The sequence below is a fragment of the Xenia sp. Carnegie-2017 genome, unplaced genomic scaffold (genome assembly GCF_021976095.1).
Source record: "Xenia sp. Carnegie-2017 unplaced genomic scaffold, XeniaSp_v1 HiC_scaffold_19, whole genome shotgun sequence".
In the NCBI taxonomy this organism is placed as follows: domain Eukaryota; kingdom Metazoa; phylum Cnidaria; class Anthozoa; order Malacalcyonacea; family Xeniidae; genus Xenia; species Xenia sp. Carnegie-2017.
In genome coordinates this window covers 5059-129570 of record NW_025813481.1, presented here as the reverse complement: position 1 = coordinate 129570, position 124512 = coordinate 5059, and the positions used below count along the sequence as shown (strand labels likewise).

Here is a 124512-nt window from a genome sequence, read left to right as displayed (position 1 = left end):
CGAGGTGAATCATAAGTTAATTAGTAAATGCCATGACATTTTGAGGACAGATTGCTTAAACTATTAATTTTGCTTATTAATTAAGTAATAAAACTTGAATTTTTCTCAGCAAGAACGTAGTACAGAAAGATATTTCAAACATTTTGTTTTAGGAAAATAAATGCGAGAGTTGCTGCAGCACTTTTCCTCTCCCACGCAATGATTCCCTGCCGACAGAGGCCTTCAGGAGAGAAAATCTGCAGTTGAAAGATACAAGAAACTCACATTACATTTGCTTATTTGTCGACAATTTTCCTAATGAAGTTACTATACTTTCATTAAAAGCACAAGACGATTTTGTCTCTTTCTTTTAAAAAGTTCATAAGCATATGCAATGTATGAATGAATTTTAATTAAACATTCACAAAATTCCTCCGATCTTAACCCTCCCCGAGTATAGAGAATAAAAAAGTTTTTATTTTTATATACAAAAAACTCCCGCAAAGATTATTTTGCAATTGTTTGCAATTTAAATGTGCAGCTGTCCACGTTGCAAAATAGTATTCGACTTAGTTTGATGGCTCTAATACAACGGAGGCAAAATAGTAAAGAAGTCACAGTTAGCAAAATAAAGGGTAAGTTTTACATACTTAGTAATGCCGTATTGCCGCGGTATCAACAAAATTATATTGCGTTTAAATGTGTTTTCAATATCCAAGAACCTGTTGGTGCCAATTTATCTCCCTCCTAACACTTATATCTTCATGCAACAATATGATTAGTTGTACCACCGTAAAATTGAAAAAATCGATGGAATTGAAATCGATCTACATTTAAACAACTTTATGTCATGTAAATATTCGCTGCAATGTTTCATCACTATGTTACAGATCTTTGCAAACTTTAGAACAAGATTAAATTGCACATTTTTCAACATTTACGTAGCATGGATTTAGCATTGTCCATGAAAATTTGAAAAAATTCGTGTATATAGAGGTGAACATACAAATGAATTTTCTTACAAAAAAATTCTCAAAAACTCTGAACATGCAATTGGTGCTATATAAATCAGTCAATCGTCTTCCTTTCATTTGACAAATTTATTTTGCATTGGTACTTTCATTTATTTTCGCTTTATTGTTGGCATAAGTGCATTCAGTTAGGTAGCCATTGTTACGTAAGGTTATAGATCTAGAGCTTAGAGCCATCAATAGTTAAGAGCTTTCGTAGGTTAAGCCCACCAGCATAAGCATGGGCGTTACAGCTATGGGTGGGGGGGGGGGTTGGGCAGTCGGTATATTTTCAACCTTGGATGACCTAACTTAACTTTTAAACAAATGTTCTCCCCCTGTCTGTGCCTACTTAAGTTGTTTGATTCTTTGCTCAAAACGTATAAACTTTGGCCAGTGCCTTTGGCCTCTTCCAGTATTAAATTTAAGACATTTTTGTTAAGATTATATGCTTTTCTTTATTTCACCTTGTGCTGTTCATTACAAGAAAATATGGCTTGTATTTGCATTGTTAGCCGTTCAATAGCACGAAAATACGTTCTTGACGACCCAACGACGACAAGCATTTGATTACATCACACAATAAACACGCATTCATTATAATTTAATAAATAGTCTGGTGGCCGAATGGACAATAAACTGTGTTATTGAATGAGCACGTGCAGATAATGAGTACAAGCCAGCGCGCGATTTCCTAATTTCCCACACGATACCTACAAGGCGCGACATCTTTGGCACAACCTGCAATCCCACTAATACCGTTTTCACAATTCATTACTATTTTGAATTCCGCCCAATTTTTAGTAAGTGGCTTCAAGGTGCCACAACATCTGGAATTTTTGTCATGACACAAAGAGCACAAGGATTTGTCTAAAAGACTCTAAAACCTGACTTTTCCTTTTTTCACATTTATTTGTGTACCATTATATACTTGAAATAAAGAGATACTCACTAACAAATTATCGCAATCAATTCGTAAAACATCACAAATGAGCGAAGTTATGCACATGGCTTGAACGTCAAAGTAAAATTCTAGAGAAACATTCGTACGCAATGCATGTGTATATCAAAGAAACGACGACACGTCTGAGACAAAGCCTGCCCGATTTCAACTCCTGCCATGCAAACAAGTTTGTGTTCGGTAACTAAAAAACACAGGATAAAAGTAGTTAAACATTTTTTTAGCTAAAAAATCAGCATAGCAGGAATAAATACTCGGGATGGTTTTGCCACTGGCTGGATGAATTTTCTAATTAAAACACCTGTATTTACGAAACCTATTTTAGATTGCCAAAACAAAACAACAGTGAAGAAAACTCTACGCGATGGATTTAATTACGAAAAGTTTGGGTCTTATGTCAGGTTCCAAAATAGGCGGGAAAATACTACAGGAATTACAAAATGAAATCGAAGGCGAATTAAGCACATCAAAAGCAATATCTAGAAATGATCTTCACAGTAGCATGAATAATTTCAGAAAAGGTATTGAAAGTCTGAACCTTGCCAAGTCAACTGAAAACGAAAAATCGGAGTCACTACTACCCGAGCAAATAAAGTTGGCTCAAGAGTCGTTTATCGAGGCAGACAAAAAAGCAAACAATGCGTTTCATGATGCATCTTTAACAGTTGAAGAAAAAATAACAGCATGCAAGATTTGCATCGTAAGTTCTACCCTACGGCATTATAATGACAGCAAGGCAGCAGAAAGTGATTCTATGGTATACTTGAAAAATTTAAATTCTTTGCCCGAGGTTAGAAAGCTGTTTCCAAATACAAAACCAGCACGTGACCAAGACCAAAAGGACAAAAACGTCAATAAGATAATAATGATCAATTTATTTTTGGCCGAATTCGTTTCCAAAAACACATCAAAAAAGTACGCAGTTCTTGATTGGCCATTGATAAAATGTGGCGAGCAAATGTTTCATCCTTTATATTTTAATAAAGTTGAAGGAATTTCAGGTTTTTCCACACCTTGGCATGAAACTTACTTTTGCATGGAAGAACGTCATCTACTCGTCGACAAAGAAATCACATTTACCAACGAATGGCAAATGGTGATCTTTTCTGGAAACATTCTGCAAAAAGTCGACAGGGAAACAGGAAGGCTTCAACCGTGGAGTAAAGAAATTTATGAGATTGATGATTGGCAGGTTAGATGTATGACAGTTGATAACAATGGCGTGGTTTATGTTCTTTCTGGCTATGGATGTAAAAACACTTGGAAATATCTAATGACAGTTTTTTCAAAAGATAGTACTTTCCAACAGTCTACTTTGAAGTTCCTTGACAACAGAGAAGCACGAAAGCTGTTTATGGCTTTAACACAAGATGAAAAAATTGTTGTTGCATTTGTTGAAGGTAACCAGAGCAATATCAACGTCTGTGGATGTTATAAAAATGGTGAAATTTTTCTGGAGGTGTTGAAGGAAACAGGTAAGCCGAGTTCAATCGTTGGTGAGATGAAATCTTTGTCTAACTCTGTCAATAACACCATAGCAATAATAATTTACAAAGAACGACGCTTTCGCAACTATTATAAACTCCTCATCTACAACATGGAAGGTGATCTATTAAAAGTCATGAAGCTTAGTCCAAGCCTAAAAGAAATCGAAACGTATAATGAAGTTATTTACACACCATTCTCCAAGTGCATCACAGGTTACTACTTTGCTGATTCAAAGATAGTGATTGAGACTTTCTCTGCTGAAACGGGAAAACATCAGTCCTCTCTCATATGGATAAATAAAGGATATGATTCAGTTCGTCTTGCTCACCATGCAAATGGAAAAGTAGCTTTGGTTACTAAAGAGCGTATAGTTCATTTAAAAAAAAGTTAGACAAAAATCCCAGGTGCAAGATGGTTGTGAAAAGAAATGTAAGATCGTCATCAAATCCAATTTATGACAAGAAAGTGTCTGACTTTTTATCAGCAAAAAAAATCCCTGATTCCATGCTTACGTTTATTGACCGGGGCCTTAACAAGACTGAAAAGAATACAAAGGACAGCTTGGAATGAAAATTGGTAGGAGTTTCAGTGAAGGATGTTCTTTAGACATTCGTCCAAGATGTTACGCCATAAGCACTTCTTCCATGACCGTTGATAGAGACAAACTGGTAAAGCCTAAGAATAAAAAGTCAGAGGGGAGATTCCAGAATCCCGATACCATGGAAGCAAAATGACGTTCGGCGTCTAATTTTGCATCTCAATTCGAAGAGACAAGTCACAAGAATTCAATAACCTGTTCGTGAGATTACGTTTTTATTGCACAATTTGTAGCTTCATTGCTTCAAAGTAGTCATGCTTGGGCTTTGATGTCGCATAAATTTTAGGATTAAGTAACTTTTAAGGAAAATTTTCCCACTTTTTTGCACTGTCTACCCTCATACAAGTCTCTTTATATGAACATGTATATCAATCAATGTTACCGTAATATATTGTAGTGTGTAAAACTTTCAATGTACCAAACGCACCATATAAAATTATAAAATCAGAAAATGATACACACCATAACATATGTCAAATATATCTCTCAACTCGAATAGTGTGGGTTATTTTGCAGATTGTTTGATCGACTCCAAGCGGCTGTTAGTGACCAGATGTCATGGTTAGCAAAAATTTTATACCACCTGATGACAACATTTATCCCAATGTCTAAAGTTTACAGAAAGCATAACCGGAACTCTAATACTTCAACAGGAAAACCTTTCGATTATCTTTTCACAAAAATTTGTAAATTCAAAAGTGCTATCTAGGCTTTCCTTTATAGTCCCAAAGGTCACAGCATTCAAAATCGCTAATCTATAAACACTATTTGGTCATGAATGATCTGGAATCGTAACAAATTCGAAAACCCTCACATGAAAAAGGATATTTTTGTCTTATATTTTCGCAGGAAACCGATTCTAGAACATTCTCAATAAATTCGGGTTTATAGCTTGTTTGCTTTGTATAGTCTGAATTGTGTGTACAGCCTATATAGTGGGCGTATAGTCCACAACTGGGCTATATATAGCCTGTGTATTAGGTCATTGTCACAATATGAATTTAAATAGTCTTGCGTAAGTGTTACAAATAAATTTTTCTGGTAAGTTTTTGGAAGATTTATATCTGCCTTCGGGTTAGAAAATAGCATTAACTGTTTTTATTTGGAGATCTTTGGAGGATATTAAACGAGATGCAACAAAATAAACCTTGTCAATGCAATGTTGACACATATGAAGGCATGCACATGTGAAAAATGGTTTTCCTATAATCATTCGAGCTTTGCTAATATGCCCATAATTCATGTGAAATGCTATCAAAACGTACAAAATTTATCAGTCATAAACTACTTTATCCAAACTATAAATTTATAGTCGGTTTGTTGTTGTGTGTTGTGCATATTCAAATTTTCAAGTCACCGACGCGAATCATGAGTTAATTATTAACCCCATATGACGTCTTGACTAATAATATCGCAAATATTTGTGTTCTTTAATCAGTAAAAAAAGAACGAGTAACGCTGTCACGACAAATCTGAATAAACTCAAGATGAGAAATATATTTCAAACATTAACAAGGAAGGTCAGGTATAAAAAAGATTGTATGTCAATGCATTCCTCTGCAGTCCTCCTCTCCCACGCAACGACCCCCTTTGAATCAGTTTTAATTGGCCATCAGGAGGAGAAAATTCTAGTGAAAAATATTTAAGACACAAACATTACATATGCTCATGTGTGAAATATTTATTACATGACTATTAATGATTTCTTTAATGTAACTAAGTTATAAGTTTCATAAACATGTTGAGAGCAGCTATGAAAATTTAATTAAACATGAACAAAATTCTTTCCGTCTAATCCCTCCCCTCCTGACAAAGAGAATAAACATTTTTTTATAATATCTAACTCCCGCAAAGATATTTAATAATTGTTAACATTTTTAAGTTTGCAGCTATCCACGTAGCAAAACAGTGTTCGACTGCATTTGATGGTTGTAATCTAACGCAGACAAAAATTGTGAAGAAGTGATAGCTGGCAAAATTAACGGTACGTTTTACAGACTTTATAGTGTTGCATTGCATAACTAAACATTTAAGAGCACGTAATTAGAGCGATAAGTCCATTGTATTATGTTACAGATATATCTAAATCTTAGACAAGGGGTATATATTACAGGTTTTATCATTCACAAAGGATTTAATAACGGATTTAGACTGGTAAAGCCGGGATTTAGTGATGTCCATGACGGTGTTATAAAAATTCTGGCCTAAAAGTTTATACACAGATGAATTTTCTAACGCAAAAAATTATTTTCAAAAGCGTTGATCTTATAATTGGTGATGTAAAAATCAGATATTCCACTTTCAATCTTTGACAAAACTAGTTGGCGTTATTTTAATTTTTGTGTTTGTGAATTTAGTGGGGGTAGCACTCCTTAGGTAAAGTTAGTTCAAAAACACGGCCGACAAGAAATTGCGTAAATTTATCAAACAATAGGATGCAGACAGCATTCAATGACAACAGTTAACAGGGTTACCACATCACATATGCCTTAAAGGTTTAATCCTTCTCGGTTGGTCCACTGAATGAATTTCTTTGCATAAACAAACAACTGCCTTTTTTAATTATGTGATAAGTAACAACATCTCTAATATATTAGATACATCAACACATTGTAAGTAATATTACAAATTGTTCTTTAAGAACGGCGAGTGCATCATCATTGCATGTAGGTAGTTAAAGGGTGTGTGTGTAAGAAAGAGATTTTGTTTTGGTCAAGTAAAGTGCATTTGTAAAAAGTAATTATTGATAATTATAGTAATTGTTTTTCTCAAATACACGGCATTTAAATGTGCGAGAAGGTCATTGCCAGCTGCCATCATCCAGTAAGCTTTTATCCTCATGCTTGTACTCCCATGTATAGCAACATCAAAGCCTGAAAGCCTTTGTGTATTTTGTATTTCCTTAATCAAGTTCTCTTGGACATGCCGCAAACTTATTAAATATATGTTAGTAATTTTAACAGCAAAAATCATAGATACATTTGGATGTAATCACACAGCATTCTAGAATAACTCTTCATCTCAAACCGCATATCCTATGACGCTGTTCCATATTTCTTCCTTGATATATACAATCTGTTGCTAACACTTTTTCAAAGTGGACTTTGTCTTTTGTAGTCATTAGGTTTTTAAGTGTTTCCGTCCTCAAGCGGGCATGGTTTGTCCACTTCTCTATACAGTCCAATCATTTGGTGCACTGACCTTATTATGGGGTTAACCAGTCTAATTTTCATTTTCCATAAAATCTGTGTGAGACAAATCATACAGATCAAATACAATAATGGTGATAAGTAATCTGCTTGAAAGATGACTGTCCTGACCATAATGTTTTCCAACAATTATCAGCAACATAATAACTCGGTTTTTCATTTTTTAACTAAACTCTTTGCTACGTTGAGACTTCCCATCATCGATAGCGTATCATATATATGACTATAATCAACCCAATACCATTCTCAGATTATGGTTTCTGTCACCAACTTACGCATTACCAGTACACCCTTTTTCGGTTGGTAATTGCATTTATTTTCCTCTTTTTGGCAAAGCACAGTTTTCCCTGCGGTCATCCACATGGTATTAGTGATCCACGGTATTTTCCACCTTCAACAACATTCCATTATCAAATGCCCGTTTCACGGCCAAGCCCTTTCAAAGCGTTGCTGCTTTGTCGTCTTACGCAATCTGCCACCGCCATCTTCTTCGGCATTTATTCTGATGCCCCATTTCTCTGATTTTTTCCACGATCCCTTTTCCTCTAGTGTTCCTGTAGAGCAAAGAAAGGTTATGAGTTTATTGGATTGTTGTTTTATTTCAACTATTCCTAATGGTCGTCTTCAAGTCATGCTGAACTTTACTTTGTGATTTACTTTATCCAAAGCTTTTCCTCTTAATCCTTTATTGTCCTTCCTCAATTATTTGCTCAATTTAGCTCAATAGAACCTTTCTATCCACGTAGCCTTCACTTTATTCGCATCTTCCCATAACACATCTCAAATATTAAGTTCTACGTTTTTCCATTGCTTCTTCTACAATTTTTTCTATGATACTCTTCAAGAATTCGTTTCCTCATAGCACTTTACAGGGGCGGATCTAGGATTTTTCATATGTTAGTTAAAAATTTATGACGTCATATGTGGCCTCAATATGACGTCATAGATGACATCATACATTGTATCTTATGCAGCGATTTATAAAACTTTAGCGATCATAAAATTGCGAAAACTAAGATGAATTCCCTTTAATCAGATGATGACAGACTGTTTCGCCCAATATCAGGGCTCTTCAGCATGCCTAGGATGATGCCCCAAATTTCAAAGCATCATCCGACATGGACAGCCCTTTAAAGAGCCGAAGCCAGCAATCTGGTTATTGCATAGAATTAAATGCATGTCCTTTATACATAGGTACATCAACAATTTTATCTATAAACTAAAAAAGAATTTAGATGTAGAAAGACAAAATTTAAAAAATTCTCATGATTTCAATTAAATTTAAATCTAGTGTTGCCAACAGAAAATTTATCAATTACGCGTTGCACATCTGGAAGAATTTCCTGATGAATTTTCATTAGAGCAAGACCATTTAACCGTTGCTCAACCATAGTACTCCGCTTATAATCTTTAAGAATTCGCAGCGCTGAAATCGAACGTTCACATTCGCATGAAGTTATGGGAAGGATTCCTAATATTTGAAGTATGACCTTTATGTTTTGAAAACCATCAAAATTTATAGCTTTTAAAGTTGTACCTACATTACATGGATAAGGACCTTTACGATGTTCCAAGAAGGATTGCCATAATAACAACTCTGCATCTAAACCTAACTGATTGGGTAAATCAGCAACATAAAATTTTGAAACAATCTTAAATTTATGTCTCCAGTCAATCCCATTTTTTATAAGAGAAAACATTTTTGTTGGAACAATACTTAGTCCTTGATAAACATTTACACTTTCCGTGTCAAATCGCGCATCCAAAGACGAGAGAAGATGGTCAATTAAAGGAATCGTATAGATTCGTTTGTAATACTCCGAGATAGAACGATAAGGAGCGTTAGGCCTTGTAGTTTGCCTTCCAATTGTCCTACGTTTACATTCTTCTATGAATGTAATGTCGCAATGTCGTACCATTGATCATGATATGAATCAATAGAATTCCTCACATGTGCAACACTGCTTTTCAAAGAAGAGATCAACTCAATCCCGTCCATAACATCAATACTCTTTCCTTGCAAAAGCTGAGTAACAGGAAGCGTTAGATCAAAAACATTTCTGGTAATAACCAAGAGGGCGATAAAATGAAACTCAGAAAGACCTTCAAGCAAAGAGGATGCATCAGCAGCGAGAGAGGGACTGCCACCTTTTGCCATGTTATCCAGTGTGTCAAAAATTTGAACAAACAATTCTTCGAAAGTGTCTAAACCTTTAACTCGTTCTACCCATCTGGTTCTACAAACATCTGGCAATCTAGTCTTTTTTGAGTCCGTTTCTAAACTATTGCGTACAGTCTCCTCAAACGGTATATTGCGTGTTTGAGAAATATTGATAAAATTTGTCACATCTTTTATTTTGTTAAGTACTTTCTTAACCTCAATATCTGACAAAGAATCACAAACTGACAAATTAAGCCTATGACTATAACAGTGGGTATATAATGCTTTCGAGTTGAGCTTCAAAATTTGGGCAGCCAAACCTTTAACACAACCTGCAACAGCACCCGCACCATCATAACCTTGTCGGCGATAGTCTTCAATTGGCAAGCCAAGGTCTTTAAGTTTATCTAGAATTAATTTAGCAAGGTTCTCTCCACTCAATTCCCACTTACATTGAAGAAAGGCAATGAACTCCTCTCTTATGTCCATATTCTTATCAATAAAACGTAAAATTAGAGCCATTTGCTCTCTATGGGAAGAATCTGCAGCCTCATCAGCTATAATAGAAAAGAACCTATTAACCTTAATGTCGTTGACAATCTGTTCAGTAATAACCTCTCCAAAGCACTTGATCATTTTATTCTGGCTGGTCTTAGAGATGTAACTTCTATTTTTCCCACAAGATGTTAAGTGATCCCTTAAAACACCATCCCCTGAACGAACTTTAAAATTTAGTGTCTCCACAAAATTTCCAACACCCCCGGTAGAATACTGACCAACCTCTGGATGATATTTAGCATCATCACGGTGGCCACGCAAACCTAAACGACCACAAAAAAGAATGCAATCAGCAATAGAAGACAGCTTACATTTGTTCAGCTCTATTGGTTGCGCAGACCCTGACATTTTAGCATGTAAGGTAAATAAAATTGGATTTGTTTGGGCATGCAGCCCCACTTCTCCTTCATCATGGCGTTTAAAAGTAAATGCAGCATCATTCCAGCGTGAAACCGGTTTAGAAAACAAATTTGTAATCTTAGAAGCTTTACCAGGAAGCGATGACCAAAAGCACGCATGACAAACAAAATGCACCATCTTTTGATGGGGAGTAGCATAGCCAGTCATATCTAAAGCTCCTACCACCAGTCTTAGGAAAGGAAAAATTCTCATCAGGCCTGAAAATATTTTTAATCAACTGAAGAACACCAGAAGTATCCAAGCCTTTAACTTTATCCTGGTAAGTTGCAACATCAAAATTATGCACAGAATGATACTTCTTTTCTGGACAAGATTGACTAGCGGAGGACTTAATTGGTTGTTTCAACGAGATATAAGAAGGAACTTGTTTGGCAGAAGAAAAAGTTTCATTGGGCTTTTTTTCAAATAACTTGGATGGCTGTTTTTCTGATGCAGTAAAAAAGTTAGAAATAATTGGAATATTACCAGAAGAAAATTTTGCCACCTTCTTAGAAAATAAGGAAGGCACCTTACGTTTTTTTGCTGACGTTGTGGCTTGTGTAATGTCAGCAGACTTTCGCTTGTGTGCACTTGCATGAAAAAGAAGAGGGACAAAATGGTTAGGCTGAAATGATTCTCCAGTTCTTATGTCACCTTCATGGCAGAATAGAATATGAACTTCTTTTCAACCCTAGTAGTATGCAAGCGGGTTGAATAACACAATTAAATAAAAGTTTGAGCCTGTGTTGTCCACAATCCGGATAATATGTAACAATACATCTTTTCAAAACAGAAGACAGACCCAAAATACAAAGAAATGATGACCATTTACCATCATTGCAATTAAAACAACCTCTTTCTTCACTAAATTTTCCTTACTAGCACCGGTATCTAAGGACTCAACAGAGACAGATAAAGGTAAAAGATTTTTATACTTCCTTAAAAATCAGGATGCTCTTCAATGGCAGACAAAAAGCAGGGATGCTCACAGTAAAAATGAGCATTCAGGAAAAGCTCAAGTGAGGTTAAGATTCTTAAAGTTGGAACCAATCTATCATCACCAAGCAGAGTCAAAGACACGGAACTGTACAAGCAATTCCCTGAAGCTTCTGAAAATACATGAAGCTCATGATGAAAGAATTTTTGGGTTTGGTTCCAAAATGTTCTATATATGACATTATTTGATAAATGTATTATATAATCATGTTATAATCTTATTTAGTTTTATTGAGTAATAAAATAGCTAACTGACAATAAAATCTCGAGTAAATATGATATTTACTTTATGTTTTTATATTGACAAAATCTACATTCTCTATATGAAATGTGTAATAGTGCTGACAACTATAAGCAGGGAATGAATATAAGTAAATCAAATAGGATAGTTAATAGTAGAATTATAAAGAATCAAGGAATAATCAACAAGCAGGTTGAACTGAAAATTTGAAAAGTTTATCTCACTGTACATTCATAAAGTTTTTAAAATACGAGTCTAAAACCACAAAAAACAGAAAGTTGAAAGGTTGATGAGATTTACACAACACAAGTGACCTGTAATATACAACCAGACGTTTTGCTTGCAACTTATAGCAAGCAGACTTTGTATAGTGCTTTCGTTTTGGAAACACAGCACAATTTAGCAAAAATGCTTAACTTCCCTTGAGATTTATCTGCCTGCCAGCAAACCGTGCGAACGTAAACAAGGCAAGTCATCAATACCGTTTGTATGCATATTTACATTCTTACATATTTGTTTGTAAATGATGATCGTCCAGGTTAATGAAGTCCTGAGAAGGACTGTTTTTGATGTTGTTGACCGACGTTTCGACAACCTTAGCGGTAGTCATCTTCAGAGTCAAAAAAAAAATGTTTTTTTTGACTCTGAAGATGACTACCTGGGTTGTCGAAACGTCGGTCAACAACATCAAAACAGTCCTTCTCAGACTTCATTCTCTGGACGATCATCATTTAAACATATAACGACACTCAGGTTCAAACCATTTACTTTATTCTTACATATTGTTGAGTGAATATGAAAAATTGTACAAAATATATAGTTTACCTCAAAGCTATGCACGATTTTTCCTTTTGATTTCGAACAGCCAAAGGAATATAAGTTTCCGCGCAATAATTTCTGCTAATGCTGTTTGACGAGCTACTATGGCACCCAATAGTTGCTCAAGCGATATCTCATCTTGCTCATTTAGTTACCTGGCAAGATCAACATAAAACCTGCCAAAATTTTACAATCATCTGCCGCAAAGGCAGCTTGACAACACCGTAATCCATATCAGATACAACTGAAACTTTTAAACAAAGCGTGATTGCAATTTTGCGATGTAGCGAAAGATAAGACAACAAAAATAAATGACCCCCGCTGTGAATCAGTCAAAGTATCAAATAGCCTAAAATAACAAAGTAAAAATACTAGTCGATAGTAAAATATGATTGTTAGAACTGAATGTCGTCAATCCATCAGGGGCCGGTTGTATAAAACGTAGTTAACTTTAACTACAGTTAACGCTAACTACCGTAGTTAACTCAATTGTAGTAACTTAACTGCTCGACTTAACTGCGTTGCACAAAACGTAGTTAGTGGGATATTAAGTAACATGGTTAACTGCGTGGAAATTGCGTGAGTGTTGTTTACGTTAAAAGACATAAAGTTTAATCAATTTATGCTTTGTAATGGCGGGCAAGTTAACTAGAAAATGACTTCAAAATCAAGAAAAATCTCTTGGCTTATCTAAAAATCTTAAATTATGGCAAACTATTGTCGTTTTTACGGATGTTGATGATGCGAAAATTTAACAAACGATTCACGGTGACATGGTAACGGATTAAATTGCAGCATATATTTTATACTTTCTCAAGAAAATCGACCCGTATCTTCTGTTTAATACAGTACGATGTTGACGAATGATATGAGTCTCGGCAAGGACTGCTTATTTCATGTACCAATTATATAATGGACTTTGGCAAACGAAACAATGAACTCTTCTCAAATTGATTCATATTGTGTTCTATGTAGGATATAAATATTAAAATGGCTTTGCTTTTACAGAATTTAAAACTAAGAGATTGAGGGTAACAAAGGAAAAGGTCGTTTCGTTTCTCTTTATAACAGCTGAGTAAAATGCTTGAAAGAAATGTGTTCGTACAGACATAAGTCACATATTTGTAGAGATGACAGTGATGGACTTTTTATTATTAAAACATTTCTTTGAGTCAATATAGTTAGTAGCCATGTAATCCAGCAACTGTCTTTTCTCTGCTTGTGACATGTTATGTTCACATGCTATACACAAATACTGATTTGTTCTTATTTTTTCCTACTTTTTAAATCATCAAACAATAGCTAGAGCTTTCTGCCTCTTAGAAAAATATTGGCAGCCAAGATTGTATGTACATTAAAAATAAACATTTTACACATAGGAAATATATGTATATATCTGGTAGTATTTGAATAGCTTTAAACAGCCATTGATACTATCAGTAATAGTGTATAAAAGAAAAATTGTTTTGCTAATCATTGAAAAGAAATGTTGTTAACAAAAAATTAATCATTGTTGTGACGAGACATTTAGTCACAGGTATGACTGTATGAGCAAAAGAAGACAGTCATAGACTTTTTATTGATAGACTTGTTAGCAAACATTTCTTAAAAGTCATCATAGTTACAATGTAATGTCACGACTGTTATGACATATCTTTCCTCTGTCATTAAAATGTAACATAAGCATATAGAATAAATATTGTATTCACATTTCGTCTTCATTGTCATTTCTATCCTGTTAAACTCATGCCATTTTGTTTATTATAGATTTTGAGTGTCCCCAGGTACATAGAATATTTCCTCTTAACTTAATTTAAAATCTATTCTCAAAAGTGTTTTTGTCGGAATAGCTTATAAAGTCTATTTGTGCATTGTATTGAACTTAATTCACAGCGAAGAAATATTATTAGAAAACATTTCTTTGAGTCATCATAGTTAGTAGCCATGTAATCCAGCAACTGTCTTTTCTCTGCTATTTCACCAGGGGCGGATCTAGAGTATGTCAAATCCGTCGCGCGACTGATGTTTGAAACTCAAAATTACCTATTCATATTAGTTAAAATTCATTAATTATTCTTACTTTATTATCGCATTTACTTCGTGATAAAATCCAGCTTTATTTATTATTGAAAACTAATGACTAATCCAATGAATATCTCGTTGGTAACCAGATCAGTTGAATTTTAATTGACCTGGAATAACCGACTGATAAGCGGGTGGCTTGACTGGTTCGACATATAAAGTCTATGAACGCCAGAAACGCTATTTTATTGGTCAATGGCCAGATCAGTGGACAGTCTGGAATAATCTCGACCGATAATAGGGTGGCCGGACCTATAAGGGAGTCCACTTGCTATCGTGTAATTGGTTCGTTTAAATTTTTGTCTTACTGTGATTGGTTTGACCTATTTCGACTGATAGCCAACTGAACTAACATAGTCAAGCTCACTGTCTGAATTGAATGTTTGATCGTTTCATAATAATTTTCTAAAGCATGATAGAAACTAAACTACAATCAGATGGAATTTATGGAAATCTTTTACAAATTCATATGTTGACATGAATGCTGCTTTCCAAACTGGGAATTTTTCAGAGGGCGAAAAATTTATGGATGAATTGTAAATGCTTGGCAAAGACGATCTCGCGAGCGACATTTCAGTCATTGATGTTCAAAAGCAAGCCAACATTGTTTTGAGTTTTATCAGCAGAAATTTACATCCAAAATCGTAAGTAAAGGACAACTGAAGTGTATGCATGAATGTAATATATCAAAGTCAATTTACGAGTGTGTGATGCGATTTATGTTAATATGGCGTATGGTAAGCAGATGGATGCTTCTAAAATTGTTGTTGCCGAAGGACTTTTAGCTATGATTTCTTTAGTGCTTAGGGCATCTTGACCGTATATGGCAGCGAAATCCTACATTCCTGCAAATATATTTCAATGGCCAAAAAATCTGTAGCCATAAGGCGCCATACTGTTATTACTTTATCATAAACAAATGTTTGGGACTTTTCAGTTTATGATCATTGATCATTCAATCATTGACAGTTATACTACATATTGTTTAAGATTTGAGAAAACTAACATTGATTACATGAGAAGCTGTTTACTATAACCTGTGATTTTGAGTCTTCTGATCCATGAAGCTTTTATTTTGACAATTTGACTGGAATGGTATTAAACCTTAGTATTTCAGATACATGAAATGTTGTCCCATGTCACATATTGTCCCCTTTTCTAACTGAACACCTCATGTAGAGATGTAAAGTTGTGTTAATCTACGGCTCATACCAGATTGTTTGCCATAAATTCCAAAGGGCTATTGATGAAAAGCATTTTCTATAAAGTAAAAATGTCTTCCTATGTATGCAGATAAACCTTGAAATTTGGCAAAACAGCAAAGTATTTTCATGATCACTAGGTAATTTTTCTGATGATCATTATAATTTCTAAACTAAATTATTTCAGATTTACATTTAAACGAGCTTTGATCATATGAAAAGATATTTATCATAACCAGTAAGCATGACACATGAACCAATTTTAACATTCATGTAATTATATAATTAAAGACATGTTGGTTACATTCTGTTTGTATTTGATAATACAATGCTACTAGTGATTGCTATATAGCACACCTTGAAGAAGATAATAGTCAAGTGAAATGCCTAATAAACATTTATGGCATTAAGTTGTCCTTAACTGCAAATTTTCCACTCTGATAATTTTTGCTTAATCTTTGGCAGAAAAAATTTTGAGTTTTTCTCAAAGGTGAATTTGCTAATACTGATGTGGAGATGGGTAAAGGGTTACAATAAACTTGCATGGTTTGAAGTCTGAGCTTTTCTATATCTATGAACTGTCACTTGTAGTACCAAATTTCTAACAACTAAACTCATTACATAGAGGTTTGAATGGGGTCTCTAGGTCTATGCCTGACAACTTGGTAGAAAATTTTAAAGACTATATCTGTTTTTGAATAGCATTATTGTAAAATAAATTTTACGTTCCTAGACATGCTAATGAGCCATATATTAGGCATGATAATGAGCCTAAATATTTGGCAAAACATTCAAGTATTGTTCACTTCATTTTTTTTTTTTTGAAAAAAACGTAAGCAAAATGTGTTGTTTTTACGCAAAAACGATGCCCACAATTACATTTTGTATTGCTCTAAAACGCTGAAAATGGCATTTTCAAGGCTCTTAAATTCAAAATTTCTCAGGGAGAATGCCTCAGACCCCCCCAGGTGGGGAGCGCCTTCGACGTTTTATGACTGATGTTTGAAAAATCCTAGATCCGCCCCTGTTGTAAAGGTCATGTATCTATATGTATTATCATTGGTATACTTAGAACAACATTTATACTGTAGTACCTATTTGTTTTAACATAATCTAGCTTATTTTCCATAGAGCAATATGTTTATATGATGCATATGATATTCAATTAAGCAAAATGCATAGGGAAAACCCCGCAATTTGAATATTTGATACATCCAAGGCTATAGGATTCATTGCTCGAATAACATTCTTTGTTTTTTTTTTGTCATTCAACGAATTGTACGTATTTGTAAGACAATGTCAACGAGTTATGTGCACTAATCTTAAAGAAGTGGCTCTATCTCAATTGAGAGTCTCGCTTATGAGTTGCAAAGAGCTAACGGACGCAAGGAAAGATAATACAAAATGCAATTGCTCTTGTGTAAAAAAGGATTTGTTACGTGGAGAAATTGTTGGCTGTTTTTCGTCAGCAAAACTTGGGATATTTTACAGCACTGACGAATGTAGTACATTGTCCATAAAGCTCTTATTCTAAAAGCCTTTGCCATGGAAGATACATGTGATTAAAAACTCAAGGTAAAACCTTGTTGATCAACAACATCTCGCCCATAATTGTCTTTGAGAAGCTAAGCCGCCATATTTAACTGTGTTTTGAAAAGTTAACTATGCTCCATAGCATAGTTAACTTTAACTACCTTTTAACTGCATTTAGCGCTAAATACTTTTTTATACAACTCACTTAACCGCGTGGTTAAATTTAACTACTTTTTAACTGCAAAAAGTGTAGTTAAAAAGTAGTTAAGACCTTTATACAACCGGCCCCAGGTCTCCCCACAGATACATCAAAACCGCAAGTTTCCATGGCAATAGGCGAATTGACCAATGAGAACACTAAGATTTGACTTTTTGATGGATCTGTGGGCTTGAGATCATATTTGAGGCTAATTACATAGCTTTCCTTAAAAAAACGGCTGTACACTCAGGCCATTAATTAATTCTGATCGTTATGCTTTCGTTTGGCTTACGATATGTGATAGTTGACTTAATTATTTATTAATTTTAGTATGTTGCATGAATAATTAATCACCATTTCATACGTTCGTCGCGTGATGGATTTGATGACCCTTAAATCCGCCCCCTGGCACTTTAATCTACTTATTGTTAGTTATTGCAATACTACTTACTGCCAGTACTGTTGTATGATCTCAATTTTTCAACCGGCACTTTTTTCCGTATATAATCTTTTGTTTTTTCCTTGCTCCCTAAGTGCATTTGAGCATTCCTATCAAGCTCTTCCGTGTCTTCTTTCTTTACGTTCTACATATTTACCATATATTCGACAATAGGCACAACTCTGCAATTTATTGCCAGAGCTTTAACCGAGCTTTAACAATTCAACTGGACCTTATTATTATTGTTATCCTTTCATCATGAAAAAATTTAGAAAAATTTAAGCATTTGTCAATTATTTACATAAAATAAAGACTACTAATGAACAAATCATTGCAGTCGTTTCATGAAACATCACAAATGACCTTAGTTGTGCAAATTACTTGACGCCATAACATACATTTATACAAAAAGTACGCGTTGTGCATCACAGTTACAACGAGACGCCCGAGACAAAGCCCGCTTAATTTTAGCTACTGCCATGCAAATATGTTTGAGTTCGGCAGCTGAATGAGAGAGAGAAAACAATGGATGAATTCAATCACGACAGAAATTAATGATTTAGCTAAAGGAACTGCATAGAGGGAATAAAAATTCGGGATGGTTTTAAAACTAGTAGAAGTTCTTTGATCAACAATAACCTTTCCTATATTATAATTCCTGTATTCTACGAAACCTTTTTTAGATTAATAAACGAAGCAAAAACAGAAGAAAACTCAATGGATCCTGTAACGGTAGGTATTAGTCTGTTGGCGGTAGTTGCAAAAAGTGGGAAATCACTACTGGAACTATTAGGTGTAATTGAAAGCAACTTAGACGCACTAAAAGGAATGTGTAAAAAGGATGTACAAAGTAGCCTCTGTCATTTCGAAAAAGGCATTGAAAGACTGAACCTCGCGGAGTCTAAAAAAGAAGAATTGGAAAAAATAGAAGAGCGACAGAAGTTGGCTCAAGAGTCTTTTATAGAGGCAGACAAAGAAGCAAGCAATGCATTTCACAACGAATCATTAAAAATTGAAGAAAGAATAATAGCGTGCTTGGTTTGCATCGCAAGTTCTATCCTACGACATTATAATGATAGCGAGGCAGCAGAAAAGGATTCAATGGTATACCTAAAAATATTACATTCATTGCCCGAAATTGGAAAGATGTTTTCAAAAATGAAACCAGCACTTTTCAAAGACGAGAGGGCTATAAACGTTGACAATGTAATAATAATCAATTTATTGTTGGCGAATTTCATGTCCAACAACCCATCCAAAAGTTACGCAGTTCTTGATTGGCCATTGATTAAATGTGGTGAGAAAATGTTTCATCCTTTGTATTTTAAAGAAGTTGAAGGAATCGCGAGTTCCTCAACACCTTGGCACGAATATCATTTTTGCATGGATGAAAGTGACCTATTTGTCTACAAACAAATCACATTAACCAACGAAGGAGAAATGCTGATTATTTCTGGAAAAAACCTCCAAAAAGTCGACAGTGAAACAGGAAAGCTTCAACCGTGGTGTAAAGAAAGTTGTGAGATTGATGATTCGGAAGTTAAATGTATGACAGTTGGTAACAATGGCGTATATGTTTTTCTGGTTGTGAAAGTAAAGACTTATCAATTTTCAACAAGATGGCACAATAACAGTCTAATTAAAGTTCCGGCAACAAAGACGGACGAAATCTGCTCATGTCTGTAACACAAGATGAAAGAATTGTTGTTGCATTTGTTGAAGGTGACCAGAGGAATATCACCGTGCGTGGATGTTACAAAGATGGTGAACTCTTTCTGAAGAAGTTGAAGGAAAAAGGTAAACCTTCTCTAATCTTTGGTGAGATGAAAACTTTCTGTTTCTTCTGATAACAAAATAGCAATCGAGAGGAGCGTTTTCATAATTTCATAAACTCCTCACCTACAGCATGGAAGGTGATCTAATAAAAGTCATGAAGTTCGATCCAACTCTGAAAGAAATCAGCGCGTATGATGAAGTAATTTATACACCCGACTTCGACACCATAACAGGTTACTACTTCAAAAAATCTGATTCAAAGTTAGTGGTTGAGATTTTCTCTCCTGCAACTAAGAAACATCAGTTGTCGCTCGTGCTGATGAAAACAGAATACGATCCAGGAATGTTTGACGATAAGTTTCGTCTTGTTCAACACGCTAACGGTGAGGTGGCTTTGGTTACAAAAGAGCGTGTACTTCATTTGAAAAAAAGCTTTGCCCTAGAGGAATCGTTTGTATCGCACATAAATTCTCAGAGTAAGTCGATTGTGAAAAAGAATAAAAAATTTTTTCCTGGCAGGATACTTGGCTTTTTTTCAGCGAAAAATTTTCCTGGGAACATGGTTAGGTTGAAAATAAACCTTACAGCAAGAAAAGGTACAAAAACGGTTGACAATTCGAAATCGAAGTCGCCAAAACGCTCAGTAGACCCCAATAGGTCGAACCCAGAAGGGAGTTCCAAGAATCCTAATATAGAGGTACCAGAACGATGTTCAGTGGCTAACCGTATTGCTCAATATGAACGTAAAAAGTGACGAGAATCTATAAAATCTCTCGTGAAAATACATTTTTGCAATACAACTATGGCTTGAAAGCTTTTAAGCCATTTTCTAAGGCTTCTTCAAGCTGCAAAAATATTATGATTAGAAATTTTCAAAGAAACTTTTTCCACTTTCTCGCACAGTTCACTTTCGTATAAGTCACTTTATCAACATGTATTTATCAAGTTGCCCGTCATTTGTTTACATATATTTACCCCATCCAATCACATTAATTCACCCACTAATCCAATTAGACGCTCTAAACGTCTCCAAGCTTAAAGCACGTGTAAATAAATATCCTCATTCTGATGAAAGCTCGAAGCAACGAGTCGAAAGCTCAATAAAAAATCATTTAAAATCCGGAGAAACTGTTATGTTTTATGTATTCAATGCCTGGATTACAAATTTTCAAACATATATATATATATATATATATTGTAGGGTTTAAAAGTCCAAATGTATCACGTGAAATTACAATATGGCACACTTGCACATGTATCGAACTATCCTTTCAAATTAAACAATGTTATAAATTTGGCAAATTGATTCATCGGTTTCATTTAAAGTTCTTTAGTGTAATGCTTTTCTTCAAATTAACGTCACTATGGTGAAAATGTGCTGTCAATTAGTAAAGTCATTTACGTACCTAATTAACCCTCTCTGTAGAGGTTATTTATTTCAAATTTTAATGTTTAAAGTTACATATGCAATTATAAATTAACTTTACCGTTATCTTATCTAAATGGCGGAATTAAGAAGGTTGGAAATCTTTTGACATAAAGTACAGTCACCATTATGAACAGGGAAACGACACTTTTTTGGTACAGCGTCTTGTACAGCTACATTTACTGTGTAGTCTGTAAACCATTCTAAAGTTATGCAGCTGAGTAGCTAAAACTGTTTTTCATGTAAATTGTATGGGGGGTTTCAAGTTTGGAATTGCTATTGTTGTTTCTAAGGTCGCACCTGTCATTATTACTAATTCGAATTGTGCATTTTGTGCACGGATAGACGCACAGATTGTTCCTAGACTGTAACCATACCAACCTGGCATGAAAAAAAGCGACCAATGGTAAAGCGGAATCAACGAATAAAAAGAGACTCACATGCCACACGTAACGTTAGTCAGTCACATGATACCAAACACTTAAGGGCAGTTGTTCACAAAACCGAAAGGAAACTACAAATAAAAGGTAAGCTTTTCAATACACCTGAACATAATTCACATTATTGTAAAAATAACGGCAGAAGATAATTGTAATAAAGGACAGTTTTCATGAATTGTCGCAATCAAACACATGCAAATCCGTTAATGTATAGGTCGAGATCATCAATACGAATACAACTGCGAACAATTTTCCATTTGATGCTACTCTCTTATTTCATAAAGTTAGAAAAAAGGAAAAAGTTTGCTTAGCGTGTAACACAAAGATACACTACAGCGCTATAAACGTTGTGCTGTTGCTCAACAGCAGAACAGTTGATAGTAGAAGCGTAAAGCTAAGAGAATGCACTAGCAAAACTGAACAGAACAATACATTTTCAAGATGATTGGAGATAGATCTAGTGTGATTTAGTGACATACTGGCTTGCATACCTTGGACATTTATTATATGTTTGTGAATGTAGATAGTCCAGGATGGTATAGTCCTGAGAAGGACTGTTTTTGTTGTTGTTGTTGTTGACTGACGTTTTGACAACTTTAGCGGTAGTCATCTTCAAAGTCGTTTGCAATAAAAGAACCATAAATCGCTGTAGACGTTAAGGAAATTTGCGGGCTCAGAATACTATTTTGCACATGTCTTCTGTATACTTCATTACAAGTGGCAAGTCGATCTTAAGTTACTAAAATTTTTAACCCAAGAAAGAATATATATTTGATACAACACATTCAAGAACGAGCTGATCAACGTTTTCATCGTAAGTACATGCTGTTTTCATTTTATTTGAATAAACACAGAACTTGGGCAAGGAATAATTCAACATGTTTATTCACGTGTAACACGATTTCGCTATCAATGGTTGACGGTTGGCCCGTTTCATTTGTTATTCTTAGCACAACTTTAGCAAGAAACGGTGTTTTGGAACAAGCGCTTCTATATTGTAACGTGATCAAAGTAAGGTGAAATTTTATTTGTTTAGATATTGTAGTTATTGTTGAACAAAGACAATGAGGAATAATGAACGTCTTATAATGCCATTGTCGATTTGCCATTACCGTTGGTTAAATAAAGCATACAGGTGTTGATAAGCACAAAAAAGGTTTAAAATTTAAATTATCCAAATCGACAAAAAAATGGTTGAAATGTATATGATTGATTGATGATAAATGCGTAAAACAACGAATTTGTCCGCTTCTTTGTTCATGTAGCTTTCTAGGCTCTTTGAATGATTTTGACATAGGCAATTAGTTCTCATTATTAAGAAAGGCCAATTTTTTTATCTTTAGGGATAACGCCAATTATTGATCGCCAAAATTCAGAAAATCCAGTGAGTTATTGGCTTATTTCTGTAGACACTTAACAAGTATATTTTCATATTTCGTACACCTTACTATAGCCTTAATTTTCCATTGTTTCAACCAAAACTTTGTTGATTTTTTCGTTTTTTTATAACATTTGTTACGAACGTCCCGACTAATAATAAAATGGCCGCTTTTGGTTCAATTGCGCGTAACAAAAGGAGCAAAACCTTGTGGAGAAGTTGCTGTCAATTCTTAAAATATTTATTTAATATACTAATAATTTTGATATAATCGTTATAATATAAATGTTTAAATGTTCAAACTTATCTAAGACAACTGCTTTCAGACTTTCAGTGACTCTTTCGTTGATGGATAGGATATATATCTGGATTCTTTGGTTGTTTTCGTAAATAGTTCGTTTTCTTTTACATGAGTTTTCTTCTGATGTGGACTTCTACTAAGCACCAACATAACTACAACTTTCGATTCTCGGCTTATACGTGATTGCACAATGACGTACGATTAACCGCGTTTGCGTAAGCTGTGGTCAGTTGATTACCCATGTCCTGTACGTTGTCTGTGGTCAGTAGGTTGACCACGTCCTATACGTAAGCTATTCCTGTTATTGTGGTTATCATACACATGCATGTATGAGTAAGGCATTTTACAAAGAGCACTAACTCGTTAACTAATAATATATTTAAGTGTATAACAATAATAAGTATAATTTACATGAATATGTATTATCATGTAACACCCTTCCCTTAAAAAAAAGAAAGATTGAAAAGCTTTCCTTAAGATAATAATGTTCTAAGGTCGTGCGAAACAGTCAGCGATGAGGTTGTCTCTACCTTTAATGTGTTTGATAACAAGGTTGAATTCGGATAATAATAGACTCCAACGGAGCAAACGTTGATTCTTGTTCTTCATTTTACTGATGAAAACGAGAGGGTTGTGATCGCTAAAAACGGGTGATCGACACCATCCTTGTCTTCTTGTAACAAAACTGCTCCTGCTGCAACATCACTTGCATCGACAGCAAGTTTGAAGGGGCGTTGAAAATCCGGAGCGGACAAAACATGGGAATGTTGTAATAGGGCTTTTAGCTGGTCAAAAGCGTTCTGGCATGAGGTTATCCAAGTAAAATTGGCATTTTTCCGTAGCAAATTGGTCAACGGTTCGGTTATTGTTGAAAAGTTTGGGCAAAATTTTTGATAATATCCAGCCATACCGAGAAAACGCATTAAGTGTTTCTTTGAAGTAGGCTGAGGAAATTTGGAGATCGCTTCGACCTTAGCATTGACTGGTTTTACTTGACCTTGTCCGACTACATGTCCAAGATATGTCACATGACCACATCCAAATTCGCTTTTCGCAAGATTGATGGTGAGACGAGCCTCACATAACCTTCGAAAAAACTGCCGCATTATTTTCAGATGTTCTTCCCATGTATCACTATAGATAATTACATCATCAATATACGCTTCACATCCTTTGATGTCCATTATGATGTGATTAATCAAACGTTGGAATGTCGCTGGAGAGTTTTTTATACCAAATGGCATGACTTTATACTGAAAAAGTCCCTTGGGTGTAACGAATGCAGATATTTCTTTTGCTCTGTCGCTCAATGGTATCTGCCAAAATCATTTTAGAAGATCTAATTTGGAAACAAACTTTGCATTACCAATTTTGTCAACACAATCATCCATATGTGGAATGGGAAAGGTATCGGTTTTAGTAACAGTGTTTACTTTTCTATAATCCGTGCACATTCTATAAGTGCCATCAGGTTTGGGAACCAAAATACATGGTGAACACCAACTGCTGTGACTGGGTTCAATTAAATCGTGCTCGAGTACATAGTCGATTTCTTTATTGAGGTATTTTTCTTTTGTATGATTAAGACGGTATGTGTGCTGTTTTTTAGGTGATGCATCGCCTACATCCCCATCATGTACAATAAGGTGACTTCGGGAAGGCACATCAGGAAATAACTCGAGATGTTGGTTGAGGAGATTTTCTATATCAGCTTTCTGAGTTGGATTAAGATGAGTGAGTTTGGAAAGAATATTCTTCAAGATTTCAGAGTTGCTCAGCTTACTTGCAGTGTCAGTTAAAGATGAAAGTTCTTCCTCAGATACTTTACTTACTACACTTCCTACATTCTCTTTCCTTTCTCTTTTTCTATCGAAATAAGGCTTTAACATATTTACATGGCATAGTTGATTTTTCTTACGCCTATCTGGAGTTATGATGACATAATTCAAATCACTCACTTTCTTCTCAATAACATACGGACCATAATATCTAGCCTGAAGAGGTGTTCCTGGTATTTTCAGTAACGCAAGTACTTTGTCGCCAACCTTGAAATTCCGCGTAACTGAATTTTTATCGTATTTTCCTTTCATGCAATTTTGAGTTGATTCAAGGTTTGTTCGAGCAATTTCGCATGCAGTGGTCAACTTATTTCGGAAATCTGAAACATAAGTTAATAAATTCGTTGGATTATTTTCCTCAGTTAAGAGTTTCTCCTTGAGAAGTTTGAGTTGTCCTCTGACCGTGTGTCCGAAAACAAGTTCAAAAGGGATGAAACCTAACGATTCTTGGACTGAATCACGAGCCGCAAACAGAAGGAAATGAACACCTTCATCCCAATCCTTTTCTTTATCCTGACAATACATGCGAATTATATTTTTAAATGTTTGATGAAAACGTTCTAACGCTCCTTGACTTTCCGGATGATAGGCACTAGATTTGAATTGCGTTATATTTAATTCGTGCATAACTTGTTGGAATAAGCCAGACATGAAATTTGAGCCTTGATCTGACTGAATTGATTTTGGAACTCCAACAAGCGTAAAAAATTTGGTCAAAGCTTGTACAATAGTTTTAGCTCGAATATTTCGCAAAGGAATCGCTTCTGGAAATCTAGTGAAAGCGCACACAATAGTTAATAGATATTCGTTTCCCTTTTTGGTTTTTGGTAGTGGTCCTACGCAATCAATGAGAACTCGACTAAAAGGTTCTTCAAATGCTGGAATTGGCTGTAGAGGTGCTTTTGGAATAGTTTGATTTGGTTTACCCACTACTTGACAGACATGGCAAGTTTTACAAAACTCTGCAACATCCTTCCTTATTCCTGGCAATAAAAATGTGTTATGATCTTATTATAAGTCTTATTTTTCCCTAAATGTCCTGAAAGGGGGGTTTCATACGCTAGACTTAGAATATCATGATGATATGCTTGAGGTGCAACTATCTGATATCGATACGCCCATTCATCGTTTACCGAAGTGTTTGGTGGTCGCCATTTCCTCATTAATACACCATTCCTAATATAATAACAAACGGGATCGCTTTTGACATCTGCTTCCTTCTGAAGCCTTGTGATAAAGTGTTGAAATGTTGGGGTCATTTTGTTGTTTCTCGATAAGATCTGACTTAGATATGAAGCTAATTTTTAAAGGTTTTTGGTTTTCGAAAATATCGTGAAGAAACGTGTTTTCTATTTGCATGTCATGATTTTCCGTGTTTTTAAGACTTTCGTCTTGTCGTTTTTTTGAAGCTCCTGTTATTGCACATGAAGGATATAAATCAGGGATTACTTGCTCAGTGAGGTTGGATTGTTGTGTGAAAACTGGTTTGTTGCTTAAAACGGGACCTGCTTGTATCTTTTCTTCTGCCAAATCGTTGCCTAGTAATAGATGTTTTCAGCAAAGGGCAAGGTGTTGATAACACCTATCACAACATCACCTTTTATAAGATCAGATTGCAATTTAATATTGTGTAAGGGGATTGATTCGTATTCAGTGGAACTTATTCCACGAATTAACAACTTCTTTCCTGAGTATGACTGTTCGGAAAATGGCAAAGTATTGCCCAATATTACTGATTGTGAAGCTCCTGTATCTCGGAGTATTTTAATTGGAACATAAACTGGTTGACGGTTGGAGTTGATTGTGACATTACCATCATGAATAAAAGGTTTAAAAGTTTCCATATCACTGTCACTGAAATCTTTGTGCTTGGTTGTTGTGATATTATGGTGTAGTGTTTCATGCGGTAATGCTTTGTTCGGATTCTCCTGTGCATTTTTACGAGTGGTTTTGTGTACAGATTTATTTTTGTTGTTTATATTTTGGTCGGATCTTGAAAGAATTCCCGTCGGTCTTGATGGTGGTCTGTTCGATTTCAACAAATAACATTCAGATTTTGTGTGCCCTTTTCGTTTGCAATAATCGCAAATTACTTGTCGAAATGGGGAATTACAGGATGAATATTGCTTTCCTTGGTATTGCATGCTTTGGAAATTTTGTTTTGTTTGACTTCCGTTGCCTTGTAAGTTATGTCTGCCTTGTGCGTAATTGTTCGGAAACCGCGATGAAAATCGTGACGAATGTGTTTGTTTTCCATCAAGTGTGTTTTGAGTGTTTCTTTGTGAAAACGGATGTGGGTTAGTTTTAACTGCAAATTTATGAGTAAGCGAAAAATTATCAGCAAGACGGGCTGCTTCACTAAGTGTCTTAGGATTTTGCTCGTTAAGGAAAACTCGTGTTTCAGAGTGGATACAGTTTTTGAATTCTTCCATTAAAATTAACTGCCGTAAAGTTTTAAAATCTTGGACTTTTTCCGAAGCTAACCATCGATCGAAAAGTTGAGCTTTTTGTTCAGCAAATTCTAAGTGAGTTATAGATATATTTTTGCTAATAGCACGAAATTTTTGTCTGTAGGCTTCGGGGACCAACTCATAACCCTTCAGGATCGCATCTTTTACTAAGTCATAATCCGCAGAATCAATTACAGACATTTGAGAAAAAAATTCCCTAGCTTTTCCAATCAAAACGCTTTGTAAAAACATGGTCCAACTTTCTTTGGGCCATTTACAATTTTCGGCGACTTTTTCAAAATGCAAAAAGTACTTGTCTATTTCCGATTCCGGGAACGGTGGAACGATTTTCACATGATTGGTTAAGCTGGATTAAGCTTGGTTAAGCTGGATTTCCACTTCCCGGTAAGGACGGAAAACGGTAAACGCCAAACGGTACAGGCATGCGCAGTAGAAAATGTAGCACCGCAAAACGGTATGCACACCGTACTGCTTTCCAATTTTAAAAGTCGAAGTCAAGTCATGTTAATCTGGAGTAACAGGAACTGGCGAGGCGGGCGAGTTTGACATTAAAGAACTTGAGGAGACATCAGATAAAGCAGGAGAAGTAGTGGGAAATACATTTTCAAATGGTTGTGTTGGAGATCCTTCATTGCCGATGGATATGTTGCCATAGGTGTCATGTGTTGAACAAATCTCATGCAGGAAACTTAATTCATTAAAAAATTCACAATTTGGCAATTTCTTACAACCTGGATCACCCGATTTTCCTTCCCTGCGTTTCAAGGCTTTTTTGTAGTTTGCTGTTATTCCTGTCCATTCACTTTTTAAAATTGCAATATCTACGCAAATATTTCAAAAGAAAGGTTTTCATTTTCTTAAAAACTGCAGTATTACGATAAATTAAATGTATGTACGTCAGTACGTATATGATAAAGCAAATTATATCAACATTTATGAACAAAGTTAAATCAACCTGTGACACGAAGCTATGTAGCAACTTGTCTCCAAGCTTCATCTTTCTTTGGCTTCTCCTTATATGATCTAGCTGAAACGTCCCATAGGCATGGTCTGTCTCGCACTAACTCTATCAACTGTGTTGTTAAAATGTTTTTGCTACGACTGTCCAATTTCGTCACATTGATTGTACTTGAAGACATAAAATCAGTTCTTGGCAAAGGACAAAGGTTAACACTGGATTGTGATGGGTCTTGAAGTAATTCTGCTAAACGACTATCCGATATTGTCAATAAATCGTTGTTGTTTGAATTGTAGACTTCGTTTGATCCGTCCATGTTGTTTTGAACTCGCGGGCAGCAATGTTCAGGCAGTAGTTCAGGCTAAACATTGCCCGCACGTCTACTTGATTTTGATTGGTTTGTAAAGATATTTTCCAATGAAAGAAAAAAAAAAGTTGAAATTTTTCAACTTTCTTTATTCCTGGCATAGAAAAATATTTCCGACCGAAGATGGAGAAACACGACTAGAGCGCATGCTCAGCTTAAAGAATTTTCCAAGATAGGAAAGTTTTCAATAAGTGGAAATCCGCCTTTAGCCAATCAAATTATACCACAAAAATTGACTCCTGGGTAGTAGCAAGATGGCAGATAATACTGAGTTGATGCTCACAAAATTAGTAAGTTTTCATTTCCCGATAAGACGGTAACGGTAAACGGTACACATGAAGGAAATTTTCCGTTTATTAATTTCCTCTTGTTTTGGCGGACATTTTAAAACAGATGCGCATCATCATGGCTAAACTTAGAACAAAAACATTAATGATGCTGTTGCTATTGAAAAGAAGAATGCAACTGCGAAAAAAATACAAAAAGAGAATGTGGGTTCGAAGAATATTTCAGGAAAGAAAGCAAAAAGGAGAATTTCACCTTCTTGTAGAAGAGATTAGTCTTTTTGATAAGGAATACAACTTCAAATACTTCAGGTTGTCCGTATCCCAGTTCGAGGAACTTTTGCAGCTTAATGCTTCTAAAATCGCCAAGTGCAGTGAAAAAAGAGAACCAATATCTCCGAGTGAGCGGCTCTCAGTTACTCTAAGATACTTGGTCACTGGAAACTCTCACGCTTCGCTGTCAAGCAATTTCCGTATACATCCTACAACTATCAGCCGTGTTATAAGAGAGACCACGTCAGCTATTTGGGATGTTCTTTCACCCATTTACGTTAAGTGTCCCGAAAGTGAAGTCGAATGGAAGAACATTGCGAAAGATTTTAATCGCAAATGGAATTTTCCACATTGCTTGGGGGCGATTGATGACAAGCATATAGTCATGCAAGCTCCAGCAAGATCAGGGTCGAGTTTCTTTAATTATAAAGAAACTCACTCAATTGTTCTTTTTGCAGTATGCGATGCACAATACCGGTTCATCCTCGTAGATATCGGAGACTCGGGCAGAAATAGTGATGGAGGCGTTTTTTCTAGTAGTAATCTAGGATATGCAATAGAACATGATCTTTTGCATCTACCCAGAAATGAGAAGATACCTGGATCAGAAAACAAATTTCCTTGTTTTTGTTGGGGACGAGGCATTCCGTTTGTCTGAGCAACTGATGAAACCCTACCCGCGCGAGGTACTCTCTTTGAAAGAGAGGATTTATAACTATCGTTTTACTAGAGCTAGGAGGGTTATTGAAAACTCATTTGGCATAGCTGCTGCACTTTTCCGAATTTGGCGACGCCCCATTATTGGTAAAGTTGACTTGGTCGTTTGTACAACAAAAGCAGTTGTGGCATTGCATAATTACTTGATGCATGGCAAATCTTTTGAGGCAAGTAGGTACTGTCCTCCAGGTTTTGCAGATACCGAAAACAGCTATGGATTTAAAAATGGAGCCTGGCGCAACGAAGTAGAAGCATTTCATAGCACAGCTGGGTTGGCTGACATTCAACAACTTGGTTCTAATAATTACAGTAAAATAGCCAAGAGAATACGAGAAAATTTTTGTGATTATTTCATGTCTGAGGCAGGGCAAGTACCATGGCAATTCAAGCATGTCACAGCAACACATGAATAATACAAGTTATCTTTAACTGGGTTTGACAATTGTTGGAGCATTCATTAATGAAACATGTACATATGAGTAAAGTAGAACATATATAATGTGCAGAAAGTTTGTAATTTTTTAAGTTTTAAGTATGCTAGTTTTCTAATAAACATGTATAAAAATACCCACATATAACCAGAATTTTAATGCTCTAATCGTGATAAGGCCTTCAGAAAAAGCAATCGTAATTATAAATGACAAAACAACAAGCATCAGTTGAAAACCAATTTACCTTCAACAAAACACACTAGAATTAAATAAAATAAGAACTTAAACATCAAAATGGTATTTATAGTTCCAGTTAATGCAGTTATATAGCATGCAGTTAATCATTCATCAAGCTCATTAATACCTCTAAAAGTTTGATTCTAGCTCTCTTGTTCTTCTTAGATGAGAGTTGTTTTAAAGGTGCCACCAGACTTTTACAAAAAAGTAAATCAGAATCATTTGTGTCTTCACCAGATTTATTAATGTCTTTGACTATTGCTGCAGTAAGAGCTGCATTCAAAGGTCATCATCTTCTTTTCGTTTTCAAGTTTTCGTTGAGACTGCTATGATTTCTGAGGATGGTTTGGGCTTGGGTGATGGATTTCTCATTCCAGGTGCAGCAATTGCTATTTCATTGGAACTGCCTGAGGATACTTGAGTTAAATCAAATTGTGACGATGATCGACTATCTGATAGTCTGGGTACATTCACATTGCTTGTTGATTTTCTATTAGAAACACTATCTCTAAGGAAACTCAATTCAACAAAGAAGGCACATGTGGGTAACTTTTTTGCTTCTGCTCCAGATCGTGATTCAATTCTCTCTTTTTCAGACACTTTCGGAAATTTTCTCTTAACCTTTTGAACTCATTTTCTGCTTCAATTGCTGAAAAACATATGGGTAAAATAACTAATTGTTGTCAAAAGCATACCAAGTCACAAATTTAAAAAGAAAGCATAACACAACATGTGGTGTGCAATACTCGCAATATTTTTATACACATCTGGTTTAATAGCAAAAAAATAAAAGCATCTGCAAATGAGTTTATGAACAAAATATCAATATCATCTGAAGTTTTGCTATGGACTTTACATAACTAGGACAAAACTAACAATATGGTTTTTTAGATGTAATGCTAGGTATGCAAACACACAGGTAGTCAATTTTTGGGGTATAACTTGATTGGCTAAAAAGTGAAACGGTATGAATTCCTCGGAAAAAAGTTGACTTGACTTCAACTTTTAAAATTGGAAAGCAGTACGGTGTGCATACCGTTTTGCGGTGCTACATTTTCTACTGCGCATGCCTGTACCGTTTGGCGTTTACCGTTTTCCGTCTTTACCGGGAAGTGGAAATCCAGCTTTACAAACGATTCAATGTTGGGGAATACATGCGCAACAAAAGATTGGCATGGGAAGGAAATATGAGCAAGCAAAAGAAAGCAAAATGTGTGTCTCAGAAGCTTAAACGTCTTGATGATAAGGTAAAAAATGTTTAGTAGTTTGATTTGAAATGATCTTTGCTTACTCGATCTTTACTTATGTCAATAAGTCAATAACATATGCAATATTTTGACATGATGTGTCGAATTTTGTAATGATAGGCTTATTTTTTAATGAAAGATTGTTTTATAAAGAATCGAAATATTTAGCGCCAAGGCGTATTATTTCAGTTTAATTGTATTTTTAGTGTGAACTGTTTGTGCTTGTATTTTATATCAGAATATGTATTCCATTTTTGTGCTGGAACTGTATTCATAAATTTTACAGGTAAAGAAATTGGTGAATGAAGTAGAAGAGTTAGATAGCATCAGGACAGAGTTCATTGAAGGTGGAAGTAGGCAGGAGGAACAAGAGGAGAAAGGTTTTAGCATAGGCCGGAAGGCAGTTGTTAGGCGAAGAAACAAACCAACTGGGCAAGGTTGTGTGGAGTCCACTGGTCGAACACGCAGGATGGAGACAATGTTGGCGGCTAATGCCATTCATGGAGGTAGTAAGGGTGATACAAAGCCTGGTACCATTGGAATGTTGGAGACATTAGAAAAAAAGTGCAAAGTTGGTGATATAGTAAAAGGATTAGAAAAGTGCAGTAAGTTTAAGAGCAAGGTTTTTCAAAAAATTTACAAAGAAGATTTGAAGAAGTTCGAAAGATCAGATGAGAATATGCTACGATCGATTGCTGTGTATTATAGCAAAGGAGTTATGGGCAAAGAAAAGTATAGAAGAGTTTATAAGGCTAGCTCATATGAGCAGATATGTGGTAGTAAGAGGGCTAAAGGTGTTAGTGTTGCTAAATGTCCCACCCCTCGACTGGTTCCCTATGATAGATTAATGCAATACATTATTTAAATCTATTGATATTGGTAAGTTATTTAGTGTTCGTGAACATCTGTGCAATGGGTTGGATGAGTGTGAGAAGGTCAATGGTTTTACAGATATTCTTGTTAAGCTTGCAGAATTTTATTTGAAATTGGTAAGTTAAACTTTTTTTAATCAGCCAAACTCATTTCATGTTGCTATTGGTAGAGATTTGGAAGAGATGATTCAGCATGCTCTTGGCTGGTAAGTTTTCTAAACATTGGACATGGCATGTTGAGCCGCAATGAAAATTTCCTGCTCTTTGGGGCTAATTGTTCAGAGAACTGTCTCCCTGTAATTGCTTATAGCAATCATTCTACAAAAAAACAATTATTTAACAATTGCTTTTTGATTTGGCATTTGCTTTTTTTGTGATTTGTTACAAAGCAAAGTAATTTTATGTACCCTACCGCTCGCGTATTTGTTAACATACGCTACGCGTATGATACGCGTATAATGCGTGAACGATAAGCGTACGTATAATACGAGGATGAAACGCTGTGATACTTGATAGAACTTTGTTTATCGTAATGAGCAGCAATTTTGCTTTCAAATTGTTAACGATTTCGTTGGTTTTTTTTTGATATTGCGTACGTAGTATACCTGGTATGGAATTCTATGTTATTTCACTATTTTTTCAGGATAAATTTTGGTCAACATTTAAAGCTAATGTTTTATGCACTTTCAGAAATCTGTGTAATATTTTCCTATCGACTTTAATGTTTTATTTAAGGCGTTTATTATATCACGACGAAACGTGCCTTTTATTAAAATACGATTCGATTCATACGAATAGAATACACGTTTATTAATAACATGCTTATGTGGATGTGCATCTTGCAACATCAACTATCGAATCCAACTACGTTGTAAACTCGGTCACATTCACAACAAAGTTCCTCGTCTACTCGAGAAATACAGAATAGCCAACTGTCACTTGATAGACTTTATAGGCAATTGACAAAAAGCTATGTCATAATAAATCGTTTGAGCGCGGTGCTCTGTAAATTTTAGAGATTTAGATTCAGCGCTCAAAGAAGTAAAATACGATATACGCGATACGCGTATCGTACGGCAAATAAATGTTTTGTCGCTTGAAAACACTATTCATTCAATACGGACACTATCAGAGATTGCAGACGTTGATACGCACGTATCATCAATTGTGAAATATACCAAGCAATTTTTTGCAGTTTTTGTTAATTTTCGTAGCATCTTCGCCCAAAATATCGAGAATGCAATGTAGACAAATGTTGAGAATAAAAGGAGATGATGATATGAAACTAACAAGAAAGTTATCACAATGAGTTTCCGTGTTTTTATGTAAGGTGTGTCACAAACTATTCAGCTACGTCATTGATGAGTCATATGTATACTTAGATACGACGTGAGACAATCGCAGCTCATTGCAAAAGCAACTCAAAATTTATTAATGCATTACATATACATGTATATATAAGATCATCTATTAAAAATTCTTTTGCTATATCGTGCCTTTAAACTATTTCGTGAATAAAATATCTTAAGTGCATACTGACACTTTTTTATGTCATCATTGCGCTACCAAGCAATTGTTAGTGTGTCGTTTGTTATGTTTATAGCACACACAACTTCGAATGAATCTCAAAAGAGTGTGTATTTAAATATTATCCTGATACTCAGGTTAAAGTAACCAAAATTTGGGCTCGGTGTATTCAAACGATTGATTCTTATATTAGAAACAAACATTTCAATAAAAAATATTGTAAGTAAACTATTTTAGTATAATGCACTTATAATTTTTGTAATTGGGTTTTTTCCACACCAATAAGTTTTCAATAAATTCTTCTATGATATAAACTTGTCTCTCGATTTGTGATAGTGTTGTTGCTTTCATGTCCTAAACTTAATACTTTAGATGCTGAAGTTTTTCTTCATCATAGCGGGAGTCCGCGTTATAGATATGAACATCAAACGAAAAGACATAAACAACATAGCATTGCATTCATAATTAAGTAGATATGCAAAGTTTTCGAAAACTTTATACTTATATTTGTGTACATAGATGAAACCAAACTATATTGAAACCATATACGAGAATATTAAGAAAGTAATACGGGTATGACACGAGAAAGACATGCGTATAAAATGAAACGACACGCGTATGATACGAGAAGGATACGCTTATGATACGAGAATGATACGCGTATGATACGAGAAGGATACGCGTATCATACGAGAAGGATACGCGTATGATACGAGAATGATACGCGTATGATACGAGAAAGATACGCGTATGATACGAGAATGATACGCGTATGATACGAGAACGATACGCGTATCATACGCAAAATTATGTTAACAAATACGCGAGCGGTACTATACAAGCTGAATGAAGACAAAGATATTAAAATAAGTATATTGTTTGGATAAGTTGTAATATTGTAATTGTATATATACAATGTAATAAAACTATTTAGTTTTTTATCACATTACGACAAGTATAGTCTGTGCAACTTAATCTTACCAGAATATGTACATGTTAGAGCATGCTAGCTTTACATGTGCATATAATCAAATTTGCATATATTATACTTATCTGAATTTTACATTGACTGATATTTGTGTAGTTTAACTAATTTTTTAAACCTTTGTCAACTTTAATAAAAACTTGAAGAAGCCAGAGGGTGGTGTCCTCATTGAAAAGTTTACTGTCTAGTATTCGCAGGCAATGTGCTAGTTTGCCCTATTTTTGTTTTTAAAGCAAGCAATGCAACAATTACCAAGAGCTAATAAATGGCTCAGTTGTTAGTCAGGTTTCAACTTTTTATTTGAAATAAATTTAATAGGTATTTGTAGATCTCTTTGTTTTTAGAGGTAAGACATGAATTAGGTTGAATTTTTTCATATTTTTTCTTAATTTTTGAATGAGTTGCTTCTTTTGCTGTTTGGCAAATTTTATGTTTGTTTGTCTTTATGTACAAAATAAGAAACTGGAAGGCTCATCATTGAATAAACAAAGTCTTTCACCTCGGTTACTATAACTGCTGCTGTTTGACCCTTGCGACGTCCGCTAAAACTTCGCCTTAGGTAAGCAGCAACATCTTCCTTGGACAAGCCAGACAACAAAACAAGCAACTCAAAAGGCGCATGGAGGTGAAGGATATCACCTCAGCCTTCTTGTTTTCAACCTGGTAACAGAAAGGAGCCACAAAACTATCCAAAGTGCAAACAGTACGCATCATGGTAGCAAAAAAAGCATGCGGAGTAACCCTCGTAATTTCCCCATAATATGGGTTTCTGATGCTTTTTTTGCCACCAAGTCGTCGACGAATCCCCATTAGCAAAATTCGTGACTCCTCCTTTAAGAGCTTAGCTGGATTGATAGAAAGTCCCATCAATCTCAGCGAACTATTGTTGTGTGTCAAAGTCGACCTCTGCAAGTCGAAGCGCAGCTTGCACTTGCCCAACACACCGCTTTGAGACAATTTCCACATTTTCGCATTGCATGTCCCTTGCTAATGCGAAAATTGCCTCTTCAACTTTTGTTAAGGAGGAAGGTGGCTGTTGAACGGCGCTGTTGTATATGTCTTCTTGATGTAATTTTTCTTCTGCTGAAAATCGCACATTTGAAACAGCCGCCATCTTCATTAATTAATTATTTTAATCAAGTATTTTGTGCAAAAACCGCTGGACACAATGACTTACAAACTAGCGATTTGGCAGGTTAGCACTATTTTCCGCCCAGCAAACCGCCCTTTGCTTTACACAATCGGAACTAAATTAAAGATGGCGGCTAATGGGAAGGAACCAAAAGCTAAAAGGAAACCATGCATGCACTGGTGCTAGGTCGTTTTGAGATGGCGAGTAATTTTATATTTTTATAATACAGTTTTTAATATCAACATATGAAAATATTTACAGATAAATGTTGCAGTATAAATTTTCATTCAACCACCTTAAGTTATAAACTTATAATCCAGGCTGGAAAATATGTCGTTTTTCGACGATTGCGTAAAATATTATATAAAATATTATATTGTGTAAAATATTAGATTGTATAAAATATTATATTGTGTAAAATATTATATTTCAAAGTAAAGGGCGGTTTGCTAGGTGAAAAATAGTGCTAACCGTTTTGGCATGCAAAAATGCCAGGCGTGAATATATTTATATTAATGCCTTTGCAAGCGTTGGGGAGGTTTTCCCAAGTAAAGTTATGATTCTATCTTTGTCGATAGAAAGGAGAGTTTCCCTTTCAACGTTCATTAAAAGCAATGATTCCAGGCGTACCTGTACCATCGTATATCGAATCCTCGTTTTTACTCTCTTCAGCGAAGAAAAAGAACGTTCAGCAGTTGCTGAGCTAATGGGTATGGCCACTGCAATTGAATAAACTTTGCGTAATGTTGGGTATGCGTCGACTAAATGGTACTTTGGAAAACAAAACAGCTTTAAAGCATCTAAGAATGACGGAGTTTTAGCCTTCTCGGTAATTGACGCATTATTCGAATGCTTACTTATGTCAGTATCAGAATGATTTTCATCATCATCATCACCATCATCAAAAGTTTCAAAATTCTACTCATTATGATCATGGTCACTTTGAGTTGTAAACTGAGAAAAGGGAAATTTTTTAAATGTTTCTGCAAAGCTTAACAGTTCAGTAGCGCATCTTTGGGAATCTATCTTATATACATCACAAAAGGCTTTCACTGCAGATTGAAGATCGTGATATGTCTTTTACTTGCTCGAGAGCTCGTCAAATTGATTGGGTGCGAATTAAGCAAATGATTTCATTAGTGGTCGATTCTTTTCAAAACGATTCTTCATTGAAAATTGAATGGAATCTAGCACTTTATAAAATGTGTCTCGCCTCCATTGTGCTTTTGGTGAATCTGCCAAATCATCACTGGCTTGTTGTCCGTCCATTGGTCGTTGACGACGAGGTCGTGTAGACCTCCATTCGACCTCTAACGCAAAAGAATCGGACATTTCAATGATTTTTTCTGGTTTGTCACATATGATTTGAATTCTAGAAATTGAGCTATCAACCATATCCATTGCTTTTCCAAAGTCAGCATTTACGCTCTGTAGATATCGACTTAAAGGTCCAGTAATTCCAAAAATTTCTTGGAAAAGACAGGCAGTCGCAACAAATTGCTTTGTCTGAAAAGCTGCTTGCAATCCATTTGCTGTTGCTCGCTGACTTTCAGTGAACGATCTTTGCTCAGCTACTTTTTGGAGCACTCGCATTATGCACTCGAATCTCGAAAGAAATATGTTTGGACAAAATTCTCTTGCATTCTATCGAACTGTATTAAGACGTTTAATCGAAAAAAATTTGAGGTTTTCATTCTTTTGAACCAATTGAAACAATTCGTGTACTTTATGAGAATTATTAAAGAGAACGTGCAGTTTTTCGAGAGAGTCAAAAAGAGTAATGACATCAATAGCAACACAAGCTGAATCGAACAAGACGAGATTTAGCGTATGCGCCATAGCAGTGAACATAGATGATATGGTTTCCAATTTTCTCTTTTACAATTGCCTGCAAACCATTATAACATCCGCTCATAAGGGATGCTCCGTCATACTTTTGGGCAACAAGTTTTTCAAATGAAACTCCATGCAATTGTAATTTTGTTGTAATAGCAGTGTATAGGTCATGTGCAGTTGTTCCAATTGCTTTTTGGCATGACAAAACGTGTTCAGAACACTCGCCAGTTTCATTAACAAGCCTTACGCATATACTCAATTGCTCTGTATGAGTTATATAGGGTGTTGTATCAGCAATCAACGCCCATGCTTTGCAGTTGCGTATTTTTTGTACAATTACAGAAGATATTTCTTTACCAGTGATATTGATTAACTTATTTTGAATATCGTTGCTCAAAAACGTTAGCCATGAGCCACGTCCTTTGATTCCTTTTTCATCAGTTTTACCACCATCCTTTGTCGATTGCTTCACTTGGTGATCGCAAACTTTCTCAAGATGCTCATTGATTGGTTGATCGTACTCTGACAATAATTTAAGCGTTTCCAAAAAGTTTCCTGTATTAACATAGAAATTTGTCAGTGATTCACAGTGACCCCTAAAGGAAAGCCCTTCTTTTTCAAGAAACATAATAGCATCTATCACACGTTTTAAAACTGTTTTGTTTAAAACAATTTTCTTTTTACGTCTTTCAGACTCGATTTTCCCCTGGTGATGAAACTGATCCGATATTGAGTTTTCTTGAAGGAAAAGAGTTTCTGCAACTTTTGCGTTTAGATGAGAATTGCATTTTTCATGCTCCAGAATTCTAATATACTGCTTTTTCCATTTGGAGAAAGCAATGTTTGCAAAAGCTTTTCCTTGATTTGACCGAATATATTCTCCCCTAGACGTTCCATCTGTAAACAGAATGCATGGTATGCAAAACAAGCTGTCTTCACTTAGTGAATAGGAAATCCATTTTCGTCTTGTTCCATTATCGTGGAAAAAACCTGCTGTGAGCAATAGCGAGTGCGATCTCTTTGTACTATCCTCCTTTGTTTCAAAACAAACTGGGATGGTTGCCATGGATTCATTTTAAGTAAACGCCTTTTTTCGCTAATGCTGAGATTAAGATCAACAACTGTTTCAGGATCAAACGTGTTTTCTTTCGTATCAATAGAAATACTTCAATTCAATTCATTTTCAGCAGATTCTGAGATGCCTTCGACTTCCTTACGTTCATTTGAATTGACAAAGCTGTCAATATTAGATCATTCACCAACAGAATCACTGCTTTTAATTCATTTGAAAGTATTCTCATCTTGATCGTTTACATCTGTCGACTCAGATTTTTCTTGCGCATGCACTTTTTTAAGGTCTTCACTGATGTTCGGCGTTTCCCTGAGTTTTAATTCTAACTCCTCTGTTGTTTGTGACAAAATGCATGATGGGTCATTTTGTATAGGTTTAAAGTAATCAAGCAAAACTCCCCCCAAAGTTTTAAAAATTCTTCTTGTCTAGCTTTCTTTCATCTTCGATACTCAGCACCCGACTTTTTTCTCTTTGTGCTGTTGAAAGAATTAGACATTGCAGTTAGTCTTTAACATTGTACCATGATCCATGATGTACATTAAATAATATTAAAATAGACTTCCCAACACAAGTGGAATCATCAAATGAAATGTTTGTTGTACGAACTACATCGGAATTATATCTGATCAAAATGAGAGTTTTTCATTTTGAGACACTAATTTAATTGGTCTTAAAATGTTGTTGTTTAAAAAATATCTTAATTTCAATTAAATATATGCTGTTATGCACATTCGATAACTGCGGATAAATGAATCTTGAACATTTACGAAGAAGCTTTAAGTGATTTAAAAACGTTTTACCGTATAATAACTTGCTTTACTACTGAAAATGACAAATGAATCGTCGTAACAATGAAAATGTAAATAACACAATACAAACAATGCAGTACAGGCTGCGGTATCATTAAGGGCTGTTATAATTTGTTGGCGATGTTAAATTCAATAGAAATCAGCAGAGCAAAGCTGAATATATGTATATTCACCCCCCCAATTAGAGTTCTAGTTTCTCCCCTGCATGTATGTTGTCTACAGTCATCGTGACAAATCATGCAGGCGTTGTGGCCACAAACGAAACATCTAGTTATAGAATGTTCGTCAATATCTTATTCTTTAATCGACCCCCTTACAAGGTTCATTTTGGTCTGTCTACTTTTTCCCTATTTCCCTAAAGTTGACTTCATTCACTGAATATATAACTGCGAAAATAACTGTTACTGTTTCAAATGCGTTTTTAATTTTTTATAGCCCATTTATAAACCTTGATGACTCGTATTCAATTCAGCGCCCCCCAAAATCAACAGCTAGGGGGGCCCTGCCACCCTGGCCCCACCTGCCACCACGCCACTGGGCATTACAATAAAATAAAGTTGTCTTCTAGCTTGCATGTGTCCTTTAATGGTGCTTTTTGATTACTATGTGTTTTGTTTGGTGATAGGTTTCCCTCCAAAAACAGTCGAATTAAAATATTTTTTCAGAGCCATTAACGCATTTGCTTGATGCTAAAAGTGCAATAAAAAATCATATAAGTACATCATCAGGTCTTCATGTTCACACTTCGGCTCTCCTTAAGGATATCTTGGATCAGAGTTCCGGTAAAAGCCAGCCAATAAACGTCATGATTGACAGTAACTTAAAAAAAAGATTTCAGAGAATAGGAAAAAATTATTTCCAGTAGTTGATACCATCATTCTTGCAGGTCGCCTTCAATTACCACTTTGAGGTCATCGGGATGATTTTCAATATCATCCTGAAGTTGGAGAATATTCTGAAAAGCATGTCGTTAATTTTATTGAATTATTAAACTTCCGTGTTCGTGCAGGGGATACCATTTTGAAAACCCATCTTAAGCATCATGATAAAAATGCCTCCTACACCTCTAAAACTACTCAGAATGAGTTAATTAGGTGTTGTGGTCAATTCATCACTGAACAGCTTCTAGTTGAAGTAAAAAAGAGCAAGTTTTATGCATTGTTTGCAGACGAAACATGTGATATTTCTAATAAAGAACAGATGTCTTTGGTTTTGCGTTTTGTTGACGAGGAGTTCAACATAAGAGAAGAATTTTTTCGTTTCATTCATTGTAGTGAGGATATGTCTGGGAAGGACCTTGCATCTGTGATTTTGAAATGTTTAAACGAAGAGTTGAATTTGAACATTCAGGACTGTCGTGGGCAGGGGTATGATGGCACAGGTGCTGTTGCTGGATGCATTAATGGTCTTGCTGCAAGGATTAAGAATTTGAATGAGAAAGCCATTTACACACATTGTTTCAGTCACAGATTAAATCTTATTATTTTTGGGACTTGTGCTGTTCAGTATGTAAGAAACGTTTTGGAACATGTGAAGGAAGTTGCTAACTTTTTCAACTCTTCCCAATGCAGACAACTAATTTTGGCGAAATGCATTGGAGAACGCTGTCCAGATTCTGAAAAAAAGAGATTGAAAAGTGCTTGTAAAACAAGAGGGGTCGAGCGTATTACTAGCTTAGATACTTTTGAAGAACTCTATGTTGCTATTGTTTTTTCCTTGGAAGAAATGAGTTTTAACGTCGAAGGCAAGTGTAATCGTGAGACCTCTAGTAAAGCTTCCCCTCTGTTACATCTTTTGACATCTTTTGATTTATTGCAGCACTCGTAATAACTAGATGTATTTTTGATCTTACTCTTCCAGTTACTCAGTTACTTCAGTCTTCTAGTAATGATATTGCTGACGGTTTTAACTTGATTGAGGCATTAAAAAAATTGTCGAGAACTGTAAGAAATGAAGTCGATGTTTATCATGCTAACTGGTACAGTATTGCATTGACGATGGCAGAAAAGGTGGGTGTTGAAGAGGAAAAAACCTAGAACTTGTGGTCTTCAGGCAATTAGAAGTAATGTTCTGTCTAAATCTGTATTTGATTACTTTAAGAAAACAATTACCATTCTTTTAGCTGATTACTTGTGTTCTGAGTTAGAAAAAAGGTTTGATTCATCAGCAACTAGCATATATTATGGCTTGTTTTTAATTCCATCAAAGTTACTTTTGTGTCTTTCTTGTGGCATTTCTTGGAAAGAAAAATTTATTCATTTTCTTCTTTGTTCTTGGATGATCTTCCAAATCCAAAGGCTTTAGATAGTGAACTTGATCTCTGGCAGAAATATTGGGAATCGTCTTCTACAACTTGTCTTCCTGAAAATGTCTCTTCTACTTTAAAGTCGGTAAATTTTCCAGGTTTTGAGAACATAAAAGTATTGTTAAAGATCTTAGGTACTATTCCAGTCACTTCTTGTGAGTGTGAGAGGTCGTTCTCGGCTTTGCGAAGATTAAAGAACTATACAAGAAGTACTATGGCTGCTGACAGGTTAAATGGTCTTGCTTTATTGTATATTCATCAGGACATTAATCCAGATAAAGAAAAGATTATAGATCTTTTTGCAAAAGACAAAAGAAGAATTGAACTAGCTTTCTAGTTCGGAGTGAAAGTTCTTCATGCCTTTTTTAAAGTCTAGACTGTAAAGATGACTGCCGCTAACCTCAGTCAATAAAAACACAAACAATAGTTCTCAGGACTTTATTTACCTGGACGATCGACATCTAAAAACAATTTTTTGCTTTTTTTTGACAGCTTCATTTGATAAATTGACATAAAACCGTTTGCATAATAATCAGCATATAGGTATAACTAGACCATTATAAAATGAAATTCCATATTGATGAAGCGTAAAGAATTTTTTTAGGCCAAGTTTGTAATGAACCAGGCCGTCCATGTTGGAAGCCCTCAAAGCTTATTTTTATGCGAGTTTCCTAGGCATGCTGATGAGCTCTGATATTGAGCGAAACGGTCAAAAATCGATAATTTATGAGCAAGAATGTTAGCTCATTCCAGTAATAAATATTTTAGAAGACCAATTGCAAAAACGCAGGAAATAGCGTTTTTCGCAATCCAATTTTTAAATTTTACCGGGGGGTACATGTTCCTGGACCACGCCTAGAAAAGTCGCGCTGACGGTGCGACATTGTGCCTAAGTTCATATACGAAGATGGATCCGCCCCTGCCTGTGACGTCTTGACGCCCGCATAAAATTGCGTTTTTACATTCATTTAAAGACGAATACTTTGCTTTCACTGCAATTTCATACACATGAAGTTTCATAGACATGAAAAAGTTCATCCAAACTATAAATTGTTGGTAGGTTTGTCATAGTACACGCATTGTGAAATCTTTTCAATGACAATGTATTTCATTAAAAGCATCGTCCATGATATTCAAGTCATCGAGGTAAATCATAAGTTAATTAGTAAATGCCATGACATTTTGAAGACAGATTGCTTAAACTATTAATTTTGCTTATTAATTAAGTTATAAAACTTGAACTTTTCTCAGCAAAAACGTAGTACAGAAAGATATTTCAAAAATTTTGTTTTAGGAAAATAAATACAAAAGTTGCTACAGCACTTTTCCTCTCCCACGCAACGGTTCCCTGCCGACAGAGGCCTTCAGGAGAGAAAATCTGCAGTTGAAAGATACAAGAAACTCACATTACATTTGCTTATTTGTCGTAGTTACTATAATTTCCCTAATGAAGTTACTATACTTTCATTAAAAGTAGAAGACGATTTTGTCTCTTTCTTTTAAAAAGTTCATAAGCATGTGTAATGTATGTATGAATTTTAATTAAACATTCACAAAATTCCTCCGATCATAACCCTCCCCCGAGTAAAGCTTTTATTTTTATATACAAAAAACTCCCGCAAAGATTATTTTGCAATTGTTTGCAATTTAAATGTGCAGCTGTCCACGTTGCAAAATAGTATTCGACTTAGTTTGATGGCTCTAATACAACGGAGGCAAAATAGTAAAGAAGTCACAGTTAGCAAAATAAAGGGTAAGTTTTACATACTTAGTAATGCCGTATTGCCGCGGTATCAACAAAATTATATTGCGTTTAAATGTGTTTTCAATATCCAAGAACCTGTTGGTGCCAATTTATCTCCCTCCTAACACTTATATCCTCATGCAACAATATAATTAGTTGTACCACCGTAAAAATGAAAAAATCGGTCGAATTGAAATCGATCTACATTTAAACAACTTTATGTCATGTGAATAGTCGCTGCAATGTTTCATCACTTTGTTACAGATCTTTGCAAACTTTAGAACATGATTAAATTGCACATTTTTCTGGGCTATATATAGCCTGTGTATTAGGTCATTGTCACAATATGAATTTAAATAGTCTTGCATAAGTGTTACAAATTAATTTTGCTCGTAAGTTTTTGGACGATTTATATCGGCCTTCGGGTTGGAAAATAGCATTAACTGTTTTTATTTGGAGATCTTCAGAGGATATTAAACGAGATGCAACAAAATAAACCTTGTCAATACAATGTTGACACATATGAAGGCATGTGTGAAAAATTGTTTTCTTATGTTCATTCGAATTTTGCTAAAATGCCCAGAATTCGTTTGAAATATAAAATTTATCAGTCATAAACTACTTTATCCAAACTATAAATTTATAGTACGTTTGTTGTTGTGTGTTGCGCAAAATCAAATTTTCAAGTCACCGACGCGAATCATGAGTTAATTACTAACCCTCTATGACGTCCTGACTAATAATAATACAAATATTTGTGTTCTTTAATCAATAAATAAAGAACAAGTAACGCTGTCACGACAACTCTTAAAAAACTCAAGATGAGAAATATATTTCAAACATTAACAGGGAAGGTAAGATGTGTAAAATATTGTATGTCAATGGATTCTTCTGCAGTCCTCCTCTCCCACGCGACGAACCCCTTCGAATCAGTTTTAATTGGCTACCAGGAGAGAGAAAATTCTAGTGAGAAACGTTTAAGACACACACATTAGATATGGTCATGTGTGAACTATTTATTACATGACTATTAATGATTTTTTTAATGTAACCAGGCTATAAGATTCATAAACATGTTGAGAACAGCTATGAAAATTTAATTAAACATGAACAAAATTCTTTCCGTCTAATCCCTCCCCTCCTGACAAAGAGAATAAACATTTTTTTATAATATCTAACTCCCGCAAAGATATTTCAAAATTGTTAACATTTTTAAGTTTGCAGCTATCCACGTAGCAAAACAGTATTCGACTGCATTTGATGGTTGTAATCTAACGTAGACAAAAATTGTGAAGAAGTGATAGCTGGCAAAATTAACGGTACGTTTTACAGACTTTATAGTGTTGCATTACATAACTAAGCATTTAAGAGAACGTAATTAGAGCAATAAGTCCATTGTATTATCTTACAGATTTATCTAAATCTTAGACAAGGGCTATATATTACAGGTTTTATCATTCATCACAGGATTTACTAATGGATTTAGACTGGTAAAGCCGGGATTTAGTGATGTCCATGACGGTGATATAAAAACTCTGGCGTAGACGTTTATACACAGATGAATTTTCTAAAGCAAAAAAATATTTTCAAAAGCGTCGATCTTATAATTGGTGATGTAAAATCGGAAATTCCACTTTCAATCTTTGACAAAACTAGTTTGCGTTATTTTTATTTTTGTGTTTGTGAATTTAGGGGGGGTAGCACTCGTTAGGTAAAGTTAGTTCAAGAACACGGCCCACTAGAAATTGCGTAAATTTATCAAACAATAGAATGCAAACAGCATTCAATGACAACAGTTAACAGGGTTGCCACATCACATATGCCTTAAAGGTTTAATCCTTCTCGGTTAGTCCACTGAATAAATTTCTTTGCGTAAACAAACATCTGCTTTTTTTTAATTATGGGATAAGTAACAACATGTATAATATATTAGATACATCTTCAACACATTGTAAGGACTATGACAAAATGTTCTTTAAGAACGGCGAGTGCATCATTGTTACGTGCGTGGTCCCTAAAGAATAACTATTCATTTTGGTTCTATTTTCACACGCAACAAAGATAGTGTGAACCATTTATATTTCTCAAACAATTTATTAATTAATGCGTAAATATTAAAGTAGATAAGTGTCTTAATATTAATATCAATAAGTATGAGTAAAACTTATCTCCTCTGTCTAAGTACAACCGCGAGTCTTTATTCTTGAGCGTTCGTGAGTCCAGCAATGACTCACAATAGTTTTCCAAATAAGTTAAAGGCACAGAAGCGAAAAGATAGTTATGGCACAGAAGCCAAGATAGTTGTCTGGTAGATTGTAGCTTGTCAACCTACTTCGGTAGGCTATGCCTCCTAAGTTTGTCTCCTCGTAGCTTGTGCTCGTAGGTTGTCCTCGTAGGTTGTACTCAGTGGTCTAAACTACTCATATATATATAATATCTAATGGGAAGTATTGTGGTTTTGTGACCTACATCCCATACGCAATACAGTATGTTACAGCAAGATATAGTTAACCACAATAACAACAAATGCGGTTGCGGTTCTAAAATATGTTTACGCATGTAAGCAAGCTTCTAGATTATGTCCTAATTAATAATATATGAAATTATAATATGATATAATAATGATATTACTTGCTATCATGTAACAATCATCATTGCATGTAGGTAGTTAAAGGGTGTGTGTGTAAGAAAGAGATTTTGTTTTGGTCAAGTAAAGTGCATTTGTAAAAAGTAATTATTCATAATTATAGTAATTGTTTTAAAGTGGACTTTGTCTTTTGTAGTCATTAGGTTTTTAAGTGTTTCCATCTATCTCCTCAAGCGGGCATGGTTTGTCCACTTCTCTATACAGTCCAATCATTTGAGCACTGACCTTATTACGGGTTTACCAGTCTAATTTTCATTTTCCATAAAATCTGCGTGAGACAAATCATACAGATCTAATACAATAATGGTGATAAGTAATTTGCTTGAAAGATGACTGTCCTGATCTTAATGTTTTCAAACCATTATCAGCAACATAATAAATCGGTTTTTCATTTTTAACTAAACTCTTTGCTACGTCGAGACTTCCCATTGTCGATACCGTATCATATATATGACTATAATTAACCCAATACCGTTCTCAGATAATTGTTACTGTCACCAACTTACGCCTTACCAGTACACCATTTTTCGGTTGGTAATTGCATTTATTTTCCTCTTTTTGGCAAAGCACAGTTTTTCCTGTGGTCATCCACATGGTATTAGTGACTCACGGTATTTTTCACCTTCAGCAACATTCCATTGTCAAATGCCCGTTGCATTGCTAAACCCTTTCAAAGCGTTGCTGCTATGTCATCTTATGCAATTTCCGCCGCCATCTTCTTCGGCACTTACTCTGATCCCCCATTTCTCTATTTTTTTTCCCCGATCCCTTTTCCTCTAGTGTTCCTGTAGAGCAAAGAAAGGTTATGCGTTTATTGGATTTGTGTGTTATTTCAACTATTCCTAATGGTCGTCTTCAAATCCTGCTGAGCTTTACTTTGTGATTTACTTTATCCAAAGCTTTTCCTCTTAATCCTTTATTGTCCTTCCTCAATTGATTGCTCAATTGAGCTCAATAGAACCTTTCTATCTACGCAACCTTCACTTAATTCGCATCTTCCCATAACACATCCCAAATGTCAAGTTCTACCTTTTTCCATTGCTTCTTCTACAATTTTTTCAATGATACTCTTCAAGAATTCGTTTCTTCATAGCACTTTAATCCACTCATTGTTAGATGTTGCCATACTACATGCTGCCAGTACTATTGTATGATCTCAATTTTTCAACCGACACTTTTTTCCGTATATAATCTTTTGTTTTTCCTTGCTCCCTAAGTGCATTTGAGCATTCCTTTCAAGCTCTTCCGTGTCTTCTTTCTTTACGCTATACATATTTACCATATATTCGACAATAGGCACCATTCTGCAATTTATTGTCAGAGCTTTAACCGAGCTTTAACAACCCAACTGGACCTTATTATTATTATTATCCTTTAATCATGACAAAATTTAGAAAAATTTACGCATTTGTGAATTATTTTCATAAAATAAAGAGTACTAATGAACAAATCATTGCAGCCGTTTCATAAAACATCACAAATGAGCTAAGTTGTGCAAATTACTTGACGCCATAACATATATTTATACAAAAAGTACGCGTTGTGCATCACAGTTACAACGAGACGCCCGAGACAAAGCCCGCTTGATTTTAACTACTGCCATGCAAATATGTTTGAGTTCGGCAGATGAACGAGAGAGAGAAAACAATGGATGAATTCAATCACGACAGAAATTAATGACTTAGCTAAAGAAACTGCATAGAGGGAATAAAAATTCGGCATGGTTTTGAAACTAGTGGAAGTTCTTTGATCAACAACAACCTTTTCTATATTATAATTCCTGTAATCTACGAAACCTTTTTTAGATTAATAAACGAAGCAAAAACAGAAGAAAACTCAATGGATCCAGTAACGGAAGGTTTTGGTCTGATAGCGGTTGTTGCAAAAAGTGGGAAATCACTACTGGAACTATTAGGTGTGATTGAAAGCAACTTAGACGCACTAAAAGGAATGTGTAAAAAGGATGTACAAAGTAGCCTCTGTCATTACGAAAAAGGCATTGAAAGACTGAACCTCGCGGAGTCTAAAAAAGAAGAATTGGAAAAAATAGAAGAGCGACAGAAGTTGGCTCAAGAGTCTTTTATAGAGGCAGACAAAGAAGCAAGCAATGCATTTCACAACGAATCATTAAAAATTGAAGAAAGAATAATAGCGTGCTTGGTTTGCATCGCAAGTTCTATCCTACGACATTATAATGATAGCGAGGCAGCAGAAAAGGATTCAATGGTATACCTAAAAATATTACATTCATTGCCCGAAATTGGAAAGATGTTTTCAAAAATGAAACCAGCACTTTTCAAAGACGAGAGGGCTATAAACGTTGACAATGTAATAATAATCAATTTATTGTTGGCGAATTTCATGTCCATTAACCCATCCAAAAGTTACGCAGTTCTTGATTGGCCATTGATTAAATGTGGTGAGAAAATGTTTCATCCTTTGTATTTTAAAGAAGTTGAAAGAGTCACGAGTTCCTCAACACCTTGGCACGAATATCATTTTCGCATGGATGAAAGTGACCTATTTGTCTACAAACAAATCACAATAACCAACGAAGGAGAAATGCTGATTTTTTCTGGAAAAAATCTCCAAAAAGTCGACAGTGAAACAGGAAAGCTTCAACCGTGGTGTAAAGAAAGTTGTGAGATTGATGATTCGGAAGTTAAATGTATGACAGTTGGTAACAATGGCGTGGTATATGTTCTTTCTGGTTGTGAAAGTAAAAAGACTTATCAATTGACAATGTTTCAACAAGATGGCACAATCCAACAGTCTACATTAAAGTTCCTGGGCAACAAAGACGGACGAAATCTGCTCATGTCTGTAACACAAGATGAAAGAATTGTTGTTGCATTTGTTGAAGGTGACCAGAGGAATATCACCGTGCGTGGATGTTACAAAGATGGTGAACTCTTTCTGAAGAAGTTGAAGGAAAAAGGTAAACCTTCTCTAATCTTTGGTGAGATGAAAACTTTCACTGTTTCTTCTGATAACAAAATAGCAATCATAGTATACCGAGAGGAGCGTTTTCGCAAATTTCATAAACTCCTCACCTACAGCATGGAAGGTGATCTAATAAAAGTCATGAAGTTCGATCCAACTCTGAAAGAAATCAGAGCGTATGATGAAGTAATTTATACACCCGACATCGGCACCATAACAGGTTACTACTTCAATAAATCTGATTCAAAGTTAGTGGTTGAGATTTTCTCTACTGTGACCAAGAAACATCACTTGTCGCTCGTGCTGATGAAAACAGAATACGACTCAGGAATGTTTGACGATAAGTTTCGTTTTGTTCAACACGCTAACGGAAAGGTGGCTTTGGTTACAAAAGAGCGTGTACTTCATTTGAAAAAAAGCTTTGCCCTAGAGGAATCGTTCGTATCGCACATAAATTCTCAGAGTAAGTCGATTGTGGAAAAGAATAAAAAAACTTTTCCTGGCAGGATACTTAGCTTTTTTTCAGCGAAAAAGTTTCCTGGGAACATGGTTAGGTTGAAAATAAACCTTACAGCAAGAAAAGGTACAAAAACGGTTGACAATTCGAAATCGAAATAGCCAAAAAGCTCAGTAGACCCCAATAGGTCGAACCCAGAAGGGAGTTCCAAGAATCCTAATATAGAGGTACCAGAACGATGTTCAGTGGCTAACCGTATTGCTCAATTTGAAAGTAAAAAGTGACGAGAATCTATAAACTCTCTCGTGAAAATACATTTTTGCAATACAACTATGGCTTGAAAGCTTTTAAGCCATTTTCTTAGGCTTCTTCAAGCTGCAAAAATATTATGATTAGAAATTTTCAAAGAAACGTTTTTCCACTTTCTCGCACAGTTCACTTTCGTATAAGTCAATTTATCAAAATGTATTTATCAAGGTGCCCGTCATTTATTTACATATATATATTGTAGGATTTAAAAGCCCAAATGTATCACGTGAAATTATAATATGGCACTCTAGCACATGTATCGAACTATCCTTTCAAATTAAACAATGTTATAAATTTGGCAAATTGTTTCATCGGTTTCATTTAAAGTTCTTTAGTGTAATGCTTTTCTTCAAATTAACGTCACTATGATGCAATTGTGCTGTCAATTAGTAAAGTCATTTACGTACCTAATTAAGCCTCTCTGTAGAGGTTATTTATTTCAAATTTTAATGTTTGAAGTTACATTTGCAATTATAAAATAACTTTACCGTTATCTTATCTAAATGGCGGAATTAAGAAGGTGGGAAATCTTTTGAGATAAAGTACAGTCACCGTAATGAACAAGGAAACGACACTTTTTTGATACAGCATCTTGTACAGCTACTTTTACTGTGTAGTCTGTAAACCATTCTAAAGTTATGCAGCTGAGTAGCTAAAACTGTTTTTCATGTAAATTGTATGGGGGGTTTCAAGTTTGGAATTGCTATTGTTGTTTCTAAGGTCGCACCTGTCATTATTACTAATTTCAATTGTGCATTTTGTGCACGGATAGACGCACAGATTGTTCCTAGACTGTAACCATACCAACCTGGCATGAAAAAAAGCGACCAATGGTAAAGCGGAATCAACGAATAAAAAGAGACTCACATGCCACATGTAACGTTAGTCAGTTACATGATACCAAACACTTAAGAGCAGTTGTTCACAAAACCGAAAGAAAACTTCAAATAAAAGGTAAGCTTTTCAATACAACTGAACATAATTCACATTATTGTAAAAATAACGGCAGAAGATAATTGTAATAAAGGAAAGTTTTCATGAATTGTCGCAATCAAACACATGTAAATCCGTTAATGTAAGGTCGAGATCATCAATACGAATACAACATCGAACAATTTTCCATTTGATGTTGTCTCTTATTACATAAAGTTAGAAAAAAGGAAAAAGTTTGCTTAGCGTGTAACACAAAGATACACTACAGCGCTATAAACGTTGTGCTGTTGCTCAACAGCAGAACAGTTGATAGTAGAAGCGTATAGCTAAGAGAATGCACTAGCAAAACTGAACAGAACAATACATTTTCAAGATGATTGGAGACAGATCTAGTGTGATTTAGTGACATTATACTGGCTTGCATACCTTGCACATTTATTATATGTTCGTGAATGTAGATCGTCCAGGTTGGTATAGTCCTGAGAAGGACTGTTTTTGTTGTTGTTGACTGACGTTTCGACAACTTTAGCGGTAGTCATCTTCAGAGTCAAAAAGCGTTGTTGACTGACGTTTCGACAACTTTAGCGGTAGTCATCTTCAAAGTCATTTGCAACAAAAGAAACATAAATTGTTGTAGACGTTAATGAAATTTGCGGGCTCAGAATACTATTTTGCACGTGTCTTCTGTGGTATGTTTTACTACTGGAAAATGGTATGCATAACCCAGGGGCGGATCTAAAGTATGTCAAATCCGTCGCGCGACTGATGTTTGAAACTCAAAAATTACCTATTCATATTAGTTAAAAATTCATTAATCATTCTTACTTTATTATCGCATTTACTTCGTGATAAAAATCCAGCTTTATTTATTATTGAAAACTAATGACTAATCCAATGAATATCTCGTTGGTAACCAGATCAGTTGAATTTTAATTGACCTGGAATAACCGACTACATTACATGGATAAGGACCTTTACGATGTTCCAAGAAGGATTGCCATAATAACAACTCTGCATCTAAACCTAACTGATTGGGTAAATCAGCAACATAAAATTTTGAAACAATCTTAAATTTATGTCTCCAGTCAATCCCATTTTTTATAAGAGAAAACATTTTTGTTGGAACAATACTTAGTCCTTGATAAACATTTACACTTTCCGTGTCAAATCGCGCATCCAAAGACGAGAGAAGATGGTCAATTAAAGGAATCGTATAGATTCGTTTGTAATACTCCGAGATAGAACGATAAGGAGCGTTAGGCCTTGTAGTTTGCCTTCCAATTGTCCTACGTTTACATTCTTCTATGAATGTAATGTCGCAATGTCGTACCATTGATCATGATATGAATCAATAGAATTCCTCACATGTGCAACACTGCTTTTCAAAGAAGAGATCAACTCAATCCCGTCCATAACATCAATACTCTTTCCTTGCAAAAGCTGAGTAACAGGAAGCGTTAGATCAAAAACATTTCTGGTAATAACCAAGAGGGCGATAAAATGAAACTCAGAAAGACCTTCAAGCAAAGAGGATGCATCAGCAGCGAGAGAGGGACTGCCACCTACCTTTTGCCATGTTATCCAGTGTGTCAAAAATTTGAACAAACAATTCTTCGAAAGTGTCTAAACCTTTAACTCGTTCTACCCACCTGGTTCTACAAACATCTGGCAATCTAGTCTTTTTTGAGTCCGTTTCTAAACTATTGCGTACAGTCTCCTCAAACGGTATATTGCGTGTTTGAGAAATATTGATAAAATTTGTCACATCTTTTATTTTGTTAAGTACTTTCTTAACCTCAATATCTGACAAAGAATCACAAACTGACAAATTAAGCCTATGACAATAACAGTGGGTATATAATGCTTTCGAGTTGAGCTTCAAAATTTGGGCAGCCAAACCTTTAACACAACCTGCAACAGCACCCGCACCATCATAACCTTGTCGGCGATAGTCTTCAATTGGCAAGCCAAGGTCTTTAAGTTTATCTAGAATTAATTTAGCAAGGTTCTCTCCACTCAATTCCCACTTACATTGAAGAAAGGCAATGAACTCCTCTCTTATGTCCATATTCTTATCAATAAAACGTAAAATTAGAGCCATTTGCTCTCTATGGGAAGAATCTGCAGCCTCATCAGCTATAATAGAAAAGAACCTATTAACCTTAATGTCGTTGACAATCTGTTCAGTAATAACCTCTCCAAAGCACTTGATCATTTTATTCTGGCTGGTCTTAGAGATGTAACTTCTATTTTTCCCACAAGATGTTAAGTGATCCCTTAAAACACCATCCCCTGAACGAACTTTAAAATTTAGTGTCTCCACAAAATTTCCAACACCCCCGGTAGAATACTGACCAACCTCTGGATGATATTTAGCATCATCACGGTGGCCACGCAAACCTAAACGACCACAAAAAAGAATGCAATCAGCAATAGAAGACAGCTTACATTTGTTCAGCTCTATTGGTTGCGCAGACCCTGACATTTTAGCATGTAAGGTAAATAAAATTGGATTTGTTTGGGCATGCAGCCCCACTTCTCCTTCATCATGGCGTTTAAAAGTAAATGCAGCATCATTCCAGCGTGAAACCGGTTTAGAAAACAAATTTGTAATCTTAGAAGCTTTACCAGGGAAGCGATGACCAAAAAGCACGCATGACAAACAAAATGCACCATCTTTTGATGGGGAGTAGCATAGCCAGTCATATCTAAAGCTCCTACCACCAGTCTTAGGAAAGGAAAAATTCTCATCAGGCCTGAAAATATTTTTAATCAACTGAAGAACACCAGAAGTATCCAAGCCTTTAACTTTATCCTGGTAAGTTGCAACATCAAAATTATGCACAGAATGATACTTCTTTTCTGGACAAGATTGACTAGCGGAGGACTTAATTGGTTGTTTCAACGAGATATAAGAAGGAACTTGTTTGGCAGAAGAAAAAGTTTCATTGGGCTTTTTTTCAAATAACTTGGATGGCTGTTTTTCTGATGCAGTAAAAAAGTTAGAAATAATTGGAATATTACCAGAAGAAAATTTTGCCACCTTCTTAGAAAATAAGGAAGGCACCTTACGTTTTTTTGCTGACGTTGTGGCTTGTGTAATGTCAGCAGACTTTCGCTTGTGTGCACTTGCATGAAAAAGAAGAGGGACAAAATGGTTAGGCTGAAATGATTCTCCAGTTCTTATGTCACCTTCATGGCAGAATAGAATATGAACTTCTTTTTCAACCCTAGTAGTATGCAAGCGGGGTTGAATAACACAATTAAATAAAAGTTTGAGCCTGTGTTGTCCACAATCCGGATAATATGTAACAATACATCTTTTCAAAACAGAAGACAGACCCAAAATACAAAGAAATGATGACCATTTACCATCATTGCAATTAAAAACAGCCTCTTTCTTCACTAAATTTTCCTTACTAGCACCGGTATCTAAGGACTCAACAGAGACAGATAAAGGTAAAAGATTTTTTATACTTCCCTTAAAAAAATCAGGATGCTCTTCAATGGCAGACAAAAAGCAGGGATGCTCACAGTAAAAATGAGCATTCAGGAAAAGCTCAAGTGAGGTTAAGATTCTTAAAGTTGGAACCAATCTATCATCACCAAGCAGAGTCAAAGACACGGAACTGTACAAGCAATTCCCTGAAGCTTCTGAAAATACATGAAGCTCATGATGAAAGAATTTTTGGGTTTGGTTCCAAAATGTTCTATATATGACATTATTTGATAAATGTATTATATAATCATGTTATAATCTTATTTAGTTTTATTGAGTAATAAAATAGCTAACTGACAATAAAATCTCGAGTAAATATGATATTTACTTTATGTTTTTATATTGACAAAATCTACATTCTCTATATGAAATGTGTAATAGTGCTGACAACTATAAGCAGGGAATGAATATAAGTAAATCAAATAGGATAGTTAATAGTAGAATTATAAAGAATCAAGGAATAATCAACAAGCAGGTTGAACTGAAAATTTGAAAAGTTTATCTCACTGTACATTCATAAAGTTTTTAAAATACGAGTCTAAAACCACAAAAATCAGCAAGTTGAAAGGTTGATGAGATTTACACAACACAAGTGACCTGTAATATACAACCAGACGTTTTGCTGGCAACTTATAGCAAGCAGACTTTGTATAGTGCTTTCGTTTTGGAAACACAGCACAATTTAGCAAAATGCTTAACTTCCTTGAGATTTATCTGCCTGCCAGCAAACCGTGCGAACGTAAACAAGGCAAGTCATCAATACCGTTTGTATGCATATTTACATTCTTACATATTGTTAGTGAAATATGAGAAAAATTGTACAAAATATATAGTTTACCTCAAAGCTATGCACGATTTTTCCTTTTGATTTCGAACAGCCAAAGGAATATAAGTTTCCGCGCAATAATTTCTGCTAATGCTGTTTGACGAGCTACTTATGGCACCCAATAGTTGCTCAAGCGATATCTCATCTTGCTCATTTAGTTACCTGGCAAGATCAACATAAAAACCTGCCAAAATTTTACAATCATCTGCCGCAAAGGCAGCTTGAACAACACCGTAATCCATATCAGATACAACTGAAACTTTTTTAAACAAAGCGTGATTGCAATTTTGCGATGTAGCGAAAGATAAGACCTTCAAAATAAATGACCCCCCGCTGTGAATCAGTCAAAGTATCAAATAGCCTAAAATAACAAAGTAAAAATACTAGTCGATAATAAAAAATATGATTGTTAGAGCCCTTGAATGTCGTCAATCCATCAGGGGCCGGTTGTATAAAAACGTAGTTAACTTTAACTACAGTTAACGCTAACTACCGTAGTTAACTCCTTAATTGTAGTAACTTAACTGCTCGACTTAACTGCGTTGCACAAAACGTAGTTAGTGGGATAGTTAAGTAACTGCGTAGTTAACTTGCGTGGAAATTGCGTGGAGTGTTGTTTACGTTAAAAGACATAAAGTTTAATCAATTTATGCTTTGTAATGGCGGGCAAGTTAACTAGAAAATGACTTCAAAATCAAGAAAAATCTCTTGGCTTATCTAAAAATCTTAAATTATGGCAAACTATTGTCGTTTTTACGGATGTTGATGATGCGAAAAGAAAATTTAACAAACGATTCACGGTGACATGGTAACCGGATTAAATTGCAGCATATATTTTATACTTTTCTCAAGAAAATCGACCCGTATCTTCTGTGTAATACAGTACGATGTTGACGAATGATATGAGTCTCGGCAAGGACTGCTTTATTTCATGTACCAATTATATATAATGGACTTTGGCAAACGAAACAATGAACTCTTCTCAAATTGATTCATATTGTGTTCTATGTGCAAGGATATAAATATTAAAATGGCTTTGCTTTTACAGAATTTAAAACTAAGAGATTGAGGGTAACAAAGGAAAAGGTCGTTTCGTTTCTCTTTATAACAGCTGAGTAAAATGCTTGAAAGAAATGTGTTCGTACAGACATAAGTCACACATATTTGTAAGAGATGACAGTGATGGACTTTTTTTATTATTAGAAAACATTTCTTTGAGTCAATATAGTTAGTAGCCATGTAATCCAGCAACTGTCTTTTCTCTGCTTGTGACATGTTATGTTCACAGCTATACACAAAATACTGATTTGTTCTTATTTTTTTCCTACTTTTTAAATCATCAAACAATAGCTAGAGCTTTCTGCCTCTTAGAAAAATATTGGCAGCCAAGATTGTATGTACATTAAAAATAAACATTTTTACATAGGAAATATATGTAGTATGCATCTTGGTAAGTATTTGAATAGCTTTAAACAGCCATTGATACTATCAGTAATAGTGTATAAAAGAGAAAGATATTGTTTTGCTAATCATTGAAAGAAATGTTGTTAACCAAAAAAATTAATCATTGTTTTGTGACGAGACATTTAGTCACAGGTATGACTGTATGAGCAAAAGAAGACAGTCATAGACTTTTTATTGATAGACTTGTTAGCAAACATTTCTTAAAAGTCATCATAGTTACAATGTAATGTCACGACTGTTATGACATATCTTTCCTCTGTCATTAAAATGTAACATAAGCATATAGAATAAATATTGTATTCATTTCGTCTTCATTGTCATTTCTATCCTGTTAAACTCATGCCATTTTGTTTATTATAGATTTTGAGTGTCCCCAGGTACATAGAATATTTCCTCTTAACTTATTTAATTTAAAATCTATTCTCAAAAGTGTTTTTGTCGGAATAGCTTATAAAGTCTATTTGTGCATTGTATTGAACTTAATTCACAGGCGAAGAAATATTATTAGAAAACATTTCTTTGAGTCATCATAGTTAGTAGCCATGTAATCCAGCAACTGTCTTTTCTCTGCTATATTCACCAGGGGCGGATCTAGAGTATGTCAAATCCGTCGCGCGACTGATGTTTGAAACTCAAAAATTACTTATTCATATTAGTTAAAAATTCATTAATTATTCTTACTTTATTATCGCATTTATTTCGTGATAAAAATCCAGCTTTATTTATTATTGAAAACTAATGACTAATCCAATGAATATCTCGTTGGTAACCAGATCAGTTGAATTTTAATTGACCTGGAATAACCGACTGATAAGCGGGGTTGCTTGACTGGTTCGACATATAAAGGAGTCTAAGAACGCCAGAAACGCTATTTTATTGGTCAATGGCCAGATCAGTGGACAGTCTGGAATAATCTCGACCGATAATAGGGGTGGCCGGACCTATAAGGGAGTCCACTTGCTATCGTGTAATTGGTTCGTTTAAATTTTTGTCTTACTGTGATTGGTTTGACCTATTTCGACTGATAGCCAACTGAACTAACATAGTCAAGCTCACTGTCTGAATTGAATGTTTGATCGTTTCATAATAATTTTCTAAAGCATGATAGAAACTAAACTACAATCAGATGGAATTTATGGAAATCTTTTACAAATTCATATGTTGACATGAATGCTGCTTTACCAAACTGGGAATTTTTTCAAGAGGGCGAAAAATTTATGGATGAATTGTAAATGCTTGGCAAAGACGATCTCGTGAGCGACATTTCAGTCATTGATGTTCAAAAGCAAGCCAACATTGTTTTGAGTTTTATCAGCAGAAATTTACATCCAAAATCGTAAGTAAAGGACAACTGAAGTGTATGCATGAATGTAATATATCAAAGTCAATTTATGCGAGTGTGTGATGCGATTTATGTTAATATGGCGTATGGTAAGCAGATGGATGCTTCTAAAATTGTTGTTGCCGAAGGACTTTTAGCTATGATTTCTTTAGTGCTTAGGGCATCTTGACCGTATATGGCAGCGAAATCCTACATTCCTGCAAATATATTTCAATGGCCAAAAAATCTGTAGCCATAAGGCGCCATACTGTTATTACTTTATCATAAACAAATGTTTGGGACTTTTCAGTTTATGATCATTGATCATTCAATCATTAGACAGTTATACTACATATTGTTTAAGATTTGAGAAAACTAACATTGATTACATGAGAAGCTGTTTACTATAACCTGTGATTTTGAGTCTTCTGATCCATGAAGCTTTTTATTTTGACAATTTGACTGGAATGGTATTAAACCTTAGTATTTCAGATACATGAAATGTTGTCCCATGTCACATATTGTCCCCTTTTCTAACTGAACACCTCATGTAGAGATGTAAAGTTGTGTTAATCTACGGCTCATACCAGATTGTTTGCCATAAATTCCAAAGGGCTATTGATGTATGAAAAGCATTTTCTATAAAGTAAAAATGTCTTCCTATGTATGCAGATAAACCTTGAAATTTGGCAAAACAGCAAAGTATTTTTCATGATCACTAGGTAATTTTTCTGATGATCATTATAATTTCTAAACTAAATTATTTCAGATTTACATTTAAACGAGCTTTGATCATATGAAAAGATATTTATCATAACCAGTAAGCATGACACATGAACCAATTTTAACATTCATGTAATTATATAATTAAAGACATGTTGGTTACATTCTGTTTGTATTTGATAATACAATGCTACTAGTGATTGCTATATAGCACACCTTGAAGAAGATAATAGTCAAGTGAAATGCCTAATAAACATTTATGGCATTAAGTTGTCCTTAACTGCAAATTTTCACTCTGATAATTTTTGCTTAATCTTTGGCAGAAAAAAATTTTGAGTTTTTTCTCAAAAGGTGAATTTGCTAATACTGATGTGGAGATGGGTAAAGGGTTACAATAAACTTGCATGGTTTGAAGTCTGAGCTTTTCTATATCTATGAACTGTCACTTGTAGTACCAAATTTCTAACTTAACTAAACTCATTACATAGAGGTTTGAATGGGGGTCTCTAGGGGAGTCTATGCCTGACAACTTGGTAGAAATTTTTAAAGACTATATCTGTTTTTGAATAGCATTATTGTAAAATAAATTTTACGTTCCTAGACATGCTAATGAGCCATATATTAGGCATGATGATGAGCCTAAATATTTGGCAAAACATTCAAGTATTGTTCACTTCATTTTTTTTTTTTTGAAAAAAACGTAAGCAAAATGTGTTGTTTTTACGCAAAAACGATGCGCACAATTACATTTTGTATTGCTCTAAAACGCTGAAAATGGCATTTTCAAGGCTCTTAAATTCAAAATTTCTCAGGGAGAATGCCTCAGACCCCCCCAGGTGGGGAGCGCCTTCGACGTTTTATGACTGATGTTTGAAAAATCCTAGATCCGCCCCTGGCATAACCACACTTACAACCATCTACATTTTACAAACTTTTTTATGTTTTAACACGTATAGAGTGATCATTAATGGAATCTTTATGTTTTATTTGAAATAATATGTTTAAAATAACTCTCACAGTTAACACAAGTTGGCAACTTGGCATATTTTGATATTTACACTTGTAGTAGATTTGCTACTAGATATTTAATTCATATGATAATGCAAATTGATATCTTCCGTTAAATCAAAGTCACATGGAGTAGTAACTTCCTAACAACAAATTGGCTATTGGAGTTTCGAAGGTTAATGAAAAAATGTATCGTTTTGGGAAAAAGTTTAAGCGTTCAAACACGTTTTTCTACACTCGAGGTCATCGACGATCACCTATTGATTCAGTAGGATAAAAATTAATTTGTTTCAAGTAACTCAATTTCAGCTTCAACTTAAGAAATGAAGTTTCATTTCAACTACCACATTATCTGATTTTTGAGATAATACTCTCCATCCATATACTTTCATGATGGAAATTTGCTGTTGGTGGGCTACAAACAATCAAGCTGCTTTTCGTATTACATAATGCTTATGATTGTGAAATTATTAAAGCCATTCATTCACTTGCATTTGTAGGGGAGTTATCTACGGATGATAATTGTGGTGGTATACATTGTTTCAAGTACATATAGATAGCCCTCTTTGGTTTAAATATTTTAACATATTCACTAATGTGCAAGAATTGATAGTTGACTTTGGAATTTGTGAACTATTTTGGAGTTCCTACTTTGCTCTCTGCAAGGTCTCTGTACATATTAGTACAATTATGTTGCTTATAAAATTTTGGCATGTTCAACGAAAGCTTGTACAGAAAGGTAAGAAGGAAATATGTTGCATTTAAGCTTGATTGTTGTAAGCCCACCAGCAGCGCCGAACAGATACATTTTCTTCCTATTGCAAGTTAATTGTTTAGTGGTAGTAAACATATGTGTGAAATATGTTTTAGTTGACAACTTATAATACATTGTTTCATCACAAAATAGATGGCCCCTCATAGCAGTCAATCTAAATCAAACGAAGACTACGAAGTGGAATGTAATGTGGTTAGTCTCTAAGTATCTCAAAATTATGAAGTCTGAAATATCTGTGTGGGATGTGTTGCATTAAAGTTGTGAACCTTAGGTGAAATGAAAAATTAAATATGTTACTTATCATATATGGAGCATTGCAAACTTTCTCTTAGGAAATGCATGATGATCATCCATTGTTAGAAGAATGTGTTGAGTCAAACATCACTCTTGAACAACCGTTGCATCTGGTTAGTTTTTAGTTGAATTATTCAGGTTTCTGTAAAGTAATACAGTAAATTCTTTATGCTTGTCAGAAAGCCAAAGTAATATTATAAACTCTTTAGATTTCCCAGAATATTGATGAAACTATTACCGTTGATGTCGACAAATCTCAACCTGATGAAGTAAGTGCAACTTGCAGATACAAATATAGTGCTCAGAGCAATATGAAATAAAGTAGCACAGATAAGATGAAATCTTAATAGTTTAAAACTTAACTCAGGATTTTATGCTTGATGCAATCTACTATAATGTATTTAATGTGATCCTCACCTATAATATGCAATAATATACTTTCTGCCAAAGTGCAGGGTTACCATCTATGTATATGGTAATCATGAGGAGGACACAATGTTTATGTATAAATATATAAAAGTGACTATAAGTTGACTAAGCTTATTGTGAGTAATGTTTATAGTGAAACACCTTAATCATGTTTTTCATTTCTCAAATTAATAAGCATATCATAAAATATTATATATCAAATAAATCTTTAAATACTTCAGTTAGCATTCATAATCAAACATTATTGACAATCATAACAACTTATTCATGACTCAATAATCACTATGTCAACAAGATAAATATTTCTCCCTTAATGGAAACTTGTTCAAATAATCACCAAGATAATGTAAAACTTTAGGAGAAACAACACACTCATAACATGCATTGGTCTCACAGAAAAGAACCCTACCACAACCTAGGAAGCACATATGCGTGTTAACACTGACCACTCTAACCCTGGCATACAATGTTTTCATATGAAACTTATCATGAATGTAATTTCCGTTCTCTGCCTAGAAGAAAAACTGTAACCACTTGTTGACTGGAGTTATTTTCCCTCTTGAAACAATTTAAACTTGAGTCAAAGAATTTAAGTTCCCAACAAAATGTATTGTTTTTTTCTAGAAAAATATTGCAGCTGTTTTGCATTATACTGGGTTATTGCTTCAATTTTCTGCAGTAACAAATTTGGGGGAACATCAATCATTTGCTATTCTTGACTATAATGTGGAGAAAAGAAAAATTATGGTGAGCTCCTTAGTAGTGAATGTATTTTATAATGTTATATTCATATATATTTTACATTTAATTAAGCACACTTCATATGTGTTTGTTCATCGGTACCCTCATTATCGTGTAAATGGATTTGTCTGGTTGTTTGGCTGTTCATGTGATCGATTGCGACTGGAATTTGTGCAGGCCCTTAGCTCAAATACTAATTTAAGTACAGATAAAGGTATACAAGATTATTAAAAATGACTAATTGTAAATTTAAGCACTAACTTCTGGAATACTCTTTTAATAGTTGTAAGCTATCCAAAATGCTTACATATATTGGCAATGGAAAGATTTTTGGAGACTTATGATGAAAATTTGGGAATAACCTCACAAGAATCAAGTTTTTTCAAGAGTATGTTATTGTTCTCATAATGCAGAATAAAGTAAATGGTTTGAACTCGGGAGTATCGTGACATGTTTGTGGATGTAGGTCGTCCAGGTAGTTGAGTCCTGAGAAGGACTGTTTGTGTTGATGTTCAGATCAAAATTTTTGAAGATGACTACCACTAAGGTTGTAGAAACGTCAGTCAACACCAACAATAACAGTCATTTTCAGGACTCTACTAACCTGGACGATCTACATCCAGAAACATGTAATAATGCAGAATGGTGGTTATTTTGCTATATGAGAACAGTATGCTAATATCATGCCAACCTGTGAAAAAAGTAATTTTGCATAAAATTGATGGTATGTTTGTTTTTAATTTTTAAGTTGTGGAAAAATCAGGAACATCTGACCCAATAGATCATTCATACTGTGGAATGTTTCCTAAAGAGGTTTTTACTTGCAGTCATTGATTAAATTATAATATGTTCTACGATAGCTCCTTTCATGTTACAGGACTTGTTTAAAGCCGTTAGTGGTGGTCCCAACTGGATTGCTGTAAAACCAGTCAATCGCGAATGGGGGTGTGCACATTTACTTATTCTAAAGTAGCACTACCTCAAGCAGAGCTAGATGTTCTAATTGTTCATCTTACCTCTGCATTCATGTTACAACTCTTGGGAAGGCGCTGGAAATCGTACAAGATGATGACGACTCGCAGCTAGCACATTTTAAGTTAGCTTTTGAAACCTCACCTTAAATGAGAAATTACTACGTAGTGAAAAAAAAGTTAAATTATTTGAAATAGGTAAAGTAGTGTAGTAAATGGAAATAATATACATGTGTTTGTGTAATGGGTGGCCAAAAACATGGAATCGTCATTTAATTTTCAATACTCATTTTTTCACACAGGTTGTGATGAGAATGATGCCAATCATTTTGCTAAGCTTCTGGCTATGAACTGGTCAAAGATATTCGTACCTAGTGCTTGTGGTACTTGCTCTTGTGGTGCTGCTTGGGATAAGCGTGATGTATCAGATGACTGGCTGGATGAGGAAGGCTGTCATGTGGCGTATCTTTATGATTTCCACTGTGTGAATGGTTTGTAAACTGAATTATTTATTACTTTCTTTGTATTAGTGTCACGACTACAATCTTCTGTGAATTTTTAGTGTATTATCGACCGTGTTCTACATGCACAAACAAGAAGCGGTACAATGGTATCGAGAACAACGTCTTGTGGTTTGGATCATTTTCCATTTCGCATGCAGTCCTCAAAGATTATATAAGGCATTTTTTGGTTTCAAGGTACGTGTGATAGTCAGTTATCAAGTATGAAGTAAACATTTTTATCTACATGATTAATTATGAATTCATGAAAATATCTTTTCATCTTTTAAATGGTTTAGCCTGCCCATGTATAAATATTACGTGACGTACGTCCAAAGACAAGTTATGTCAGGAAATTTGAATTTTTCTGGCATTATAACTTACACCAAGTTTCGTCTGGCAGTTACTGCAATGATTAGGTAACTTTTTTTTATTTCAACCTGCACCAATTTTTTGGTGAGTTACATGTATTTAAAAGTTTATTTGATCGGATATTCGTTTGTTTAAATTAACTTTTGTTGTAATGCTAAATATAAATGATAAAGTACGTATGCTACCAATATATATATATATCTGTAGCACTTACGTATGTTTAGCATTTGATCATTTCATTGGTGGTGAATTTATGATAAGGGTGGGGAGTGTAGGTGCACAGAGGTGCTCCCACCTGTAGGTAATGGTCAACAAAGGGTACATAGAGAGGTACAAAAAATGAAAACACTATCCTACTTTTAATGTCCAAGAAAGTCTGAACATTTATTTACTATCATTTTACTTTCCTTATGAAGTGGCAACACTGAATAGATCAAATGGCATTCTTATTTATTTTGTTGACAAAACAGGCAGTATTGTATCCGCTTTTAAGAATAACTATGTTAATTGGTTTTTAACCATAGATCTAAAAAATCCTTGCTGGATACAACACTGATTTTTTACGCTATTTAGATTACTTGACATTGACTTTGTTGACGCTTTTCATTGTAACATCTGTGGAAAACATCCGAAAAAAGTTGTTATGGACGGTACGGCACTTGGTATCCAAAAAACCTTCTTGCCTCGTAAGGTAGCTCCCCAGAAGGCCCTACGATGGATGGAAGATAAGTGTTTTTCTGGGTGTGTATTTTTCATTGGCTAGCTGGACATGTGTTTTATTTTGGGGCGGATTTTTCCAACACTAGGTTCGAAACGCGGAACTTCCTCAATCGGAAGAGGCAGAGAGAGTTGTTGAAGAAATTTATAAAGAACCAAATTACAGAAGACGAACTCGTGGAATTAACCTCGGAAGTATGAATGTTGTTAGTTGTTTATTGATGTACAATATGCTAAGAACATGTTGTAGCTATTTTTACAGGCTATTTTACTATTGCTCGTTTATTTAGATTTCATCTCCTGGCCTAAAATGCTAATCGTATCCCTTAGAGAGGAACATTTTGGTGTCACGTTTCCAGAACCTTGCATAAGACTTCTCAAAGCACTTGCGTCAGATAAACCTGTTTGTGCAATTGTACCTCCTGTGAGAGAGGTGAAGGATTTGTTGATCAGAATTGCCAACGGAGCAAATCCAAAGGACAATCCATTGTCTGATTTACAACTTTTGCACGAACAGGTCCCCCTCTTGTTTTGTCTTTGCAATCATTTTGCAGAGCTGCCAAACCCCATACGTGTTTTGTGTGGGGAAATGGTCGCCAAAGCGTCCAGTCCTTTTACTGACCAAAACGGGTGTGAGCGTTTGCCCCACAACCTTCCCCAAGTTCAGTGTGATGGTCAGTTAGGTTTTTTTCCATCTTTGCCTTCTCTTGTTGAACGTGGGCACTATGTTCTTGACACAAAAGAGCTGGTCATTTAGATGATTGTGCCAAAGGCGTTCGTTCAAAGAAGAAGCATGGGTCTTTAATTCCTGGGATATTCCTTATTTTATGTCCGCACGGTATGGCAAAGAAGCATTAATGTTCTTGATCATAGAATGACAGGAAAATTCATCCCGTAAACTCTCCTCATTGAAAAATTATGAGATTTTTTATTGTTTTTTAGGTATTTGTTACGGCTTTCAAGTGATGCCCGATCATGAATCACCCAATGTTCCTTTTACCATTTTAAGAACTCGATTTTCTGAAGGTAATTTGAAGTTTTTGAGGTATTTCTCATTCTTTTATGAGAATTGTGAAATTGTTAGCGTTTCGTTACTCCCAATTGTAAACAAATAAACTTATAATGTTTAGCTCCTGAACTAGTGATCTATGACAACGCGTGCAAACTACACGAGTACTGCCTTAACCGCGATCCTGCTTTTTTTAAAAAATCCAAATTCATCGTCGACAAGTTTCATTGGAGAAACCATTCTGGTATAAAACTCGTATTTTATTATGCTAAGTGTGTCGAAATTGAAACGACTCATATCTTTGACTCTTATAGGTTGCTCTGAGGGATACGATATTAATAGATATCCCATTTTAAAAACGCACAACAGCCAAGCTGCAGAGCAGTGTAACTCTGTAATGAAGCCACTTGCGTCAATGGTTTCATACATGGAATATGACAACTTTTTGCTATTTTCGAAATTGTATATTTGGTACAGAAACATGTTGCGCATAATAAAATGCAATCCTGGACGGGATGTTCCAGAGAGGGAAACGTTTCTTGCAATCAGCAATATTATCAGATAAGTAGTATTTGAAAACCAGTATTATTTAATTGGGAACCATGTTGAAACGAAATGCTAACACTTTGGAACAAACAAAAAAAGTCTAAGTAACAGTTGAAATATTTTTCTAAATTCATCATTTTAAAGAAAATACGTCATATTTATGACATGTCTGCGTAACGTATAGCTGTAACATTTTGTCCTCAAACAGCTTCATATTTTTCGCATTTATAGCATAATGAAAAATTTTGGATATGAAAATGAATGAAATCAATTTTTAAAATGTTGAAATCATAACTCGCACGATATTATAGCTTTTCAACGTCAATGGATAATGCTGGTACTCATTAGTTATTAAGTATATATATTTACTCCACGATTATTCTATGTAGTAGTAATGTTGCACCTCATGACACAATCAGAGTTTATATGAAGAAGTAATTGAACAAATGTGCCGAGCATTGACCATTTATATAACGCCTGTTTTTCATTGTGTGTAAACAGGTCGACTGTTACAGGGACTGAAGAAGCTCTTTTAGCTGCGTACGTCTTCCCTCACTGTTTATATTTTCTATCGATGAGTTGATGCATCCCTAAAATATGATAAAATTATCTGTTATATGTCACATACTGGAATATGTTGCTTTTAAATTATTTGCGTATTTTGCGACAGCAAATGTCTACATAACAAAATACCTCCTTTATTATTACTCTTGCAAACTCTAACAAATATACGCCGCAATCGTGACCATTTTTTTGCCTTGCAACCTGAATGGTGATTAAATAACAACGTTTGTGACATATCCATACATTGACTTTATAGATCAATGTGTTTATGCTTGTCAAACAATTACTCGACTTACATCCGCATAAATAGGCTCTGAAATGCTTCCCATGTGGTCTGGCCATTGTTGCTCTTCTTTTATGTGTTGGAGATACCTTAACGTTAAAAAAGCTGTTTATGAAGTTAGAAAACATGTCGGTACATATCAAAAGAGGCAACCTGTTAGCTCAGTATGTATAGAAATAACAACCTTCTTATGTTTGAAGCAACAGTTTTATTCTTCCAACCCATGCTGCACAACACGTATAAACGACTTGTGAAAACTTCAAAGACCACTAGCCACCAATGTGTCCTTTAAAATATATCATGTCTCAAGTATCTCATAGAATTGAACTATAGAAACTGATTTTCTTTGTAAAATTCTTACATGTCGCAGACTGGTATAAAAATCATTTTATATTGATACATGTTTTTAGGTGTGTATCTCCTCACTCCATGTAAGTTGCATCCCGAAAGATCTAATGGTCGCTTTGATCTGAAAAATTGCAAATATTATAACATGTAATTATCTCTAGAATCTAGGGTGAAATCTTAACCGGACACTTACACGTGTCCTTTCATGAGTAGTTTCTGTTGGAAAAACTAGAAAAGGCATAATATTGTTCCCCATCGTCTTTTCTTTCTGCCGTTTTGCAGTAATACCTATTGCATTCATGTAATTTAAGTTAGCTTGTAAAGTTTTTATTGCTTCCTTCTATATGTTAGATTTGAATCATTTCACATTACCTTAAAAAGTCAATTATGGTATCACACAACCACTTGCTTCCATTTAATGTTTCGACATCACTCTTGTATATTACAATACCATCAAAACAGTTCACTCTAAAAAGGCATTGATGCTACCTTTGTCGTTTTCCTTTTTGTCAAATATTTTCAATATATGAATGTCACCTTTAACTCTCTTCACTGCATTCTTTCCTGTCAAAGATATAGTTTTCTATTATCGTCAGGAATTTTTTTCACATATTCAATAGAAACATTTACATGAGACATTCATGTGTTTGCTCCATAAATACATAACTATTTTAAAAAGTTTTGCCAACTGTCAAACTAAAGTAGCCTATTCCTCCGTTGTCCGTAACTTGGCATAAACACGGAAAATAGATATGAAATAGTTCAAACTGGGGACTCCATATTTCCAATGACGCACGAAGTGCTCCAGCAATGCATTGAACATGCGTGTTAGTAAGGGTAACCTCTAAAAAAGGGAATAATTTGCTTGTCATGTAGGTTTTCTAAATTTGTTTAATATTAAGGAATTTTCTTCGTGATTTGAATTTTGAGAATGTTCACCTTCAGTGTTGAAATCTTGTATTTCTTTTATAATTTCTTCATTTGAAATTGCTTTACTTGTTTGTCGTGAGCGCTAGAAAAAGATGTGTTTCTTTTATAAATAAAAAAACTTAGAGATTTACAGAGCAAAATATTACTTCGGATGCCAAATGACATTGATGTGCAACTCCGTATAGAAATGAATCGAGTTGAAGTCTATTGGGATCAATGCTTAAAGCGTTGAAAATGTCTCCAGGACAACTTGTGTCGTAATCATGTGGAACGCCCATGAGGTCTTTTTCGTGTGACCTACTCAAATATTATTAAGGAATCAACAAATTGTCATTTAGATTAGAACCGTTCAATCAGTCAATAAACATTAGCATTTCATACTTTAAATTTTTCGTAATAGGATGTTGATGTGTATCAGCTAAGTCCAACAATTCGTAGGCTGTTTCAACATATTTTAGGGGGTCTTTTAACATTGCGCGAACAATACAAGCTATTTCTCTCTAAAATGGATTGTGGTATCGTTTTGAAATTTAAAAATAAATGTGAGTTTCTAAAAGTTTTCTTACTTTTTCGTACATGTCTCTCATCTGTTGTAAATTCACTAATTGTGTATCCTCTTCCTGATGGGTATAGAAAAAAACGTTCATTTTTGGTACGCTGTTTTTTGTAATTTCCTGGACGTTCATTTACCCTTTCATCCTCTTTTATGTTATTTAATGCAGCTTCGTTATCAACAAATTTGTTTTCGAAATCTTCTCTTTTCTCGCTCTCATCACTTCTTTTATCTTCTTCGCTTGTATACGTATCTTTTCCAACATTCGCATCTCGATTAGTTTTCTTGGGAATAAAAGCAAATAGCAGTTCGTGTTTAAATGTTCTTATATTATTTCTTAAAAGATGGTTAGTGTGTACCTCTTGTCTTCCTTGACCAAATGATTGTGTTGTCTCTTCATTTTTTTCATTTCCAGTAAACTAATTAAACAAAAGTTAAGAGAAGCAGTGAGTTGTCTTCTATATACTAAATCTACAACAATAATACTCACTTCATGAACGTATTCTCCATACGATAGAGCGATCTCTATCAGTTCTTTCTTATTTAAAATTTTTCTCGAGCGTTCTGTTTTATCATCAAATTCTTCTTCATCGTAATCATCCTCTGAGAATGGTGTACAATATGTAAATAAAAACAATGAAAATATTGAAGATTGATTCACTTGATTTACCTGAAGGTTGATTAATCCTGGCAGATGGCGAAACAAATGGGATGTGAGGAGGCCAAAACAACGGTTTCTCTGCTTTAAGCCAAAAGTCTCTCACTCTAGCCACTTTCCACTTCCGTTTTCCTTTCTTGTCTAAAACCAATCTTGAATTCACGAGGTCTGCCGTTGTATATCAGAAATTAGTTACTCACAAATATACAAAAATAGTTTTACCGATGTCAGCTGTTCTTGGGAGAACCATATTTAAAACCAGTTTCCGTAGCTCTTTGCACGACCAAGTCCCTTGTTTTATTTCTTCCAAAGCATCAGGATCAACAAGATCAGAGCGTATCTCCTGCACTTGATAAACGTCTTCACAGCTTTCTAATATAAAATGATACAGACTTTATTGCAGCATTGTGACACCTTTATTTGTTTTTATACAATTTAGAAACAACAAAATAAAAGTTAGTACTTGGGGAGTCAGTTGTAATCAAAGAATTGTCTTCAACATATTTGCACATGGCATCTCGGGAAATATTCAAGATTTCTCGACGAAGGCCGGGCGTTCCTGTTTAAATGAATTGATTACATTACTTCTATACCGACAATCGTATTTTAAACACAAAAATAATCCAATTCAATTCTTAACTTCTACACAAGTCTAAAATCTTTTTGATAGAAGAATTACCAGCAGCTTTAACCGTTCCATGTCCATCAAGATATAGCAAAACCATCGGATTGAGGCTCTTCTCCGATGACATTAGATCAATCTAAAAATATTTATAGAGCATGTGATTTATAGCTGTTACATTTCAAATTTAGTCAATATTTTCTGCATTAATCAAAGAGGGTACAAAAAGTTTATCATTCTTTTACCCTGTCTGCAATACGTTTTTTCTTTCTGTACACATTGTGCGCTTCACTTTGAGAAATCGATAGCTCTTTTTTCTTCAAAAATAAACTTGACGTTCAGATAGAACTCTGGTTGAGAATTCATTTACTGTCAACGTACACATAATCTTACCGGTCTCTTGCTTTTTAGAATAAACTTTTCCCTCGTGAATTTACTTTACTTTTTATATTGGAAGACATCTCAACAATAATTTGAAGCAGTTTTCAGTAAATAAGCGACCTAATCAAATTCTAACAAACCTTGCAGAAATATTAAAGCAAATGTTTTCGGTGCAAAGTAATTTAAAACGGATCGAGATGCAGCTATTTATTTATCCTGTGCGTCAAAGAATTTAAGTGTGATCTGTCATATTAGTGTTTTTATAAAAGGAAATGACAAACTTCCGTGACACTATTGTGTAAACCAGATGAGAAAATTAGTAAAATTTCAGAGAATATAAAACATACCGGAAAATGGTATGTATAACCATGATGAAATGATGGATAAAAAACAAGTAAATTTTTACGAGGACTTAAAATTTCGTGTTTGTGTGTCACTATGGTGTAAACCAGATGAGAAAATTAGTAAAATTTCAGATATTATAAAACATACCGGAAAATGGTATGTATAACCATGATGAAATGATGGATAAAAACAAGTAAATTTTACGAGGACTTAAAATTTCGTGTTTGTGTGTCACTATGGTGTAAACCAGATGAGAAAATTAGTAAAATTTCAGAGATTATAAAACATACCGGAAAATGGTATGTATAACCATGATGAAATGATGGATAAAAACAAGTAAATTTTACGAGGACTTAAAATTTCGTGTTTGTGTGTCACTATGGTGTAAACCAGATGAGAAAATTAGTAAAATTTCAGATATTATAAAACATACCGGAAAATGGTATGTATAACCATGATGAAATGATGGATAAAAACAAGTAAATTTTACGAGGACTTAAAATTTCGTGTTTGTGTGTCACTATGGTGTAAACCAGATGAGAAAATTAGTAAAATTTCAGATATTATAAAACATACCGGAAAATGGTATGTATAACCATGATGAAATGATGGCTAAAAACAAGTAAATTTTACGAGGACTTAAAATTTCGTGTTTGTGTCACTATGGTGTAAACCAGATGAGAAAATTAGTAAAATTTCAGATATTATAAAACATACCGGAAAATGGTATGTATAACCATGATGAAATGATGGATAAAAACAAGTAAATTTTACGAGGACTTAAAATTTCGTGTTTGTGTGTCACTATGGTGTAAACCAGATGAGAAAATTAGTAAAATTTCAGATATTATAAAACATACCGGAAAATGGTATGTATAACCATGATGAAATGATGGATAAAAACAAGTAAATTTTACGAGGACTTAAAATTTCGTGTTTGTGTGTCACTATGGTGTAAACCAGATGAGAAAATTAGTAAAATTTCAGATATTATAAAACATACCGGAAAATGGTATGTATAACCATGATGAAATGATGTCTAAAAACAAGTAAATTTTACGAGGACTTAAAATTTCGTGTTTGTGTGTCACTATGGTGTAAACCAGATGAGAAAATTAGTAAAATTTCAGATATTATAAAACATACCGGAAAATGGTATGTATAACCATGATGAAATGATGGATAAAAACAAGTAAATTTTACGAGGACTTAAAATTTCGTGTTTGTGTGTCACTATGGTGTAAACCAGATGAGAAAATTAGTAAAATTTCAGATATTATAAAACATACCGGAAAATGGTATGTATAACCATGATGAAATGATGTCTAAAACAAGTAAATTTTACGAGGACTTAAAATTTCGTGTTTGTGTCACTATGGTGTAAACCAGATGAGAAAATTAGTAAAATTTCAGATATTATAAAACATACCGGAAAATGGTATGTATAACCATGATGAAATGATGGAAAAACAAGTAAATTTTACGAGGACTTAAAATTTCGTGTTTGTGTGTCACTATGGTGTAAACCAGATGAGAAAATTAGTAAAATTTCAGATATTATAAAACATACCGGAAAATGGTATGTATAACCATGATGAAATGATGGCTAAAAACAAGTAAATTTTACGAGGACTTAAAATTTCGTGTTTGTGTGTCACTATGGTGTAAACCAGATGAGAAAATTAGTAAAATTTCAGATATTATAAAACATACCGGAAAATGGTATGTATAACCATGATGAAATGATGGATAAAAACAAGTAAATTTTACGAGGACTTAAAATTTCGTGTTTGTGTGTCACTATGGTGTAAACCAGATGAGAAAATTAGTAAAATTTCAGATATTATAAAACATACCGGAAAATGGTATGTATAACCATGATGAAATGATGGCTAAAAACAAGTAAATTTTACGAGGACTTAAAATTTCGTGTTTGTGTGTCACTATGGTGTAAACCAGATGAGAAAATTAGTAAAATTTCAGAGATTATAAAACATACCGGAAAATGGTATGTATAACCATGATGAAATGATGGATAAAAACAAGTAAATTTTACGAGGACTTAAAATTTCGTGTTTGTGTGTCACTATGGTGTAAACCAGATGAGAAAATTAGTAAAATTTCAGATATTATAAAACATACCGGAAAATGGTATGTATAACCATGATGAAATGATGGCTAAAAACAAGTAAATTTTACGAGGACTTAAAATTTCGTGTTTGTGTGTCACTATGGTGTAAACCAGATGAGAAAATTAGTAAAATTTCAGATATTATAAAACATACCGGAAAATGGTATGTATAACCATGATGAAATGATGGCTAAAAACAAGTAAATTTTACGAGGACTTAAAATTTCGTGTTTGTGTGTCACTATGGTGTAAACCAGATGAGAAAATTAGTAAAATTTCAGATATTATAAAACATACCGGAAAATGGTATGTATAACCATGATGAAATGATGGCTAAAAACAAGTAAATTTTACGAGGACTTAAAATTTCGTGTTTGTGTGTCACTATGGTGTAAACCAGATGAGAAAATTAGTAAAATTTCAGATATTATAAAACATACCGGAAAATGGTATGTATAACCATGATGAAATGATGGCTAAAAACAAGTAAATTTTACGAGGACTTAAAATTTCGTGTTTGTGTGTCACTATGGTGTAAACCAGATGAGAAAATTAGTAAAATTTCAGAGATTATAAAACATACCGGAAAATGGTATGTATAACCATGATGAAATGATGGCTAAAAACAAGTAAATTTTACGAGGACTTAAAATTTCGTGTTTGTGTGTCACTATGGTGTAAACCAGATGAGAAAATTAGTAAAATTTCAGATATTATAAAACATACCGGAAAATGGTATGTATAACCATGATGAAATGATGGCTAAAAACAAGTAAATTTTACGAGGACTTAAAATTTCGTGTTTGTGTGTCACTATGGTGTAAACCAGATGAGAAAATTAGTAAAATTTCAGAGATTATAAAACATACCGGAAAATGGTATGTATAACCATGATGAAATGATGGCTAAAAACAAGTAAATTTTACGAGGACTTAAAATTTCGTGTTTGTGTGTCACTATGGTGTAAACCAGATGAGAAAATTAGTAAAATTTCAGAGATTATAAAACATACCGGAAAATGGTATGTATAACCATGATGAAATGATGGATAAAAACAAGTAAATTTTACGAGGACTTAAAATTTCGTGTTTGTGTGTCACTATGGTGTAAACCAGATGAGAAAATTAGTAAAATTTCAGATATTATAAAACATACCGGAAAATGGTATGTATAACCATGATGAAATGATGGATAAAAACAAGTAAATTTTACGAGGACTTAAAATTTCGTGTTTGTGTGTCACTATGGTGTAAACCAGATGAGAAAATTAGTAAAATTTCAGAGATTATAAAACATACCGGAAAATGGTATGTATAACCATGATGAAATGATGTCTAAAAACAAGTAAATTTTACGAGGACTTAAAATTTCGTGTTTGTGTGTCACTATGGTGTAAACCAGATGAGAAAATTAGTAAAATTTCAGATATTATAAAACATACCGGAAAATGGTATGTATAACCATGATGAAATGATGGCTAAAAACAAGTAAATTTTACGAGGACTTAAAATTTCGTGTTTGTGTGTCACTATGGTGTAAACCAGATGAGAAAATTAGTAAAATTTCAGAGATTATAAAACATACCGGAAAATGGTATGTATAACCATGATGAAATGATGGATAAAAACAAGTAAATTTTACGAGGACTTAAAATTTCGTGTTTGTGTGTCACTATGGTGTAAACCAGATGAGAAAATTAGTAAAATTTCAGATATTATAAAACATACCGGAAAATGGTATGTATAACCATGATGAAATGATGGCTAAAAACAAGTAAATTTTACGAGGACTTAAAATTTCGTGTTTGTGTGTCACTATGGTGTAAACCAGATGAGAAAATTAGTAAAATTTCAGAGATTATAAAACATACCGGAAAATGGTATGTATAACCATGATGAAATGATGGCTAAAAACAAGTAAATTTTACGAGGACTTAAAATTTCGTGTTTGTGTGTCACTATGGTGTAAACCAGATGAGAAAATTAGTAAAATTTCAGAGATTATAAAACATACCGGAAAATGGTATGTATAACCATGATGAAATGATGGATAAAAACAAGTAAATTTTACGAGGACTTAAAATTTCGTGTTTGTGTGTCACTATGGTGTAAACCAGATGAGAAAATTAGTAAAATTTCAGAGATTATAAAACATACCGGAAAATGGTATGTATAACCATGATGAAATGATGGATAAAAACAAGTAAATTTTACGAGGACTTAAAATTTCGTGTTTGTGTGTCACTATGGTGTAAACCAGATGAGAAAATTAGTAAAATTTCAGAGATTATAAAACATACCGGAAAATGGTATGTATAACCATGATGAAATGATGTCTAAAAACAAGTAAATTTTACGAGGACTTAAAATTTCGTGTTTGTGTGTCACTATGGTGTAAACCAGATGAGAAAATTAGTAAAATTTCAGATATTATAAAACATACCGGAAAATGGTATGTATAACCATGATGAAATGATGGCTAAAAACAAGTAAATTTTACGAGGACTTAAAATTTCGTGTTTGTGTGTCACTATGGTGTAAACCAGATGAGAAAATTAGTAAAATTTCAGATATTATAAAACATACCGGAAAATGGTATGTATAACCATGATGAAATGATGGCTAAAAACAAGTAAATTTTACGAGGACTTAAAATTTCGTGTTTGTGTGTCACTATGGTGTAAACCAGATGAGAAAATTAGTAAAATTTCAGAGATTATAAAACATACCGGAAAATGGTATGTATAACCATGATGAAATGATGGATAAAAACAAGTAAATTTTACGAGGACTTAAAATTTCGTGTTTGTGTGTCACTATGGTGTAAACCAGATGAGAAAATTAGTAAAATTTCAGATATTATAAAACATACCGGAAAATGGTATGTATAACCATGATGAAATGATGGCTAAAAACAAGTAAATTTTACGAGGACTTAAAATTTCGTGTTTGTGTGTCACTATGGTGTAAACCAGATGAGAAAATTAGTAAAATTTCAGATATTATAAAACATACCGGAAAATGGTATGTATAACCATGATGAAATGATGGCTAAAAACAAGTAAATTTTACGAGGACTTAAAATTTCGTGTTTGTGTGTCACTATGGTGTAAACCAGATGAGAAAATTAGTAAAATTTCAGAGATTATAAAACATACCGGAAAATGGTATGTATAACCATGATGAAATGATGGCTAAAAAACAAGTAAAGTTTTACGAGGACTTAAAATTTCGTGTTTGTGTGTCACTATGGTGTAAACCAGATGAGAAAATTAGTAAAATTTCAGAGATTATAAAACATACTGGAAAATGGTATGTATAACCATGATGAAATGATGGATAAAAAACAAGTAAATATTTACGAGGACTTAAAATTTCGTGTTTGTGTGTCACTATGGTGTAAACCAGATGAGAAAATTAGTAAAATTTCAGAGATTATAAAACATACCGGAAAATGGTATGTATAACCATGATGAAATGATGGCTAAAAACAAGTAAATTTTACGAGGACTTAAAATTTCGTGTTTGTGTGTCACTATGGTGTAAACCAGATGAGAAAATTAGTAAAATTTCAGATATTATAAAACATACCGGAAAATGGTATGTATAACCATGATGAAATGATGGCTAAAAACAAGTAAATTTTTACGAGGACTTAAAATTTCGTGTTTGTGTGTCACTATGGTGTAAACCAGATGAGAAAATTAGTAAAATTTCAGATATTATAAAACATACCGGAAAATGGTATGTATAACCATGATGAAATGATGGCTAAAAACAAGTAAATTTTACGAGGACTTAAAATTTCGTGTTTGTGTGTCACTATGGTGTAAACCAGATGAGAAAATTAGTAAAATTTCAGAGATTATAAAACATACCGGAAAATGGTATGTATAACCATGATGAAATGATGGCTAAAAACAAGTAAATTCTTACGAGGACTTAAAATTTCGTGTTTGTGTGTCACTATGGTGTAAACCAGATGAGAAAATTAGTAAAATTTCAGATATTATAAAACATACCGGAAAATGGTATGTATAACCATGATGAAATGATGGCTAAAAACAAGTAAATTTTTACGAGGACTTAAAATTTCGTGTTTGTGTGTCACTATGGTGTAAACCAGATGAGAAAATTAGTAAAATTTCAGAGATTATAAAACATACCGGAAAATGGTATGTATAACCATGATGAAATGATGGCTAAAAACAAGTAAATTTTTACGAGGACTTAAAATTTCGTGTTTGTGTGTCACTATGGTGTAAACCAGATGAGAAAATTAGTAAAATTTCAGAGATTATAAAACATACCGGAAAATGGTATGTATAACCATGATGAAATGATGGATAAAAAACAAGTAAATATTTACGAGGACTTAAAATTTCGTGTTTGTGTGTCACTATGGTGTAAACCAGATGAGAAAATTAGTAAAATTTCAGAGATTATAAAACATACCGGAAAATGGTATGTATAACCATGATGAAATGATGGCTAAAAACAAGTAAATTTTACGAGGACTTAAAATTTCGTGTTTGTGTGTCACTATGGTGTAAACCAGATGAGAAAATTAGTAAAATTTCAGAGATTATAAAACATACCGGAAAATGGTATGTATAACCATGATGAAATGATGGCTAAAAACAAGTAAATTTTTACGAGGACTTAAAATTTTGTGTTTGTGTGTCACTATGGTGTAAACCAGATGAGAAAATTAGTAAAATTTCAGAGATTATAAAACATACCGAAAATGGTATGTATAACCATGATGAAATGATGGCTAAAAAACAAGTAAATTTTTACGAGGACTTAAAATTTCGTGTTTGTGTGTCACTATGGTGTAAACCAGATAAGAAAATTAGTAAAATTTCAGAGATTATAAAACATACCGGAAAATGGTATGTATAACCATGATGAAATGATGGATAAAAAACAAGTAAATTTTTACGAGGACTTAAAATTTCGTGTTTGTGTGTCACTATGGTGTAAACCAGATGAGAAAATTAGTAAAATTTCAGATATTATAAAACATACCGGAAAATGGTATGTATAACCATGATGAAATGATGGCTAAAAACAAGTAAATTTTACGAGGACTTAAAATTTCGTGTTTGTGTGTCACTATGGTGTAAACCAGATGAGAAAATTAGTAAAATTTCAGAGATTATAAAACATACCGGAAAATGGTATGTATAACCATGATGAAATGATGGCTAAAAACAAGTAAATTTTACGAGGACTTAAAATTTCGTGTTTGTGTGTCACTATGGTGTAAACCAGATGAGAAAATTAGTAAAATTTCAGAGATTATAAAACATACCGGAAAATGGTATGTATAACCATGATGAAATGATGGCTAAAAACAAGTAAATTTTACGAGGACTTAAAATTTCGTGTTTGTGTGTCACTATGGTGTAAACCAGATGAGAAAATTAGTAAAATTTCAGAGATTATAAAACATACCGGAAAATGGTATGTATAACCATGATGAAATGATGGATAAAAACAAGTAAATTTTACGAGGACTTAAAATTTCGTGTTTGTGTGTCACTATGGTGTAAACCAGATGAGAAAATTAGTAAAATTTCAGAGATTATAAAACATACCGGAAAATGGTATGTATAACCATGATGAAATGATGGATAAAAACAAGTAAATTTTACGAGGACTTAAAATTTCGTGTTTGTGTGTCACTATGGTGTAAACCAGATGAGAAAATTAGTAAAATTTCAGAGATTATAAAACATACCGGAAAATGGTATGTATAACCATGATGAAATGATGGCTAAAAACAAGTAAATTTTACGAGGACTTAAAATTTCGTGTTTGTGTGTCACTATGGTGTAAACCAGATGAGAAAATTAGTAAAATTTCAGATATTATAAAACATACCGGAAAATGGTATGTATAACCATGATGAAATGATGGATAAAAACAAGTAAATTTTACGAGGACTTAAAATTTCGTGTTTGTGTGTCACTATGGTGTAAACCAGATGAGAAAATTAGTAAAATTTCAGATATTATAAAACATACCGGAAAATGGTATGTATAACCATGATGAAATGATGGCTAAAAACAAGTAAATTTTACGAGGACTTAAAATTTCGTGTTTGTGTGTCACTATGGTGTAAACCAGATGAGAAAATTAGTAAAATTTCAGAGATTATAAAACATACCGGAAAATGGTATGTATAACCATGATGAAATGATGGCTAAAAACAAGTAAATTTTACGAGGACTTAAAATTTCGTGTTTGTGTGTCACTATGGTGTAAACCAGATGAGAAAATTAGTAAAATTTCAGAGATTATAAAACATACCGGAAAATGGTATGTATAACCATGATGAAATGATGGCTAAAAACAAGTAAATTTTACGAGGACTTAAAATTTCGTGTTTGTGTGTCACTATGGTGTAAACCAGATGAGAAAATTAGTAAAATTTCAGATATTATAAAACATACCGAAAATGGTATGTATAACCATGATGAAATGATGGCTAAAAACAAGTAAATTTTACGAGGACTTAAAATTTCGTGTTTGTGTGTCACTATGGTGTAAACCAGATGAGAAAATTAGTAAAATTTCAGAGATTATAAAACATACCGGAAAATGGTATGTATAACCATGATGAAATGATGGAAAAACAAGTAAATTTTACGAGGACTTAAAATTTCGTGTTTGTGTGTCTATGGTGTAAACCAGATGAGAAAATTAGTAAAATTTCAGATATTATAAAACATACCGGAAAATGGTATGTATAACCATGATGAAATGATGGCTAAAAACAAGTAAATTTTACGAGGACTTAAAATTTCGTGTTTGTGTGTCACTATGGTGTAAACCAGATGAGAAAATTAGTAAAATTTCAGATATTATAAAACATACCGGAAAATGGTATGTATAACCATGATGAAATGATGGCTAAAAACAAGTAAATTTTACGAGGACTTAAAATTTCGTGTTTGTGTGTCACTATGGTGTAAACCAGATGAGAAAATTAGTAAAATTTCAGAGATTATAAAACATACCGGAAAATGGTATGTATAACCATGATGAAATGATGGATAAAAACAAGTAAATTTTACGAGGACTTAAAATTTCGTGTTTGTGTGTCACTATGGTGTAAACCAGATGAGAAAATTAGTAAAATTTCAGAGATTATAAAACATACCGGAAAATGGTATGTATAACCATGATGAAATGATGGATAAAAACAAGTAAATTTTACGAGGACTTAAAATTTCGTGTTTGTGTGTCACTATGGTGTAAACCAGATGAGAAAATTAGTAAAATTTCAGAGATTATAAAACATACCGGAAAATGGTATGTATAACCATGATGAAATGATGGCTAAAAACAAGTAAATTTTACGAGGACTTAAAATTTCGTGTTTGTGTGTCACTATGGTGTAAACCAGATGAGAAAATTAGTAAAATTTCAGAGATTATAAAACATACCGGAAAATGGTATGTATAACCATGATGAAATGATGGCTAAAAACAAGTAAATTTTACGAGGACTTAAAATTTCGTGTTTGTGTGTCACTATGGTGTAAACCAGATGAGAAAATTAGTAAAATTTCAGAGATTATAAAACATACCGGAAAATGGTATGTATAACCATGATGAAATGATGGCTAAAAACAAGTAAATTTTACGAGGACTTAAAATTTCGTGTTTGTGTGTCACTATGGTGTAAACCAGATGAGAAAATTAGTAAAATTTCAGAGATTATAAAACATACCGGAAAATGGTATGTATAACCATGATGAAATGATGGCTAAAAACAAGTAAATTTTACGAGGACTTAAAATTTCGTGTTTGTGTGTCACTATGGTGTAAACCAGATGAGAAAATTAGTAAAATTTCAGAGATTATAAAACATACCGGAAAATGGTATGTATAACCATGATGAAATGATGGCTAAAAACAAGTAAATTTTACGAGGACTTAAAATTTCGTGTTTGTGTGTCACTATGGTGTAAACCAGATGAGAAAATTAGTAAAATTTCAGAGATTATAAAACATACCGGAAAATGGTATGTATAACCATGATGAAATGATGGCTAAAAACAAGTAAATTTTACGAGGACTTAAAATTTCGTGTTTGTGTGTCACTATGGTGTAAACCAGATGAGAAAATTAGTAAAATTTCAGAGATTATAAAACATACCGGAAAATGGTATGTATAACCATGATGAAATGATGGATAAAAACAAGTAAATTTTACGAGGACTTAAAATTTCGTGTTTGTGTGTCACTATGGTGTAAACCAGATGAGAAAATTAGTAAAATTTCAGAGATTATAAAACATACCGGAAAATGGTATGTATAACCATGATGAAATGATGGCTAAAAACAAGTAAATTTTACGAGGACTTAAAATTTCGTGTTTGTGTGTCACTATGGTGTAAACCAGATGAGAAAATTAGTAAAATTTCAGAGATTATAAAACATACCGGAAAATGGTATGTATAACCATGATGAAATGATGGCTAAAAACAAGTAAATTTTACGAGGACTTAAAATTTCGTGTTTGTGTGTCACTATGGTGTAAACCAGATGAGAAAATTAGTAAAATTTCAGAGATTATAAAACATACCGGAAAATGGTATGTATAACCATGATGAAATGATGGCTAAAAACAAGTAAATTTTACGAGGACTTAAAATTTCGTGTTTGTGTGTCACTATGGTGTAAACCAGATGAGAAAATTAGTAAAATTTCAGAGATTATAAAACATACCGGAAAATGGTATGTATAACCATGATGAAATGATGGATAAAAACAAGTAAATTTTACGAGGACTTAAAATTTCGTGTTTGTGTGTCACTATGGTGTAAACCAGATGAGAAAATTAGTAAAATTTCAGAGATTATAAAACATACCGGAAAATGGTATGTATAACCATGATGAAATGATGGCTAAAAACAAGTAAATTTTACGAGGACTTAAAATTTCGTGTTTGTGTGTCACTATGGTGTAAACCAGATGAGAAAATTAGTAAAATTTCAGATATAAAACATACCGGAAAATGGTATGTATAACCATGATGAAATGATGGCTAAAAACAAGTAAATTTTACGAGGACTTAAAATTTCGTGTTTGTGTGTCACTATGGTGTAAACCAGATGAGAAAATTAGTAAAATTTCAGAGATTATAAAACATACCGGAAAATGGTATGTATAACCATGATGAAATGATGGCTAAAAACAAGTAAATTTTACGAGGACTTAAAATTTCGTGTTTGTGTGTCACTATGGTGTAAACCAGATGAGAAAATTAGTAAAATTTCAGAGATTATAAAACATACCGGAAAATGGTATGTATAACCATGATGAAATGATGGCTAAAAACAAGTAAATTTTACGAGGACTTAAAATTTCGTGTTTGTGTGTCACTATGGTGTAAACCAGATGAGAAAATTAGTAAAATTTCAGAGATTATAAAACATACCGGAAAATGGTATGTATAACCATGATGAAATGATGGCTAAAAACAAGTAAATTTTACGAGGACTTAAAATTTCGTGTTTGTGTGTCACTATGGTGTAAACCAGATGAGAAAATTAGTAAAATTTCAGAGATTATAAAACATACCGGAAAATGGTATGTATAACCATGATGAAATGATGGCTAAAAACAAGTAAATTTTACGAGGACTTAAAATTTCGTGTTTGTGTGTCACTATGGTGTAAACCAGATGAGAAAATTAGTAAAATTTCAGAGATTATAAAACATACCGGAAAATGGTATGTATAACCATGATGAAATGATGGCTAAAAACAAGTAAATTTTTACGAGGACTTAAAATTTCGTGTTTGTGTGTCACTATGGTGTAAACCAGATGAGAAAATTAGTAAAATTTCAGAGATTATAAAACATACCGGAAAATGGTATGTATAACCATGATGAAATGATGGCTAAAAACAAGTAAATTTTACGAGGACTTAAAATTTCGTGTTTGTGTGTCACTATGGTGTAAACCAGATGAGAAAATTAGTAAAATTTCAGAGATTATAAAATATACAGGAAAATGGTATGTATAACCATGATGAAATGATGGATAAAAAACAAGTAAATATTTACGAGGACTTAAAATTTCGTGTTTGTGTGTCACTATGGTGTAAACCAGATGAGAAAATTAGTAAAATTTCAGAGATTATAAAACATACCGGAAAATGGTATGTATAACCATGATGAAATGATGGCTAAAAACAAGTAAATTTTTACGAGGACTTAAAATTTCGTGTTTGTGTGTCACTATGGTGTAAACCAGATGAGAAAATTAGTAAAATTTCAGATATTATAAAACATACCGGAAAATGGTATGTATAACCATGATGAAATGATGGCTAAAAACAAGTAAATTTTTACGAGGACTTAAAATTTCGTGTTTGTGTGTCACTATGGTGTAAACCAGATGAGAAAATTAGTAAAATTTCAGAGATTATAAAACATACCGGAAAATGGTATGTATAACCATGATGAAATGATGGCTAAAAACAAGTAAATTTTACGAGGACTTAAAATTTCGTGTTTGTGTGTCACTATGGTGTAAACCAGATGAGAAAATTAGTAAAATTTCAGAGATTATAAAACATACCGGAAAATGGTATGTATAACCATGATGAAATGATGGCTAAAAACAAGTAAATTTTACGAGGACTTAAAATTTCGTGTTTGTGTGTCACTATGGTGTAAACCAGATGAGAAAATTAGTAAAATTTCAGAGATTATAAAACATACCGGAAAATGGTATGTATAACCATGATGAAATGATGGCTAAAAACAAGTAAATTTTACGAGGACTTAAAATTTCGTGTTTGTGTGTCACTATGGTGTAAACCAGATGAGAAAATTAGTAAAATTTCAGAGATTATAAAACATACCGGAAAATGGTATGTATAACCATGATGAAATGATGGCTAAAAACAAGTAAATTTTACGAGGACTTAAAATTTCGTGTTTGTGTGTCACTATGGTGTAAACCAGATGAGAAAATTAGTAAAATTTCAGAGATTATAAAACATACCGGAAAATGGTATGTATAACCATGATGAAATGATGGCTAAAAACAAGTAAATTTTACGAGGACTTAAAATTTCGTGTTTGTGTGTCACTATGGTGTAAACCAGATGAGAAAATTAGTAAAATTTCAGAGATTATAAAACATACCGGAAAATGGTATGTATAACCATGATGAAATGATGGATAAAAACAAGTAAATTTTACGAGGACTTAAAATTTCGTGTTTGTGTGTCACTATGGTGTAAACCAGATGAGAAAATTAGTAAAATTTCAGAGATTATAAAACATACCGGAAAATGGTATGTATAACCATGATGAAATGATGGCTAAAAACAAGTAAATTTTACGAGGACTTAAAATTTCGTGTTTGTGTGTCACTATGGTGTAAACCAGATGAGAAAATTAGTAAAATTTCAGAGATTATAAAACATACCGGAAAATGGTATGTATAACCATGATGAAATGATGGATAAAAACAAGTAAATTTTACGAGGACTTAAAATTTCGTGTTTGTGTGTCACTATGGTGTAAACCAGATGAGAAAATTAGTAAAATTTCAGATATTATAAAACATACCGGAAAATGGTATGTATAACCATGATGAAATGATGGCTAAAAACAAGTAAATTTTACGAGGACTTAAAATTTCGTGTTTGTGTGTCACTATGGTGTAAACCAGATGAGAAAATTAGTAAAATTTCAGAGATTATAAAACATACCGGAAAATGGTATGTATAACCATGATGAAATGATGGCTAAAAACAAGTAAATTTTACGAGGACTTAAAATTTCGTGTTTGTGTGTCACTATGGTGTAAACCAGATGAGAAAATTAGTAAAATTTCAGAGATTATAAAACATACCGGAAAATGGTATGTATAACCATGATGAAATGATGGCTAAAAACAAGTAAATTTTACGAGGACTTAAAATTTCGTGTTTGTGTGTCACTATGGTGTAAACCAGATGAGAAAATTAGTAAAATTTCAGATATTATAAAACATACCGGAAAATGGTATGTATAACCATGATGAAATGATGGCTAAAAACAAGTAAATTTTACGAGGACTTAAAATTTCGTGTTTGTGTGTCACTATGGTGTAAACCAGATGAGAAAATTAGTAAAATTTCAGAGATTATAAAACATACCGGAAAATGGTATGTATAACCATGATGAAATGATGGCTAAAAACAAGTAAATTTTACGAGGACTTAAAATTTCGTGTTTGTGTGTCACTATGGTGTAAACCAGATGAGAAAATTAGTAAAATTTCAGAGATTATAAAACATACCGGAAAATGGTATGTATAACCATGATGAAATGATGGCTAAAAACAAGTAAATTTTACGAGGACTTAAAATTTCGTGTTTGTGTGTCACTATGGTGTAAACCAGATGAGAAAATTAGTAAAATTTCAGATATTATAAAACATACCGGAAAATGGTATGTATAACCATGATGAAATGATGGCTAAAAACAAGTAAATTTTACGAGGACTTAAAATTTCGTGTTTGTGTGTCACTATGGTGTAAACCAGATGAGAAAATTAGTAAAATTTCAGATATTATAAAACATACCGGAAAATGGTATGTATAACCATGATGAAATGATGGCTAAAAACAAGTAAATTTTACGAGGACTTAAAATTTCGTGTTTGTGTGTCACTATGGTGTAAACCAGATGAGAAAATTAGTAAAATTTCAGATATTATAAAACATACCGGAAAATGGTATGTATAACCATGATGAAATGATGGCTAAAAACAAGTAAATTTTACGAGGACTTAAAATTTCGTGTTTGTGTGTCACTATGGTGTAAACCAGATGAGAAAATTAGTAAAATTTCAGAGATTATAAAACATACCGGAAAATGGTATGTATAACCATGATGAAATGATGGAAAAACAAGTAAATTTTACGAGGACTTAAAATTTCGTGTTTGTGTGTCACTATGGTGTAAACCAGATGAGAAAATTAGTAAAATTTCAGAGATTATAAAACATACCGGAAAATGGTATGTATAACCATGATGAAATGATGGCTAAAAACAAGTAAATTTTACGAGGACTTAAAATTTCGTGTTTGTGTGTCACTATGGTGTAAACCAGATGAGAAAATTAGTAAAATTTCAGAGATTATAAAACATACCGGAAAATGGTATGTATAACCATGATGAAATGATGGCTAAAAACAAGTAAATTTTTACGAGGACTTAAAATTTCGTGTTTGTGTGTCACTATGGTGTAAACCAGATGAGAAAATTAGTAAAATTTCAGATATTATAAAACATACCGGAAAATGGTATGTATAACCATGATATAATGATGGCTAAAAACAAGTAAATTTTTACGAGGACTTAAAATTTTGTGTTTGTGTGTCACTATGGTGTAAACCAGATAAGAAAATTAGTAAAATTTCAGAGATTATAAAACATACCGGAAAATGGTATGTATAACCATGATGAAATGATGGATAAAAAACAAGTAAATTTTTACGAGGACTTAAAATTTCGTGTTTGTGTGTCACTATGGTGTAAACCAGATGAGAAAATTAGTAAAATTTCAGAGATTATAAAACATACCGGAAAATGGTATGTATAACCATGATGAAATGATGGCTAAAAACAAGTAAATTTTACGAGGACTTAAAATTTCGTGTTTGTGTGTCACTATGGTGTAAACCAGATGAGAAAATTAGTAAAATTTCAGAGATTATAAAACATACCGGAAAATGGTATGTATAACCATGATGAAATGATGGCTAAAAACAAGTAAATTTTACGAGGACTTAAAATTTCGTGTTTGTGTGTCACTATGGTGTAAACCAGATGAGAAAATTAGTAAAATTTCAGAGATTATAAAACATACCGGAAAATGGTATGTATAACCATGATGAAATGATGGCTAAAAACAAGTAAATTTTACGAGGACTTAAAATTTCGTGTTTGTGTGTCACTATGGTGTAAACCAGATGAGAAAATTAGTAAAATTTCAGAGATTATAAAACATACCGGAAAATGGTATGTATAACCATGATGAAATGATGGCTAAAAACAAGTAAATTTTACGAGGACTTAAAATTTCGTGTTTGTGTGTCACTATGGTGTAAACCAGATGAGAAAATTAGTAAAATTTCAGAGATTATAAAACATACCGGAAAATGGTATGTATAACCATGATGAAATGATGGCTAAAAACAAGTAAATTTTACGAGGACTTAAAATTTCGTGTTTGTGTGTCACTATGGTGTAAACCAGATGAGAAAATTAGTAAAATTTCAGAGATTATAAAACATACCGGAAAATGGTATGTATAACCATGATGAAATGATGGATAAAAACAAGTAAATTTTACGAGGACTTAAAATTTCGTGTTTGTGTGTCACTATGGTGTAAACCAGATGAGAAAATTAGTAAAATTTCAGAGATTATAAAACATACCGGAAAATGGTATGTATAACCATGATGAAATGATGGATAAAAACAAGTAAATTTTACGAGGACTTAAAATTTCGTGTTTGTGTGTCACTATGGTGTAAACCAGATGAGAAAATTAGTAAAATTTCAGAGATTATAAAACATACCGGAAAATGGTATGTATAACCATGATGAAATGATGGCTAAAAACAAGTAAATTTTACGAGGACTTAAAATTTCGTGTTTGTGTGTCACTATGGTGTAAACCAGATGAGAAAATTAGTAAAATTTCAGAGATTATAAAACATACCGGAAAATGGTATGTATAACCATGATGAAATGATGGCTAAAAACAAGTAAATTTTACGAGGACTTAAAATTTCGTGTTTGTGTGTCACTATGGTGTAAACCAGATGAGAAAATTAGTAAAATTTCAGAGATTATAAAACATACCGGAAAATGGTATGTATAACCATGATGAAATGATGGATAAAAACAAGTAAAATTTTACGAGGACTTAAAATTTCGTGTTTGTGTGTCACTATGGTGTAAACCAGATGAGAAAATTAGTAAAATTTCAGAGATTATAAAACATACCGGAAAATGGTATGTATAACCATGATGAAATGATGGCTAAAAACAAGTAAATTTTACGAGGACTTAAAATTTCGTGTTTGTGTGTCACTATGGTGTAAACCAGATGAGAAAATTAGTAAAATTTCAGAGATTATAAAACATACCGGAAAATGGTATGTATAACCATGATGAAATGATGGCTAAAAACAAGTAAATTTTACGAGGACTTAAAATTTCGTGTTTGTGTGTCACTATGGTGTAAACCAGATGAGAAAATTAGTAAAATTTCAGAGATTATAAAACATACCGGAAAATGGTATGTATAACCATGATGAAATGATGGCTAAAAACAAGTAAATTTTACGAGGACTTAAAATTTCGTGTTTGTGTGTCACTATGGTGTAAACCAGATGAGAAAATTAGTAAAATTTCAGAGATTATAAAACATACCGGAAAATGGTATGTATAACCATGATGAAATGATGGATAAAAACAAGTAAATTTTACGAGGACTTAAAATTTCGTGTTTGTGTGTCACTATGGTGTAAACCAGATGAGAAAATTAGTAAAATTTCAGAGATTATAAAACATACCGGAAAATGGTATGTATAACCATGATGAAATGATGGCTAAAAACAAGTAAATTTTACGAGGACTTAAAATTTCGTGTTTGTGTGTCACTATGGTGTAAACCAGATGAGAAAATTAGTAAAATTTCAGAGATTATAAAACATACCGGAAAATGGTATGTATAACCATGATGAAATGATGGCTAAAAACAAGTAAATTTTACGAGGACTTAAAATTTCGTGTTTGTGTGTCACTATGGTGTAAACCAGATGAGAAAATTAGTAAAATTTCAGAGATTATAAAACATACCGGAAAATGGTATGTATAACCATGATGAAATGATGGATAAAAACAAGTAAATTTTACGAGGACTTAAAATTTCGTGTTTGTGTGTCACTATGGTGTAAACCAGATGAGAAAATTAGTAAAATTTCAGAGATTATAAAACATACCGGAAAATGGTATGTATAACCATGATGAAATGATGGCTAAAAACAAGTAAATTTTACGAGGACTTAAAATTTCGTGTTTGTGTGTCACTATGGTGTAAACCAGATGAGAAAATTAGTAAAATTTCAGAGATTATAAAACATACCGGAAAATGGTATGTATAACCATGATGAAATGATGGCTAAAAACAAGTAAATTTTACGAGGACTTAAAATTTCGTGTTTGTGTGTCACTATGGTGTAAACCAGATGAGAAAATTAGTAAAATTTCAGAGATTATAAAACATACCGGAAAATGGTATGTATAACCATGATGAAATGATGGAAAAACAAGTAAATTTTACGAGGACTTAAAATTTCGTGTTTGTGTGTCACTATGGTGTAAACCAGATGAGAAAATTAGTAAAATTTCAGAGATTATAAAACATACCGGAAAATGGTATGTATAACCATGATGAAATGATGGCTAAAAACAAGTAAATTTTACGAGGACTTAAAATTTCGTGTTTGTGTGTCACTATGGTGTAAACCAGATGAGAAAATTAGTAAAATTTCAGAGATTATAAAACATACCGGAAAATGGTATGTATAACCATGATGAAATGATGGCTAAAAACAAGTAAATTTTACGAGGACTTAAAATTTCGTGTTTGTGTGTCACTATGGTGTAAACCAGATGAGAAAATTAGTAAAATTTCAGAGATTATAAAACATACCGGAAAATGGTATGTATAACCATGATGAAATGATGGCTAAAAACAAGTAAATTTTACGAGGACTTAAAATTTCGTGTTTGTGTGTCACTATGGTGTAAACCAGATGAGAAAATTAGTAAAATTTCAGAGATTATAAAACATACCGGAAAATGGTATGTATAACCATGATGAAATGATGGCTAAAAACAAGTAAATTTTACGAGGACTTAAAATTTCGTGTTTGTGTGTCACTATGGTGTAAACCAGATGAGAAAATTAGTAAAATTTCAGAGATTATAAAACATACCGGAAAATGGTATGTATAACCATGATGAAATGATGGCTAAAAACAAGTAAATTTTACGAGGACTTAAAATTTCGTGTTTGTGTGTCACTATGGTGTAAACCAGATGAGAAAATTAGTAAAATTTCAGAGATTATAAAACATACCGGAAAATGGTATGTATAACCATGATGAAATGATGGCTAAAAACAAGTAAATTTTACGAGGACTTAAAATTTCGTGTTTGTGTGTCACTATGGTGTAAACCAGATGAGAAAATTAGTAAAATTTCAGAGATTATAAAACATACCGGAAAATGGTATGTATAACCATGATGAAATGATGGCTAAAAACAAGTAAATTTTACGAGGACTTAAAATTTCGTGTTTGTGTGTCACTATGGTGTAAACCAGATGAGAAAATTAGTAAAATTTCAGAGATTATAAAACATACCGGAAAATGGTATGTATAACCATGATGAAATGATGGCTAAAAACAAGTAAATTTTACGAGGACTTAAAATTTCGTGTTTGTGTGTCACTATGGTGTAAACCAGATGAGAAAATTAGTAAAATTTCAGAGATTATAAAACATACCGGAAAATGGTATGTATAACCATGATGAAATGATGGCTAAAAACAAGTAAATTTTACGAGGACTTAAAATTTCGTGTTTGTGTGTCACTATGGTGTAAACCAGATGAGAAAATTAGTAAAATTTCAGAGATTATAAAACATACCGGAAAATGGTATGTATAACCATGATGAAATGATGGCTAAAAACAAGTAAATTTTACGAGGACTTAAAATTTCGTGTTTGTGTGTCACTATGGTGTAAACCAGATGAGAAAATTAGTAAAATTTCAGAGATTATAAAACATACCGGAAAATGGTATGTATAACCATGATGAAATGATGGCTAAAAACAAGTAAATTTTACGAGGACTTAAAATTTCGTGTTTGTGTGTCACTATGGTGTAAACCAGATGAGAAAATTAGTAAAATTTCAGAGATTATAAAACATACCGGAAAATGGTATGTATAACCATGATGAAATGATGGCTAAAAACAAGTAAATTTTACGAGGACTTAAAATTTCGTGTTTGTGTGTCACTATGGTGTAAACCAGATGAGAAAATTAGTAAAATTTCAGAGATTATAAAACATACCGGAAAATGGTATGTATAACCATGATGAAATGATGGCTAAAAACAAGTAAATTTTACGAGGACTTAAAATTTCGTGTTTGTGTGTCACTATGGTGTAAACCAGATGAGAAAATTAGTAAAATTTCAGAGATTATAAAACATACCGGAAAATGGTATGTATAACCATGATGAAATGATGGCTAAAAACAAGTAAATTTTACGAGGACTTAAAATTTCGTGTTTGTGTGTCACTATGGTGTAAACCAGATGAGAAAATTAGTAAAATTTCAGAGATTATAAAACATACCGGAAAATGGTATGTATAACCATGATGAAATGATGGCTAAAAACAAGTAAATTTTACGAGGACTTAAAATTTCGTGTTTGTGTGTCACTATGGTGTAAACCAGATGAGAAAATTAGTAAAATTTCAGAGATTATAAAACATACCGGAAAATGGTATGTATAACCATGATGAAATGATGGCTAAAAACAAGTAAATTTTACGAGGACTTAAAATTTCGTGTTTGTGTGTCACTATGGTGTAAACCAGATGAGAAAATTAGTAAAATTTCAGAGATTATAAAACATACCGGAAAATGGTATGTATAACCATGATGAAATGATGGCTAAAAACAAGTAAATTTTACGAGGACTTAAAATTTCGTGTTTGTGTGTCACTATGGTGTAAACCAGATGAGAAAATTAGTAAAATTTCAGAGATTATAAAACATACCGGAAAATGGTATGTATAACCATGATGAAATGATGGCTAAAAACAAGTAAATTTTACGAGGACTTAAAATTTCGTGTTTGTGTGTCACTATGGTGTAAACCAGATGAGAAAATTAGTAAAATTTCAGATTATAAAACATACCGGAAAATGGTATGTATAACCATGATGAAATGATGGCTAAAAACAAGTAAATTTTACGAGGACTTAAAATTTCGTGTTTGTGTGTCACTATGGTGTAAACCAGATGAGAAAATTAGTAAAATTTCAGAGATTATAAAACATACCGGAAAATGGTATGTATAACCATGATGAAATGATGGCTAAAAACAAGTAAATTTTACGAGGACTTAAAATTTCGTGTTTGTGTGTCACTATGGTGTAAACCAGATGAGAAAATTAGTAAAATTTCAGAGATTATAAAACATACCGGAAAATGGTATGTATAACCATGATGAAATGATGGCTAAAAACAAGTAAATTTTACGAGGACTTAAAATTTCGTGTTTGTGTGTCACTATGGTGTAAACCAGATGAGAAAATTAGTAAAATTTCAGAGATTATAAAACATACCGGAAAATGGTATGTATAACCATGATGAAATGATGGCTAAAAACAAGTAAATTTTACGAGGACTTAAAATTTCGTGTTTGTGTGTCACTATGGTGTAAACCAGATGAGAAAATTAGTAAAATTTCAGATATTATAAAACATACCGGAAAATGGTATGTATAACCATGATGAAATGATGGCTAAAAACAAGTAAATTTTACGAGGACTTAAAATTTCGTGTTTGTGTGTCACTATGGTGTAAACCAGATGAGAAAATTAGTAAAATTTCAGAGATTATAAAACATACCGGAAAATGGTATGTATAACCATGATGAAATGATGGCTAAAAACAAGTAAATTTTACGAGGACTTAAAATTTCGTGTTTGTGTGTCACTATGGTGTAAACCAGATGAGAAAATTAGTAAAATTTCAGAGATTATAAAACATACCGGAAAATGGTATGTATAACCATGATGAAATGATGGCTAAAAACAAGTAAATTTTACGAGGACTTAAAATTTCGTGTTTGTGTGTCACTATGGTGTAAACCAGATGAGAAAATTAGTAAAATTTCAGAGATTATAAAACATACCGGAAAATGGTATGTATAACCATGATGAAATGATGGCTAAAAACAAGTAAATTTTACGAGGACTTAAAATTTCGTGTTTGTGTGTCACTATGGTGTAAACCAGATGAGAAAATTAGTAAAATTTCAGAGATTATAAAACATACCGGAAAATGGTATGTATAACCATGATGAAATGATGGCTAAAAACAAGTAAATTTTACGAGGACTTAAAATTTCGTGTTTGTGTGTCACTATGGTGTAAACCAGATGAGAAAATTAGTAAAATTTCAGAGATTATAAAACATACCGGAAAATGGTATGTATAACCATGATGAAATGATGGCTAAAAACAAGTAAATTTTACGAGGACTTAAAATTTCGTGTTTGTGTGTCACTATGGTGTAAACCAGATGAGAAAATTAGTAAAATTTCAGAGATTATAAAACATACCGGAAAATGGTATGTATAACCATGATGAAATGATGGCTAAAAACAAGTAAATTTTACGAGGACTTAAAATTTCGTGTTTGTGTGTCACTATGGTGTAAACCAGATGAGAAAATTAGTAAAATTTCAGAGATTATAAAACATACCGGAAAATGGTATGTATAACCATGATGAAATGATGGCTAAAAACAAGTAAATTTTACGAGGACTTAAAATTTCGTGTTTGTGTGTCACTATGGTGTAAACCAGATGAGAAAATTAGTAAAATTTCAGAGATTATAAAACATACCGGAAAATGGTATGTATAACCATGATGAAATGATGGCTAAAAACAAGTAAATTTTACGAGGACTTAAAATTTCGTGTTTGTGTGTCACTATGGTGTAAACCAGATGAGAAAATTAGTAAAATTTCAGAGATTATAAAACATACCGGAAAATGGTATGTATAACCATGATGAAATGATGGCTAAAAACAAGTAAATTTTACGAGGACTTAAAATTTCGTGTTTGTGTGTCACTATGGTGTAAACCAGATGAGAAAATTAGTAAAATTTCAGAGATTATAAAACATACCGGAAAATGGTATGTATAACCATGATGAAATGATGGCTAAAAACAAGTAAATTTTACGAGGACTTAAAATTTCGTGTTTGTGTGTCACTATGGTGTAAACCAGATGAGAAAATTAGTAAAATTTCAGAGATTATAAAACATACCGGAAAATGGTATGTATAACCATGATGAAATGATGGCTAAAAACAAGTAAATTTTACGAGGACTTAAAATTTCGTGTTTGTGTGTCACTATGGTGTAAACCAGATGAGAAAATTAGTAAAATTTCAGAGATTATAAAACATACCGGAAAATGGTATGTATAACCATGATGAAATGATGGCTAAAAACAAGTAAATTTTACGAGGACTTAAAATTTCGTGTTTGTGTGTCACTATGGTGTAAACCAGATGAGAAAATTAGTAAAATTTCAGAGATTATAAAACATACCGGAAAATGGTATGTATAACCATGATGAAATGATGGCTAAAAACAAGTAAATTTTACGAGGACTTAAAATTTCGTGTTTGTGTGTCACTATGGTGTAAACCAGATGAGAAAATTAGTAAAATTTCAGAGATTATAAAACATACCGGAAAATGGTATGTATAACCATGATGAAATGATGGCTAAAAACAAGTAAATTTTACGAGGACTTAAAATTTCGTGTTTGTGTGTCACTATGGTGTAAACCAGATGAGAAAATTAGTAAAATTTCAGAGATTATAAAACATACCGGAAAATGGTATGTATAACCATGATGAAATGATGGCTAAAAACAAGTAAATTTTACGAGGACTTAAAATTTCGTGTTTGTGTGTCACTATGGTGTAAACCAGATGAGAAAATTAGTAAAATTTCAGAGATTATAAAACATACCGGAAAATGGTATGTATAACCATGATGAAATGATGGATAAAAACAAGTAAATTTTACGAGGACTTAAAATTTCGTGTTTGTGTGTCACTATGGTGTAAACCAGATGAGAAAATTAGTAAAATTTCAGAGATTATAAAACATACCGGAAAATGGTATGTATAACCATGATGAAATGATGGCTAAAAACAAGTAAATTTTACGAGGACTTAAAATTTCGTGTTTGTGTGTCACTATGGTGTAAACCAGATGAGAAAATTAGTAAAATTTCAGAGATTATAAAACATACCGGAAAATGGTATGTATAACCATGATGAAATGATGGCTAAAAACAAGTAAATTTTACGAGGACTTAAAATTTCGTGTTTGTGTGTCACTATGGTGTAAACCAGATGAGAAAATTAGTAAAATTTCAGAGATTATAAAACATACCGGAAAATGGTATGTATAACCATGATGAAATGATGGCTAAAAACAAGTAAATTTTACGAGGACTTAAAATTTCGTGTTTGTGTGTCACTATGGTGTAAACCAGATGAGAAAATTAGTAAAATTTCAGAGATTATAAAACATACCGGAAAATGGTATGTATAACCATGATGAAATGATGGCTAAAAACAAGTAAATTTTACGAGGACTTAAAATTTCGTGTTTGTGTGTCACTATGGTGTAAACCAGATGAGAAAATTAGTAAAATTTCAGAGATTATAAAACATACCGGAAAATGGTATGTATAACCATGATGAAATGATGGCTAAAAACAAGTAAATTTTACGAGGACTTAAAATTTCGTGTTTGTGTGTCACTATGGTGTAAACCAGATGAGAAAATTAGTAAAATTTCAGAGATTATAAAACATACCGGAAAATGGTATGTATAACCATGATGAAATGATGGCTAAAAACAAGTAAATTTTACGAGGACTTAAAATTTCGTGTTTGTGTGTCACTATGGTGTAAACCAGATGAGAAAATTAGTAAAATTTCAGAGATTATAAAACATACCGGAAAATGGTATGTATAACCATGATGAAATGATGGCTAAAAACAAGTAAATTTTACGAGGACTTAAAATTTCGTGTTTGTGTGTCACTATGGTGTAAACCAGATGAGAAAATTAGTAAAATTTCAGAGATTATAAAACATACCGGAAAATGGTATGTATAACCATGATGAAATGATGGCTAAAAACAAGTAAATTTTACGAGGACTTAAAATTTCGTGTTTGTGTGTCACTATGGTGTAAACCAGATGAGAAAATTAGTAAAATTTCAGAGATTATAAAACATACCGGAAAATGGTATGTATAACCATGATGAAATGATGGCTAAAAACAAGTAAATTTTACGAGGACTTAAAATTTCGTGTTTGTGTGTCACTATGGTGTAAACCAGATGAGAAAATTAGTAAAATTTCAGAGATTATAAAACATACCGGAAAATGGTATGTATAACCATGATGAAATGATGGCTAAAAACAAGTAAATTTTACGAGGACTTAAAATTTCGTGTTTGTGTGTCACTATGGTGTAAACCAGATGAGAAAATTAGTAAAATTTCAGAGATTATAAAACATACCGGAAAATGGTATGTATAACCATGATGAAATGATGGCTAAAAACAAGTAAATTTTACGAGGACTTAAAATTTCGTGTTTGTGTGTCACTATGGTGTAAACCAGATGAGAAAATTAGTAAAATTTCAGAGATTATAAAACATACCGGAAAATGGTATGTATAACCATGATGAAATGATGGCTAAAAACAAGTAAATTTTACGAGGACTTAAAATTTCGTGTTTGTGTGTCACTATGGTGTAAACCAGATGAGAAAATTAGTAAAATTTCAGAGATTATAAAACATACCGGAAAATGGTATGTATAACCATGATGAAATGATGGCTAAAAACAAGTAAATTTTACGAGGACTTAAAATTTCGTGTTTGTGTGTCACTATGGTGTAAACCAGATGAGAAAATTAGTAAAATTTCAGAGATTATAAAACATACCGGAAAATGGTATGTATAACCATGATGAAATGATGGCTAAAAACAAGTAAATTTTACGAGGACTTAAAATTTCGTGTTTGTGTGTCACTATGGTGTAAACCAGATGAGAAAATTAGTAAAATTTCAGAGATTATAAAACATACCGGAAAATGGTATGTATAACCATGATGAAATGATGGCTAAAAACAAGTAAATTTTACGAGGACTTAAAATTTCGTGTTTGTGTGTCACTATGGTGTAAACCAGATGAGAAAATTAGTAAAATTTCAGAGATTATAAAACATACCGGAAAATGGTATGTATAACCATGATGAAATGATGGCTAAAAACAAGTAAATTTTACGAGGACTTAAAATTTCGTGTTTGTGTGTCACTATGGTGTAAACCAGATGAGAAAATTAGTAAAATTTCAGAGATTATAAAACATACCGGAAAATGGTATGTATAACCATGATGAAATGATGGCTAAAAACAAGTAAATTTTACGAGGACTTAAAATTTCGTGTTTGTGTGTCACTATGGTGTAAACCAGATGAGAAAATTAGTAAAATTTCAGAGATTATAAAACATACCGGAAAATGGTATGTATAACCATGATGAAATGATGGCTAAAAACAAGTAAATTTTACGAGGACTTAAAATTTCGTGTTTGTGTGTCACTATGGTGTAAACCAGATGAGAAAATTAGTAAAATTTCAGAGATTATAAAACATACCGGAAAATGGTATGTATAACCATGATGAAATGATGGCTAAAAACAAGTAAATTTTACGAGGACTTAAAATTTCGTGTTTGTGTGTCACTATGGTGTAAACCAGATGAGAAAATTAGTAAAATTTCAGAGATTATAAAACATACCGGAAAATGGTATGTATAACCATGATGAAATGATGGCTAAAAACAAGTAAATTTTACGAGGACTTAAAATTTCGTGTTTGTGTGTCACTATGGTGTAAACCAGATGAGAAAATTAGTAAAATTTCAGAGATTATAAAACATACCGGAAAATGGTATGTATAACCATGATGAAATGATGGCTAAAAACAAGTAAATTTTACGAGGACTTAAAATTTCGTGTTTGTGTGTCACTATGGTGTAAACCAGATGAGAAAATTAGTAAAATTTCAGAGATTATAAAACATACCGGAAAATGGTATGTATAACCATGATGAAATGATGGCTAAAAACAAGTAAATTTTACGAGGACTTAAAATTTCGTGTTTGTGTGTCACTATGGTGTAAACCAGATGAGAAAATTAGTAAAATTTCAGAGATTATAAAACATACCGGAAAATGGTATGTATAACCATGATGAAATGATGGCTAAAAACAAGTAAATTTTACGAGGACTTAAAATTTCGTGTTTGTGTGTCACTATGGTGTAAACCAGATGAGAAAATTAGTAAAATTTCAGAGATTATAAAACATACCGGAAAATGGTATGTATAACCATGATGAAATGATGGCTAAAAACAAGTAAATTTTACGAGGACTTAAAATTTCGTGTTTGTGTGTCACTATGGTGTAAACCAGATGAGAAAATTAGTAAAATTTCAGAGATTATAAAACATACCGGAAAATGGTATGTATAACCATGATGAAATGATGGCTAAAAACAAGTAAATTTTACGAGGACTTAAAATTTCGTGTTTGTGTGTCACTATGGTGTAAACCAGATGAGAAAATTAGTAAAATTTCAGAGATTATAAAACATACCGGAAAATGGTATGTATAACCATGATGAAATGATGGCTAAAAACAAGTAAATTTTACGAGGACTTAAAATTTCGTGTTTGTGTGTCACTATGGTGTAAACCAGATGAGAAAATTAGTAAAATTTCAGAGATTATAAAACATACCGGAAAATGGTATGTATAACCATGATGAAATGATGGCTAAAAACAAGTAAATTTTACGAGGACTTAAAATTTCGTGTTTGTGTGTCACTATGGTGTAAACCAGATGAGAAAATTAGTAAAATTTCAGAGATTATAAAACATACCGGAAAATGGTATGTATAACCATGATGAAATGATGGCTAAAAACAAGTAAATTTTACGAGGACTTAAAATTTCGTGTTTGTGTGTCACTATGGTGTAAACCAGATGAGAAAATTAGTAAAATTTCAGAGATTATAAAACATACCGGAAAATGGTATGTATAACCATGATGAAATGATGGCTAAAAACAAGTAAATTTTACGAGGACTTAAAATTTCGTGTTTGTGTGTCACTATGGTGTAAACCAGATGAGAAAATTAGTAAAATTTCAGAGATTATAAAACATACCGGAAAATGGTATGTATAACCATGATGAAATGATGGCTAAAAACAAGTAAATTTTACGAGGACTTAAAATTTCGTGTTTGTGTGTCACTATGGTGTAAACCAGATGAGAAAATTAGTAAAATTTCAGAGATTATAAAACATACCGGAAAATGGTATGTATAACCATGATGAAATGATGGCTAAAAACAAGTAAATTTTACGAGGACTTAAAATTTCGTGTTTGTGTGTCACTATGGTGTAAACCAGATGAGAAAATTAGTAAAATTTCAGAGATTATAAAACATACCGGAAAATGGTATGTATAACCATGATGAAATGATGGCTAAAAACAAGTAAATTTTACGAGGACTTAAAATTTCGTGTTTGTGTGTCACTATGGTGTAAACCAGATGAGAAAATTAGTAAAATTTCAGAGATTATAAAACATACCGGAAAATGGTATGTATAACCATGATGAAATGATGGCTAAAAACAAGTAAATTTTACGAGGACTTAAAATTTCGTGTTTGTGTGTCACTATGGTGTAAACCAGATGAGAAAATTAGTAAAATTTCAGAGATTATAAAACATACCGGAAAATGGTATGTATAACCATGATGAAATGATGGCTAAAAACAAGTAAATTTTACGAGGACTTAAAATTTCGTGTTTGTGTGTCACTATGGTGTAAACCAGATGAGAAAATTAGTAAAATTTCAGAGATTATAAAACATACCGGAAAATGGTATGTATAACCATGATGAAATGATGGCTAAAAACAAGTAAATTTTACGAGGACTTAAAATTTCGTGTTTGTGTGTCACTATGGTGTAAACCAGATGAGAAAATTAGTAAAATTTCAGAGATTATAAAACATACCGGAAAATGGTATGTATAACCATGATGAAATGATGGCTAAAAACAAGTAAATTTTACGAGGACTTAAAATTTCGTGTTTGTGTGTCACTATGGTGTAAACCAGATGAGAAAATTAGTAAAATTTCAGAGATTATAAAACATACCGGAAAATGGTATGTATAACCATGATGAAATGATGGAAAAACAAGTAAATTTTACGAGGACTTAAAATTTCGTGTTTGTGTGTCACTATGGTGTAAACCAGATGAGAAAATTAGTAAAATTTCAGAGATTATAAAACATACCGGAAAATGGTATGTATAACCATGATGAAATGATGGCTAAAAACAAGTAAATTTTACGAGGACTTAAAATTTCGTGTTTGTGTGTCACTATGGTGTAAACCAGATGAGAAAATTAGTAAAATTTCAGAGATTATAAAACATACCGGAAAATGGTATGTATAACCATGATGAAATGATGGCTAAAAACAAGTAAATTTTACGAGGACTTAAAATTTCGTGTTTGTGTGTCACTATGGTGTAAACCAGATGAGAAAATTAGTAAAATTTCAGAGATTATAAAACATACCGGAAAATGGTATGTATAACCATGATGAAATGATGGCTAAAAACAAGTAAATTTTACGAGGACTTAAAATTTCGTGTTTGTGTGTCACTATGGTGTAAACCAGATGAGAAAATTAGTAAAATTTCAGAGATTATAAAACATACCGGAAAATGGTATGTATAACCATGATGAAATGATGGCTAAAAACAAGTAAATTTTACGAGGACTTAAAATTTCGTGTTTGTGTGTCACTATGGTGTAAACCAGATGAGAAAATTAGTAAAATTTCAGAGATTATAAAACATACCGGAAAATGGTATGTATAACCATGATGAAATGATGGCTAAAAACAAGTAAATTTTACGAGGACTTAAAATTTCGTGTTTGTGTGTCACTATGGTGTAAACCAGATGAGAAAATTAGTAAAATTTCAGAGATTATAAAACATACCGGAAAATGGTATGTATAACCATGATGAAATGATGGCTAAAAACAAGTAAATTTTACGAGGACTTAAAATTTCGTGTTTGTGTGTCACTATGGTGTAAACCAGATGAGAAAATTAGTAAAATTTCAGAGATTATAAAACATACCGGAAAATGGTATGTATAACCATGATGAAATGATGGCTAAAAACAAGTAAATTTTACGAGGACTTAAAATTTCGTGTTTGTGTGTCACTATGGTGTAAACCAGATGAGAAAATTAGTAAAATTTCAGAGATTATAAAACATACCGGAAAATGGTATGTATAACCATGATGAAATGATGGCTAAAAACAAGTAAATTTTACGAGGACTTAAAATTTCGTGTTTGTGTGTCACTATGGTGTAAACCAGATGAGAAAATTAGTAAAATTTCAGAGATTATAAAACATACCGGAAAATGGTATGTATAACCATGATGAAATGATGGCTAAAAACAAGTAAATTTTACGAGGACTTAAAATTTCGTGTTTGTGTGTCACTATGGTGTAAACCAGATGAGAAAATTAGTAAAATTTCAGAGATTATAAAACATACCGGAAAATGGTATGTATAACCATGATGAAATGATGGCTAAAAACAAGTAAATTTTACGAGGACTTAAAATTTCGTGTTTGTGTGTCACTATGGTGTAAACCAGATGAGAAAATTAGTAAAATTTCAGAGATTATAAAACATACCGGAAAATGGTATGTATAACCATGATGAAATGATGGCTAAAAACAAGTAAATTTTACGAGGACTTAAAATTTCGTGTTTGTGTGTCACTATGGTGTAAACCAGATGAGAAAATTAGTAAAATTTCAGAGATTATAAAACATACCGGAAAATGGTATGTATAACCATGATGAAATGATGGCTAAAAACAAGTAAATTTTACGAGGACTTAAAATTTCGTGTTTGTGTGTCACTATGGTGTAAACCAGATGAGAAAATTAGTAAAATTTCAGAGATTATAAAACATACCGGAAAATGGTATGTATAACCATGATGAAATGATGGCTAAAAACAAGTAAATTTTACGAGGACTTAAAATTTCGTGTTTGTGTGTCACTATGGTGTAAACCAGATGAGAAAATTAGTAAAATTTCAGAGATTATAAAACATACCGGAAAATGGTATGTATAACCATGATGAAATGATGGCTAAAAACAAGTAAATTTTACGAGGACTTAAAATTTCGTGTTTGTGTGTCACTATGGTGTAAACCAGATGAGAAAATTAGTAAAATTTCAGAGATTATAAAACATACCGGAAAATGGTATGTATAACCATGATGAAATGATGGCTAAAAACAAGTAAATTTTACGAGGACTTAAAATTTCGTGTTTGTGTGTCACTATGGTGTAAACCAGATGAGAAAATTAGTAAAATTTCAGAGATTATAAAACATACCGGAAAATGGTATGTATAACCATGATGAAATGATGGCTAAAAACAAGTAAATTTTACGAGGACTTAAAATTTCGTGTTTGTGTGTCACTATGGTGTAAACCAGATGAGAAAATTAGTAAAATTTCAGAGATTATAAAACATACCGGAAAATGGTATGTATAACCATGATGAAATGATGGCTAAAAACAAGTAAATTTTACGAGGACTTAAAATTTCGTGTTTGTGTGTCACTATGGTGTAAACCAGATGAGAAAATTAGTAAAATTTCAGAGATTATAAAACATACCGGAAAATGGTATGTATAACCATGATGAAATGATGGCTAAAAACAAGTAAATTTTACGAGGACTTAAAATTTCGTGTTTGTGTGTCACTATGGTGTAAACCAGATGAGAAAATTAGTAAAATTTCAGAGATTATAAAACATACCGGAAAATGGTATGTATAACCATGATGAAATGATGGCTAAAAACAAGTAAATTTTACGAGGACTTAAAATTTCGTGTTTGTGTGTCACTATGGTGTAAACCAGATGAGAAAATTAGTAAAATTTCAGAGATTATAAAACATACCGGAAAATGGTATGTATAACCATGATGAAATGATGGCTAAAAACAAGTAAATTTTACGAGGACTTAAAATTTCGTGTTTGTGTGTCACTATGGTGTAAACCAGATGAGAAAATTAGTAAAATTTCAGAGATTATAAAACATACCGGAAAATGGTATGTATAACCATGATGAAATGATGGCTAAAAACAAGTAAATTTTACGAGGACTTAAAATTTCGTGTTTGTGTGTCACTATGGTGTAAACCAGATGAGAAAATTAGTAAAATTTCAGAGATTATAAAACATACCGGAAAATGGTATGTATAACCATGATGAAATGATGGCTAAAAACAAGTAAATTTTACGAGGACTTAAAATTTCGTGTTTGTGTGTCACTATGGTGTAAACCAGATGAGAAAATTAGTAAAATTTCAGAGATTATAAAACATACCGGAAAATGGTATGTATAACCATGATGAAATGATGGCTAAAAACAAGTAAATTTTACGAGGACTTAAAATTTCGTGTTTGTGTGTCACTATGGTGTAAACCAGATGAGAAAATTAGTAAAATTTCAGAGATTATAAAACATACCGGAAAATGGTATGTATAACCATGATGAAATGATGGCTAAAAACAAGTAAATTTTACGAGGACTTAAAATTTCGTGTTTGTGTGTCACTATGGTGTAAACCAGATGAGAAAATTAGTAAAATTTCAGAGATTATAAAACATACCGGAAAATGGTATGTATAACCATGATGAAATGATGGCTAAAAACAAGTAAATTTTACGAGGACTTAAAATTTCGTGTTTGTGTGTCACTATGGTGTAAACCAGATGAGAAAATTAGTAAAATTTCAGAGATTATAAAACATACCGGAAAATGGTATGTATAACCATGATGAAATGATGGCTAAAAACAAGTAAATTTTACGAGGACTTAAAATTTCGTGTTTGTGTGTCACTATGGTGTAAACCAGATGAGAAAATTAGTAAAATTTCAGAGATTATAAAACATACCGGAAAATGGTATGTATAACCATGATGAAATGATGGCTAAAAACAAGTAAATTTTACGAGGACTTAAAATTTCGTGTTTGTGTGTCACTATGGTGTAAACCAGATGAGAAAATTAGTAAAATTTCAGAGATTATAAAACATACCGGAAAATGGTATGTATAACCATGATGAAATGATGGCTAAAAACAAGTAAATTTTACGAGGACTTAAAATTTCGTGTTTGTGTGTCACTATGGTGTAAACCAGATGAGAAAATTAGTAAAATTTCAGAGATTATAAAACATACCGGAAAATGGTATGTATAACCATGATGAAATGATGGCTAAAAACAAGTAAATTTTACGAGGACTTAAAATTTCGTGTTTGTGTGTCACTATGGTGTAAACCAGATGAGAAAATTAGTAAAATTTCAGAGATTATAAAACATACCGGAAAATGGTATGTATAACCATGATGAAATGATGGCTAAAAACAAGTAAATTTTACGAGGACTTAAAATTTCGTGTTTGTGTGTCACTATGGTGTAAACCAGATGAGAAAATTAGTAAAATTTCAGAGATTATAAAACATACCGGAAAATGGTATGTATAACCATGATGAAATGATGGCTAAAAACAAGTAAATTTTACGAGGACTTAAAATTTCGTGTTTGTGTGTCACTATGGTGTAAACCAGATGAGAAAATTAGTAAAATTTCAGAGATTATAAAACATACCGGAAAATGGTATGTATAACCATGATGAAATGATGGCTAAAAACAAGTAAATTTTACGAGGACTTAAAATTTCGTGTTTGTGTGTCACTATGGTGTAAACCAGATGAGAAAATTAGTAAAATTTCAGAGATTATAAAACATACCGGAAAATGGTATGTATAACCATGATGAAATGATGGCTAAAAACAAGTAAATTTTACGAGGACTTAAAATTTCGTGTTTGTGTGTCACTATGGTGTAAACCAGATGAGAAAATTAGTAAAATTTCAGAGATTATAAAACATACCGGAAAATGGTATGTATAACCATGATGAAATGATGGCTAAAAACAAGTAAATTTTACGAGGACTTAAAATTTCGTGTTTGTGTGTCACTATGGTGTAAACCAGATGAGAAAATTAGTAAAATTTCAGAGATTATAAAACATACCGGAAAATGGTATGTATAACCATGATGAAATGATGGCTAAAAACAAGTAAATTTTACGAGGACTTAAAATTTCGTGTTTGTGTGTCACTATGGTGTAAACCAGATGAGAAAATTAGTAAAATTTCAGAGATTATAAAACATACCGGAAAATGGTATGTATAACCATGATGAAATGATGGCTAAAAACAAGTAAATTTTACGAGGACTTAAAATTTCGTGTTTGTGTGTCACTATGGTGTAAACCAGATGAGAAAATTAGTAAAATTTCAGAGATTATAAAACATACGGAAAATGGTATGTATAACCATGATGAAATGATGGATAAAAACAAGTAAATTTTACGAGGACTTAAAATTTCGTGTTTGTGTGTCACTATGGTGTAAACCAGATGAGAAAATTAGTAAAATTTCAGAGATTATAAAACATACGGAAAATGGTATGTATAACCATGATGAAATGATGGCTAAAAACAAGTAAATTTTACGAGGACTTAAAATTTCGTGTTTGTGTGTCACTATGGTGTAAACCAGATGAGAAAATTAGTAAAATTTCAGAGATTATAAAACATACCGGAAAATGGTATGTATAACCATGATGAAATGATGGCTAAAAACAAGTAAATTTTACGAGGACTTAAAATTTCGTGTTTGTGTGTCACTATGGTGTAAACCAGATGAGAAAATTAGTAAAATTTCAGAGATTATAAAACATACCGGAAAATGGTATGTATAACCATGATGAAATGATGGCTAAAAACAAGTAAATTTTACGAGGACTTAAAATTTCGTGTTTGTGTGTCACTATGGTGTAAACCAGATGAGAAAATTAGTAAAATTTCAGAGATTATAAAACATACCGGAAAATGGTATGTATAACCATGATGAAATGATGGCTAAAAACAAGTAAATTTTACGAGGACTTAAAATTTCGTGTTTGTGTGTCACTATGGTGTAAACCAGATGAGAAAATTAGTAAAATTTCAGAGATTATAAAACATACCGGAAAATGGTATGTATAACCATGATGAAATGATGGCTAAAAACAAGTAAATTTTACGAGGACTTAAAATTTCGTGTTTGTGTGTCACTATGGTGTAAACCAGATGAGAAAATTAGTAAAATTTCAGAGATTATAAAACATACCGGAAAATGGTATGTATAACCATGATGAAATGATGGCTAAAAACAAGTAAATTTTACGAGGACTTAAAATTTCGTGTTTGTGTGTCACTATGGTGTAAACCAGATGAGAAAATTAGTAAAATTTCAGAGATTATAAAACATACCGGAAAATGGTATGTATAACCATGATGAAATGATGGCTAAAAACAAGTAAATTTTACGAGGACTTAAAATTTCGTGTTTGTGTGTCACTATGGTGTAAACCAGATGAGAAAATTAGTAAAATTTCAGAGATTATAAAACATACCGGAAAATGGTATGTATAACCATGATGAAATGATGGCTAAAAACAAGTAAATTTTACGAGGACTTAAAATTTCGTGTTTGTGTGTCACTATGGTGTAAACCAGATGAGAAAATTAGTAAAATTTCAGAGATTATAAAACATACCGGAAAATGGTATGTATAACCATGATGAAATGATGGCTAAAAACAAGTAAATTTTACGAGGACTTAAAATTTCGTGTTTGTGTGTCACTATGGTGTAAACCAGATGAGAAAATTAGTAAAATTTCAGAGATTATAAAACATACCGGAAAATGGTATGTATAACCATGATGAAATGATGGCTAAAAACAAGTAAATTTTACGAGGACTTAAAATTTCGTGTTTGTGTGTCACTATGGTGTAAACCAGATGAGAAAATTAGTAAAATTTCAGAGATTATAAAACATACCGGAAAATGGTATGTATAACCATGATGAAATGATGGATAAAAACAAGTAAATTTTACGAGGACTTAAAATTTCGTGTTTGTGTGTCACTATGGTGTAAACCAGATGAGAAAATTAGTAAAATTTCAGAGATTATAAAACATACCGGAAAATGGTATGTATAACCATGATGAAATGATGGCTAAAAACAAGTAAATTTTACGAGGACTTAAAATTTCGTGTTTGTGTGTCACTATGGTGTAAACCAGATGAGAAAATTAGTAAAATTTCAGAGATTATAAAACATACCGGAAAATGGTATGTATAACCATGATGAAATGATGGCTAAAAACAAGTAAATTTTACGAGGACTTAAAATTTCGTGTTTGTGTGTCACTATGGTGTAAACCAGATGAGAAAATTAGTAAAATTTCAGAGATTATAAAACATACCGGAAAATGGTATGTATAACCATGATGAAATGATGGCTAAAAACAAGTAAATTTTACGAGGACTTAAAATTTCGTGTTTGTGTGTCACTATGGTGTAAACCAGATGAGAAAATTAGTAAAATTTCAGAGATTATAAAACATACCGGAAAATGGTATGTATAACCATGATGAAATGATGGCTAAAAACAAGTAAATTTTACGAGGACTTAAAATTTCGTGTTTGTGTGTCACTATGGTGTAAACCAGATGAGAAAATTAGTAAAATTTCAGAGATTATAAAACATACCGGAAAATGGTATGTATAACCATGATGAAATGATGGATAAAAACAAGTAAATTTTACGAGGACTTAAAATTTCGTGTTTGTGTGTCACTATGGTGTAAACCAGATGAGAAAATTAGTAAAATTTCAGAGATTATAAAACATACCGGAAAATGGTATGTATAACCATGATGAAATGATGGCTAAAAACAAGTAAATTTTACGAGGACTTAAAATTTCGTGTTTGTGTGTCACTATGGTGTAAACCAGATGAGAAAATTAGTAAAATTTCAGAGATTATAAAACATACCGGAAAATGGTATGTATAACCATGATGAAATGATGGCTAAAAACAAGTAAATTTTACGAGGACTTAAAATTTCGTGTTTGTGTGTCACTATGGTGTAAACCAGATGAGAAAATTAGTAAAATTTCAGAGATTATAAAACATACCGGAAAATGGTATGTATAACCATGATGAAATGATGGATAAAAACAAGTAAATTTTACGAGGACTTAAAATTTCGTGTTTGTGTGTCACTATGGTGTAAACCAGATGAGAAAATTAGTAAAATTTCAGAGATTATAAAACATACCGGAAAATGGTATGTATAACCATGATGAAATGATGGCTAAAAACAAGTAAATTTTACGAGGACTTAAAATTTCGTGTTTGTGTGTCACTATGGTGTAAACCAGATGAGAAAATTAGTAAAATTTCAGAGATTATAAAACATACCGGAAAATGGTATGTATAACCATGATGAAATGATGGCTAAAAACAAGTAAATTTTACGAGGACTTAAAATTTCGTGTTTGTGTGTCACTATGGTGTAAACCAGATGAGAAAATTAGTAAAATTTCAGAGATTATAAAACATACGGAAAATGGTATGTATAACCATGATGAAATGATGGCTAAAAACAAGTAAATTTTACGAGGACTTAAAATTTCGTGTTTGTGTGTCACTATGGTGTAAACCAGATGAGAAAATTAGTAAAATTTCAGAGATTATAAAACATACCGGAAAATGGTATGTATAACCATGATGAAATGATGGCTAAAAACAAGTAAATTTTACGAGGACTTAAAATTTCGTGTTTGTGTGTCACTATGGTGTAAACCAGATGAGAAAATTAGTAAAATTTCAGAGATTATAAAACATACCGGAAAATGGTATGTATAACCATGATGAAATGATGGCTAAAAACAAGTAAATTTTACGAGGACTTAAAATTTCGTGTTTGTGTGTCACTATGGTGTAAACCAGATGAGAAAATTAGTAAAATTTCAGAGATTATAAAACATACCGGAAAATGGTATGTATAACCATGATGAAATGATGGATAAAAACAAGTAAATTTTACGAGGACTTAAAATTTCGTGTTTGTGTGTCACTATGGTGTAAACCAGATGAGAAAATTAGTAAAATTTCAGAGATTATAAAACATACCGGAAAATGGTATGTATAACCATGATGAAATGATGGCTAAAAACAAGTAAATTTTACGAGGACTTAAAATTTCGTGTTTGTGTGTCACTATGGTGTAAACCAGATGAGAAAATTAGTAAAATTTCAGAGATTATAAAACATACCGGAAAATGGTATGTATAACCATGATGAAATGATGGCTAAAAACAAGTAAATTTTACGAGGACTTAAAATTTCGTGTTTGTGTGTCACTATGGTGTAAACCAGATGAGAAAATTAGTAAAATTTCAGAGATTATAAAACATACCGGAAAATGGTATGTATAACCATGATGAAATGATGGCTAAAAACAAGTAAATTTTACGAGGACTTAAAATTTCGTGTTTGTGTGTCACTATGGTGTAAACCAGATGAGAAAATTAGTAAAATTTCAGAGATTATAAAACATACCGGAAAATGGTATGTATAACCATGATGAAATGATGGATAAAAACAAGTAAATTTTACGAGGACTTAAAATTTCGTGTTTGTGTGTCACTATGGTGTAAACCAGATGAGAAAATTAGTAAAATTTCAGAGATTATAAAACATACCGGAAAATGGTATGTATAACCATGATGAAATGATGGCTAAAAACAAGTAAATTTTACGAGGACTTAAAATTTCGTGTTTGTGTGTCACTATGGTGTAAACCAGATGAGAAAATTAGTAAAATTTCAGAGATTATAAAACATACCGGAAAATGGTATGTATAACCATGATGAAATGATGGCTAAAAACAAGTAAATTTTACGAGGACTTAAAATTTCGTGTTTGTGTGTCACTATGGTGTAAACCAGATGAGAAAATTAGTAAAATTTCAGAGATTATAAAACATACCGGAAAATGGTATGTATAACCATGATGAAATGATGGCTAAAAACAAGTAAATTTTACGAGGACTTAAAATTTCGTGTTTGTGTGTCACTATGGTGTAAACCAGATGAGAAAATTAGTAAAATTTCAGAGATTATAAAACATACGGAAAATGGTATGTATAACCATGATGAAATGATGGCTAAAAACAAGTAAATTTTACGAGGACTTAAAATTTCGTGTTTGTGTGTCACTATGGTGTAAACCAGATGAGAAAATTAGTAAAATTTCAGAGATTATAAAACATACCGGAAAATGGTATGTATAACCATGATGAAATGATGGATAAAAACAAGTAAATTTTACGAGGACTTAAAATTTCGTGTTTGTGTGTCACTATGGTGTAAACCAGATGAGAAAATTAGTAAAATTTCAGAGATTATAAAACATACCGGAAAATGGTATGTATAACCATGATGAAATGATGGCTAAAAACAAGTAAATTTTACGAGGACTTAAAATTTCGTGTTTGTGTGTCACTATGGTGTAAACCAGATGAGAAAATTAGTAAAATTTCAGATATTATAAAACATACCGGAAAATGGTATGTATAACCATGATGAAATGATGGCTAAAAACAAGTAAATTTTACGAGGACTTAAAATTTCGTGTTTGTGTGTCACTATGGTGTAAACCAGATGAGAAAATTAGTAAAATTTCAGAGATTATAAAACATACGGAAAATGGTATGTATAACCATGATGAAATGATGGCTAAAAACAAGTAAATTTTACGAGGACTTAAAATTTCGTGTTTGTGTGTCACTATGGTGTAAACCAGATGAGAAAATTAGTAAAATTTCAGAGATTATAAAACATACCGGAAAATGGTATGTATAACCATGATGAAATGATGGCTAAAAACAAGTAAATTTTACGAGGACTTAAAATTTCGTGTTTGTGTGTCACTATGGTGTAAACCAGATGAGAAAATTAGTAAAATTTCAGAGATTATAAAACATACCGGAAAATGGTATGTATAACCATGATGAAATGATGGCTAAAAACAAGTAAATTTTACGAGGACTTAAAATTTCGTGTTTGTGTGTCACTATGGTGTAAACCAGATGAGAAAATTAGTAAAATTTCAGAGATTATAAAACATACGGAAAATGGTATGTATAACCATGATGAAATGATGGATAAAAACAAGTAAATTTTACGAGGACTTAAAATTTCGTGTTTGTGTGTCACTATGGTGTAAACCAGATGAGAAAATTAGTAAAATTTCAGAGATTATAAAACATACCGGAAAATGGTATGTATAACCATGATGAAATGATGGAAAAAAACAAGTAAATTTTACGAGGACTTAAAATTTCGTGTTTGTGTGTCACTATGGTGTAAACCAGATGAGAAAATTAGTAAAATTTCAGAGATTATAAAACATACCGGAAAATGGTATGTATAACCATGATGAAATGATGGCTAAAAACAAGTAAATTTTACGAGGACTTAAAATTTCGTGTTTGTGTGTCACTATGGTGTAAACCAGATGAGAAAATTAGTAAAATTTCAGAGATTATAAAACATACCGGAAAATGGTATGTATAACCATGATGAAATGATGGCTAAAAACAAGTAAATTTTACGAGGACTTAAAATTTCGTGTTTGTGTGTCACTATGGTGTAAACCAGATGAGAAAATTAGTAAAATTTCAGAGATTATAAAACATACCGGAAAATGGTATGTATAACCATGATGAAATGATGGCTAAAAACAAGTAAATTTTACGAGGACTTAAAATTTCGTGTTTGTGTGTCACTATGGTGTAAACCAGATGAGAAAATTAGTAAAATTTCAGAGATTATAAAACATACCGGAAAATGGTATGTATAACCATGATGAAATGATGGCTAAAAACAAGTAAATTTTACGAGGACTTAAAATTTCGTGTTTGTGTGTCACTATGGTGTAAACCAGATGAGAAAATTAGTAAAATTTCAGATTATAAAACATACCGGAAAATGGTATGTATAACCATGATGAAATGATGGCTAAAAACAAGTAAATTTTACGAGGACTTAAAATTTCGTGTTTGTGTGTCACTATGGTGTAAACCAGATGAGAAAATTAGTAAAATTTCAGAGATTATAAAACATACCGGAAAATGGTATGTATAACCATGATGAAATGATGGCTAAAAACAAGTAAATTTTACGAGGACTTAAAATTTCGTGTTTGTGTGTCACTATGGTGTAAACCAGATGAGAAAATTAGTAAAATTTCAGAGATTATAAAACATACCGGAAAATGGTATGTATAACCATGATGAAATGATGGCTAAAAACAAGTAAATTTTACGAGGACTTAAAATTTCGTGTTTGTGTGTCACTATGGTGTAAACCAGATGAGAAAATTAGTAAAATTTCAGAGATTATAAAACATACCGGAAAATGGTATGTATAACCATGATGAAATGATGGCTAAAAACAAGTAAATTTTACGAGGACTTAAAATTTCGTGTTTGTGTGTCACTATGGTGTAAACCAGATGAGAAAATTAGTAAAATTTCAGAGATTATAAAACATACCGGAAAATGGTATGTATAACCATGATGAAATGATGGCTAAAAACAAGTAAATTTTACGAGGACTTAAAATTTCGTGTTTGTGTGTCACTATGGTGTAAACCAGATGAGAAAATTAGTAAAATTTCAGAGATTATAAAACATACCGGAAAATGGTATGTATAACCATGATGAAATGATGGCTAAAAACAAGTAAATTTTACGAGGACTTAAAATTTCGTGTTTGTGTGTCACTATGGTGTAAACCAGATGAGAAAATTAGTAAAATTTCAGAGATTATAAAACATACCGGAAAATGGTATGTATAACCATGATGAAATGATGGCTAAAAACAAGTAAATTTTACGAGGACTTAAAATTTCGTGTTTGTGTGTCACTATGGTGTAAACCAGATGAGAAAATTAGTAAAATTTCAGAGATTATAAAACATACCGGAAAATGGTATGTATAACCATGATGAAATGATGGCTAAAAACAAGTAAATTTTACGAGGACTTAAAATTTCGTGTTTGTGTGTCACTATGGTGTAAACCAGATGAGAAAATTAGTAAAATTTCAGAGATTATAAAACATACGGAAAATGGTATGTATAACCATGATGAAATGATGGATAAAAACAAGTAAATTTTACGAGGACTTAAAATTTCGTGTTTGTGTGTCACTATGGTGTAAACCAGATGAGAAAATTAGTAAAATTTCAGAGATTATAAAACATACCGGAAAATGGTATGTATAACCATGATGAAATGATGGCTAAAAACAAGTAAATTTTACGAGGACTTAAAATTTCGTGTTTGTGTGTCACTATGGTGTAAACCAGATGAGAAAATTAGTAAAATTTCAGAGATTATAAAACATACCGGAAAATGGTATGTATAACCATGATGAAATGATGGCTAAAAACAAGTAAATTTTACGAGGACTTAAAATTTCGTGTTTGTGTGTCACTATGGTGTAAACCAGATGAGAAAATTAGTAAAATTTCAGAGATTATAAAACATACCGGAAAATGGTATGTATAACCATGATGAAATGATGGCTAAAAACAAGTAAATTTTACGAGGACTTAAAATTTCGTGTTTGTGTGTCACTATGGTGTAAACCAGATGAGAAAATTAGTAAAATTTCAGAGATTATAAAACATACCGGAAAATGGTATGTATAACCATGATGAAATGATGGCTAAAAACAAGTAAATTTTACGAGGACTTAAAATTTCGTGTTTGTGTGTCACTATGGTGTAAACCAGATGAGAAAATTAGTAAAATTTCAGAGATTATAAAACATACCGGAAAATGGTATGTATAACCATGATGAAATGATGGATAAAAACAAGTAAATTTTACGAGGACTTAAAATTTCGTGTTTGTGTGTCACTATGGTGTAAACCAGATGAGAAAATTAGTAAAATTTCAGAGATTATAAAACATACCGGAAAATGGTATGTATAACCATGATGAAATGATGGCTAAAAACAAGTAAATTTTACGAGGACTTAAAATTTCGTGTTTGTGTGTCACTATGGTGTAAACCAGATGAGAAAATTAGTAAAATTTCAGAGATTATAAAACATACCGGAAAATGGTATGTATAACCATGATGAAATGATGGCTAAAAACAAGTAAATTTTACGAGGACTTAAAATTTCGTGTTTGTGTGTCACTATGGTGTAAACCAGATGAGAAAATTAGTAAAATTTCAGAGATTATAAAACATACCGGAAAATGGTATGTATAACCATGATGAAATGATGGCTAAAAACAAGTAAATTTTACGAGGACTTAAAATTTCGTGTTTGTGTGTCACTATGGTGTAAACCAGATGAGAAAATTAGTAAAATTTCAGAGATTATAAAACATACCGGAAAATGGTATGTATAACCATGATGAAATGATGGCTAAAAACAAGTAAATTTTACGAGGACTTAAAATTTCGTGTTTGTGTGTCACTATGGTGTAAACCAGATGAGAAAATTAGTAAAATTTCAGAGATTATAAAACATACCGGAAAATGGTATGTATAACCATGATGAAATGATGGCTAAAAACAAGTAAATTTTACGAGGACTTAAAATTTCGTGTTTGTGTGTCACTATGGTGTAAACCAGATGAGAAAATTAGTAAAATTTCAGAGATTATAAAACATACCGGAAAATGGTATGTATAACCATGATGAAATGATGGCTAAAAACAAGTAAATTTTACGAGGACTTAAAATTTCGTGTTTGTGTGTCACTATGGTGTAAACCAGATGAGAAAATTAGTAAAATTTCAGAGATTATAAAACATACCGGAAAATGGTATGTATAACCATGATGAAATGATGGCTAAAAACAAGTAAATTTTACGAGGACTTAAAATTTCGTGTTTGTGTGTCACTATGGTGTAAACCAGATGAGAAAATTAGTAAAATTTCAGAGATTATAAAACATACCGGAAAATGGTATGTATAACCATGATGAAATGATGGCTAAAAACAAGTAAATTTTACGAGGACTTAAAATTTCGTGTTTGTGTGTCACTATGGTGTAAACCAGATGAGAAAATTAGTAAAATTTCAGAGATTATAAAACATACCGGAAAATGGTATGTATAACCATGATGAAATGATGGCTAAAAACAAGTAAATTTTTACGAGGACTTAAAATTTCGTGTTTGTGTGTCACTATGGTGTAAACCAGATGAGAAAATTAGTAAAATTTCAGAGATTATAAAACATACCGGAAAATGGTATGTATAACCATGATGAAATGATGGCTAAAAACAAGTAAATTTTACGAGGACTTAAAATTTCGTGTTTGTGTGTCACTATGGTGTAAACCAGATGAGAAAATTAGTAAAATTTCAGAGATTATAAAACATACCGGAAAATGGTATGTATAACCATGATGAAATGATGGATAAAAAACAAGTAAATATTTACGAGGACTTAAAATTTCGTGTTTGTGTGTCACTATGGTGTAAACCAGATGAGAAAATTAGTAAAATTTCAGAGATTATAAAACATACCGGAAAATGGTATGTATAACCATGATGAAATGATGGCTAAAAACAAGTAAATTTTTACGAGGACTTAAAATTTCGTGTTTGTGTGTCACTATGGTGTAAACCAGATGAGAAAATTAGTAAAATTTCAGAGATTATAAAACATACCGGAAAATGGTATGTATAACCATGATGAAATGATGGCTAAAAACAAGTAAATTTTACGAGGACTTAAAATTTCGTGTTTGTGTGTCACTATGGTGTAAACCAGATGAGAAAATTAGTAAAATTTCAGATATTATAAAACATACCGGAAAATGGTATGTATAACCATGATGAAATGATGGCTAAAAACAAGTAAATTTTTACGAGGACTTAAAATTTCGTGTTTGTGTCACTATGGTGTAAACCAGATGAGAAAATTAGTAAAATTACAGAGATTATAAAACATACCGAAAATGGTATGTATAACCATGATGAAATGATGGCTAAAAACAAGTAAATTTTTACGAGGACTTAAAATTTCGTGTTTGTGTGTCACTATGGTGTAAACCAGATGAGAAAATTAGTAAAATTTCAGAGATTATAAAACATACCGGAAAATGGTATGTATAACCATGATGAAATGATGGCTAAAAACAAGTAAATTTTACGAGGACTTAAAATTTCGTGTTTGTGTGTCACTATGGTGTAAACCAGATGAGAAAATTAGTAAAATTTCAGAGATTATAAAACATACCGGAAAATGGTATGTATAACCATGATGAAATGATGGCTAAAAACAAGTAAATTTTACGAGGACTTAAAATTTCGTGTTTGTGTGTCACTATGGTGTAAACCAGATGAGAAAATTAGTAAAATTTCAGAGATTATAAAACATACCGGAAAATGGTATGTATAACCATGATGAAATGATGGATAAAAACAAGTAAATTTTACGAGGACTTAAAATTTCGTGTTTGTGTGTCACTATGGTGTAAACCAGATGAGAAAATTAGTAAAATTTCAGAGATTATAAAACATACCGGAAAATGGTATGTATAACCATGATGAAATGATGGCTAAAAACAAGTAAATTTTACGAGGACTTAAAATTTCGTGTTTGTGTGTCACTATGGTGTAAACCAGATGAGAAAATTAGTAAAATTTCAGAGATTATAAAACATACCGGAAAATGGTATGTATAACCATGATGAAATGATGGCTAAAAACAAGTAAATTTTACGAGGACTTAAAATTTCGTGTTTGTGTGTCACTATGGTGTAAACCAGATGAGAAAATTAGTAAAATTTCAGAGATTATAAAACATACCGGAAAATGGTATGTATAACCATGATGAAATGATGGCTAAAAACAAGTAAATTTTTACGAGGACTTAAAATTTCGTGTTTGTGTGTCACTATGGTGTAAACCAGATGAGAAAATTAGTAAAATTTCAGAGATTATAAAACATACCGGAAAATGGTATGTATAACCATGATGAAATGATGGCTAAAAACAAAAATTTTACGAGGACTTAAAATTTCGTGTTTGTGTGTCACTATGGTGTAAACCAGATGAGAAAATTAGTAAAATTTCAGAGATTATAAAACATACCGGAAAATGGTATGTATAACCATGATGAAATGATGGCTAAAAACAAGTAAATTTTACGAGGACTTAAAATTTCGTGTTTGTGTGTCACTATGGTGTAAACCAGATGAGAAAATTAGTAAAATTTCAGAGATTATAAAACATACCGGAAAATGGTATGTATAACCATGATGAAATGATGGCTAAAAACAAGTAAATTTTACGAGGACTTAAAATTTCGTGTTTGTGTGTCACTATGGTGTAAACCAGATGAGAAAATTAGTAAAATTTCAGAGATTATAAAACATACCGGAAAATGGTATGTATAACCATGATGAAATGATGGCTAAAAACAAGTAAATTTTACGAGGACTTAAAATTTCGTGTTTGTGTGTCACTATGGTGTAAACCAGATGAGAAAATTAGTAAAATTTCAGATATTATAAAACATACCGGAAAATGGTATGTATAACCATGATGAAATGATGGCTAAAAACAAGTAAATTTTACGAGGACTTAAAATTTCGTGTTTGTGTGTCACTATGGTGTAAACCAGATGAGAAAATTAGTAAAATTTCAGAGATTATAAAACATACCGGAAAATGGTATGTATAACCATGATGAAATGATGGCTAAAAACAAGTAAATTTTTACGAGGACTTAAAATTTCGTGTTTGTGTGTCACTATGGTGTAAACCAGATGAGAAAATTAGTAAAATTTCAGAGATTATAAAACATACCGAAAAATGGTATGTATAACCATGATGAAATGATGGCTAAAAAACAAGTAAATTCTTACGAGGACTTAAAATTTCGTGTTTGTGTGTCACTATGGTGTAAACCAGATGAGAAAATTAGTAAAATTTCAGAGATTATAAAACATACCGGAAAATGGTATGTATAACCATGATGAAATGATGGATAAAAAACAAGTAAATTTTTACGAGGACTTAAAATTTCGTGTTTGTGTGTCACTATGGTGTAAACCAGATGAGAAAATTAGTAAAATTTCAGAGATTATAAAACATACCGGAAAATGGTATGTATAACCATGATGAAATGATGGCTAAAAACAAGTAAATTTTACGAGGACTTAAAATTTCGTGTTTGTGTGTCACTATGGTGTAAACCAGATGAGAAAATTAGTAAAATTTCAGAGATTATAAAACATACCGGAAAATGGTATGTATAACCATGATGAAATGATGGCTAAAAACAAGTAAATTTTACGAGGACTTAAAATTTCGTGTTTGTGTGTCACTATGGTGTAAACCAGATGAGAAAATTAGTAAAATTTCAGAGATTATAAAACATACCGGAAAATGGTATGTATAACCATGATGAAATGATGGATAAAAACAAGTAAATTTTACGAGGACTTAAAATTTCGTGTTTGTGTGTCACTATGGTGTAAACCAGATGAGAAAATTAGTAAAATTTCAGAGATTATAAAACATACCGGAAAATGGTATGTATAACCATGATGAAATGATGGCTAAAAACAAGTAAATTTTACGAGGACTTAAAATTTCGTGTTTGTGTGTCACTATGGTGTAAACCAGATGAGAAAATTAGTAAAATTTCAGAGATTATAAAACATACCGGAAAATGGTATGTATAACCATGATGAAATGATGGCTAAAAACAAGTAAATTTTACGAGGACTTAAAATTTCGTGTTTGTGTGTCACTATGGTGTAAACCAGATGAGAAAATTAGTAAAATTTCAGAGATTATAAAACATACCGGAAAATGGTATGTATAACCATGATGAAATGATGGCTAAAAACAAGTAAATTTTTACGAGGACTTAAAATTTCGTGTTTGTGTGTCACTATGGTGTAAACCAGATGAGAAAATTAGTAAAATTTCAGATATTATAAAACATACCGGAAAATGGTATGTATAACCATGATGAAATGATGGCTAAAAACAAGTAAATTTTTACGAGGACTTAAAATTTCGTGTTTGTGTCACTATGGTGTAAACCAGATGAGAAACTTAGTAAAATTTCAGAGATTATAAAACATACCGGAAAATGTTATGTATAACCATGATGAAATGATGGACAAAAAACAAGTAAATTTTTACGAGGACTTAAAATTTCGTGTTTGTGTGTCACCATGGTGTAAACCAGATGAGAAAATTAGTAAAATTTCAGATATTATAATACATACCGGAAAATGGTATGTATAACCATGATGAAATGATGGCTAAAACAAGTAAATTTTACGAGGACTTAAAATTTCGTGTTTGTGTGTCACTATGGTGTAAACCAGATGAGAAAATTAGTAAAATTTCAGAGATTATAAAACATACCGGAAAATGGTATGTATAACCATGATGAAATGATGGCTAAAAACAAGTAAATTTTTACGAGGACTTAAAATTTCGTGTTTGTGTGTCACTATGGTGTAAACCAGATGAGAAAATTAGTAAAATTTCAGATATTATAAAACATACCGAAAATGGTATGTATAACCATGATGAAATGATGGCTAAAAAACAAGTAAATTTTTACGAGGACTTAAAATTTCGTGTTTGTGTGTCACTATGGTGTAAACCAGATGAGAAAATTAGTAAAATTTCAGAGATTATAAAACATACCGGAAAATGGTATGTATAACCATGATGAAATGATGGCTAAAAACAAGTAAATTCTTACGAGGACTTAAAATTTCGTGTTTGTGTGTCACTATGGTGTAAACCAGATGAGAAAATTAGTAAAATTTCAGATATTATAAAACATACCGGAAAATGGTATGTATAACCATGATGAAATGATGGCTAAAAACAAGTAAATTTTTACGAGGACTTAAAATTTCGTGTTTGTGTGTCACTATGGTGTAAACCAGATGAGAAAATTAGTAAAATTTCAGAGATTATAAAACATACCGAAAATGGTATGTATAACCATGATGAAATGATGGCTAAAAAACAAGTAAATTTTACGAGGACTTAAAATTTCGTGTTTGTGTGTCACTATGGTGTAAACCAGATGAGAAAATTAGTAAAATTTCAGAGATTATAAAACATACCGGAAAATGGTATGTATAACCATGATGAAATGATGGATAAAAACAAGTAAATTTTACGAGGACTTAAAATTTCGTGTTTGTGTGTCACTATGGTGTAAACCAGATGAGAAAATTAGTAAAATTTCAGAGATTATAAAACATACCGGAAAATGGTATGTATAACCATGATGAAATGATGGCTAAAAACAAGTAAATTTTACGAGGACTTAAAATTTCGTGTTTGTGTGTCACTATGGTGTAAACCAGATGAGAAAATTAGTAAAATTTCAGAGATTATAAAACATACCGGAAAATGGTATGTATAACCATGATGAAATGATGGCTAAAAACAAGTAAATTTTACGAGGACTTAAAATTTCGTGTTTGTGTGTCACTATGGTGTAAACCAGATGAGAAAATTAGTAAAATTTCAGAGATTATAAAACATACCGGAAAATGGTATGTATAACCATGATGAAATGATGGCTAAAAACAAGTAAATTTTACGAGGACTTAAAATTTCGTGTTTGTGTGTCACTATGGTGTAAACCAGATGAGAAAATTAGTAAAATTTCAGAGATTATAAAACATACCGGAAAATGGTATGTATAACCATGATGAAATGATGGCTAAAAACAAGTAAATTTTACGAGGACTTAAAATTTCGTGTTTGTGTGTCACTATGGTGTAAACCAGATGAGAAAATTAGTAAAATTTCAGATATTATAAAACATACCGGAAAATGGTATGTATAACCATGATGAAATGATGTTAAAAACAAGTAAATTTTACGAGGACTTAAAATTTCGTGTTTGTGTGTCACTATGGTGTAAACCAGATGAGAAAATTAGTAAAATTTCAGATATTATAAAACATACCGGAAAATGGTATGTATAACCATGATGAAATGATGGCTAAAAACAAGTAAATTTTACGAGGACTTAAAATTTCGTGTTTGTGTGTCACTATGGTGTAAACCAGATGAGAAAATTAGTAAAATTTCAGAGATTATAAAACATACCGGAAAATGGTATGTATAACCATGATGAAATGATGGATAAAAACAAGTAAATTTTACGAGGACTTAAAATTTCGTGTTTGTGTGTCACTATGGTGTAAACCAGATGAGAAAATTAGTAAAATTTCAGAGATTATAAAACATACCGGAAAATGGTATGTATAACCATGATGAAATGATGGCTAAAAACAAGTAAATTTTACGAGGACTTAAAATTTCGTGTTTGTGTGTCACTATGGTGTAAACCAGATGAGAAAATTAGTAAAATTTCAGAGATTATAAAACATACCGGAAAATGGTATGTATAACCATGATGAAATGATGGCTAAAAACAAGTAAATTTTACGAGGACTTAAAATTTCGTGTTTGTGTGTCACTATGGTGTAAACCAGATGAGAAAATTAGTAAAATTTCAGAGATTATAAAACATACCGGAAAATGGTATGTATAACCATGATGAAATGATGGATAAAAACAAGTAAATTTTACGAGGACTTAAAATTTCGTGTTTGTGTGTCACTATGGTGTAAACCAGATGAGAAAATTAGTAAAATTTCAGAGATTATAAAACATACCGGAAAATGGTATGTATAACCATGATGAAATGATGGCTAAAAACAAGTAAATTTTACGAGGACTTAAAATTTCGTGTTTGTGTGTCACTATGGTGTAAACCAGATGAGAAAATTAGTAAAATTTCAGAGATTATAAAACATACCGAAAATGGTATGTATAACCATGATGAAATGATGGATAAAAACAAGTAAATTTTACGAGGACTTAAAATTTCGTGTTTGTGTGTCACTATGGTGTAAACCAGATGAGAAAATTAGTAAAATTTCAGAGATTATAAAACATACCGGAAAATGGTATGTATAACCATGATGAAATGATGGATAAAAAAAGTAAATTTTACGAGGACTTAAAATTTCGTGTTTGTGTGTCACTATGGTGTAAACCAGATGAGAAAATTAGTAAAATTTCAGAGATTATAAAACATACCGGAAAATGGTATGTATAACCATGATGAAATGATGGCTAAAAACAAGTAAATTTTACGAGGACTTAAAATTTCGTGTTTGTGTGTCACTATGGTGTAAACCAGATGAGAAAATTAGTAAAATTTCAGAGATTATAAAACATACCGGAAAATGGTATGTATAACCATGATGAAATGATGGATAAAAACAAGTAAATTTTACGAGGACTTAAAATTTCGTGTTTGTGTGTCACTATGGTGTAAACCAGATGAGAAAATTAGTAAAATTTCAGAGATTATAAAACATACCGGAAAATGGTATGTATAACCATGATGAAATGATGGTAAAAACAAGTAAATTTTACGAGGACTTAAAATTTCGTGTTTGTGTGTCACTATGGTGTAAACCAGATGAGAAAATTAGTAAAATTTCAGAGATTATAAAACATACAGAAAATGGTATGTATAACCATGATGAAATGATGGATAAAAACAAGTAAATTTTACGAGGACTTAAAATTTCGTGTTTGTGTGTCACTATGGTGTAAACCAAATAAGAAAATTAGTAAAATTTCAGAGATTATAAAATATACAGGAAAATGGTATGTATAACCATGATGAAATGATGGATAAAAAACAAGTAAATATTTACGAGGACTTAAAATTTCGTGTTTGTGTGTCACTATGGTGTAAACCAGATGAGAAAATTAGTAAAATTTCAGATATTATAAAACATACAGGAAAATGGTATGTATAACCATGATGAAATGATGGATAAAAAACAAGTAAATATTTACGAGGACTTAAAATTTCGTGTTTGTGTGTCACTATGGTGTAAACCAGATGAGAAAATTAGTAAAATTTCAGAGATTATAAAACATACTGGAAAATGGTATGTATAACCATGATGAAATGATGTCTAAAAACAAGTAAATTTTACGAGGACTTAAAATTTCGTGTTTGTGTGTCACTATGGTGTAAACCAGATGAGAAAATTAGTAAAATTTCAGAGATTATAAAACATACCGGAAAATGGTATGTATAACCATGATGAAATGATGGCTAAAAACAAGTAAATTTTACGAGGACTTAAAATTTCGTGTTTGTGTGTCACTATGGTGTAAACCAGATGAGAAAATTAGTAAAATTTCAGAGATTATAAAACATACGGAAAATGGTATGTATAACCATGATGAAATGATGGATAAAAACAAGTAAATTTTACGAGGACTTAAAATTTCGTGTTTGTGTGTCACTATGGTGTAAACCAGATGAGAAAATTAGTAAAATTTCAGATATTATAAAACATACCGGAAAATGGTATGTATAACCATGATGAAATGATGGTAAAAACAAGTAAATTTTACGAGGACTTAAAATTTTGTTTGTGTGTCACTATGGTGTAAACCAGATGAGAAAATTAGTAAAATTTCAGAGATTATAAAACATACCGGAAAATGGTATGTATAACCATGATGAAATGATGGATAAAAACAAGTAAATTTTACGAGGACTTAAAATTTCGTGTTTGTGTGTCACTATGGTGTAAACCAGATGAGAAAATTAGTAAAATTTCAGAGATTATAAAACATACCGGAAAATGGTATGTATAACCATGATGAAATGATGGATAAAAACAAGTAAATTTTACGAGGACTTAAAATTTCGTGTTTGTGTGTCACTATGGTGTAAACCAGATGAGAAAATTAGTAAAATTTCAGATAT

The 124512-nt window shown here is 32.7% G+C and overlaps 10 protein-coding genes and 2 long non-coding RNA genes across 16 annotated transcripts; 8 read left to right on the top strand and 4 right to left on the bottom strand.

Moving 5' to 3' along the window:
• The first annotated feature begins 5737 nt into the window (after positions 1-5737).
• LOC124438634 lies at positions 5738-19560 on the top strand. The gene is made up of 2 exons (XM_046988809.1): positions 5738-6020; positions 18558-19560. Exon 2 carries the CDS (start codon positions 18592-18594, stop codon positions 19558-19560), a length of 969 nt encoding a protein of 322 aa, XP_046844765.1. The 5' UTR covers positions 5738-6020; positions 18558-18591.
• Positions 7669-10531, bottom strand: LOC124438635 (52 kDa repressor of the inhibitor of the protein kinase-like). Its single transcript, XM_046988810.1, has 3 exons — positions 9162-10531; positions 8783-9117; positions 7669-7799 (listed from the first exon to the last, which is right to left on the bottom strand). Exons 1-3 carry the CDS (start codon positions 10529-10531, stop codon positions 7669-7671), a joined length of 1836 nt encoding a protein of 611 aa, XP_046844766.1.
• Positions 19561-29234: 9674 nt separating the features above from the next.
• Positions 29235-30044, top strand: LOC124438633 (protein ANTAGONIST OF LIKE HETEROCHROMATIN PROTEIN 1-like). Its single transcript, XM_046988808.1, has one exon. It carries the CDS (start codon positions 29235-29237, stop codon positions 30042-30044), a length of 810 nt encoding a protein of 269 aa, XP_046844764.1.
• Positions 30045-38320: 8276 nt separating this feature from the next.
• LOC124438631 lies at positions 38321-39436 on the bottom strand. Its single transcript, XM_046988807.1, has one exon. The coding sequence runs from the start codon at positions 39434-39436 to the stop codon at positions 38321-38323; it is 1116 nt and encodes a 371-aa protein (XP_046844763.1).
• Positions 39437-41451: 2015 nt separating this feature from the next.
• On the top strand, positions 41452-42893 carry LOC124438630 (52 kDa repressor of the inhibitor of the protein kinase-like). The gene is made up of 4 exons (XM_046988806.1): positions 41452-41995; positions 42112-42260; positions 42352-42404; positions 42497-42893. The coding sequence occupies exons 1-4, from the start codon at positions 41452-41454 to the stop codon at positions 42891-42893; spliced, it is 1143 nt and encodes a 380-aa protein (XP_046844762.1).
• Positions 42894-44223: 1330 nt separating this feature from the next.
• LOC124438515 lies at positions 44224-50959 on the top strand. Of its 5 annotated transcripts, none has more exons than XR_006946120.1 (3): positions 44224-44309; positions 45518-45619; positions 45749-46802. XR_006946120.1 is itself a non-coding variant. In XM_046988678.1 (3 exons), the coding sequence occupies exon 3, from the start codon at positions 48787-48789 to the stop codon at positions 50506-50508; it is 1722 nt and encodes a 573-aa protein (XP_046844634.1). In that variant the 5' UTR covers positions 44224-44309; positions 45525-45619; positions 48753-48786; the 3' UTR covers positions 50509-50959. The 5 variants fall into 5 exon arrangements, 4 of the variants coding, with proteins under 4 accessions (XP_046844634.1, XP_046844632.1, XP_046844635.1 ...); XM_046988678.1 differs by lacking the exon at positions 45749-46802 and adding an exon at positions 48753-50959 and having other exon boundaries at positions 45525-45619; XM_046988676.1 differs by lacking the exon at positions 45749-46802 and adding an exon at positions 48753-50959.
• Positions 50960-60926: 9967 nt separating this feature from the next.
• LOC124438629 lies at positions 60927-63642 on the top strand. The gene is made up of 9 exons (XM_046988805.1): positions 60927-61169; positions 61338-61397; positions 61538-61612; positions 61709-61768; positions 62553-62675; positions 62742-62883; positions 62953-63057; positions 63418-63482; positions 63547-63642. The coding sequence occupies exons 1-9, from the start codon at positions 61143-61145 to the stop codon at positions 63640-63642; spliced, it is 753 nt and encodes a 250-aa protein (XP_046844761.1). The 5' UTR covers positions 60927-61142.
• A 164-nt stretch (positions 63643-63806) lies between these two features.
• On the top strand, positions 63807-64246 carry LOC124438836. The gene is made up of 3 exons (XR_006946175.1): positions 63807-63838; positions 63943-64131; positions 64203-64246. It is a non-coding gene; the product is annotated as an uncharacterized LOC124438836 (long non-coding RNA).
• Positions 64246-65213, top strand: LOC124438835. Its single transcript, XR_006946174.1, has 3 exons — positions 64246-64338; positions 64440-64559; positions 65086-65213. It is a non-coding gene; the product is annotated as an uncharacterized LOC124438835 (long non-coding RNA).
• Positions 65214-65539: 326 nt separating this feature from the next.
• On the top strand, positions 65540-66892 carry LOC124438628. Its single transcript, XM_046988804.1, has 5 exons — positions 65540-65859; positions 65973-66067; positions 66172-66255; positions 66360-66482; positions 66553-66892. Exons 1-5 carry the CDS (start codon positions 65540-65542, stop codon positions 66801-66803), a joined length of 873 nt encoding a protein of 290 aa, XP_046844760.1. The 3' UTR covers positions 66804-66892.
• On the bottom strand, positions 66805-68199 carry LOC124438834 (ubiquitin-like-specific protease ESD4). Its single transcript, XM_046989049.1, has 6 exons — positions 68173-68199; positions 67993-68100; positions 67816-67917; positions 67645-67720; positions 67478-67549; positions 66805-67374 (listed from the first exon to the last, which is right to left on the bottom strand). Exons 1-6 carry the CDS (start codon positions 68184-68186, stop codon positions 67294-67296), a joined length of 453 nt encoding a protein of 150 aa, XP_046845005.1. The 5' UTR covers positions 68187-68199; the 3' UTR covers positions 66805-67293.
• Positions 68200-68650: 451 nt separating this feature from the next.
• LOC124438627 lies at positions 68651-71154 on the bottom strand. Its single transcript, XM_046988803.1, has 14 exons — positions 71136-71154; positions 70988-71059; positions 70800-70881; positions 70584-70679; positions 70343-70492; positions 70133-70261; positions 69953-70065; positions 69822-69881; positions 69600-69746; positions 69476-69529; positions 69291-69409; positions 69056-69206; positions 68919-68991; positions 68651-68823 (listed from the first exon to the last, which is right to left on the bottom strand). Exons 3-14 carry the CDS (start codon positions 70870-70872, stop codon positions 68651-68653), a joined length of 1338 nt encoding a protein of 445 aa, XP_046844759.1. The 5' UTR covers positions 70873-70881; positions 70988-71059; positions 71136-71154.
• Positions 71155-124512: the final 53358 nt, after the last annotated feature.

Bases quoted from the DNA above. Each gene is read 5' to 3' on its own strand.
- LOC124438634 (XM_046988809.1), top strand. From the start codon at position 18,592: ATGGATCCTGTAACGGTAGGTATTAGTCTGTTGGCGGTAGTTGCAAAA.
- LOC124438627 (XM_046988803.1), bottom strand. From the start codon at position 70,872: ATGTCATCGGAGAAGAGCCTCAATCCGATGGTTTTGCTATATCTTGAT. The intron at 70,262-70,342 runs GTAAAACTATTT...GATTGGTTTTAG, and splicing joins CCCAAGAACAGCTGACATCG to ACAAGAAAGGAAAACGGAAG. The intron at 68,824-68,918 runs GTGAACATTCTC...TCCCTTTTTTAG, and splicing joins ACAAGATTTCAACACTGAAG to AGGTTACCCTTACTAACACG.
- LOC124438628 (XM_046988804.1), top strand. From the start codon at position 65,540: ATGCTAATCGTATCCCTTAGAGAGGAACATTTTGGTGTCACGTTTCCA. The intron at 65,860-65,972 runs GTGTGAGCGTTT...TTGACACAAAAG, and splicing joins CCTTTTACTGACCAAAACGG to AGCTGGTCATTTAGATGATT. The intron at 66,256-66,359 runs GTAATTTGAAGT...TATAATGTTTAG, and splicing joins AAGAACTCGATTTTCTGAAG to CTCCTGAACTAGTGATCTAT.
- LOC124438629 (XM_046988805.1), top strand. From the start codon at position 61,143: ATGTTCAACGAAAGCTTGTACAGAAAG. The intron at 61,170-61,337 runs GTAAGAAGGAAA...ATCACAAAATAG, and splicing joins ACGAAAGCTTGTACAGAAAG to ATGGCCCCTCATAGCAGTCA. The intron at 61,769-62,552 runs GTAAGTGCAACT...GTTTTTTTCTAG, and splicing joins ACAAATCTCAACCTGATGAA to AAAAATATTGCAGCTGTTTT.
- LOC124438631 (XM_046988807.1), bottom strand. From the start codon at position 39,436: ATGGCAACCATCCCAGTTTGTTTTGAAACAAAGGAGGATAGTACAAAG.
- LOC124438635 (XM_046988810.1), bottom strand. From the start codon at position 10,531: ATGACTGGCTATGCTACTCCCCATCAAAAGATGGTGCATTTTGTTTGT. The intron at 9,118-9,161 runs GTACGACATTGC...ATGTAAACGTAG, and splicing joins GATTCATATCATGATCAATG to GACAATTGGAAGGCAAACTA. The intron at 7,800-8,782 runs GTACAACTTTAA...TTTGCTCTACAG, and splicing joins TCCTTATCCATGTAATGTAG to GAACACTAGAGGAAAAGGGA.
- LOC124438630 (XM_046988806.1), top strand. From the start codon at position 41,452: ATGTCTTTGGTTTTGCGTTTTGTTGACGAGGAGTTCAACATAAGAGAA. The intron at 42,261-42,351 runs GTGGGTGTTGAA...GATTACTTTAAG, and splicing joins CATTGACGATGGCAGAAAAG to AAAACAATTACCATTCTTTT. The intron at 42,405-42,496 runs GTTTGATTCATC...TTTCTTGGAAAG, and splicing joins TGTTCTGAGTTAGAAAAAAG to AAAAATTTATTCATTTTCTT.
- LOC124438633 (XM_046988808.1), top strand. From the start codon at position 29,235: ATGGCTAAACTTAGAACAAAAACATTAATGATGCTGTTGCTATTGAAA.
- LOC124438834 (XM_046989049.1), bottom strand. The intron at 67,918-67,992 runs GTAAGAATTTTA...TATATTTTAAAG, and splicing joins TTTATACCAGTCTGCGACAT to GACACATTGGTGGCTAGTGG. The intron at 67,375-67,477 runs GTATTTTGTTAT...ATCATATTTTAG, and splicing joins CAAGAGTAATAATAAAGGAG to GGATGCATCAACTCATCGAT.
- LOC124438515 (XM_046988679.1), top strand. From the start codon at position 48,787: ATGGATCCAGTAACGGAAGGTTTTGGTCTGATAGCGGTTGTTGCAAAA.